Below are 144,179 nucleotides of genomic sequence, written 5' to 3' on the forward strand. Positions count from 1 at the left end.
CAAGCCGGATGGAGTCCTAGAGCCGAGAGAGTGAAGTGGACACAGCGTCCCACCTTTAACCAAGAAGCTGACTGAAACTGGTACCCACCCGCCAAAGAAAAGCACTTCTCTCCAGTGCAGTCTCACTAGGTATATTAACCACAGTTGGGGATTGGTCTCATGCCTTGGAGTAGTTGGTTAACACAGAACAAACTCAATGGTATTTTTGCAGACAACACCTTTTCAAGTAAACAAACAAATCACAATAACAACAAAAACATAAAAAAACAACCATTAGATTGAAAGCTGTATTTAAACAAACAAACAAACAAACCAAAAAAAAAAAAAAAAAAAACCCAACCAAAAAAAAAATCAAGATAGCTCAGTAGGTAAAGGTACTTGCCACGAAGTTTGACGACCAGAGTTTGATGCCCTGGACCCACATGTTGGAAGGAGACTACTGGAAGTTGTCCTCTGACCTCCACAAGGGTGCAGAGCACAGTGCTAGACACTAAGTGGGTGATGAGAAGCGAGCCTTAGGACCGGCTCTATAGCTTAAAGGATCGCTTTTGACCTAGCAGGGGAAGTCCGGTAGTTCATCAGGTTTGGTTCCATTGCCAGATCAGCAGCAGCACCACCAGCCCCACTATTCAGGCTCCTAGGCATCTGTCCCAGAAAATAGCCTCCGGGCGCTCGGGCCACATCCAGGCCGCCACACCCATAGGTTTGGCAACTGCGGGTGTGCTGTGTAGTTTGGCTCTCCTCCTGCCTCTTTGGGCCAATCCTGGATCCGCTGGAACTCACCTGCTCCGCAGGTACGCCAAGCCGAGGCGTGGCGAGGCGCGGCGGCGGGCGTGGCCGAGGCGGGAGGGGCGGGGCGAGGCTGCTGTGGGCGGGGACAGAGCCCGTTGAAGCTCCAGGCGCAAGGCCCCTGCCGCCAGTCGCCGCAGTGACTGCCGGGATGCGCCGCAGCGAATGGTCGCGCGGGGCGCCGCTCTGAGTGACCTTTCACCCGCGCCCAGCGGCCTCGGGCGGCGGCACAAGGCGGAAGCCATGGCGGAGGCGGCCGGCGAGGCGGGTGCGAGCGAGCGGGACCCAGACGCGGACCGCGCGCGCCGGCGGCTGCGGGTTCTGTCGGGCCATCTGCTGGGCCGGCCCCAGGAGGCTCCGAGTACCAATGAGTGCAAAGCGCGGAGAGCCGCGTCGGCGGCCGGGGCGTCGCCTGCCGCCACTCCCGCCGCTCCAGAGTCGGGCACCATCCCCAAGAAGCGGTGAGTAGCGGCCCGGGAAGGAGCTGGCGGCGGGAGGCCACGCGCGGCCTGGGTTGAGGGAGAGGAGAGCACGGGAGTGGGCAGGGAGTTGACACGGTGGGCGGAAGGCGTTCCGGGAGTACATCAGCTTGCGGACTGGGAGTGGACCAGACACACTGGACTCTGTCGGGAAGGGGCGGGATGGCTTGCTCGGATTTTGGTCTCCTTTTGAAGGAAACGCATTTCATGACCTCGTGGGGAGAAAGGTTTAAGTGAATCCCCTCTTGGTTTTTTTTTTTTTTTTTTTTTTTTTTTTTTTGGATGTTAGAAACTCATTCTCTATCTTGGAACGCGTAGCAGGAGGGTTCTCAATCCACGAGGAGAAGGAGGTGTGAATTTGCACTAGATAATCTGATTTCTGCTAATTCTCAAAAGCCTGGGTGCGGGCAGGTTGGGGTGGGGATCGTTGGTACTCTGGGGAAAGGTGTGGAGTGGTTTCTGTAGGGTAGGGTTACCACTTCCTTATGGTCATGGGTTCTCAATTTAAAGAAGGAAACCAGTAAGTGAGTTAAGAAGCAGTAGATTTCAAGCATTAGTGACTTAAGACTTTTGTATTCCAGTTACTGATCCTGTAAGAAGCTAAAAGACAGGAGTCTGAACGAGGAATTTTTGTAAAATCTTCAGACCACTGGAGGAGAGTCTCTTATCTCTGATGAAAGCTATGGCAAGATAATGTTTTCTGAGATGATCAGTTTGGAAAAACTTGGAGAATGGGGGAAAAAAAGATCTTGTTAACTTGAAAGTGCACTTTCAAAGTGCTGGAGATGGTGCTAAATCCATTACTTTTAAGTTCCTAAGCTATTAGGTAGATGCAGCAGTCTCCCATCTTACAGATGAAGAAATTAGAGAAACGATTTAAGTGTACTGCAGGTAGCAGGTACCCGTGTTACAGTTTGCACATCAAAAGCAAATCAAATGGACTGCTTGATTAATTGAACCCATGTAAGTTCTTACTGCATACACACTGTACCAGAAATGCAGGGACTCTGAAATGGGCCATTCACTGTAGGGCACTTATAATACAGTATAAGACATTTAACTGGTAATTGAAACTCATGGTCATTTAGCCCCAGTTTTGAGTAACTGTATTTGCTGGGATAAAGGCTTTTCTAAGCCAGGTTTTTCTGTGTAAATCATGGTGGACAAACAGAATGGTGACAGGTAAAGAAGGTTAGGGACTAGAGAACTGCCCGACTCAAGTTTGGCAGAAGCTGTGAGAATGACAAGGGATGAGGGCTCTGGAGGGGAAATGTGAACATCAGATTTACTTTTCAGAAAGGATGTGGAATGGAAATGAAGATTTGGTTGGTACTGTGATGATTGGAGACAGACCTAGGTTTGGATTTCATTAGGTCATTTTACCCTGTAAACTTTCTGTCTCTCTCAGAGCTCTGTCTCCTCATCCTAAGAAAGATGCCGTGGCGGATGTGGTAGTGTACACCTATAATCCCAGCACTTGGGAGCTAGAGGCCGGAGACCCTGTCTTAGAAACATGAAAACAAATCCAAAAAAACAAAAGAGCTCGTCCCTGCTTTGCATTTTTGCTTTGGCAACAGAAAGATGTTCACTGTACTGTCTGTTACACAAGATCTCAGCAAATAGCTGTAGTTGTTTATGTCTAAAGACAGACAGTGGTTATGAATCTCATATCTTAATGCATGATGCTGGCTATTACATGGCTATTTTCTCATTTGCATGTATCTGTGTGATTAAACATTTATATGCACATACACGAAATTAAGTAGGTAGGGCAGGTTTCCTTAAGACTGGATTTATTGGCCTTTGCCTTCAGCATTTAGAAAAGAAATAGCAATGCTCTGATGTAATAGGTAAGACTACTTGTTTTTTGTTTGTTTGTTTATTTGTTTTGGTTTTGGTTTTTTTTTGAGACAGGTTTTCTCTATGTGGCCCTGGCCGCCCTATAATTTGCTTTGTAGACCAGGTTCACTTTGGACTCTACCTGCATCTGCCTCCTGAATGCTGGGATTAAGGGCATGTGCCACCACTGCCAGACTGGGTAAGACTTCTTAAGGCTGAGGGTAATTGCTCTACGTAGGGGTGGTCCTTGGCTGTCAAAGACTGAAGTTGTCCTTAACCTAGGTACAACTGCAGCCCACTATGGCATAGGGTAAAGGTGGGAGGAAGCTCAGGGTTAGCTGGGAGGTGATGACATCTACACTGTAGAACTACTCGGAAGTTTAATCAGAATGCTTATTTAATTCAGTGTAAGTACACTACTACCATCTATGAAGTGAGACACAAAACCATGTGTCAGGAAGCATCAGAAGCTTTCTCAGAGTCATTCTGCTTGATTATTGTTCATTGGGAAACCCGAGTCTTTCCAATTCCTGCTTCTTAGCTGGGTCTAAACATCTACAGCAGCAAGAACCAAACCTAAAGGGAAGGCACATTTTGGAGCAAGGAGGAGCTGAGGTTCATACCCAGCAAGGTTGATTACAGCTGGGCTCAGTGCTTTTGGAATCTCTTGGTGGTTTGCGTGTTACTCCTCTTTCGGTACTCTGGGTCGTGGTATTGGTTATCATTGATTTTTGTCATGATTGCATATACTTACATTGATCATAAGCTTGGAGCAGTGACTTCCTAACGCTCCATGCTTTCAGTCCTCCAGTGGAATAGTCAGGCATATGTTTGTTTAGTGAATATTTGCAGATAAATTGCTTTATGACAAATGTTGTACTAGGGTGACAGTAAAGCCTTTTAGAGGCTCCAGGACAAGCTCCAGTAATTGAAGTGCTGCCCTGTAGATGGATGCAGACTCTCTGGGGTTAGATGCTTCCTGAGGAAGGTTTGAAAAGCACTGTTGATACTTTGATGGACAGATTAGATAAGGAGGAAAGCTTGTTGTGTCACAGTGAGGAGCCTTGGAAGTACACGTTGTATTTAGGTGACAGTTGAATGTGGGTAGAGATGGGAGTAGATGAAAAGAGGAAGGCAGTGGTAGGCCTTGAGCGCTGTGGTTCACAGGCAATCAGTATCCATTCGTGGAAGTAGCATGCTGCAGTGCGCAAAGCTGTTCCCTTATGGAACTTGGATTCTAGTTGGTAGAGGCAGTGGACAAATAATGATCTCATGTGAGGTGGTGAGAGACATAGAAAGGAAACAGCTGAGAGGCTGGTGAGTGTAGGAGCCTCACCGTAAGCTGGACAGGGACAGCTTGGACTGGGAATGGTCAGTTGTTGCTGGCACTGAGACTGAGGTGCAGTAAGGATGTGCACCATGCAAGCAAGGCAAGGGCTCCATTCCTGAGTTATAGTCCCAGCCTACATATGTCATTCTTTCAAAATGTATTATTTAAGGGCATGGGAGGCAGCTCAGTTGGTAAAAGGTGTGTCTACAAGCATGAAGACTTGCGTTTGACCCACAGCATCCATGAAAAAGTCATATGTCCATTGTCAGGGAGGTGGAGACAGGTGGCTCCCAGGAGCTTTTTGGCCAGTGAGCCTAACCTATTGAGTTCCAGGCCAAAGAGAGACCCGGTGGCGGGTGGGAGGGGGAGGGGGTTGGGGAAGAGGTAAAGTTTTTGAAGGCCAGCCTTGGAGGGATCATTTAGCACATGTCACAACTTTGGTAAGTGTTCTCCAGAAGAGAGAAAGCTAAATTGACTTCTTGCAAATGTTGATGGCAACCCATAGCTTTGTTGCTATAACAAAGCTTATTTGTACTTATGACAACGGTTTTTGGAAAAATTAAAGCTTATTTTGGTAGCTATATCAAATGAAGTAGTGTGATGTGAGTTCTCAGCTGGGCATTCTATGATGGTGCCAGTAGGAGTTTTACTCTGAGTACGTTTACAGCCAAGGCACCATACTAAAGCATGCGCACACTACATTATGTTTCCTCATTGACAGGGTTGGACAAAGGTGGTGGTATATGTCATTCACAGATGACGAAGTAGGAGCTCAGCTAATTTTGTTGGTCTAGTGATAGGCAGTTGTGAAATGAATGAGAAGGTATTTCAGCTCTGGCCTCAGCTCTATCCCAGCTCATTTCCCGTCCTGTTTTCCTGTTGTTACACCATGGTATTTATTTCTGGGGTAAAGTTGTCAAGTTGCTTTCCTTCATGTGCTAAGCTTAAAGCCATTTGTGATAATAATTGAATACTTTGTCTTGTATTTAATGTGTTAGTTATGTTGTATTATTGATAAATTAGAAATATCCTACCAATGTAAAATTCAAAATTTAGGAAATTGTAAAGTGTGGTTTAGAAAGATAGGTTAGCTGCTTATAAGTTAATGAGTGAGTCTTGTTGCTCCGCTGTGGGAGAAGATGGTGTTGGTAATAAAAGAGAACAGGGAGAACGAGGGAGAACCAAGAGTAGATGAGAAGAAGAGGGGTCTTAGAGGATTTACTTTTTGGTTTAGACTGTTTGGAGTAAGAAGCCTTGATGTATTAATCTTCAGTTTACACATTGACATAAACCAGACCTTCTCCCATGTTCCTCATGTCCGGAGATTATAGTGGAGTTGTCTCCAAGTTCACTTAGTTTGAATATCTGGGAGGAAATTTAGTGATCTGCTTTTAGGCTACAGAAAAATGGAATGCTGTTGTAGTCCCATGAGATACTTTCTTTATAGGTCTTTAAAAGCAGATATTAATCCTTTATTTTCTTATAATTAAAGAGATTTCTGCTATTTGTGTGATTAGTATGTTAATTTCAGCCCTAAATTAAATCAGAGGGTCTTGAGTGGAGCCCACCCTTGAGTACCATAGTGACTACTGCCTTCACTTTGTTAGATTTTTCCGGATAATATCCTTCCCAATGTGGTGGTACAACAAGACACACCAGAAATAAAAACGTTGGTTGGAGTTGTTGTTTAACAGTTAAGACATTACTGCTCTTACCCAGGACCTGAGTTTGGTCTCCGCCACCCTCATGTTGGTTCACAACTATCTTTTACAACTCAAGTTTAAGGGGATTTTATACCCTCTTCTGGCTTCTGAGGGCACCAGGCAGGCATGTGGTACACATAATAAAAGCAGGCAAAACATACACATAAAAAATTTAAAAAGGAAATGAGATGTCATCTATTATAGATAGAATATGGTTTACCCTGAATTAGATGGCGCGTGTAATAGGCAGTGTTAGACTTCAGGCTTTCTCTGTGGGGAGATAGCTCCAGGTGGCTAACATGAGAGAGTATTTTAAAGAAGAGATTGGTTGGTGCTTTTTCTAAGAATTCATTGAGTATTTTGATCACCTCTGTCCTCAGAGTGAGCATGAGACTGGGGACAGACTTTCATGCTTGTATTGAAGTTTTCTAGGGTTAGAAACAGGAGCTGTGGAATGGAAATATGGCTGGAATGTTTCTGAAGAAATGAGAGAAACAGGTTAAAGAAGCTACCTAGAGCCTGAATAATCTTCATTGTTTGTTGCCCTGTGCTGTGGTCACCATTGCTGTTGCAGTAGGTCACACAGAACCCTTGACAGGGCAGCTTATGACGGGGAGAATCTGTCTCAATCAGTCCTTTTAGGCCTGTTTCTCATCTTTGATACCATGATCGATGTACTGTAGTTACATACCATATATTCTATAACTGGATCGTCCTCTCTTCTTTGATGTTTGTTTTCCTCCAGATGCAAAGCATATTGTTATTGTTTCACAGATAATGTGGGAATGGTATATGGATCAAAAACTTATTTGAATTGTTGTAAATATGCACATGTATATATGTCATGTTTATGTGTGTGTATGCCTGTGTGTGCATATACATAGGAGGCCTGACGTTGGTATTGGTATCTTTCTTGATTGTTCCCTAATTTATTTATTTAAAGATTTTAATAATTTGTGTGTGTCTGAGTGGGGGCTTGTGCTTATGAGTACCATGTCTGGGTAGGCCAGAAGAGAGAATCTGATCCCTGGAATGAATGTTACCAGTATCTGTGAACTACCTGATAGAGATGCTTGGAATTGAACTTGGTTGACCCACAAATGAAGTGCAGACTTAACTATTGAGCCAGCTTTCCAGCCCAACATTTCCTTTTTAAAATGGTGAATTGATTTTTTAATTATATGTGTAGGTCTCCAGTCCTATACTTCTTTTGTAAAAAGGCCAGAAGAGCACATTGGAGTGTGGGTTCTGGGAACTGAACCTAGGTCCTGTGCAAGAGCATCAAGTGATCTTAGGTGCTGAGTCATATCCCAGTCCCTACTTTATTTACTGAGATGGGGCCTCTCACTGAACCTGGATCTTGCAAATTCCTGAATTTTAACTACCTGACTTGGTTTTGGAGTCCTCTGATTTTGTGCCCTAAGTGCTGTGATTACAGGTGACAGTCTTACTTTCCCAACTCTTTTTTTGTGGGTTCTGGGCATCTAAACTCCAGTCTCTTACTCTTGTATAGCAAACACTTTTATCTACTAAACTGTGTTCCCAACCTGGTGTCCACTTTATATGAATGAGTGTGTGTGTGAGAGAGAGCGTGTTGCAAACATGTGGAGGCCAGAGGAAAGTATCTTCTTCAGTCATTCTTTTGCCTACCTTATTTTTTCAGACAGGGTTTCTTGTGGAAGCTTATTGGTTCACATAGAACCAGTAAGGTAGGGCAGCAAGCCCCAGTAATCCTTCTGTGACTCCCTTCTAGTGCTGGGATCACATACACATACCACGGTGTCTAGTTTTTTATGTGGATTTAGAGGATCCATGCTCAGGTCTTTACACTTGCACAACAAATGCTTTACTGATGGAGGCTGTAATTGTTCATTTTGTTCACCTTGATTATTGAAAAGTATTCCATTGTATCTTAGGGTTTTATTGCTGTGAACAGACACCATAACCAAGGACAACATTTAATTGGGGCTGGCTTATAGGTTTAGAGATTCAGTCCATTATCATCAAGGCAGGAGCATGGCAGCATCCAGGCAGGCATGGTGCAGGAAGAGCATCTTCATCTGAAGACCACTTGGAGAAGACTGGTCCCCAGATGGTTAGGAGTAGGCTTTCATTGACCACTCCCACATTGACATTTTTCCTCCAACAAGGCCACACCTCCTAATAGTGCCACTCCCTAGGCAAAGCATATTCAAACCACCGCACATTGTATATCTATTATTATAGCTTGTCCACTTTGTTATTAATGAGTATTTGAGTAATTGATATTCAATTTTAGTTGTTTTAATATGAGGTTTCTAGTAGTGAATGTTCTGTAAACATTACTGGGAAAGAAGAGGCTAAATGGATTAGTTTCATATTTAATGAGTTTGGTTTTCAGTGGTGTTTACTATGTAGTATATCTACAGTGTGTGTAATCTTCTTAACTATGCCAGTTAGTTGAGATAGTAACTTTTAACCAGGTACCAAATCATTCTTGTAAAGTGATTAAGTAGGATTTAAGAAGCATTCATTGTGTGTGTCTGTGCATGTACGTGCACCTGCAAGAGTGTACATTTGAAGTCAAAGGACGACTTTGTGGAGTTGATCTTCTGAATTTACCTGGCTTTAAGAATTGAACTCCGGTCCCTGGCTTTCGTGACAGGCAAGCGCAATCATTTTCTGAGACACGAACATGAAATTAGCTCAGTGATTAAGTATTTGTGAACTTAGAAGATTTTGGCTAAAAGCACAAATCTAAGTCTGTTTTCCAGTTACATATTTAATTTTGAGTTACAAGCAAGTCATTATTGGCTATAGTCTTTAAGTTTCATAAGCATATAAAAGATCAGGTTTTACGTTTTCTTAAAATAAGGCTCTCAGCATCTGCCTTTGATTCTCAAGCATTTTTTAGTTAATGTTGGATTTTTAGTAGTTGATTGTGCTTACTTATTAAAGAAAACTTAGGTTTCCAGTAACTCAGTTACTACTGATGAGTGTCCTGCTTCCTAGCCGTGAGGAGCTGTAGATACCCACCCTCCTGTCTTTCACTGAGCCCACTGCTGTGAGTACATTTGATACGTTGTTGTTGTTGTTGTAGTAAGCTTGACCTTACTTACCAGGGGTTTTGATCAGAATACCAGTTCTGTTCTTGCCAATCACCTCACTCTAAGTCTCTGTTCTTTTTATGGTTATTCAGTTAGAAACTGCATACCATCAAGTAGGCAATACTTATGTTCTGAAACCTGGAGTAAAGCAGTAAGAATTACCCAGTTCACAGACTTTATAGTGCCTGCTCAGATTACCTGGTTGGAATCAGCGTTTCTTCTAACGGAGCTTGAACTTTGCTAGAATCCAGCTTCAGGGCTATTAAAATACCACCTAGTTTGCCAGGCCAACTAAAGATTTTATATAATTGGTTTCTTCTTAATCAAAGGAAATCCAGTGTTTTGTTACATGCATTGGTTAGGATGATTGTTTTTAAGCATTAATTTGAGGTAGATGAAAGCGGAAAAGATGCAGTTTTTTTAATTATTGTGTATGTGTACACAGGGACTTGAAGCCAGGCCTTTGTGCATGTTAGACAAGTGCCACGTCATGAACCGTACCCAGTCCTTAGTTCATTCTTCTACATCTATCTCAGTGGCTTTCACCACGCTGTGGGGACTTTTAAGATGCTATCTCTTCCAAGACTTATTTATAAATTGATAACTACTGGCTGATTCTAAGTGAATGAATGTTTTGCTAGTTCCTCCAACTCTACACACATGTGCTGTGTTTGGTTATTCCCAGAACTCCATTGTTTTTCTTCATGTTTCATTATCTAGATGCTTAAGCCCAACTTGTCTGTTTAACAACACTGAGTTTTAACCCAAGTCATGTTTTTTTATTTTTTCCATTTCTTTGACTAAAGTAATAAGTAAACTTCAAAAGGACTAATCACTTTGAAATTTTCATCCCTATCTCTTATCAGTCTGATAGATCAAGGACATTTCTTTATCTGTGACTTAAAAGATGATTATCTTTACTGACAACTCAGACAAAATTTTGATTTTTTTTCTAATGTTCTGGCCTTGTCAGTGGTCTCTGTTTGTCAGTGGGCTTTCTTTTCTTTTTCTTTTTAAAAGTCTCTCTTTTAAATGATTTCCATTATGAAAGCAGTCTTTGCTCAGGGAAACTGAGTGCTGCATGCTGGCGCTGTGTTAGCTCCTATCATTGTACAAGTGATTGACAGTCTGTTGGAGCATGCTCGACACGTACTACGATATAGAGGGTGTAATAAATGTTATAATTGCTGTGTACAGAGGGAGTCATAAATCCTGAGGAAGATAGGAGATGCATTTTCAAAGAGGCTTTGGGACTGGCTCTCTTGACTAGTAGTTCTTGAGGGGGAGAAGGGCACTTCAGAGACGGGACTTGGAGCAGGTACAGAGATAAGCAGACATAACAGGGCATGATGTTCCAGGAGTTATGGTAACTTTTTTTTTGTGTCTGGGAATAGCTGATAGGGAATAGCTGGAGAGTGAGTGAGCAGTTCTTTAAAGCTCTTGTCATTACTATTACTTTATGTGTATGGGTGCTTTACTTTGTGTGTGTATCTGTGTACCACGTTCAGGGTGCCTGCAGAGGCAAGTGTGAGCAGTTTTAAAGCAAAATGAGGTGGCAGCGTGACATAGGAAATACTGTCGTACCCCGTGCTTCCCACCGATGCTGCCTATCTCTTTCCCGCAGAGCTTTGTACTTCAGTCACGTGGGTGCAGACATTCTTGTGCTCTCTACCTCTGCTTGGCTGTTCAGTCTGTGTCAGCTCCAGAGAACTGGAAGTTTACATGCCACCACAGTGAAGCCAAACTCTGCCCTCTTGTTGACCCATTCATTGCTGAGCTCTCTGAACCCACCTTTCTGCTAGTGCAGTGGGCTTTTGTTCTCTTTCTCTTGGTGCTAATCTCTGGACTTAGAGAACAACTTGATTTTATAGCACTGACTTTAAGTGTTGTGTTCCTTGCTTAGTAGATGATTCTTCTATTCTTGACTTCTGCGGACACCTTAAGGTAGTACTTACTGTGTGTGGATAGCCCTGTTGGAATATCCGAATAGTGCTTGTTCAAAAATGTGGATTCTGAGTGCCCACTGCCAGAAATTCTAGTCATAGGTTAGGTTTAGGGTGGCAGCCAGAGCTGTGCAATTAAAGTGAGTAATGTTCATTCTCTCTCTCTCTCTCTCTCTCTCTCTCTCTCTCTCTCTCTCTCTCTCTGTTTCCTTATGGAACAGGACATGGATTTGTGCATACTTAGCACAGGATTTTTTTCTGCAGAGTTGCTTAGTAGGCACTTGTGCTTTTCTTCCTCTTAAAAGCCTTAAAAATATTTTTATTTTATGTAACTGGTGTCTGGCCTATATGTATGACTGTACACCATATAAATCAATACCTGTGGAGACTGGAGCATTGGATCCCTGGAACTGGAGGGTACTGGGAATTAAACCTGGGCCCTTAGGAAGAATAACAAGTGCTCTTAATTGCTGAGCCATCTTTCCAGTACACCTTCCTTTTTTTTTTTTTTTTTTTTTGGTAACAATTCTCTGCATTACTAAATCCCGTATTTATGTTTGTATTCGACTGGCAACAAATAGCACACAGACAGCTTACTGCATGAAGGACTAAATACGGCAGCTGGCACTGAAACACAGCAGGGCATCAGGGGAACTGGCTTGATTGAAGTGTGACCTGGTAGTGTGCAGGTTTTGTCATGAGGCATTTTGTGTAGGTGGCAAGAGGATTATCTTGTTGGATCATTCTAGAACCCTGATCTTGGCAGAGTCCTGCAATTAATCATGTAGATCATACAGCACATGTATCTCCACCAAGTTGGAGCCAGTTGGGTTTGTCTGCTCTGCCCTGTAGTGTGTTCCCAGCTCAGGACTCTAGTTCTGTGATGAATTAGACTTCAGATTTTGCAAGTGGAAGTTCTCTTAGGAACATTCAGAGATAGCACAGTCCTGCACAGAAAGCAGAACTAGTGCTTGATGCTGTTTGACGTGGTGCCTTTTTCTGTGTGAGAAATAAAAATAATCAGATAAAGGTAGGGTGGTGAGTTTTATATCAGGCAGCAGGAAATAATACACGATTCAGATGCTAACCAAAACCTAATAACGGTCAGTTTATTTTATAAGTCAGACGTTACATCTCACAACTAGGCATTTATAGATTGTTAATGTTTTCTCTAAAATAACTCAAGCGATTGTACATAGTACCAAGCTTTTTATAGTAACTCCCTATTTGAAAGGGGATTTGTTTCACTGTCAGATTCAGGCAGTGTACATTGTGAACATTTTTGAAAGCTTTCTTACTGAGTTTTTAAAAATAATTTTGTAAGGTTGTCAGTCTAGGTATGAAGACTTTAAATTTATTTTAAAGACCTACATTTTAAGTTAAACTTAGAATAAAGTCAGTATTATACCTTTCTCCTCTTCTCTTTACATTTCTAGTGAGAACTCCATTTTTCTTTTCAATAAAGAAGTTGGTGGAAATCAAACTTCATTTGTAGCGTTTCTCTCATCTTCCCTTCCCGCTCTAGCCCAGGCTGAACTGGAACCTCTGATCCTGTCTGAGCTTCCCGACTACTGACATTACAGGGACATATCACCATACCTTGGTGTATGGGATTTTTTCATAGTGTATTTTTTCAAGAAGTGTGTATGTCATCACTTCTTATGTCACATGATCTCTTTGGTTGTACCAGTCTTGAATCACAAACCAGATAATAAAGATCTGTATTAGAAAATCTTGAGGGGTTAGGTTTCTGCTCACTGTGTCCATGTGCAGAAGTGCCTGGCACTGAGGTGGGTTAGCTGGGCCAGCACTGAGGTGGGTTAGCTGGGCCAGCACTGAGGTGGGTTAGCTGGGCCAGCACTGAGGTGGGTTAGCTGGGCCAGCACTGAGGTGGGTTAGCTGGGCCAGCACTGAGGTGGGTTAGCTGGGCCAGCACTGAGGCTTTAGTGGCATTACTCTTCTCACTTTCCCCAAAGCTACTTTTCTCATTTCAAACCGTAGCAGATAGGTCGCAGTTCTGACTAAGAAGTAAGATGTCTTTCATTAGAATTTTACCAGAAAAACTTAGTAGCTAACTGATCTTAAAAAAAGTTGTTAACCTAGAGTAAAAGTAAGCGAGGTACTTTTTTCCTTGTCCTGACTCGGAATGAGAGTACCATGCTTAGAAAAAATAATGGCACAAGCTATGCACTAAACCCAGAATCTTGTAACTTATTATTGAGGAGGAGTGAGGATCTGGTTTGTCTCCAAGGGGCAGATCTCATTTAAGATCAAATAAAAGAACTTATGGATTACTAATAACAATACTAACCCTAAATATAGTATTTCAACTAGTGACTGAGTAATAGGCTTGGGGAGTGGGAAAAAGTTTGTAGACCACACATCTCCTAAGAGAATGCTGCCACCTTGTGTATATGCAATGCTATTCTATAAGTACCCATTTTCTTTTGTTGCAACAAGTAATTTTTTCTTTTTCATATCTGTACTACTTGATTCTGCAAGTTTGTAGAACATGTTTTAATATGGTAAAATCAAGCCAACCCTTTTGGCAGTAGGAAGAGTCTTGGGTTTTACATCCTCGAATTTGGTATAGTTAGCTTCAGGAGTTTGAATGCTTGGGACAGGATACTAGTTTACTTCTGGTTTAGTTGTGAACAGCTTCCTTTTATTGGAATGTTTGGGAAAGCTAAGGATTTTAAAAAATTTTTCATTGCAGTTTTCCTGGTGCTTTGCGATTATTATTCCAAATGGTAGAGCTTACTATGAACGGGGAAGAGATCAGCCATTAGATTCACTGATGCAGCTGTTCCTTGATTGTTAAATGCTCCCATCAGGCCCAGAGCAGAATGACCACAGTAAGAATTTAGAATAGTGCCTTTGAGAAAATATTAAAATGGTGAAAAGAGGGCTTTTAAAATTATCTTGGTTACCTGAGGGTATAATTCAGCAGGTTTTAGATATTGTCATGAGACTGGGTTGAATGTTCTCTAGGTAAAACTTCTTTATCTAGAAAATGTGGGACAGGGCACTTTCTAAAGATCTTTTGAGGATTTGGATTTTATAATATGTGAAGCTTTTACTCCTTACAGATGTTGAAGCAGTTAGGGGCAGTTGCTAAATTAGAGGTCTGTCGTGGCTCATGGTTTGGAGGTTTTCCTCTGTGACTGGTACCTGTAGTTTTACTGCTGCCATTGGTGAGGCATCGTATCACATAGCAGCACGTGGCAGAGTGAATTAGTCATTCTTTGCCCGGGCTGTAAGAAAGAGACCAGGGATGCACAGTCCCCCTTTAAGACATGTCCCTAATGCCTCTAGACCTGCCTGCTAAGGGCTCTCTCATCTTACAACACCGTGCCCCTGGGGGGCACAGTTATTTTTAGTTTCTGTTTTTTAATTTCATCCCTGGCCTTTATTATTTTCTCACTCCGGCTTTCAGGCCTGGGCTGTTGTTTCCTTCCTGAGGGGTTCACTAAGTCTGAAAGTGCTCTGAAGTCTGGATGTCAGCAGAGACATCTAAGCTTTCTCATAACTGCCGTTGCTCTATCCTAGAGCTTCTGATAGGGTTTGGTTTTTGTTTTTGAGTTTAGGGATTTTTAAATTTCCTCTTTGATTTCTCCAGTTAACCACAAGAGTGTTTGCTCAATCTTTGTTTGTAGAGTGTCTATAGTTTCTCTTATTATCATTATTATCTAATAAGATATACATTTTTTCTTTTTAACTTGATAAGACTTGATTTAGGGCCTAAAATGTAGCAGTACTTAATTTGAAATCTGCTTTATTAACATGTCTGTAGTAGTCAAACTATCTTTTAAAAAAGCCTTTTAAAGATTGATTCTTTGTGAATTTCCTGTCATGTACCTGTCATACTACCTTATAAATTGGTTTGTTTTATTACAGCAGAAAAATAAAAAGTTCTTATGTTTTTCTAACACATGTAAAAGTAAGTTCCCATTCAAGTGCGTTCCTAGTTTTAGCTGCAAAGTTATTTAGGCCATCTTACACTACTGATATGCACGCCTAGGGACCACACCCAGAATTTTGAGCGTGCTAGGCTGTGTCTCTGCTTTAAACTCAGTGTTGAAGATGAGACAATCATCTCCTAAGTCCACTCCTCTTCATTTCCTTTTGAGTGCATTATATTTGTTGATTGTTGCTTACTGTGAGGCGCATACAGCTCATCACAATGACTTTATATTTAAAATTGCTAATATGTAGACATTTTCATGTTTACATTTTTTTTCAACTAGCCGTAATGGGCATAAGGTCTTTGAATTGTGAAAATTAAAAGTCAATGATACATTGTTTGGTTTTGGAATATTTAGCAAGTCTTCTTTAAAAACAGCTTAAAAGTTACTTTAGTGTGTGTGTGTGTGTGTGTGTGTGTGTGTGTGTGTGTGTGTGTGTGTGTGAGGGGGAAGGAGAGAATAGTTATTAGTCATAAGAGACAAATTGAGCAGGAAAAGACTGAAACAAGGGAATAAGACAATGTTTTCTTAGTATCTTTTAATTTACACCAGCAATGTTGATGACATGAATACCTATCGTGAGACTAATTAAGTAATTTTTGGGGGATGTTTTGGAAAGAATACTAAGAAAAAAAGGCTGAAGTGTAAGGTTGGCATCTAAAGTCGGTAATAATTGATCTTGGTGTTTGTCTTAGTGGTTTTACATTTTTTAGTATTAAGTTTGGAAATAGTAGTAGTTGCTGATAGTATGATTATGTAGAAACTCATAAAATGAAATTTAATCAAGTATGAGGGAGGGAGAGGGAGAATGAGCGTATGAGCGTGCATGAGAGCATTGTATATAGGTATGTGATAAGCCCATAGAATGCAGAGCTGTTGGATTCTCTAGGTACTTGAGAGCCACCCCATTTGGGTCCTGATTGCTAAACTTAAGTCCTCTGTATGAGTGTCACAGACTTTCAACTGCTGATCCATCTCTAGCACCAGGATACATGTATTTTTTTTTTTTTTTCCCTCACTAGGCAAGAAGTTATGAAATGGAATGGATGGGGCTATAATGATTCCAGGTTCTTATTCAATAAGAAGGGCCAGGTTGAGCTGACTGGGAAAAGGTAATCCCACTTTTAAGTTAACTTTATTCCTTCTTTTCCTTTTCCTTTTTTGTATATTTTTAAATATACAAAAAGGGCATGATAATATGATGGTACCTCCTCTAAGCAAAAAGTTACCAGCATTTTGCTATAGTTTCTTTTTATTCTATAATATTTTAATTTCTGATATCATAATACCTATACTTTTATATCTTTAAAAATAAGCCTTTGTAATCACTCATATTAATTAATATTATCACACTTCCAAAGTAGCAAGCTTGTTATAATATCTAATTATTTAGTCCATGTTCTCATCACCCTGTTGTTTTACAAATGACTTCTATACGGAGTTTTCTGATTCAGGATGCAAATGGTCACTCCTGGCCCTCCATGCTTCTGATCTATTGGAAGTAACTTTGTATTTAAATCTCGTAATTTACACCTAGGTTTGGGTCATAATGAAAGATGACATCTTTAAGGTTATCCATAGAGCAATAATTAAGAGGATGCAATGGTGCTTCTGGAGACCTGTTTTCTAGGCCAGTGGTTCTCAACCTTCCTAAAGCTGTAGCCCTCTAATAGTTCCTCATGTTGTGGTGACCCCCAAACCATAAATTAATCTTTGCTGATACTTCATAACTGTAATTTCACTAGTGTTATGAATTGTAATATAAATATCAGATATGTGACCCATGTGAAAGGATTATTCAACTCTTAAAGGGGTCACGACCTACAGGTTGAGAACTGCTGATGTAGTTAGTAATAGAGGGAGAGAATTTATCTGCTAGTTTTAGACACTGGAAGATAGAGACTGGGTATACTGCCACTATACCCAGCATGGGTTCCTTCATTTCCTAGATTGTTGAATTCTGATCCACAGCCATGAGAGGAAGGAAGAATAGGTGTGTTCTGAAAGCTCTGGGCATGGAGAAGGTGGGTAGTCACCTTAGGGGTAGTCAGTTCTCCCCTCTCCAAAATGTATATACATGGGAGTAGGATCTGGGTGCTCTGGAATTACAATATTTAGTAGAAAAGTAGTTTAGTTACTGAAACTTTTAGGAACTGCTTGATTGTTCCTAGACGTAAAATATAAGCTTCACTTTTAGATAAAGATACATCTCTCTAGCATTCTTTATCTACTTTGTACCTTAGGTACCCTCTTAGTGGCTTGGCTTTACCAACTTTGAAAGACTGGATCCAAAACACCCTTGGAGTAAGTCTGGAGCATAAAACTACCTCTAAAGTAAGCAAATAATGGTTATAATACGTTCAGTTGTGCTTTTTATGCCTAAACAATTAGTTATTGTCATAATTTATTAATTTGTTCAGTACAATTATCTTGTTGTGAAGCCAAAGAAATATTTGGCATTTCTTTATGTTGTCATTATTTTTATTGTTACTTTGCAATGCATGAAATAGGTAACTCATTTCTCCAGTTAGATATTTCAGTCCACAGGTTTGGCTGTCTTACGTGATAGTATGCACTGTATTCAGCATGTTATTGTTTCTAGGAGCTGGAAATGGCCCAGCAGGTAAGAGCTCTGAATACTCTTACAGAGAACCTGGGTTCAGTTCCCAGTGCCCACATGATGGCTCTCAACACTTGTAACTGCATTGCTGCTTTTAATAATTTAAAATGCTAGGTAGATTATTTGTTGGGATTTGTTTGGCTATTTCCTTTTGGTAACTATAGGATAAATTTATGAAGGTAAGGCCACAGCCTCCTGTCCTTGATCCTCATCTTCATTAACTCTAGTTGCTGTTCCCATGGTTCTTAGTACCTGGCCTTGTGGAGTAAAATTAATATTTATCTGAATGAATACATTACCTTAAGAGATTAAGAGAGGGCTGGAGAGATGGCTCAGAGGTTAACAGCACTGACTGCTTTTCCAGAGGTCCTGAGTTCAAATCCTAGTAACCACATGGTGGCTCACAACCATCTGTAATGAGATCTGATGCCACCTTCTGGTGTGTCTGAAGACAGCTACACTGTACTTATATACATAAAATAAATAAATCTTTAAAAAAAGATTGAGGGGCTGGAGAGATGGCTCAGCGGTTAAGAGCACTGACTGCTCTGTTCCAGAGGTCCTGAGTTCAAATCCCAGCAACCACATGGTGGCTCACAACCGTCTGTAATGACATCTGATGCCCTCTTCTGGTGCGTCTGACAGCTACAGTGTACTCATATATAATAAATAAATAAATCTTTAAAAAAAAGATTGAGTATAGAAATATCAGATACTTTGTATTTTCTTCATAGATTCTTTATCCCAAATACTGTATTAATTTTCCTTATACTTAGTTGTATATGCTTGACATGATGTTTAGTGCTTTTAATTAGTATAACTGATCTGTTTTCTTATAGTAGCCCTAACCATTTGGTTGTTAATCTTATTAATATGTGAAGAAGCTGAGGCTCAGTGTGGTTTTAACTTTACAGTTGAAGATTAGGCCTAAGATACCAACTGAAATCGAATACCAAGTCATGCATTTTAAACTATCCAGTAATAATAGTTTTATTACTTAATATGAGAGTTTCTGTGCAACATTTTAAAATGGTCATTGAAGAGTAAGAGATGGTGAATTTTATCTACAGGTGAAAATTTTAATGTAAAGCACACCTAGTACCTTGAAACTGAAGGTTTTCGACTTCCCTGTCTTCTCTGTTGTTGATCACAGTCTTTATTGTTAGTTACAAAGGGCCAGACATAGAAACAAAGAAAAAGCATGTTCTCCCTGTTACATATATTATGGGATATGATGAACCAAATCATTTGTACTTTGCTGCTTTTACCATGTTGAACTCTAGTACTTGAATGTTAAAAAAAATATAATCATTCTCCTAGCAGAGGGGATCAAGATTTATTATTTAGAAATAAGTCAAAGTTATCAATTTTATATTTTAGACATCCATAAATCCTAGTGAAACACCTCCTTCTATTGTGAATGAAGATTTCCTTCAGGAACTTAAAGAAGCTCATATTTCCTACTCACAGGAAGCAGATGATCGTGTGTTTAGAGCTCATGGTAGGCTGCTTACACTGGGACTGCTCATGTTCTCCTGGCTCACCCTGGGGCTGCTCACCCTGGGGCTGCTCACCCTGGGGCTGCACACCCTGGGATTGCTTATGTGCCCACTGCTCACACTGGTGCTACTCATGCTGGGGTTGCTCACATTGGGGTTGCTCACACTGGGACTGCTCATGTTCACATTGTTTACCCTGGGGCTGCACACATTAGTGTTACTCATGCTGGTGTGGCTCACACTGGGGCTGCTCACTGTCACACTGCAGATGTTGTTCATACTAGGCTACTCACACAGGGGCTGCTCACAATGGCTTTCTGTCTTTATTTAGAAGCTTCCTGTAAGTTAAATTGTTTTGCATTTTGCTTTTTAAACAACAAAACAGGTCACTGTCTTCATGAGATATTTTTGCTCAGAGAAGGGATGTTTGAGCGGATTCCTGATATAGTTGTATGGCCAAGTAAGTTGTTTGAACTCTTTGTATCATTTTAGTATAGTTTGTTTCCATTATTATTTCTCTGAGGAATTTATTTAGTTTTAATATGAATTAAATGAAGGTAACGAAACCTAGGCTTTCTTTGTATGAGAGCAAGTTTTAAAAGTATTGCATTTGAGGCATTCTGTCATTTTAGTTCCAGATGTGGAGATAGTGCTTCCTTTTGTAGTTTAGAGTTTCACATACACATCTATGAAATGGATTGTAGTTGTCTTTAAGGATTTTAATTATGGGACTTTCCTGATCTGAGGTCCATCCTTCAGGCAGGACCTTTTACCATTGTGATTGTCAAATAGTGTGGATGTCTTGGTTCCATGCACTGGTGTAAACTATGTTTCCCCTGTGTGTATGTGTGTAAAACTCAAAATTTTCATTAGCAAAATTAGCTTAGTATGCTAGTGAGAATCCTCAGAAGACAGTACTACTTGCCTTATAAGCTTGACTACCTGAGTTTAACCCCTTGATTTGGTCCCTGAAACCTACATATAGGTGGAAAGAGAACTGACTCCACAAAAATTGTCCCCTGACGTCACACATGTGCTCCTTATCATGCACACATACACCACCATCACTAACAGTATTATTATTTTTATTTTTGACTGAGGCTAGAGAGATGGCTCAATGCTTAAAAACACTTACTGCTCTTCCAGAGGACCCAGGCTCTATTCCCAGAATCCATATGGCAGTTTACAACCATCTGTTAACTCTAGTTTCAGGAAATCGAACACCTCTTCTGGCTTCTGTGGGCACTGTATATACATGTTATACAGACATACACACAGGCAAAACACTACACATAAAATAAAATTGAAAATTAAGAAAAAAGTAATCTCACTTGAGCTGGGTGTCATGTATTCTTGTGAGCCTATCACTTGGATGGCAGAGGCAGGAGGGTCAGGAGTTCCAGGTCATCTTTGACTATGTTGTGAGTTTACAATCAGCCCATCTCAAAAGCCAAATCCCAAAGCAAATTCCCTACGGAGTTAGTGTTTATGCATTATCTTCAGTGTGCTACATAGCAAATTATGAACAACACCTCAGCTGGGCACTGAGGGTAAGAAGTCGAAAACCCCGTTCTCAGTGCAGTGGGTTAGTGAGGGACAAACAAGTACATAATATGGTGGACAGTGCTGACCGTGCAGAGAAAGACAAAGACGCCACATAGAAGGGGTTACTGGGACAAGGAGCAGATTTTGATACCACAGGCAAGGAAGGCTCTTAAATAAATTACATTCATAGAACCCATTTGTCTTAACATTTTTTTTAAAAAACAGATACTCTCCTAGTGTTTCTTTAATTATTCTTAGTTTACGTCTGTAATTTTGTCCTTCTCTCTCTCTTTGTCCTCTCTTTGTGTTCCCCCACACCTTACCGTGTGTATATATTGTACGGTGTATAATTATGAGTGTATGTGTTCTGTGTGTGTGTCTGTGTGTGTGTCTGTGTGTGTGTGTACCTGCATGCAGAAGCAGGACCATTGAGTATCTTTCTGTCTCTTTCCCTTATTGCCTTAAGAGAAGGCTTTTCGTATTGACCCGGATATTCAACATTTCTGCTAGGCATGCTGGTTACTGAGCTCTCAGGATCCATCTACCTTTGCCTCCTATCTGCCCAATGCTGCAGTTATAGGTGTGTGCATCCATGCCTGGCGTTTTATGTAGGTGCTGGGGAATTGATCTTAGGTCCTTATGATTGCAAAACAAGTGCTAATATTCATGGAGCTATTTCCTAACCATCATATCTTATCTCCTACACTAACAGGAAACTTTATCAGAAAGCCTAAAAATAGATCTTGATTAAAAGTAGCAGTGAGCTTGCAGTTTCTTGGTAGAGACTGTTTTTATTAGCTTGTGCGAGGTCTTGGTGTTAATCCCCATCAAACCACCCCACAATGGAACTATACAGAGGCTAAGTATTTATAGCTTTATGCAAAGTGAGATAGTTATAATACTTGTAAAACAAGTTCTGTGCTTACATAAATATGTATTGATTTGTCTGTTTTTCCTAATACCCTTTTTTCTCTTTTAGGATCTTAGCAGTTAATATTAGAATTTTTTAGTTTTCTTGCCTCAAAACTTTGTTTTTCATGTGAGGCAGTGTTTAGTAGTCCCTGCCCTGTTGCTTCTTCTCTAAAACCCCATCATGTCCTAGTGCCAAGGGCAGCTGGAGTAGCACCATCTTAATTGACATACAGTCTTCTGCAGCTGGAGTTTTGTTCTTTAGATAGCTTTAGTTATATACAAAGAAAAGAAATTTTGTGCTGTTCTAGTTTGTGTAAGAGTTTACTTTTTTTTTTTTAAGGAATTAAGAAACAGTAGTGCTAAAATTAATGGGTAAAAGTATGTGAAATATACTTTTTACGTAGTTTGAATATTGCTACTTATTTAAACAGGAAATAAAACATCCCTCCAGTAGGGTTACCTAGCTGACAGTATCCACCTAACCATGTGGTCAAAGTTAAGATTCCGAGGACTGAATCGTGTCTTTGGCTATACGGTTCTAAGAAAGGCATGGCACCACTGCTGTGAGATGCCTACCAACTGCTTAGTCTCTGTTTAGTCTTAGGGAAACACACCAAGAGCTTTGTTTGAAATAACTGCCTGAAGTTCCTCAGAAGTGTCATTGACACGAAAGTCAAAGAGTCAGTGTGTGATTTCAGGTTTGACTCTGGTCTGAAAAGTGATGTTAGTGGGATATTAGAGGAAGGACTATAGATTGTTTTTTCTATGTTATTTGATTGGTTTTGATAATTAGATCTTCCTTGTATGAGATGTTAATGTTGGGGAATGTGACATGAAGTACATTTTTATACTTTTTCTTAAGTCTGAATTGTTAAAAATACAGAGTTAAAAAGATTCTTGTTTACAACCATTTAACGTGGTCTGAGTAAATAAGGAAAAGTTGGGTATTCAAGAGCTTCACTGACCTTCAGTTGTAACAGTGTGTAGATTTTCTTTATGTCCCTACAGTTAACACATCCTCCTTTTCCAACAGCGTGTCATGACGACGTAGTTAAGATTGTGAGTCTAGCGTGCAGACATAACCTTTGCATCATACCAATTGGTGGTACGTATCGCGGTTCAATTTTATTATGATTAAATTTCTCCTATTTGAAATATTTGTATTTTTATTTATATACCCTTGAAAACACATTTTTGTGATTATAATATAGTAATTGTAAAAATTGGTTTATATGATCATTTGTGTTGTAAATACTAAGCTGCTAGAGATGTTGTTTACCTCTAATTCATGTCTTTTTTTCTATATGGATCATAGGTAAAGATGGTCTTTTTTAATCTGTATGTCTGTGGGGATCATTTTAGTTTTTCAAGGCACCCAATGTCATCCTCGGAGGAGTGGAATGAACACGAGGAGAATTAAAAGTTTACTAGTGCACTGATGGCTACTCAGTGCCTCTGACTACAGAAAGCTACCATTATTTTTTTAATTGTAAAGTAAATGGATCTTGCGTTTTTGTTGTTTTTAATATGCTTTAATGATTTAATATGCCAAAGGAACAGACAGTGCTCTTAACTGCTGAGCCATCTCTCCAGCCCCCAACCTTCATTTACTGTATTTGCATTGGTAAATAGAAGTTAGACATCAGCAACTCTAGGAGTCCCGGATTCCCTCTCCAACTGATACTGTCCCTTTAGTGTGAACAAAGGCACCACAGTGCCACTTAGTATGAATTTTTCTTTTATTGAAAATGATGTTATGAGCAAGGTCCTGCGCTTGCAATTGGCAATCTTATCTGGTAAAATTAAGCTGATATGTACAGACTACTTCTTCTGGAAGTTAAATTCCAAAGGTTTATTTTCCACATAGACTGTATGGAAATAGCAATTAAATTTTATATTGATATGGGATGATTATAGTTAAAAACTTGAAACATTGTCTTTGTTAAGTTAGACATCCTTTGACAAATTATGTTAAGAAGAAATAGTATGTTGTTTAAATATTTCAACATATTTTAGCCTATTTTATCATCACTTTTCACTAAAGAATATGAAAATTTGATTTTCAATACTATGATTTAGGCATTTAGATAATTTTAATTTATTAAAGCTTTTTGCATAAGACTGTACTTTAACAGAAAGACAATCATGTAATTATGGTAGGAAGAAGTTGGTGGGACTTCTAGTTGTTTAGGACTTGTCCTTTTTTTCTTTAAGCTTCCTCTAAATGGTGATCATTAGCTTACATTTGCTAATTATGTTTTGGAGTTTGACAAATTGCTAGGGCTCTCCTGAGTGTGTCCATCCAGGGATGGAGCCTTAGCCCATCTTTCCTGAGTGTGTCATACCCAGGGTGGAGCCATAGCCCATTGATTTCAGCTTCAGAGTAGTCTGCATTTGACATTCAGCATAAAATAAAGGTGAGTTTGTTTTCAATGTGTTAGCTTTTGCAAAGTAGAAATAGGTGTCAGTGCTAGCAGGCCCATTTGTGTTCTGTATACTAGGAATTTGTTCCAGAAATGAAGTGGAAGCAAAATACTTAAACATGAAGTTTTTGTTTACTGTTTTGACAGGAGGAACAAGTGTGTCCTATGGCTTGATGTGTCCTGCAGATGAGACAAGAACAATAATTTCTTTGGACACTTCGCAAATGGTATGTGATATTCTAATTATCTTTCTACTTAAAATACCATTTTCTTAATAGTGTATTTTAGCTGCATGTTCAGGTAATCAGAATCTAAGTTCCCTTGCTCTAAGGTACAAGCCTTAGTGCTAATAGTACCTAGTTAGCAGGTAAATTGATCATTTGAGAACCATGATTGTAAAGCTTGAGACATATCATTAGTTATGTGAATTTGAGTAATGTATACTTACTTGCCTCCCAGACTTAAATGGATGCTTTTGCACATTTGGTGTGGGTGGTAGAAGAGCTTGTGCTTACAAGGTGTGAGAGCTGTTCCATGTTAAGGTTTTAGCCTGGCTTGAATTCTACCTTCAGTGTAGTCCCAAGTAGCAACTTTGTGTGAGTTTTTTAATTTGAATCTTCTTTGAACATTGAAGTAGAGGTAACTGTGCCTGTGCCAGAGTGAATGGTTATTAATGCTTCATTACATTTGCTCTCTTATTTTCTAAAACTTAAAAACAAATCTTGATGTGCTACTTTGTACTTATTTTGTGTGTTTTTACATATAAAGGTCTTTTTCTCATTTAACTACTGTATTTTTGTCACTCTTGTCAAGTCAAAGTCATTTTCTTATACTAATTTGTATAGGCTACACTTATTTTTAAAGGTATAGTTTATGTTAGTTGATTAGTTCTAATGGAGCTCTAGAAAAGGGCCTTGTTAACTGTGGATGTTTCTCTTTAGGTCTTGTTTTATCTGAAAGTATACTTTCCTTTTCCCCAACGTTACTGATTTTGAAGGAACTAGGTTATTTGTGGTATGAATGGCATAGTTTGAATTAATCTTTCTGTTTCTCTAGGCCCTGGATATATAGTGTAGTAGACTTCTTCCTCTTTTTCTCTGTGCTTCCCTCTCCTCCACAGAAAGCTCATCTTATAGATAGATATGGCAATGTGTTTAAAATAAATTTAATTTTATTTAAAAATAAACACATAAAATTGTGTATGCTTTGGGCTTTGATGCATACAGTGTATGTAAATTATCTGAGATTCCATCAAATTCTTTGTCTTATTCTCGAAGACATTTAAAATAACAGCTAAATGCTGTTATTTTAGCTGTATTTTAATTGAAATTGCTATTGTCTTGTAGTGTAATTATGTTTTATATATTAAAGCAAAATAAAATAACTTATATATTAATGCTTACTCTAACTCTATAAAGCAATTATTTAATGTGTGCTAAATTTTAGAATTTTGTATTTTAGAATTTAGGCAGTCTACTAATTTTGTATTATCTGTTGTGTTTTTTCCCTTTTATTATTAACTAAGTTTATATTACTATTAAGAAACAGAGGGCTGGAGAGATGGTTCAGCGGTTAAGAGCACTAACTGCTCTTCCAAATGTCCTGAGTTCAATTCCCAGCAACCACATGGTGTCTTACAACCATCTGAAATGGGATTAGATGCCCTTTTCTGGCCTGTCTGAAAAAAAATAGCTACAATGTACTCACATAAAATAAATAAATAAAATCTAAAAAAAAAAAAAAAAAAAAAAGAAATGGAATATGTTAAACATAAAAAAACTTCCTTGGGATTCAAAAGAAGATACACATATGTAATATGTATCTGAGTATGGTTAATTAAAAATGCTGGAAAACCATTTTATTGGTAGTTATTTAGTAAGTGCAGTTATTCCAGAGGGTATCCAGTCCTGTCATTATGTATCACTGCTGTCTACATTTTACAAACAAGGCCTCACTAGGACCAGATAGTTACTAGATAGCTAAGCAGTTGTGTTTAGTTTAATGTCAGCACAAAGATAAGTGTATGTTTCTTTCTATCCAGTGCATGCATACTATACTGATCTTGCTGCAATATCATAGTATAGAGTAAGGGGGTTTACTTTCCTTACCTCTGATTACTACCTTGTTACTGAAGCTTTGAATTTGAAATTTAGGTATTTCCTAAGAAAACATTAATGGCTCAAAGGAATGAGACTTCTTTTCCTTTGTAACAGAACCGAATTCTCTGGGTTGATGAGAACAATCTGACAGCTCATGTAGAGGCTGGGATAACTGGACAAGATTTGGAAAGACAGGTATGTTATCTCTTTAATTAACGTTTTCTAAACAGTGGTATTCTGTGTCTGAAGGAACTACCTTTCAATAATACATTGTTCACTCAGTGAATTTGCTCAGTTTTTGTTGTAGGCTGAACTAGAACTCATAGTACAGTAGTGAATGAGACACTATCCCCTACTCTCAGGGGCCTTATATTGGGATAGAAAGTTGGAGAAATAGACAGTGGGTGATTCAGGGTAAGACTGAATTTAACTTGCTTGTGTCATCAAAAGGGGCCAGGTAGGAAGAACTTGGACAATTATATATCATAGAAGTTTGACATTTAAAATAAGGCTTCAATAGAAGGGAATGAATAAGAACAAATTGTATATGATATGCCATAATGAAATTCATTATTTGGCATAATAACTTTAATAATTAATAAGATAAAGTGAAACTGGAGAATGAGGCAGAGTTAGGAAGAGGGAGGGGCTCAGGTGAAGACAACAGCTCTGAGGAAGGCGTGTGTGCAGTGATATATAATAACAGGGCTGCTAAAGGATTAAATATGATATTCCACAGAGAAAACAGTATATAGGAAGCATCTATTGGCACTACTGTTAACATAATAATATCTACAAATCAGAAATTAGGACTCTTTCTCAGTATTTAAGAAGTCTTTACTGTTTCTGTTTATGGATTCTATGAAGGCAGTTGTTAAGATGAATTGATTCTTGAGTGTTGGAGAAATGGCTCAGTTTAAGAGTATTGGGTGTAATTCTCAGCCGCTGTGTGGCAGCTCACACACTCTGCAACTTCAGTTCCAGTGGATCCATTACCCTTTTCTGGCCTGCATGGGCACTGCATGCATGTGGTATACAGACATACATGATGCATGCGATTGATGTACGGCATACTGCAGACAGTACACATAAAATATGAACCTAAGCAAAATTTAAAAATTGAGTTTTAAATTTCCCCAAATATGGTCAAGATGGTTGTAATCTAGCTTTTATAATCAAAAATTAGGAATTGCTATTTCTTGGTTGACATACCAGTTACTGTGTGCTTAAACTAGATTCTAGTTTGTCCCTGATCCTTTAATAAGACACAGACAGTGTGTGGTTGTTGATTGTATTTTTATTTTCTTTCCCTATTTTTTGAGATGATTAAAGTTGACCTACTTGTCACTGATTCTTGAAAATTTTTCTTAAAATACTGAGAAAGATTTTTGAAACTTCTGAGTAGTTTTTGTGAAATTACACGTGAAGAGTTGAGCAGACAGCAAATACCTACAGCTGCCCAACCGAGGCTGCTCACTTTCAGGGGTGAAAAAGAATCACAGCTGCTTAAAATTGAGCAGACTTGAGGTACTGTCAGAAATCTTCAAGCAGGTCAAGGCTCTATATAGTGAAGATAAGCGCTTGTCCGAGCTGTGACAGTGCTCAGTGAGAGACATTCAAAGGCCTGGATTACTTCACCATTAGCTTGTCTGAGAGACATTATTGGCAGCCATTTTCTTAAGGGCTTTCTGTTTTATATCCTTTATTATAGCACTTGATATACTATTTTAACCTTTCCAAGTTTTCCTTTTTTTTTTTTTTTTTTTAAAGGTTAGAAATAAAATTCAAGGAACATACCTCCTTGGAATTTAAGTGACATTTCCTCCAAGAGGTGCTTCTGAGATTTTCACTGCTGTGTGGTTTCTCTCAGTATGACACAGAAGCACCAGGGCCTCCAGTGGTTGCTGTGGGCCAGTAGCTGTCTCTATTAGATCACTCCTCAAACTCTGTGTCCTTCAGTTTATAATTCAGACGAGACAACCAGCTAACACTGCCATGCTCATTCCCCAGAGACATTTAAAATGACACAAACAGAAGCTGCCTAGCAGATCCTGATCCCTTTAATTTATAAATCACATTGGATTTTAGTATGCGTAAATGTTAAGGCTTGTCACTAACATGCCACTTATGGATTTTAGGATTTCTTTAGGAGCTTTTTACATTCTTGGCAACTTTTTTGGCTTGATAATCTGAGGATTTGTGAGCTTAATTTTTTTCTTTTCAGAGATAGCATCATTGATAATTTCATAGTTTCTTGTTTTGTTTTTGTTTCAAGTAGCCACTAGCCCTTCCTGTAAATTTCACATCTAGATCTGACACAGGTACTTCTGTGTCACTGAGAAAAATGGTGATGACAGCTACAGCAAAGTTCATGGATAATGTGACTAACACATTGAGAACTTCATCCCATTAATTTCTGTCAGACATTAGCTCATACAGGTACACTAACCTTTATTCCTTTTATATCTGAAGATTTCCACACTCATTCTCAGTGTGGATTTCTTTCCTGAAGGGTAGACGGCCATATACAGTTCCTGGCTGTTTTCTTTCTTTGCTCGTATAATAGGAATTTCAAACTCAGCATTATAAAAGCTGAAGTTGTGGGGATAAAACTTGCAGTCATCTCTCTAACATCCCTTACTTTGTAGCCCCTCTACCTTGTTTTATATCCCTCTGACTTTATACTTCCCATAGCCAAAGCCCAATGTCCAGAAACTGTTCTTCCAATAAACTCCCTTTCCAACATGGCTGCTGAACTTATGGGGAGAATTAGCATTACAAGAATCTTTAATTATCACAGAGCATTGATAAATCATAATTATAAATAGCAAATATGTGTCACATGTTCAATCATACTATGGATCATTTTAGTATATGGCTTATTTTCTAACTCTGATATACTATATAGGGCTAGACTGCCATTTTTTCAAATTGGAGAATTGTAAGTCTGAAGTTTCATAACCTTAAATGTTTATTAAATTTTTAGGAACAGTGTTATAGCAGTCTGGCCACCTGTGCTGGCTAGTTTTATGTCAACTTGACACAGGCTAGAGTTGTTTGAGAGGTAAGAACCTCACTGAGAAGATGTCTCCATAAGCTCAGGTGTAGGCAAGCCTACAGGGCACTTTCTTAATGAGTGACTGATGGTGGGCGGGCCCAGCCCATTGTAGAAGGTACTACCTCTAGACTGGTGGGTCTTGGGTCTTTAAGAGCAAAACATGATGAGCAAGTCAGTAAGCTTTTTGAATTATGATTCATATATATTTTTGTTTTATTTTTCTAATGCTTTCAGTAAGGCGTAGGCATCATAGAATAAGTTGCTGTCATTTAGAGTTTGACACCGAGCACTGCTGAAGCACCGACACCATCGGACAAGACAAACCCCTGCCTAGTTGCTAACGTATCTTAGGGATTCGTGAATTTTTTTTCTCATTTAATAAATTTGAGAAAATAATGTTAATATAGAGTTTTTGAAGATGAAGCTAAGGAAGACATCTAATATATTGATAATTTTCATTTTTAATCTTGCTTATTTGTGGTTGCTTACTAACCTCTTAAAAATATATATCTAGTGAAAAAAGTAACAATTGATGTTCTTTCAAATTTGTCTTCCTAGAAGCAAAATTAGAAATAGAATTTGCATTGATGTCCTGTGAATCTTAAGGTAATGGGTTTATACACTATGGATTTCAGGCCATACTTACACTTTGATGATACGTGGGCACAAATACCACTGACATCCTCTGCATCTCTGCATGGCTTACTTGAGAAATAAAAGCAGTTGCTGCACTGGATGACGCTCAGATGGTCAACACAGATTGATGGACTTGAGTGCAGGCAACAGTGAGCGTACAGATGGTGGTGTCTGTACCATTTGACAGGAGATGACCGAGACTCTAAAATGATTCCCGGGGAATGGCTTTGGTGTTATTGCAGTAAAGGGCATCTATTCAACCTCAGGTGCTGTGCAGATGGTGAAGCCCAGCTAATATAGAAAAATGAGAAACAAGTGACTATTTAATGCACAAGAATGTTTGGTCCACATCACAAGTAAATGATGGTATTGCGTTGGGGAAGCCTAGCCAGATGGCTGTACATTAAAACACATGACTCCTTGAGAGAATTAAGTACAGGCAATTTGCTCAGATTTTTGGAGGCCTGCTGCATATTATATTAGGATAGGGGAGAATGGGAGATGAACTGCTTTATTTATTGGAAGTGTTAGGTGAATTTGGCAGTTACTTAAGCATACTCTGATCTCCATACGTATCTAACATACCTCTTCAAGAGGTTACAGCACAAGGACGAGTCAGCTGGCTTTAAAAACAAAATAGTGTGAAGAGTAGTGGTTTTTTGTCCTATACCTTTTCACTTTTACGAAAGTTTTCCACTAGGCAAAAAAGTTTTCTTTACAGTCTTTAATGTGTCAAAAATACTAGAAACAAATAGAAGGAATTGAATAGGATGTATTGAATGCTATGTGAAATGGGGCCATTTTTGCCAGTAAAATTTAAAATTTTTGGTTTGCAGCTTAAAGAAAGTGGTTATTGTACAGGTCATGAACCGGACTCCCTAGAATTCAGCACTGTGGGAGGATGGATATCTACTCGAGCATCAGGCATGAAGAAAAACATCTATGGCAATATTGAGGACCTGGTAAATTTATTTCTAGTTACTGTTTAGTGATTAGTATTTATTTAGAAACTAGGATAATATATTTAAAGTCTTTAAAAATTAAGGATTGGATGGTAAATGTCTTCAAAATATATTTCCTTTGATTATAGTAATACTGATTGTGTGTAGTAGAAGCAATTAAAAATATAACTGTGGTCATATTGCAGGATACCCTTTTAAAAGTGACTCATTTAATGTTTCTAGATATTATACTATCTAACTTCAAAAATATGCAAATAACCATTTTACATATTTATCAAGAGTTCAGTCCTTTTTTGGTGATATCATTGTTATTCCTGCTATAGGAGATTTTACATTTGCTTTTTCTGAAGAAATTCTTTTTTTCTCTGTACAGTTGCACCTCACTGAAATGGTTCTGTTGAGTAATTATATAAGCTGTCATGTTTAACATGTGCCAGTCTTCTGGGAGCAAAACAGTGTTGTGACTCTGGGCCCCTTATTAGATATTGGGTGACATTTATTGTATTTGTAGCTTTTCTGGGGATAGGTTACGTGACCTTGGAAAATTGGTTTACCTTTCCCAGCTTCAGTTTTTTTTCTGTAAAATACAGTAATTATATTAGAACTATTATATGATCAAAGGTCATTAAAAGAAAATTTCACCAATCTGGTGTATAGTAGGTTCTTCATGATTTTTTAAAAATCTTCAGTATTTTGATATTTATTTAACTTGACATTTTCCTACATGGTCTAGCTACTTAATCCAGGCTGCCCTCAAACTTGCAATTTTCCTATTTCATTTCATTTGCTGGGGTTATAGGCAGGCAACACTATGCTGGTAGTTGATAGTACTTTAGAAGAACCTATGGGGCTGTTTAATTGAAGTAACATTCCTAACATTGTTCTTGTTTTGCTTTTCAAGCCTAAGGTCTCGGGTTTTATTAATACTTCTGTTGATAGGAATATCAGATAAATTTCATGAGAGATAGTAGCTCTTACTAGTATCCAGTATTTTACATGAACTCTTCCAAAATGCTTGCTATTCTGTTTAAGAAATGTAAAAAAAAGCAGTTTTCTTTTTTGTATTCAAACTAAATCCAGTTGTAGAGAAAAATAATTTTGGGTTTTAGATTATTAACAGCTTGATAAGTCAAGTAGTACTTGATAGACCCTGCAGTGTATAATTTTGTTTACTTTTTTCCTAAAGAGTTTAAGGGACAAAGATTCTGCTACAACCAACATGCTTACTGCATGTTACTATGTAGCACATTTTGTTTTAAATTTTTTTGTAACATATGTGTCCTTTGAAGCCCATAATTTACATGGTTTATGTAAATGCTTAATAAGACTGGTATCTTAGTCTTTGTGACTACAGTAGAACTCACAAAAAGTTTCTAAGTGTTTACAATCTTTTAACAAAAGTATAGACTTAAAAATACAGTTGAGTCATGATACTTGTATCTCACTGTTAGAAAAATGTTGAAAATTATTATATTTATCCTCAGTGTACAAATCACCAAAAGATGTGAGAATTCTGAAGGTCATCACAACTTATGTCGTAGCTCACTATTTAATAAGAAGTGTTTTATTATAAAGATGTAATTTATTATAAATGAACATGTGTACAAGTACAGACGTAGAACTAACAGATGTGTGGAATTTTCATTGTGCATTGTATTAAACAGGTGGTTCATATGAAAATGGTAACACCTAGAGGTGTGATAGAGAAAAGTTCCCAAGGACCTCGTATGTCAACAGGCCCTGATATCCATCACTTCATCATGGGGTCTGAAGGTCGGTGGACTTGTGAAGTTGTTAGAAAATATGCAGTTAAGGATTTCACGTTGTGAAAGTCTGTGATATCACACAGTATGTGATATCTATGAAAAAATGGTTTGCTTAATATATTTAAAGAGCAATGAGGTTTTTATTATTGTTTTTTAATTCATACTTCATAAAGCTTTAATAATGAAAATGACTTACTCAATTTCCTTCTACACTTTGGTCTTTTATATTTCTAAAGACAGGGTGACTCTTTGGTTTTATTTTATTGTTTTTAAAATTTTTAGTGGATCTTAAGGGACAGTGGTTAGAGCTTCAGTATTTTAACTTTGTGCATTTCAGTTTAACCCTGTCACAGTTATAGGAGAAAGGTTGACAAAACACTTTCTCTCTCTCGTTTTCCTGTAACTATGTGTCTTGTTACTTAGTGCTAGATGATTTTAGAAACTGCTTTAAATTCCATTTATTCATGTATCTTTTAAACTTGTTATTTAAACTTTTATTTTGTAAGTTTATTTATTGCTTGCTTGCTAATGTTGGATAGACCAAAATGTCATTCTTCAGATCTTCCAAATGTGTAACTCCTTCTGTTTTGCAAACTGTTGAGTAAACATAGTGGGGAATTGGGGAATGGCATGAGTAAACTTGGGCCTGTTTTTCAGATTGTGGCATAGAAAAGGGGCATCTCTTTAAATTCAGAGAAATATGATAAATTTAAACAAAGTTTAAATTAGCTATATATGTATGAATGAAAGAACAACTATAATAACTTGTTCCTATTCTGCTTGGGGTAGAGGTCAGGGGTTAAAGGGCAGTGAGGAGACTTCTGGCAAGATGAGAAACCAACTGACTTCTCATTGAACAGCTCTTTTAAGTGGGGGGGTAGCAAGGGCTATTTAAATCCTTTGGGGAGTTGTTAGAGGCTTTAAGGTGAATGCTTATCTTTGGCTGGGGCCAAGGTGCTGGGAATGACTTATTTGAAGGATTCCATGTGCTTGCTGGCTGTCTTAGGGTTTACTGCTGCGAGCAGACACCATGACCGAGCCAGCTCTTACAAGGACAACATTTAATTGGCTCATTTCATTGGTAGAGAAATAACCTATCAGTCCTGATCTTTGACAGTAACAGCAAAGAAAGAACAAACAATAATGATATGATAGAGATCATATCACATATTTGAAATAGATTGGTTATTTGTGATGGCTGTGGGATTTATTTGGTTTTTGTGTGTAGGTTGGTGTGTCTGGTAATGTAGGTGATAGGGTGTGTGTAGGTGGGTGTAGGTAGGTTTATGTGTGAGTACCATTGTTTTGTGTGTATGCATGAGGGTGAGTGCACGTGGGCACAAAATCCCCTGGCTTTATTAGTACTGCTCTTCTTGATTCTTATCATTTTCTTCTTTGTAGTTCATCTTTTTGAGACAGGGTCTCTATTATGTAGTTCTGATTGTCCTAGAACTTATATGAAGACCAGTCTGACTTCAAACGCAGAGATCTACCTGCTTCCATTTTTCTGAGTGCTAGGATTAAAGGCATGTACTACCATACCTGACTTGTTTCTTAGCCTTTTTCAAATTTCCTTATATATTTGTGGTCCTCTATAGGACCTGTTTAGGATTATGGTTTTCTATAATATTTTGGCATATTGTTGTCTGAAGGTCTGCTAGGCATCATTTTGTATGTATTTTCTTTTTTTTTTTTTTTTTAAGATTTATTTATTATATATAAGTATACTGTAGCTGTCTTCAGACATACCAGAAGAGGGCATCAGATCTCATTACAGATGGTTGTGAGTCACCATGTGATTGCTAGGATTTGAACTCAGGACCTCTGGAAGAGCAGCCAGTGCTCTAACCACCAAGCCATCTCTCCAGCCCTTGTATGTATTTTCTTAGTCCCTAATTGCTCTACTCTTTTTCTCATCTTCCTCTGCTCCTGCTTTTTTTGTTTTTGTTTATTTGCCTGTTTGTTTTTGGGGCATCTTGTTCTTCAGCCTAGGCTGGCTTGGCACTTACTATGTGGCTCTGACTGGTCTTAAATTTATAATCCTCTTGACTCAGTTTCCCAAATGCTGGGATTACAGGCGTTAGACAGTCTACCCGCTGCCCTCAACTCCTTGTGTGATAAATTGCTTAAGCATCCCTTCAATCCTCTTCACATTTAAATTCTGTAGTGTTGAAAATTACAGAAGGTCAAAGGGAAGCTTTTCTTTTTATCTTTACTTAGAGGTGATTTGAAGCTTGTAAGGCATTTTGTTATATTCATTTAATCTTTTTTTTTCTTCTAATATTGAAGTCATTGGCCTTGTACAGGGAGAAAAGGAAGAGGACAGATTTAGAATCAGGTGACACCATTTTTTTTGTTCCCCTTTATTTTTAATTTTATGTGTATTTACTTTTATGTGTCTTTGTTGTATTTCTGTTCACCATGTATATGCAATCCCTATGGAAGCCAGAAGAAGGTATTGGGCACCCTGGAATTGTGAACCATGTGAGTGTTGGGAATCAAACCTAGGTCTTCTGGACCATCAGCCAGTGTTCTTAACCAATGACGATCCTTGTATCTCCAGTAACTCTTGTACACTGTTTCTCTCAATGATGACGGAATTACTTCAGAGTGTATTTTCAATTTATGTGAGGCTTTATTTGTTCAGGAAAACACTTGCGTCTTAGTACTAAATAACATGGGTTTCTTCTTAGGAGCGAGGGCACAGGTTTCCTGATAGGTTGCTTTTGTCCTTCCTAGGGCTCACAGCTAGATTGGACCGTGATGCTTTTTCTCACAGCACTTGACTGGCTCAGCTTGCTTGCTCTATATCTTGCAACTGAGGTGTGTGGTATTTTTAGCAATAGAGTCTTATCTTCTAGATCTAGTGGGCAACAAAAGGGCTGTAAAGAACTTGTAGTATTTTGGAGGCCTTTGAGACTTCTGTGACCAGCAATCCCAAATAAATTATACAATGTTACTTTCTGTAGTGAAGTCAGCTTGGATTATAATACTTATTACTTTCGTAAGATACTTTTCATACCAATCATATTTTTTCTGTGAGGATGTTAGATCCTATGTTACATCATACTTAGTATTTTTTGTCTGATGATATTAGAATAATGTAATAATCATTTCCTAAAGTAAGTTATTTTGGAAAATTTGTGATGAATTGGTATTTGTCTCTTAAGAGAGAGTCAAGAGAGTAACCGGTTTACATTATATCCATTTATGGGATTGTCAAAGAGCAAACTTAATAGTACAAAACATAGGAGTGCGGATAGGAAGCAGGGCTGGAGTGCCGCCTTCCTGCCAGGCCACAGTCATGGCAGTTGTGAACTCACAGCAGCTCTGGTTTTGTAAAGACTGTCCATCAACAATCCAGTATTGATTGGTAGGATTAGGAGCACTCACAAGGCTCTAGCTCTTGCTGCTGAAATAAATATTGATTGATTCTGGGAGAGAGGGAATCATTATCTTCAATGTATACCACAGGTACATATTTTTAAATTAAGATGTATAGTCCTTTTTTCTGTTTTTAAATTTTTTTTTTTATTTTGACTATTCTGAATCCTATGCAATTCCATATAAAAGAAAGAAGTTAGACCCAAGCTCACGTCATATTTGCTTATTTAACTTGGAGTCTCTGTGAAAGCTAGAGTCCAGGAAGGAGACATTGATGGGGTTATATCTTGAGTGAGGCTAGTAGAACATGGTTATTTCCCTTTGAAATCTCATGAATCCCTTACTGTCTATGTTTTTACCAGCATCTGTTCTTCCAAACTTTTACTAGAATCATCCGTTAAGTTCTGTTAATGGCATTCTAGGACCTCTCTAAAGTCCTATTTCATACTTCCATATTCTTCTCACAAACCATATCTAAAATCCTGAGAACCACATGGTCAAGTTTATTATAGCAAAAACCCCATTCCTGATACCAGTTTGCTGTCTTAGTTATTTTTCTAACAACTTGACTAAATACTAGGCACAAAGCTACTGTGGGAGGAACCGTTTGTACTGGTCTGTGCAGGGGGATATGGTGATGGCAGTGGCTTGAAGTCTGCTAGGAGCATGGGGCTTGTTAATCATCTTGCCATAGACCAAGAAGTAGAGGGCTTGGGTAGAAGTAGGGTCATTCTGTAACTCTCACTGCCAGCCCTCCAGTGACAGTGGAGGCTTCCAGTGCAACTTACCTCCAAAAGGTTCCACAGACTCCTAAAACAGCACCTCAACAGGTAGAGACCAGGGGTTTAAGCATATAGCCTTTGGGGGTGGCATTTTATATCCAACCATAATAGGAACATAGTTTATATTACTGAAGTCTTTGAAAATCTGTTTAAGTTTGTTGTATTGCCTAATTTATGGACTGTCCTGAAGAATTTACGTTCTGCTCTTGCTGCATGGTATGGTATGAATGAGGTCAAATTCACTTAAATCATTGTTTAGTCTTCCCTTTGTTTAGTTCTTAAGTCAGACTGAAAGTGGGGTATTGAGATCTCCAAATATTCATTATCCATTTCATTTGTAACAGTCTCTGTCATATGTTCACTTCCTGTTACTAGCATCATCTTTAATAATTGTGTGTCTTCCCAGTAATTTATCATTCAGAGTGTTTCTTTCTGTGTAATAACATTCTGTTTAAAGTCTGTTTTGTCTGGCATTGGTACTGTATTTGCATGGAACACCTTTACCATATTTGAGTATATTTGAAAGTGTGTCTTCAGCAGTGACAATACATTTTAATTATCTAGGACAGTGGTTTTCTGTTGCGGTAATTATTGAAAAGTGGCTTAACTTTATCCTGTGCTAGTGCTGGCACCAGGGGCACTGTAGCACAGCGGGGATCTCTAACAGCTTTATGCCGCCTCTAAGGACTCAGGTGCGGTTCACTCCACCGCCCCTGTTGCTTCTGTCCTGGGTGAATACGACCGTCCCGGTGTGTTCTTTTCCTCCACCACCTGGCACAAACATGACTCACAACCATCAACTTATCAAACAGGTTTATATGTTAAATTCTCAATCCACAAACCCTCTACACAATAAGCTTACAACCAGTAGATAAAGATATAAACCGCCCATCTATATGAGATAAATTTGACTCATAGAAACCCTTAGAAATAATTATGACAACCTCATCAACCTAGATAGAGATGCACCGAGAGAAACATACACATCTGCCTCCTCTCCTCCTCTGTCAATCTCCCTCTCTTCTCCTCCAGCCTCTTTTCCCGCCTCCCTCTCCACTGTCAAATATGTATTGCCTTAACATCTCACCTTCCTAATGCCTTCACCCTTCAATATAGTTCCTCATGTTGTGTGACACCCCTCCCACCCATACAATTATTTTAATTGCTACTTCAATAACTGTAATTTTGATAGTTATGAGTCATAATGAAAATATCTGTTTTCTAATCATTTTTGGTGACACCTGTGAAAAAGTAATGTTTATGTCTTTCTATGTCCTAAATCTGAGGACACAAGACAAGGTCATAGTTCCTCAGAATCCTTCAATCATTTTAAAAGATATTTAGCTTCTTTTTGGCCCAGTAAATCTTTTCATAGAAAATACTGACACATCAGAATATACCTTTGACAATATGTGTAAGATGTAATAACTTGTTTCTCTTTATTTTTTCTTTAAATATGTTATAGTGTGTAAAAACCATTTAGGAGTAACTTTCTTGGAGAAAGCTTAGAATGTTTTAAAATACTTATACATAAAAAAGAAAAACTTAGTCTAAAGTCATTTTTTTAAATAATAAAATTTGCTTAATTATTCATTGTAGAAGAATTGATTAGCCATTATTCCCCATACAGAAGAGATCAAATAGATTTAACATGGCTAATAGAATTAATCAGTAGAATCAGTCAATTAAAAAAATTTAAATATGGTTTTAGAAAATTGTCCTGTGATAAAATGGATTTTTTCCCTTCTTTTTCAGGAACTCTTGGTGTGGTAACAGAAGCTACAATAAAAATCAGACCCACCCCTGAATACCAAAAGTATGGCTCGGTCGCTTTCCCTAACTTTGAACAAGGTGTAGCCTGTTTAAGAGAAATTGCAAAGCAGGTAAGAACAATGTAGAAGACATTCTGCTGTAATTGTGGCGCTTCAAGTACTCTTTATATTTACTTTTGTTATATTTGTAATTTTTTAAATCACATTTTACATAGACAATGACTCCCTAAGTACATGTACTTCATTCAGTATCACATTGCTCTCACACCTATCTCTTGTTTGAGAAGGCCTGTGTGATTTGGGCCCAAGGTAAGATATGCACTTTAATTCCTGGCTTTAAATGATTCTGCTTTGTGTTGAATGTTATATTTTAAATTATTTGGGAGTAATACACTTTGTTATGAATTGAAGTGATATTTAACTTACCTTAAATAAAACATTTATTGACATTAGAAGTAGCTATCCCAGGGCTTGGAAGGCAGAAGCAGGTAGATGTGTGTGAGCTCATGGCCTGGTCTATACAGTGAGTCCTAGGACAGCCAGGGCTATGTCGATAGACCCTGTCTCAACAAATGAACACAGCCCCTCCCCACTTAAAAAATGAACAGAAAAGGAGAAACTGGAAGTAGTGACTGAGCAACACTAATTTCTAAATTTAGAATTTAAAAATGTAGATAAATATTTTTAATGCATAGAATGTGCTGGTAGGTGCTCCTTATTTTTATAATGTTGTTTCATCTATTGCTTAAGTAATTTTTTTTTTACTTAATTTTTTTCCCAAGACTCCTTTTTAAAAAAAAATTAATTTTATTTCATGTTCATTGGTGTCAGATTTTTTGGACAGTTACAGTTGTGAGCTCCCATGGGGTGCTGGGAGCTGAACCCCGGTCCTCTGGAACAGCAGTCAGTGCTCTTAACCACTAAGCTATTTCTTCAACTCCTTGTTTGTAATCTTAAAAAAAGAAAAAGAAAAAGGAATAAACAAAAACAAAAATCCTCCTACTTTCTGCCTTCCTAAAAAGAGATATATTATCATTTTTCCTTTTTTTTAAAAGGACAAAATTTTACCAAATACCCTTTTTAATTCATTCTACGTTTTAGTGTGGAAATATCTGACTTTATTCATTGTTTGAACTGCAATAGTTGATAATAGTTTTGGCCCTTCTCAGACAGAAGTTAAGACAGTGTACTTCACGCCTTCTGGCTTTCTCTTAATACAGTGAGTTCCTTAGTACACTCCCTCAGGTATGTGAAAGAGAATCTTTTTCTTTTTCCTTTTCTTTTTGTTAGAGAGTCTCACTGCACAGCTTTGGAAAGCCTGGAACTTGCTATGTAGATCAGTCTGGCCTCCAATTCACAAGGGATCTACCTGAGTGCTGGGATTAAAAGCTGGGACTACATTAGCCCCAGAAGGAACTTTGATATTACCTGTGTAGATCAGCTTCCTAGTTGGCACTCAAAGTAGGCTGGAAGGAGACTCTAATAAAGGCAAGGGAAGATCTCTAGTCAGTCGTTCATATTATGTTGGACTCTAAGATAGTTAATTGCACAGGTACCTGACATTTTTTTTTTTTTAATTTAAAGAGAGTAATTGGAAGTTAACAAATTAAAAAAATAAATAAAAAATTTAAAATACATGTTAATTTGAATTTTTAAAAAACATCTCTCAGATGTATCAAAGACTTAGTTCCTGTTGTCTCTAGGTCATGTTTTGAACATGGTATTTCTAGTTAATCAATATTGCCTGAGTTTTTTTTTAGCAAAAGAAACATGAATGCCAAAGTAGGTTTTAATTTGTTTCTAGTTGGCTAGTCATTCATTCCTCTGTAGAAAGTGTTCTGTTACCTGCATCAGGCAGAGAGAACAAAGAGGTTCTTTTCAGAGTGGTGGCCCCTTCAACAAAGGAAGTATTTTAGACTTATATATGCATAAACATACTTACGTATGCAGGAACACACTTTAGAGGTAGGTACACTTGCATGTGTAGTTCAAGAAGGGAAGATATATAGATTTAGGGACATACTTCACTTAAAGGCTGAAGCACTTACTGGGAAGGTTAAAATGGTGGATGAGAACATTTGGCCATGTTTATAAAGCTTTATGTTATAAAGATGGCAGCTGTGTTAGCTAATGCTGTGTTTTCTAGTTTTTCCTCAGGTTAGTGGGTTCATCAGCAGGTATTCTTAATTGGTCTTTAGAATTCAGGTATAAATATTTTATGCTTTCCTGAATGGCCATCCATTTTCTCACCTTGCACATACTCACTTGAAAATGCCTTTGCTTTCATTATTGAATAGTGTTGCGGTACATCCACCACCGCATATGGCTGGCATAGTTAGAGTCATATAGTCATATGGCATCAGCGGAGTATGTTCATCTCAGCGGAGGTGACCGGTTTCAGTGTGGTTCTATGCCACACTGCCCCCAGGCACTCTCTGACTCTGGTGGTCTCTGACTCTGGTGACATATCAGTTCTGGCACCAGTGGGCCGTACAGAACTAACATTATATTCTTCTCATCAGTGACTGCCCTCTGGTTAGTCTCTCTCCAGATAGAGGACCAGCCGCAGACTGCCCACACTTCAACCAGCCTGACAAATTCAAACTTCAGAAACTTGTAATTTAGCAATGTTTTATTTCAGATTTTCTCAATGTATTTTACACTCCACAAAATGTCCACACCATAAACTCAAAGCCACCTAGACAAGACAAATCATCCTATACAAATCCATCCCTTATAAAATATTCATTACAACCTATAGCTATGCAGAGCCACGCAGAGAAGGTCTATCCTCATCTTCCTCCATCTTGCCTCTCTCTCTCTTGCTTCCCTCCCCCTTTCTAAGACTATTCCCACTTTCCCTTCCTTCTCATCCAATGACAGGTCTTGTTTTATCTTGTGCCTGCCTTCACCTGCATAAAGACAACAACCTACAGAGAAGTGCTATGTAAATCTATAAAAATTTTATTCATAATATTATTACATTATAGAGCCATTCAGTTTCAATAAGAATAATTCATATAGTCTGATGCAGTTTTTATTACAGTTTGATGTGCTCTATTAGAAGGTGACGGAGAAGAGCCTCTTGTGCTATTGAAGAGACCTCTCTTCCTTCCTTGCATAAAGCAGCAAGACTTGCTCCTTTACTTGGTTCTAAGAATCTTAGATGCTCAACTGGTGATTGTAGTGCCATTCTCTGTACCGAGTATACATTTGGAATAGGGGGAGTAATGACCGATAGTGCCACCATGTGGTTGCAGAGCAGATCAGAAAGTACCTGTCTAGACTGGAGTTTGGAGTAGTTTGTACACTTAGTAATAAATAGCTTTTGCAGACAAATTGTATAGACTAGGAATCTTGTCTTATTTAAAAATCTGGGTAGATAGTAGTTTATTCTCAAGCATTGTTCCTCACTGGGTAAGAATGCAATTCAGTGGTATCACATTCTTTTGGGTACCCACATTTCATGCCTTATAATGCAATTGTACAGACATTGTTAGAGCATGGATACAATTTTTTAATGGTTTAAGAGATAATTGACCTTATTGCCTTACTAAACAGAAACCTCATGTCAATAGTAGTAGGTGCTGTACTTTTTCTCCTTTTCTAACAGTATTTCAGATAGAAAGGCTTAAATCATCAGAGTTCGGCAGTGTTGCTAAGTTTGAGATTTGGAATTTCAGGTGCTAACAGTGGAATTTAAGATTGACTAAAATAGGTAGTGTATGTTTTATGTTTGTGCCCAGTTCTTGATTAAATAATGTGTTGGCTGTTTGTAATTTCACACTGTCATTTTTACAATGTTTTCACTCAAGCTGCTTTCAAAATTGCCAGCTGTGTGGTAGATGAGTGTCCTTTGGAGAGGAGCATGTGTGCCTGTTTACAGTAGCAAAGCAGCGCTGTAGGGTTTTGTTCTGTTACTGAGAAAGACCAGTTAGACAGTCTCAGCTGGCAGTGGGGTGCTCCTCAGGTCTCAGGTCTCTTGTCCATGTGAGGAACTGTCCCCTTTTACTGCCTTCTGAGGGGCTAGAAAGGAAGAGTTAGTGGATGGTTAATGTAATTCTGTCTCCTAAGTGGCAGGGCAGTGAAGTAGATGGATAAGCAAGGGATTCTTTAGAATTTCTTAGAAGAGATTTTCCGTGGCAGCGTAAGACATGAGGATGTACTGTTAGTGCCAGATACAACGTTTTACTGTTCTCTTGGTAGCCCAGAGCCAACAGGGCTGTTTCTACAGTGTTTGAAACAAGCTCAGTAACATAGACTCAGTAACAAAAACATAGGGTTTTTGTTTGTTTGGTTTGGTTTGGTTTTTTGTTGTTTTCAATAAGAATTTATTCTGGGGCTGGAGAGATGGCTTAGTGGTTAAGAGCACTGACTGTTCTTCCAGAGGTTCTGAGTTTAATTCTCAGAAACCTCATGGTGGCTAAAAACCATCTCTAATGGGATCAGTGTCCTCTTCTGGTGTGTCTGAAGAAAGAGATGGTATACTCATATATACAAAATAAGTACATCTTAAAAAAATTTACGATTATGTCTACCATTTTGAAAGAGGGGCATCCATCTCTTGCCATTAGAAGAAAACTGACTGGTATAAATTAGTCAGTTCCTTAGGAGCTGCCCCTTTGGGTATCAGTAGGTATTTAAACAACAGCCTCTTCTTCACCAGTCACAAAGGTGCTCCTTTCTGCTTCTCTCACCTCATTTTCAACATCTGAAGTAATTTTAAATTCATGGGTATTTCCTTATGTTAATTTAGATTACAGCAGGGAAGAAATAGTGCATGAGTTTTATAAATTCTGCAGGAGTTCAAATAAGCTCAAAAATTAGTTTTGACATGTACTTTATAAAAAAACTTAAGTATATTCAGCGGTAATTTTTGGGTGTACTTGCTGCTTATAAAATGCAGTTGTCATTATAAGTTAATATTTTCATGTGTGTCTTTTTTTTTCTCTCTAAAGAGAATAACTTCCGTCAGTGATTCGGTTATTGGGTTTTTTACAGTTGTGATCCACTGAAATGAAGGTCATTCATTGTATGGCACGGTCTTTGCTAGAAGTTACTTAGAAGTAGGTACTGCCCCTTTATTAAACTGAAAATAAAAAGAAAGTTATGGTTGAGATACTTGTCTGTTTTGTGGCTCTTACAAGCAGAGGGAAATACTTACCAAATAATGGCGCAGTAAATATTTAAAAAGTCAGTTCTGGCTTCATCTGACTGTGGCAGTTGCTCTCACCCTCTCTGGCCTGGGTGGTTCCTGAGCTGGTCCAGCAGGGCACCCACCACGCTGCTTTTCCTCAGTTCCCTTGGTTCCACGCCAGGCACACATCCCAATCCCGCTGCCGGCTTGCTGTCCCTGCCTCTACACTTTCTCTTGAACTCATGTCACCATAGGAAAGAACTTGCCACACAATAACCTCTGATCCAACTGATAAGATACAATTTTCCTATCTAGACAGCACCCATCCCTTAGAAATATTCATAACAACCTGTATCTATGCGCAAAGAAGAGTTTAACATCTGCCACCATGTTGCTCCCCGCTGCTTTCCTTCGCTCTGCTCCTTTCTTCTCTTTCCAAAACTTTGTTCCCGCCCATCCTTTCTTCTCATCCAGTGACGGGCCTCACTGTATCCCATACCTGCCTTGCTGCATAAAGACATTATCTTCAAAATAACATATATAACTTATGCTTAACAAAACAGAAATATTTGTCTTTAAGAAGAAATATCTTGTTTATAGTATAGATTCCTAGTTATATGCATGTCATTTCCAGGATGATTTCACCTATATCAACTCTGACACAGATAGAGGAGAAACCTGTCTGTGTTTAAAACTTTCATTTCTAAGAACTTTTATTCAACGCATATGTTTCATCTACCGTTGGCCTTTTCAGTAACTTGTCGCTGGCTTTGTGTGGGAGCATTGTGCTCTCAGTGCTCTGCCACGTAGTGAGATAGGTCGTGTGCAAACTACACAGAGAAGCTTTCATGTTTGTTTGGAAATCACTAAGGACACAACATAACTTTAGAGTTTAAGTTTGCATAGCATTGCCTATGGGTTGAATATTGGAGCATTTGTTTCTGATAAACATAAACACTATTTGGGTTTTTTGTTTGTTTGTTTTTTGCTTTTTAAATTAATTAATTAACTTCACAAATGCTGTCCCCCAAAACTAGTCCTACCTTCACAGGGTCCTTCTCCCCATTTCCCCTTTCTTTTCCCATCTGAGAGGGTGGGCCGTCCCCTGGATATCTGATAGGCTCAGGCATTTGGGCAGAATACTTGGTTACACTGAAGAAACCATTTCAGCTCAGAGATAACACACTAGCTGTGGCAGCCCAGATAAAGGACCATTCAGTGAGATACCCTTTTAATTTATCTTTAATAACTTAAAGTAGTAGCAGTCTTAGAGGGAATTGGAAGGTATATTAATACTGAACTTTGGAAAAGCTAGTCAAATCAGAGACATCTCCACTCGTGTCTGATCTCAAGTGTATGATTTTCTCTGGCAAAGGGTGTGGTTTAGTGTAAGCAAAACATTTTCCAGGAATATTTTTAATTAATTAAATTATATTAATTTTTAGTAATTTTAATAATTTAATAATTGAGGTATTTCTTAAATAATAAGAAATTATAAAGTAGTTGGATTGAAATCTGTTAAGTAAGCACAGAGAGTAATACTAAATTTTACTTTTCAGGTTAAGGTTCAAGTAAATTCCTGGTTATAATACTCTTAAAGGAAAGAAATTGTTAGAAATTTGGCTTAGTCAAATCTGCACTCATGTTCTGAGTTCAGTGTTTATATTTATTTATTTATCAAGACAAAATGATTGATGATTTTAAATCAGTGCCCAGTAGTTTTTATACCTTTTAGTGCAGTTTACTGACTGGCTGGCAGAGTTGGGCGGTGCAAGTCAGAGGCACGAGAAGCCCTAGTAAGTGCACTTAATTATTTTATTAACTCTAGTTGGAGTAAGCAACTTTTGTTTGTATATTGTTAAAATATCTTGGATTTCTTAATAACCCACCATTAGTTTGTTGAAACATCCCCTTCTAGGTTACTTCTGACACCTACCAGCAGGGGTCACTCTAGGGCCAGAGTGCCCTATGTATGCAGTGCTGTCAGTGTTACTTACTGGATGGTTTGGTGAGACTTTGACCTTTTAACTGTTTTTAGAATTTATAGCCTCTATTCTTGAAAGAGGATTGAGTCTGTTTTCAGCTTACCCGCCTCAGTTAGTTTTGAAAGTGGCGGAAATAACCTAATTGGAGCAGGGTTTGATGTTTGAGTACAGAAGCTTCTCTTTGAGCAGTTGCTGTGTTACCCCCCCCCCCCCCCCCACACACACACACACAGGGTTTCTCTCTGTAGTCCTGGCTGTGTTGGAACTTACTATGTAGACCAAGCTGGCCTCAAACTCACGGAGTTCTGCATGCCTCTGTCTCTTGAGTGCTGGGATTAAAGGCACGTGCCACCACCACCACCAGGCTGTGGTAACTATCAATTATTTCAAATTCTGCTTCTACGTATTTTTAGAATTATGTGTAATAATTTACAAATTATCAGTTACCAACGGCTGGCAGACTAACCTACACACTTTTTTTTTTTAAGTTTTTTGCTTACATGAACTTACTCAAGATAGCAACTGAAAATATATGTTTTGAATTTGGAAAAAAATGAGACTTTGACTTGAATTTGAAGATTTCTAAAATTTGGTGTTAGAAACTTTGTTTTGGGGTAGTATTTGCTCATGTAACTCAGCCACAAAGTTAAAATCACACTCAGTTTTTGTGAACATTGGTAGCTGCACGATTTAGCAAGTGTTCTAAACCTTTCTTACCCTTTCCTCCATTTTTTTAATTTTGAAAAATGTATACCAAGAACGCTGGGATAAACACTGTAGTGAGCACCTGCATATCTTCGTAGGTCTGATGTTTTCTGTCTGTCCCTTGTCTACACACTGTGGACTGTTGGGACTTAAGTTGCAGACACTGTAACACTTGACTCTGAGTATTTCAGCAGTCATCTAGAAACACAAGTTGTTTGTAATCATAACATCATTGCCATCTAAGGAATTTTAGCAGTTTATTTGTAAAACAGTATTTTTATTTGCATATTTAAGAGGGTTGCATTTTAATAATTAAATCATTGGAGAGACAGACTGGCTCTTGGTTCTGTAGCCTCCAGGACACCTTGGACCATTTTGTGTTTTACGGTAGATGTCACCTCCTGCCCAGCATTTCCCTTCACCATCAGACAAATTTTCTTTCCTGCCTGCCAGATTGGCAGCGTGAGAGGCAGGCCTGGGCTTTGTTGTTAGTAATCCTTGATAGGCAGCACAGTCAAGCTCTTTGCACCTTAAAAAGTTTGCCATACCATGATTTGCTGCAGCCTTTAGGCACTGAACAGAGAACAATGAAACTACGTCTAGCTTACGGGGATAAAATCAAATGCAGGTTCTAACTAGGGAGCCAGAGTTAATCTGTACTTTCTGGATGTGTTTCCACCCCAAAAGAGACTCAGTAGCCCAGCTCTCCTGACCACAGCATTACTGAGAGTGCTGTCATTCTCCCCTTTCCTCAGCATGCGCTTGTGTTGCTTGTTTTAATGAATAGCACCCACCCTTGAGGCAGGTGAACCAGAGTCTGGCTGGTGGCAGCAGGTAGAATTTACAGTTCTCATCAGGAATTTAACCCCCCAGAATCTCTGAGTTCTAACTGTTTGGTGGTGTGCTTATGTCAGAACATGTAAAAGTATCTGTAGACATTCTGCTCATTTTAGGAAGAAAGGAAACTTGACCTAATCAGGTTTCATATGTTTTATTAGAAGCCACTGCATTCATTTTATTACAGGCACCTGGTGTTGTAAATGTGAAGAAAATTGACCCATCTTTAGTGTGGAAACTGGTGGTGCTTTTAGGAATTTCTAGCCAAAGTATGATTCCTTTGTACCACACTTGAAATTATTCTGGCTGTCATTTTTTAAAACTTACAGTTTTAGTAAGACCACAGAATGGCCAGTGTGATAGTTTTGTTGTAATCTTTGATTCCAATATGAAGTTAAGCACTGTGTAGTTAGTTGGTGTGTGGTGTGCGTGTGTGTGTGTGTGTGTGTGTGTGTGTGGTGTGTTACTTAAAACTGTCAGTAGTCAGGATCTTGGTCTCTTCTTTACTGTTTCATAGTTGTTTGACCTTGGACAAGTATTTTAACCTCACCCATTCTTGTGTCTATCTGAAAAGTAGTTGGTACAAGTTATGCCTGTGACAGGGCTGTGGATAAGCAGGGCAGCAGTTTGGAGACACAGCACTCTGGATAGTGGGAGGTGGTAGGCTGTCACCATGTGTATCAGATCACATGGTACTGTCCCTACAGACCTACCAGTGACTCTGAAAAGTCACTTGAACTATTTCATCTTTAGTATTTAGATGAGTAAATAAACCGTTTAGACTTTAAAACAAAAATCTTATCAATCCTTTTATTGGGTAAAATTGTGTTTTATCCTTTTATAATAATTAAATATTTGTTTAACTAAAAGCAAGTAATAGCAAAAATGTTTCACTACATATTTTAAGCTTTTAGAGAGCTTTGGAACTTTACAGATTTTATTGATAAATGATACTTTGATGACAGATGTTTGGAAAGTTTATGGCAGGTTTTGAAGGCTGAACCAGTAGGAGTGCCAAGAGGAGTTTGCAGACATCTGGGCTACATAGCAAGATCCTGTCTCAAAAAATGTTCAAAATATCTCCTTTAAAAACAGCCCTTGGTAAACTTTAGCAGTTTTAAAATCTTGTGTAGGAAACAATAATCCAGTTTGGGCCTCAGATCCTTTTATAGTTTGGTCATCACAAAGTTAATAGAGTGCAAGAGGAATGAATGAATGTCTTGTCTGTAGCCACAGGGTTAGAGTTTCCATTCTCTTCTCATTTTTCCATACATTTCAACTTAGTCATCTGCAGTCTGCAAATCCAAATGCTCCCAAATCCAAAATGTGGCGCTGGCAAGTTGTTGGTGAAAATAGTTGGATTTCAGATCCGCATGTGAAGATCACTCAACAGCTTGCACCAACGTCTTCTCGTGTTTTGTGTGTTGTTTTCTTTCTTGCAACTCTTAGTTCCTAGAGGTGTACAACACTGGAACAGCCTTTTATTCCTGATCTACATGTTCTTAACTATCGAAGTTTTGCTGCTGCTTATATTACAAGTAACCCTGAAAGAGTGTAGAACTGTCCGAGTGTTGTGTGTTAAAATAGTGTGCGGAAGGGTGTAAAGGAGGGGTGGTTCCTAGAGTTGTCTTTGAAGATACCACAGATACTTTTTGGAAGTCCTTTAGCGTATAAAAATGTCCATTAATGTTTTCCTCATTTTAGGAGTGGGCAGGAGGCTGGGATGCGTCTGAGTGGTGGACATTTACAGCAGGTGCTAGGCCATGGCCTCGCTTCTCAGCACTGTCAAGGAAAAGGGAAAAATGAGAAGAAAAAACCTACTACAGTCTTACAGAATTTGAAGAGCTCTTATATAAAAGCAGAATAGAACAACTTTCTATGTAAGAGGCAGCAGAGGAGGAGAGGGGCAGTGTTTCAGTAGATCCATACCTGCTGGGTGGCAGGCTTAGGGAGGACTGAGAACAGCTCCAGGCATTAATTGGTTGATTATGCTGTGGTGGCCTTTTTTTCCCTCTGTGTAATCCTGGCTGTCCTGGAACTCACTCTGTAGATCAGGCTGGTCTCAAAAATCGCAGAGATCTGTCTGCCTGTGCCTCCTGAGCCCTGGAATTAAGGGTGTGGGCCAAAATGTACAATTCTTAAGATACATAATTAGTCTTAGAAAAGAAGAATCCTACTTTGTTGTAAAACAGTTCGTTTTGAGGACTGGCATTTCTTAAGTTACTGCCATAGGATTTTGCCAGGCAGTGAGTATATTTTATTGCTAAGATTAAAGGTCTGAATACGGATGTGTTTTATATAGAGAGTTCTTCAAATATTTTATAAGCTACTGATGTTTTGTCTTTATGAAATTATTTAAATCATTGAGAATCTTTTCTTATGTATGTTTAGGAGCTAAGTTCTTACATATGTCAACAGTCAGGTCCTGATTGTGTGACGTTTTAGTGTATTGAACTGACTCCACTTTCTTTCCTAAACAGAGATGTGCTCCTGCATCTATCCGCCTCATGGACAACCAGCAGTTTCAATTTGGTGAGTAAGGAATGGCAGTTTTAAAATGTGCTCTGTTGGCCGCCAGAGGGTTTGGAGAGGAATGGTGCTTGTCATGGCCTGTCCTTACAGGGCTCTCCACCTAGGAGGACTCACAGTCTTGTCAAAGAGAGTGCTCAGTGGAGGAGGGCTGTGGACAGCTTAGGGCTTAGGTTGCTGGTGAAGCTCTGCTTTATCGTGGAGCTTTCTTAATGTGGAAGAGGAACGTGAGGAGAGGCTTCATTTGATCTGAATCTTAAAGGGAAATGGAGGCTTGAGTCTTCTCCCCTCCCAGACGTGATCCCTTGTTGGCAAAGCTGGACTTGTGACAGCACAGTAGCAGATGACGAGCGCTCCAGATCTTAGTGTGGATGGTGTCCTGTCTGCAGTGCCCTGTCTGTGGACAGAGCCTTAGGCAGCTCTTTCTGACAGCGTGAGTTAGGAGCTGGACTGGAGGGGAAGCGTCAGGTGGTGTGACAGTAGAGTGGCAAGTCTGAAGTGCCCAGCAGTGAGGCAGCAGAGGAGGAGGGGGCGGGCTCTCAGCAGAGGAGGAGGGAGGGGGTGGGCTCTCAGCAGAGGAGAACAGGGCGGGCTCTCAGCAGAGGAGGAGGGGGTGGGCTCTCAGCAGAGGAGGAGGGGGCGGGCTCTTAGCAGAAGAGGAGAGGGCGGGCTTTCAGCAGAGCCATAATCTACCTGCCACGTGGCAAGTTTAGGGAGGACTGAGAACAGCTCCAGGCATTAATTGGTTGATTGGCCGTGGGGTTTTGGGGGAACATATATTACAGTGGATTTGGGGTGTTGTTGGGATTTGCTATGATGATTTTGTTTGCTTTTTTAAATTGGTGTATAGTTTTTGTACAAATGTGTGGACTTTCATAATGAGAATCACTTTCAATTATATCGTATTTTGACCATATGCCATATATCTCTCTCCTCTGGCCAACCGTTTTCCCCTTTAGTTTGTAGCATTTTTAATTCCTTGGTATCCATTGAAGATTCTGTTTGTATATACTCTCATGGCTTCATGATTAAACAATTAGAAGAGTAATTCTTAGCACAGCAAGTATTACCTAGTCTCCTGCACCAGCCATGCTGCTGATTGATCAATGTTTATGTCATACTGGTTAATGAGTATAAGGCTCATTATTAATTATAATATTCCTAAAATTTTAATTTCTCCTGGTTCAACCCTTAATATAATATACTGAAATTGCTTATATTTAGTATATTGACATGATTTACATATTCACTTTAATTATGAGGATTCTCAAATTTAAGGAATAGTGTTATATTTCTGGATCTCCTGCTCTTATCACATATTGTACATGTAGGTGTTGGTTGAATTACTCATTGAACTGGAAAAATAGAGTGAACAACTCCTAGATGGCTACAGCGCAATGCTGAGAACAGTGGTAATATCACAGTTCCTCATATGCCACCTTTTAGCTGCTCTTCACAGTGATTAGTCTGCAAACTATGAGTGGTAGAGTTGAGCTCAAACTCAGTTTGCCTGATTTCAACTTTAGCTGTGGCAGATCACTTCAGAAATACATTGTTAACAAATCCCTTTAAATGAATTAATGTGGCACCATAAAATTGATACTGTATGCTAATCAATGCTAATTATACTTTCTGACTAAGAAATTTAGAAATAATTTATTATAAAGATAAAGCACACTAACCAAAATTTATTTGGCATATAATAGTGTGATAGGCAACAGTAAGTTAATCATAAAAAGGATAGTGATGTCTTCAAGTTATTATTAATAGTTGACCCATCTAAAGTTATTATCACTTTTATAATAATTAATTTAATTCAGTATTATGGACAGATGTGGCTGACTTCCATCATTGTGTTGGGAATGATGCCAGAGTCAGTAGATTAAGGTGATCGTGTATCCTTAAGTGTTATTTACACAGGATTGGTAACATTTGGAGTTTTTGTGCAGTGTATAAAGATAAATGGATTTGAAGATAAGTCTTTTGCAAGAAAGGCATACTCAGTACTTAAGTGGTACTGGTGATAAAAGCTAGGCTTCACACTTGCTAGGCAAACATTCTACCACTGAGTGATATATGAGCCTCCTATTTACCTTTTGAGGCAAGATCTCAAGTTGCCCAGCTGGCCTTGAACTCAGTCTTAAGGTTCAGGTAGTCCTTGAATTTTCTATTCTTCTGCATCATCCCCCTTGAATATCTGGGGTTACAGCCTTGAGCTCCCAGGCATAGCTCAACAACGTTTACATGTTAATTTTTGTTAATAATATAGGGTAGGTCCTAATTGGTTTAAAAAAAAGAATATTCTGATGATGTGCTATTTCCAAGTTTATAAGATGCTAAAATTATCCTCAACCTTAGAAGACTTGGGAAAAAAACTTTATTTGAAGATGATTTTAAGTTTGATAAGTGCTTAAAGATTCTTTTTAAAAATTTTGCATAAACAGGATGGCATATTTTTTTTCTGAATTGGACTTATAGTACTAAGGCCAGATGTGGGATTTGACTAGAACCATCCCCAGAGTTGAGAAGTTGCTCCTCTTTGAAACGATGAGAAAACAGTAGAAGGTTCTCATTCAATTAGGCTTCATCTGCAGCAGCGATGTTAATTGAGCAGGCTCTGAAATGTTGTTTGTGTTATTTTGGCAATTTTAACTCCCTGAGTGTGATTAAGGAAGCAATTACTAGTTTTACACTAAGAATTCTGGATGAGTTAAGAATTAATTAAGAACCAACTTTAAACTTTACATGGATTCCATATTTGGTTATAGTTCTGTGTGGTTTCTGTTCAATTAAAAAAAAATACCCAAACCAGCCACTACTGGGTGTTCTTAAAATAAAAATTAATGAGGTGGTTTTATTGTGTGTAAACTGTACTGTTGAAAGATAACTGAAATTATGTATAGTGTTAGTTACATGTGGGAATTTGACTGAAAACAAACACTGTCACGTTTGAAAGAATGTAGAGGTAAAAGATCTTAATAAACATCCATATAACTTACAACTGTGAAAACTTGCTTTCTGTAGGATGCTAAGGTCATCGATTCATTGCAAAAACCACATAATTTGCTATTAATTTAAACTGTAAACTTTTCTTTTCCTAGGTCATGCTCTTAAACCTCAGGTCTCCTCTATTTTTACATCATTTTTGGATGGATTAAAAAAGTTTTATATTACAAAGGTAAGACTTAAAAAAATCTAAAATTGTACATGTATTGGACATGAATTTTCTTCTTGCCTTCTCCTCATACAAACCTTCCCAAAGGCTTTTTTCCTCTGTTGTGTTGTGTTTTATGTTGGAGCAACTGAACTATGCAGTGAGTTTCAAAAGCCTTAGTCTCTGGCTCGAGTCAGAAAACAGTCCTGCACTGAGCAGTCTCAAGCTGGCCACATTTTCTGTAGCTTGAATTTTCTTTCTTTACAGCTGGACTGAGAAGTGAAACGAGGGCAGGTTCATTTACTCCAACCTTTGATTCCTGAGAACTTTGAAAGAAAGTTGTACTAGTGTGTGTCACCATGGTAACAGTGTGTCAGCATCTACCACTGCAGCAGTAACATGCCATTTTGTTGTAGCCACAAGGCTTTGTTATTATTTGGCTTAATTAGGTAATACTTCTTGAAATTATAGAGATTGAGCCAGTCTCTTTCTCTGTGTTTTCATGGTATAATTTTGTATAAATTAATTTTGTGTAAGTTAAATATGGTTCTTGTGCTAGGACAGTAACTTGTGTTTTCCCTGTGCTTTATAACACACCCCTTGAGTAATGGAATTATCAGGTGCCCTTTGCATGGGTTTTGTAAATAGTGTTTTTCCAATCAAGCTCCTCTCTTTTTAATAGCTTTTTTCTTTTTGATGTCATGGATTCAAATTATGTATTTCTTATGACTGATGGCTTCTAAGCTGAGAAAACTCTTTTCTCTTCTAGTATGTTCAGGAACCTTTCACTCGCCAACCCCATTCTGTTCTTGTTTTGTTTTCTTTGTGCTGGGAATGAAACTCAGGATCTCATACACTAAGCAAGAGGCCTACCATTAAACTACCATTAAACTTAATTAATCCCTGGCTTAATTAACAGTTAAAGGGTTTCGTTATGCTTGGTTCTTGTTGTTGTTTTGTGCCATTTTGTTTATTGTGTGTGTTGTTGTTTTATTTGACCATTTGCTGTTAGACTAAGATCTAGATTGATCTTCTCCTCCTCCCTGTTCCTGACCTTTGGTCGGCACTAGTGACTGTGACTAATGTCTGCTTCTTACATTGACGCCTAAGGAGACACCGCTTTGACACAGTTCCTAATGCTTTGTAACAGTGTTTTGATTTTGAGACGTTAAAAACATATAATCTTGTTTTTTTTTTTTTTTTTTTTTCTTTTACTATTTGGAATTTCCTTTGTTGCCACCATCACGTTTGTTCATTATTCTAGAACAATTTTAGGGATTTGTGCTTTTCAAATGACCAATGGGATTTTTATTATAATTGGACTATCCTAGTGTATCAATTTGGACAAGTATTGGCAAATTTGAAATAATTTATGCAACCAGGAGTATCTTTGTTATATTTTTTTCCATAGCGAGTTTACATATTTCTTTTTAAATTAGCTTTGGTTCTTTGCACACATGAGGTCTTCTCTGTCAGTGTTTTATAGTGTGTCTTGGTTTTCTGTAGAGATGCTGTTAGCTCCAACCAGCTGCCTTGCTCTACCATTTTGTAATTTGTGTTCAGTTTTTTCAGTTACAGTTAAAGTTCTGGCAGGCTGCCTGTTGAAATACTGTATCAGTAGGTATTTATAATACCAGGGCATATTTGAAATATGCTGTATTTCATACACCTCAACTTCTTGTGTTGTTCTTGTAGTGCTGGGCATCAGGCTCAGGCTTTATGCGGCCAGGCAAGTGCTCACCAGTGAGCTGTCCTGCAACAGGCTTTCTTGTTAATGGGTGTGTAAAGCTTCCAGCTTACTGTTTAGCAGGCTGCTGAAACTGAGGTCAAATCACAAAGAGCAAATGTATTTCCAGTTACTGTTTTACTGGCATCCCTGTAATAGTAAATTTTTATTTTATATTTTGTAGTTTAAAGGATTTGATCCGAATCAAATAAGCGTAGCCACATTACTCTTTGAGGGAGATCGTGAGAAGGTTCTTCAGCACGAAAAACAAGTGTATGACATCGCAGCAAAATTTGGGTATGGCTTATAGTTCATAACCAAGAGGAAATATGCTAAAGGTGTGGTGGCTTCATACAGACTGCATGTGTCAGCATTCTAATTTGGATTGGCTATTAATTTTAATTTGTAAACATAAACTTTAAAAACTCTTTTTACCCCAAAATTTGTAGGAAGAATGATTTGTTGCTTTGACCTAATTTTATATATACATACAATATGCATGTTTATTATATAATGTTAAATTTGTAGGAATGATGTGTTACTTTTACCTAATTTTACATATGTAATGTATATGTGTTATACAGTGCTAAATATTTTGTTTTTTCCTAATTTTTGCATGAATGACAATTTTGTGATGTGTTATTTGTTGTGTAAGAATGAGACAAAATTGTCAGGTTACTAGTTTATGTATAAAGCATGCTGCTAGTGTGTTTTTAAAAGGAAATTATGTTTAGTCTGTGGTATTTGATAAATTATCCATACTCCACCCCTGTGACTTTCTGTTTTATGCTGGTATAAGGAAACAGGAAGCACTTGGCCTCTGTAATGAACTGAATAATGATAGGTGGTTTCAGTCAGCGATGGAGTGGAAGACTGATGGCAAGAGCTCAGTGGCCTGCCATTTGTCAGGGCCACGTGCCCTCCCTTCGCAGGGCCAGCCTTTCCCATTTGTCCAGGGTTTAGAACACACCCAACATTAAGCTAGCTCTGAACTCTAAAATTTTTTCTTTCTTCTTTTCTTTTTTGTCTTAAATTCACTTAAGTTGGGGATAAGTGCTTTACAGTCTCCCAACTTGTGTATATGTTAACTTAGCTCTTTATATCTATGATTGTCTGAAGTTAGGATTAAGAGAAAATGCTGTCTTAGAGTGAGAAACAGTCTTGTTAGATTTACTCTCTATTTTCTTTGGTGCTGTCTTTGCACGTTGGAAATAAGTCCCTTTTTGATGATCGCTCTGTTCCAAAACTACAAGCAGAAGTTTTATTTCCTTAACAAATTCTAGTAAAATACAACATTTTATTTCCTTAAAATAAAATCACCACCCTTTAATCTTCCGTGGTTATTGTTGTCTTTTTTCTTTTTCTTAACTTGCTAAAGTTCTAAGATAGACTAAACGTCTAAGTGGATTTTAAACCTCTCTAGCTTTTGAATTGTATATATATATTTTCTAGTTTCTAAGTGATATGGAATACAAATATAATTTACTAAAAGCTTTGATTTTTTTTTAAAGAGTACTAGTGAGAAAGGATATTTAAGCTAATTTTTTTCTGTACTTGCTAAACCTGAAATATTAGAAACTGACATTTAAAATTTTATATTTATATATTTCCTCTTGTTCTCAGCCAAAACAGCAACAACAAAACCTGGGAAATGGTTCTTGTGAATTAAAATATTTAGTTGGATGTCTCAAGTTTCAGAAGCACTGAGGAAAGGGAGACATTTTGCTGCAGTGTTGAGCACAGGCTATGGTTATATTTTGCTTAGCTTCACCTCAGCAGTTGCTCCTTCCCTCACAGCGGGAGTCATGTTCACTGCTGCTGACAGGGAGGCTGAAGGTGACCAGTAGCTGAGAATGCCAGGGCTAGTGATGAAAAATGGCTGTTCTACCTGACACCTAGATTTTGTAAGGCTTAGGTAGGACATTGTGTTTGATTTTTAAAACTTTTTAAATGAGTTAATGGCACTCCATTTTTTCCTGATATGTTTTTCTGCTCTATTTTTCCTAATTATTATTTTATTTGAGAAGTTATATTTTAACCTTTAGATCTTTGTTAGAGCCATTTTATTAGTTTTATTTGAGCTATCAACTGTTATAAATGTTATAATTGCCAGTTTTGTCTTTCCACAAGACATTTCATTTACAATTTAAAAGAAAAAGTGAATCATGTCTGAGATACTGAGTTCAACCTTCTCAGGATAATGTTGGATAATTGTAGTAATCTTGCTTACTTTAAGTAAATGTGTATCAAATTAATTTAATAAAAATAGCTTTCATTAATGGGATCAATTTAAAGAAAAGGGGAGAGGCTAAGGCCTTGATTAGGATTGGAGACTCCGTTTCTTTTTGCTGGATTTGCTCCTCGCTTAAAATTAAGTTCTTCTAGTACATCTGTTTAGCTGCCCTCATTAAATATACAAGTCTGTGTTTGAACAATACAGATCATCATTAGGAAAATGACTAGGGGCTCTTTTGATTTTTTTTTTTTTTTAATCTTTAGAAATACATTGTCTTTTGGCTTTCTGGCTTTCCTGTTTTCAGTGGAGCTGGGTTTTTGTCACAGTTACTGAAGGCGAGTGGGTGTTGTTTGAATGCTCTGCCCACTCTGCAGAGGCTGCAGCCACTTCCCTTGGTGCGTCATGTGGAGGAAGGCTCCACCCCAGTTCTGCTGACATTGTCATGTGTTAGTCGTGCATTGTTAATCCATTCTTTAGTTCCTTCTTTTTTTGTCTTGTGTTTATTACTCATTAGCTAAAATTGACGGTTTTTAATAGTGTCCTCCCACCGTGTAGAATGTTTTGTCTGTTAATGTACTCAGTCTGCCTCCTTTTACCCCCCCACTCCAGCCATTGACCATGCCTCAACACCCATGGCCCAATGGACATAATGGCCAGATGGCTACAGAACCAGCCTTTGAGTGTTTCTCCATGTAAACTACTTGCACTCCTTTAGGAGCTGAATAAGCATCACCTGTCAGTAGTAAGGAAAGATGCTTTGACATTTCCCATGGAATTTAAGGAATGCATTATCGTTATTTTTACAGTGTTCTTAAGCTGTTTGATTTACTTCATCTTAGGAGTGATTAGTTTGGCCAAATGGCCCTTTAACATAAAATGGGAGTCTGGCTTTCCTCTTCATTAAACTACCTACTCCCTTAAATATGTTTAAGAACTTGTGAGTTGATGTTTGAAATGTGTGAGAATAGTGTGTGAATCGTCGATGGGTGTTGTACTTAGCAATAAAGCAATTTGAGGATAATTAATTTTTTTGAACGGCAGTTCATAAATATTTCATTTTTTTAGTTTTGTAATTGCTTACATGTTGTATCTTAATTTGGTTTTGGCTAAATTGACAGCTCTGATACAACAACAAACAAACAAACAAACAAACAAAAAAAGGAGGAAAGACTCCAAAAGCTAAATTTGCTAGAAAAATTATGATTATAAAAAGTTAAGCCCAAGTTGCCCTTTATTCTCTTTCAGGGCTTATGCTTATAGGATGGATATCCTGTTACAGTTTTTTTTATTTTTGTTGTTATTCCTACTTCTGAGTTTTAAATTTTATTCTAAATTCTTATTTATGTCTTTGTGTATGTGTTCAGTGTGTATGTGCACTTGGTGCCCACTGAAGCAATGTGTCAGTTAGTCTGGAGCTAGAATTATAGGTGGTTCTCCATGACCCAGTGTGGGTGCTGCCAGCCAAACTCTAGTCCCCTCCAAGGGCAACAAGCTATGTGCCTCCTAAGCCATTTTTTCAGCCTCTTCAGATTTTACAAAAGGCATGTTTCTGTGGATCCCAGTGAGGAAAGGATTCCCTATTACCAAATAATAGCAGGAATTGGAAGGAAATGGCTTGTACTCGGACAGGAAAAGTAGACTGTGTCTCATCCGGTGAAGTAGGCAGGCTTGTTCCTACCACATGCACTTGGCTCACTGTTTCAGAGGTTCCCAGCACTTTCCTTGGCATTACCTGCTCCTGTGGAAACTGCTTTACTCTCTAGCTCTGTACTGCTCTTCCTCATTTAGCCTGGTCCTGACTCAATTTTTGGTGTCTTCTTAAGCTGGGAGCCCATCTGCATCTCTCTAAGTCCTTGACACAATAATTTAGTGGTTCTAGAACTTTGTCTCTCTGCCTCAACCTCACATCCAACCCAGAGTTAACTCTTGGATTTGAGCCATGTGACTTGAGCTGGATCTTGCTGGTTCACTAGCGCTGTTGATGAACGATGCTCTTCGAGTCTTCGCCCCAGTCTCCAGTGATTCTAACAGATGCTCCGTTAGTTCTTTGCGTCTTCAGTTGATTCTGGCTAGATTCTGAAGGCAGATTCCTCTGGGTGTCCCTGATTTGTGTATAATCACATGTAATTGTGGATTTAAAAGTCCAGGGAGTTTTGTTTAAGCTCAAGTTCTAGCTGGAGACAGTCTTAAAATATTTGTGCAGGACAACTATATATAATAATGTACTATGTCCATCAAGTCAGACAAAACTTAGGGGAAAAATTAAGTCAAACAAAATTCAGGGGGAAAAAAGAATGTAGTTATGTCAGTTGAAGCTATAACAGAAGTGGTTTTTCTTTTATACTTACTAAAATGAAATAAACTTTAACTTTGGTCCGATAATTAAAAAAGTATAAATAAAATCTATTTTCTGATGGTGGTGGAAAGCAGTATTCATTGACTATCTTTGAAAAGGTTTTACAATTACTTATTTTGTTTTACTTTATTTCGCTATGTGTATGAATGTTTTGCCTGCATGAATGTAGATGTACTACATGCATACCTTGTACTCATGGGGCAGAAGAGAACAGCAGAAGCAGAGGTTCTAGGTGGTTGTAGAGCAACTGGCCCTAGAGTTGTAGATGGGGTGAACTACCATGTGATTGCTGGGAACTAAGCCCTGGGCCTCTACAAGAGTAACAAGTGCTCTTAATTACTAAGCCATCCCTCCAAATCCTCATTCATTGTCTTTTAAAATAAGAACTTTGGCAAACCAGAAAACTAGGATGAGATTTTATGATATATAAATTAATTCTAACTAAATCACCTAACAGAGTTTTTCTGGACAGAACTATTTCAGATTGAGAGTTAATTTGCACGTTCATAGTATTAAGATTTGAGGTGATGTTCTGTACTTGTGTACATCTACATTATAAGCATTAATACTTCTGTGTATTTTTATCTCCAGTTTAAGCAATGAATTTCATGAACTAAAACATCATGTGTTTGAGAACATCTTGTTAGTTGGGAATTCCTAGTCACTAACCACACATTTTTATGTATAAGACTATGGACTATCAGAATAAAAGTCTGATGATGGCTCAGGACCCCTCGTGTTTAGGGTCAGAAGTGTTTGTGGTTTTAGAATTTTTCAAATCCTGAACTATTTTCCATTTAATGAGATGTCTTGAGGATGAGCCGTGTTTAAGACTGCATTGATTTGTCCACTTCATATAAATAAACTGGAGTTGACTTTATAGAGTTTCTGGTATGCCTAGTTTCTGTGCAGCTCTCTGTCTTCTGTGGCATTCTGTTAGCAGCATCTCAGAGTTCAGATTTTCAGATTAGGGATACTCAACTGATATGCATACAATAAGGACAAAACATCTTGTTAGTTTTGTGAAGACTGAGTTTATCTGAATTTATTTTTATTACTAGTTCTTTCTTTGCTCTTTTAAGATACAGAGATATAGTTGAGATCATGAGTTCATTTAGCTTGAAGATAAAAGTTTGAGGTGACTAAGCAGTAATATTTTAAAATGTGTTCAGATATTATTCAAGTTTATTCTCTTGATAACTGATACATTTGTGATTAGTAAAATTTAGATAAAATGAGTATAACATGTTAATCTGTTGAGCAGTTATTTTGAGATGTTGTTATCAGTTTGGCTTTTTTGTTTTTATTTTTCCACCTAAAATATATTGAAGTTTGTTCCTTATTTATAGTGGTCTGGCTGCTGGAGAAGATAACGGACAGAGGGGTTATTTGCTGACGTATGTCATTGCATACATCCGTGTAAGTTGTATTTCTTCATTGCTATGACAAAACACCATGACCAAGGAAGGCATCATATAAAAGAAAATGTTTAATTTGGGGTTTACAGTTGCAGAGGATTAGAGTCTGTGACTATCAGGGCAGGAAACATGGCAGCAGGCAGGCAGGAAGGCAGGTAGCAGGCAGGGCACTGGAGCAGTCGCTGGGAGCTCACCTCATACACAACTCATCCACAAGTAGGAGACAGAGAGTACCAGTTGGGAATGGCATGGGCTTTTGAAACCTAAAAGGCCACCCCAGTGATGCAGCTCCTTCAATAATGCCACACCTCCTCATTTTTCCCAAATAGTTTTATGAACAGAGACCAAGCACTCAAATGGAGGCCATTCTCATTCACGCCACCACACTGACTTGGGTCTTAAGTAGTAGGCCTTTTGGTTGGGGGCTTTATGTTTGTTTGTTTGTTTGTTTGCTTAGAATGGATAAAATTGCCTTGTTTTCATAAATCTTAAGCTACTGTAATTTATTGTTTCATTTTACTTGAACCCTGGGTTTACTGTAACTTTCCAGAAGCCCATTTAAGACTTCTTGTATGTGCTTTTGAAAAATGTAGGCAATTTAATGTCTTTCTGCCTTGTATAAATGGAGCCAGCCTCTAGCTGAAAGTTGAGTGTGCCTGTTTTAACATTATTTGGGTTGGAGTTAAGGTGTCCTGTGTACCAACAGTCTTCAGTTGATTTATAATTCATCTTAAAGATTTATACACTTTTATCTTTTCTTTAAAAATTGTTACTTGATTCCAAGTAATCACGGGTTTAGCAGTGGTGATGAGGGAAGTCAGGAGCCTGTGTGCTCAGACACACCGACTTTATTATACTGTGCACTCTGCTTATAAGGCTTCATTGTTCACGCTTATTTTATGTCTGTTGCAGTCACTGCTATGAAACCAGCCTTTTGAGAATCTAGTTTTTCATGTTTTTTTATTTTTTTCTATTGTGGCTATAACAGACTCAAGTTTTCTGACTGAAGTTATTATTATTTACTTATTTTAAAGTTTAACTTTTAGTAATTTTAATGATCTTATCTAAAAAGATATGTTGACTTTCTCAAGATAAAATTTCTAGTTTTCTAGTTGGAAATTGTTTTGAAGGAAACATTTATAAAAACATACGTTTTTTTTTATTCTCAAAATTATTCATTTCAGAATAATTCATCTTCATTAAGGTCTGCTTTCATAGTGTAGTGAATAGTCAGCGTCCCAGCCCAGGTTCTTACGTGGAAAGCAGACTGATCGAGCTCCCTGTGAGGAGAGTACAGATTAGGAAGGGTAGATGACTAGGGTCACCTGTGTAGACTGTTTCTATCCTAGGATCTTCCTAGAAGAAGTGCCTCCTGAAAATCTATAAAAGGCAGTATTTTTCTCTGAGTATACTGAGGGTTATGTTGGTAGGTTTATTTCCCACAGTACTGAATTCAGAAGTCTAGAAAATCAATGCACCTGAATAAGCCCAGCATGATGTATTTAGAATAAATATCCTATTTTGGGTTTTTGTGATTTTGAGGCCAAGCCAAAAGTAAGTTTATAGAGCTTTCTCCTCATTTATTTTATTTTTACACCCCTTACATTTATTTATTTTGTGTTTGTGTATCTGCATGTGTGTCGATGCATGTGTGACAACACGGGCATGAAGGACAGTGTTGAGGAGTCGGCTCTCACCCCACCTTGTGGACTGTGACGGCTGCCTTTCATGCCGAGGTGTCTAGTCCTGCTTACTGTAATCTCTAAAGCTGCTTTCTAGCACACACTGCTATGGTCACGATGCGATTCCCAGACCGAGGGGGTGTGTGCCACTAATCAGTACACTTGGAGGTGTGTCTTCCTGGCACTTAGCGAAATTAAAGTGGTTATTTTACTATATTTTTTCCTTCCTTCCTTCCTTCCTTCCTTCCTTCCTTCCTTCCTTCTTTCCTTCCTTCCTTCCTTCCTTCCTTCCTCCCTCCCTCCCTCCCTCCCTCCCTCTCTCTTCTTTCCTTCTTTCTTTATCCCTAGGTACTTAATTAGTTAATAATTAGCTAGTTAGTTAGTTAGTTAGTTAGTTTGGTTTCTGGGTTTTTGAGAGACCGAGTTTCTCTATGTAGTCCTGGCTGTTTGAGAACTCATTCTGTAGATCAGATCTGCCTAGAACTCAGATCTGCCTTTCTCTGCAACTTGAAGGCTGGAAGTAAAGGTCTGTTCTACCACACCTACTATATTTTCTGAATTTGTTTCTAAGTAAAAGTTGATGTGAGGAAACTCCTAACTCTTGTTACTTTCACCTTGATGCTCAATTTTTATAATGGCTATTTTACTACTTTGGCCTCTACAAATCTATTCAATAATCTTTTCTACATATGTATAAGCTTTCCACGATAGACACAATTTACTAAAGAGATATTTGAGTTTCTTTTCTGTCAGATACTTCATTTGCTGCTGAGTCTATGGAGAGGAACAGACAAGGTTCCTGTCTTCAGAGAGGTCATACATATATCACATGTGGGAACTTTCCAGTGTTCTTATGAGACAAAGAACAGTTTACATTAGATCAGAGACACACTACTAATAACTTCCAGAGATTCTAGTGGTTTTATTAATTGCTGCATCATTAGTAATTTCATGGTTTTTGTGTGTCTTTACAGGACTTGGGTTTGGAATACTATATAATAGGAGAATCTTTTGAGACTTCTGCTCCTTGGGACAGGTAACCCTAATCAAAGGACTCACTCTGATACACTTTATAATTGATACATGTATGTGGATATGCAGTTTATCTGTGTGTGAACAAAGAAGGCTTATATTGTTTTATAAGAAACACTGAAAGAAGGAAGGTACTCTTGTTTAAATTAGTATTTGAATACCATTGCTTTCAACTTTTATCCCACCCCTTTTCTGGGTTAAGATAAATTTGCTTAGAAACCCACCCCCCCAAACATATTGAAGTTAACATTTTGAAGGCCCGTGCTAAGCATGAAACGCTGCTGTGTCTGTGCTGTTTGGCTTTCTTAGGTGACTCATTATGTTTAAGTGTTCATTCATTTGAAGTCCCCCCCACCCCCACCCCAAGTCTTAACCCTCTCAGCCTTCTGTTCTAGTGTGTGTCTAGATTTAACAAGATCTTCACTTGTGTTTAAGTGATTTCTGAAAGAAATCTATTTTTAAAATATTAAGCATAATTTCCATTTTTAAATTTAAACAAATTTTTGATACTAAAACACAATGTAGAAAATGTCCTTAATAGGATGCATGGGAAATATTATCTTGTTTCTCTCCTGGAAACACACACCTACACCTGTACACACTCACACAGTGCAGGGAGGCAGAAGTAAAAGCTGTGAAGTATGTTCAACATGGACTTTTGAATTAACTTTCAGTACATTCTTGAGAGAAGCCACAGTATATTTTATTTTCTTTGAACATACCTACATTTCACCTTTGCTTTATAAAAGGTATGAGTTCTTTCCAGGTGCTAATGAGGTATGTCAGCTGTAGCAGGTCCTTTTGAACCCATTATTTAGGTATTAAATACTTAACAGCTTGTTTTCCTTATACCTCATTTTCCATTTGGAAAGCTGATGTCTTTTCTTCATGATCTTGGTCTACTGTAGACTTTGACTTTTGGTGTACTGGTCATCAGATTTCAAGAATTGTTTTCAGACTGACCAGTTTTTAGGATCCATTGTCATTCTCCCCTCAAAAAGTGCATACTTTAAAAAATTGTTCTGACAGTCTATATGATTCTGACTGTCCTTGGACCTTCCATGAAGCCTGAACAGTGATCTTTTTGCCTCAGCCACATGCATGTGCCACCACACCCCTGCTTTCGTTTTTAAAGGTACTTTTTCCACGAGGGGACTACATCTTAAAAGTAACAGAATTGTCAGCTGGTTTGCTGTTGAGCCCTTGGGAGCACTAGTTTGCAGGCAGTGCTCCTGGCAGTGTGGCATTGGTGACTTGGGTCTGCCTGTCTCTCCTGGTCTTAGTATGGACTGCTAGACAGACTGCCATAAACTAGCTGGCTCACAGATTTTAAACCAAGATCCTTCTCCTCCCTCACCTTGAAGTGTGATTTCAGGGTGATTTGGGTATCTGGGTTGCTGTTCAAGGCCCTCTTGGTTTATGGAAAGTCACCTTGTGTGTCCTCACGTGGCTGAAAGCAAGCTTCTCATGTGTCCTCCTCCCCAGCCCCATACCCTCCTCCCACATCAATTTCATCCTTTGGGATTTCCCTCCTATGGCCTGAGTCCCAAGCCCCTACCTCCCGCTACACCACCATCACACGGTGAAGTGTGGGGGATTTCAGTCTATGCTTGTTGAGGTGAGGTGGACTCAGCTCAGACCTTCAGCCTTTTCTCAGTGGGATTAGTACAGTGTTTCCTTTTTAGTGTTACAATTTCTATTTTATCTGCTAATGTTCTCTTTTTATTTTTCTAACTGTAGAGGCCAGTCAGTTAAACAAATATGTAAATACATGAACTGATGAAGGAAAAATAAAAGATGACATAAGAAAACTTTGTTGTATTCAACCATCTTTTCTAGGGTTATAGATCTGTGTAGAAATGTGAAAGAGAGGATAAGAAGGGAATGCAAAGAAAGGGGAGTTCAGTTTGCACCTCTTTCTACATGCAGGTGAGTTTCCATGCTTATTTACACTCATTCTGGAAAGTGCTACTTACAAACTTGTACTGTTGTGTGTGTGTGTGTGTGTGTGTGTGTGTGTGTGTGTGTGTGAGCCACAGTGTGCATGTGGAAGTCAGGACTTCATGAAGTTGCTTTTCTTCTTCCTCTTTGGGGTCTGGGTGTAGGGTGCAAGCAGACAGGTTTGCTTAGCAAGCACTTTTACCCCTGGGGCCATCCCAGTGCCCTTAAAGTACTGGCTTCAAACAGTTGCAACTATAGTTTTCCAGCTGAGAAGCAGCTTTGGCCTGTTCCAAGTCGCACACTTCCTGAACATTTCACCATGTTGTTAGAACTGTGTCTCAGTCCTTAGCCCAAGGCAAGGAACACTGACTGGTTCCCGAGTGAGCTTTCTGCTCTCTGAACCCTGGACAAAGGAATCTCTTCTGCTCCCTGGAACTACAAATTAGAGTTTAGAGGCATAGGACTGTAAGTTCTAGAAACTGTTTTTGTGTGCATGGGGGGGGGGAGAACTTGAGTGTGTGTGTGTGTGTGTGTGTGTGTGTGTGTTGGGAGGGGTCCGTAAACCTTTTTGGAAGGAGTGGAAGACTCAAGTGATAATTAAACTTGTTGCTTCCCAATAGGTGTTTCTTTGATAATACAAATATTCTGTATTTTTGCCATTAAGTTTGGTAGCCATAAGCCACATTGGTTAGTGAGTGACTGAAATCTTGCTTGAATTAAATTTTAAAAGTCATTTTAAGTTTTAAAAATTACCTGTAATTTGTATCTTCCGTGTTGGATAATGACTGGTTAACTGGTTTTATCTTTTTTATTAAATAGCAGCCCCAAAGGAAGTTTTTTTCTGAAAAGGGACCCTTTACATTTGGTTATAGTATTAATTTTATATAAATAGCATGTCACATGGGTCAAAACAAGAGATGAGCATTTGACTCTCTAGAAAGGTATTAAAGTAATTTAAAATGGAGAATAAATGGCAATCAGAACAAATTATGAAAAGAGAACCTTAAAAAGGATAACCCCAGCTGCCATTCTCCACTGTGTAGCTGCCTCATATTGTTACTGTGTAAGTGCATCTGTGTCTGTTGAGAGGAACACCCCAAGAACACGAATGCAAAGTACTTAGAATGTGTCTTAGGGTTTCTGTTCCTGCACAAACATGACCAAGGAGCAAGTTTGGAGAAAAGGGTTTATTCAGCTTACACTTCCACATTGCTGTTCATCACCACAGGAAGTCAGGACTGGAACCCAAGCAGGTCAGGAAGCAGGAGCTGATGCAGAGGCCATGGAGGGATGTTACTTACTGGCTTGCTTCCCCTGGCTTGCTCAGCTTGCTTTCTTATAGAACCCAGGTCTACCAGCCCAGGGATGGCTCCACCCACAATGGGCTGGGCCAGGGATGGCTCCACCCACAATGGGCTGTGCCAGGGATGGCACCACCCACAATGGGCTGGGCCCTCCCTCCTTGATCACAAGTTGAGAAAATGCCTTACAGCTGGATCTCATGGAGGCATTTCCTCAACTGAGGCTCCTTTCTCTGTGATAACTCCAGCTTGTGTCAAGCTGACACAAAACCAGCCAGTACAGAAGGTAGAGGAATACAATAAATGTAACTTGGAAGCAATGTGTTTCTCTGTTAAGTATGGCTGATATTGGACCTCAGGAGCAAGTGTGTTTCAGCATGAGGCATTTCCTGAGTGAGTCTGTCCCTGGCTTACAATGCTTTCAGACTTTGTTATGGTGCTGAAGCACACCAACTCAGCCCGTCCTCTTTCGTTCTCAGTAATGGCATATGCTCAGTTCTGTTGGCTGCTGCAGGTGTGCCAACCATGGCTGAGGTCTGTTAAATTATGGTTTTGTTAGTTACATATACCCATTGTACACCATTTTTACCTCATGATGAAATATTTTACATACCTCTATCATTAAGTTCAGGATTGCCTGCATTTCTGTTTGTGATGCTCATTTCTCTGACTTATCTTATTTAATCCTAGCCTAGGAAGTATACTTGACTTTATCCCAGGACTCAGGGCGACATTTTAGACAGCTTTTGACTGTAAGACAGAATGGAAAGGAGAGTGGAGGGAGTCTTCTGCTCATTAGCAAGAATTTAATCTCTTTACACTTTTTTTAAATAACAGTTTTTCATTATTTAAATTTTGAGTTAGGCCAAGTTTGAGTTTGGCTAGGTCTGTTCGGTCCATCCTACTTGTTATAGGCCTAGCAGTGTTTTTATATACAAAAATCTGTAATATATTGATCCTGAATTTGTTGAAAGTTGTCTTATCTTAGGGTTTCTACTGCTGTAAAGAAGCACGAGCTTGGGGAGGAAAGGGTTTTTTTAGCTGACAGCTCTAGGATGACACTTTGTCATTGAGGGAAGTCAGGGAGAAACTGCTGCAGGCGTGTTGACCAGCCTTGCTCAGCCTGCTTTCATAGCATCCAGGACTACCACCAGCCCACAGTGGGTTTGCCCTCCCACACAGTCAGCAGTCAGGAAAAGGTGCCACAGGCCAGTCTGAGATTTGATACCAAACTGCTGGAGTTACAGCGACATAACCCTAGCCAGCACAGTGAAGTGTTCTAGTAACATTGGTTGCTCTCTCTATGCATCAGTGTCATTGGATCTCTTATGAGTGCTGTGTAGTCTTAGTTGCTATAAACATACTTTACTTATTCTTCAGTTTTTTAAAACTTGGTTATTCCTGATCACAGCACCTCGTAGTTAAAATAGTTCTCCAATTTTCTTAAACGTGTAAATTTGGAACTTAAAATGTAAATGTTCAAGAGATCTTTCTTGGAGTGTGAATTAGCATGGAAGAAAAGCACAGCTGGCAGATCGGCATAGCCTTGTTAAACAGCTCATTTCTTCTCTTTCGAGGCACTTAACATTGGGCCAAAAGACAAGTTCTGGTTTAGATGGATTCTGTTTGTATCTCGAAGTAAAAGTATTTGCTTCTCCAGTTAGATTGAGTCCTTCGTGGTTTCTCCATGGCTTGCATTAGGAGATGTCTAAACTCCATTTTTGTGTGTCCTAATTGCATCATGAAAGCCCAGATACTTATTACATAGATGATTTAAGACTCTAACATCCTTGTATCTTTTACAACAAACACATGGAGTCATAGACAGTGCTTTAAGGTCATGCCACTGCATTTGGTCATTTTTGTTTCTCATATTCTTTTTACTTATTGTGAGCTCAGTGAGGAGCTGTAGTTAAGTCTAATCCTGTTTGGTGTTAGAACATCTCTCCTACTTGAACTATATTTCTTTCTGTTAACTTTGGGATATTTGGAAGACCTGTAACTCATCACCACATTCTATCAAGTCTGTTTCTTTAGCTGCAGTGTTGTTTGTTTTAACATTCAGAGTCAGATGGATGTTTTGTTCATTTCAGGTCAACTGGAAGAACATTAGCAGTGCTTTACTTTTTTTTTTTTTAAACTCTGGAGGGATAATAATCTAGACTTAGAAAGTTGCAGAGTAGTAGAGTTGTGCTAGTTTTTTTTCCGGAGGCTGTGATAAAATACTAGAAGCAATTTAAGACTAAAGATTTTACTTGTAGCTCACAATTCAAGATACAGTCCTTCATGGTGAGCAAGTCAGGGCAGAGAGGCCTCCAGCAGTCGTCCCATACCCACAGCAGGGGACAGGATAAATACATGCTGCTGCTCAGTCCCAGGTCCCCACCTAGTCCACCCTCTGCCCAGGGACTGGTCCTGTCTGAAGAAGATAGATTTTCCTATATCAGTTAGCATAATCACAGAAATCCCACAGGCATCCCCGAGGCACATCTTCTAGCCGCATCTAGATTCTGTCAAGTTGACAATTAGCAGTAACCAGCACTTTTTCATATACCCTCCCCACTCATTTTTCCTTCGTGGTTACATAGTGTGATTATAAAACTATAAAAACCAGTATTTTATACTGTTGATTGACCTACCAGTGTGGTTTTTTAAGTTGCATAAAGCTGTTGATATTCTTTATCTGTCTTCATATCCATCCGGAGACAGCACAACGACACTGCTCTTGTCAGGCTACGAGCCCTTTGAAGTGCCATTAAACTGGGTGTAAATTGTCTGTGTTCCTTACTCGTATTCTACGAGGCATCATGTACTGACTGTAGGGCGCTTATGGATTTCTTCCAGCACATTTACACTACTTTCCCCACTTCAGTGCGTTTCTTCTTTCTGTCTGGAATTTCTTCATCCACAGGAATCTGATTACATGGTATTACTATTAGAGCTTTTCTGTATTTTGCAGAGGTGATAGGCTTGTTTGTGTTTTTTAAAATAATGAAAATTAGTCTAAGTTTTTGGTGTTTGCTTGTCTCCATGTAGTTCATATCCCTGTTCCAGACAGTAATGAGTCAGTGAAAGAGCACATTCCTTGTTTCTAATGCTGCCTTTATTATGACAGTATAAAATGTATCCATGTATGTAGACTTGAACAATACTAGTACTGAGCTTAAAATACATAAGATAAATGTAACAGGAAAAAATAGATTAGTTAGATAGTTGGGATGAGGGCCCTTTAAGTCAGGTTTAGTTACATGCTATTTTGTCTGTGTATGTTAAAGCAGACTATATTTTTATATGTGTGCCTGACTATATTTTAAATGTTTTCAGACATACTGCGTAAAGTAAGGTTCTGTTACTTGTAGATAACTTCAGTAAGCTCATTGAGAATGATTTTTTTTATAAAATACTAAATTTTATAAAAATTTCTCTGTAATTATGGTTATATAAAACAGAATAACTGAGTTGAGCCATGTACTTGCAATATTAATTAACCTCATATTTAAATGAAAGAAAGTAAAATCCTTTGTTTCCTGCTTTTGTTTCCTGCTTCGTTCCTAGCATAGCTGTTCCGGCAGCAGCTGCAGAGTTGCTGACTGGCCTTTCCCTGGAGTGGGAGGTTGAACAGAGGAAGAGAGTATGGCTGGGGTGGATTCCCAGCTGATCCTGTTTCTGAAATTTCTAGTTGTTAAATCTGTTCTCACTGAACTTAAAGCCCTTTGGGGGATTTTTATCTATTTGTCTTCTAGGGTGACACAGACTTACGATGCGGGAGCTTGTATCTACTTCTATTTTGCCTTTAACTACAGGGGAATTAGTGATCCACTAACTGTGTTTGAGCAGACTGAGGTAATTTTGCATGTAGTTTTTATGTTGTTCTTATTTAAGTAAATTTAGGGTTTTAGTTTGAGCCACCTTAGTCACACATAGCTTGTCCTGGCTGCTAGCCCATTGAAATGAAAGATATATTGAGTCCACGGACTTTTACCTACCAAATTGTCACTCTTAAATTAGTGTTGTGTATTTCTTAAGCCCATGTCTCTTTGGTTGTTACTTTCAGTGCATTATAGCCAATTAAATAACAACAGGAGCCTTTATGACTGTAGGGGTCTTTGATGTTCCTTCGGCAATCCATCCATGTGGATGTGATTATGTATAGGTCCTTGGGATTCGTAGCAAACAATTCCACTTATACTTCTTAAGTGGCCTTAAGCTGCTGGTTTTTGTAGACTCATGTGTTGATGGCTACACTCCTTGTTAAAAGCAGCATAGAGTCCTCCACTTACACAGATGTGAGTACTCTCAGCAACCACTGGACTGAGTGTGGGGACCCCAATGGAGGAGCTATGGGAGGAACTGAAGGAGCTGAAGGGGTTTGCAACTCCATAGGAAGAACAATATCAACCAACCAGAGCTTCCAGGGTCTAAACCATCAACCAAAGAGTACACATGGAGGGACCTATGGGCCCAGCTGCACATGTAGCAGAGGATGGCGGTCTTGTTGGACATCAGTAGGAAAAGAGGCTCTTGGTCCTGTGTAGGTCCGATGCCACAGTGTAGGGGAATGCCAGGCCAGAGTAGGGAGACCGGAGTGGATGGGTGGGTGGGGGAACATCCTCATAGAAGCAAGGGGAGTGAAGATTAGAGGGGGAGCTGTGGAGGTGAGCTGGGAAAGCGGATGACATTTGAACTGTAAATAAATAAAATGTCTAGCTTTAAAGAAAAGAGCCCTGCACTAGACGGGAGGCCATAGCAGGTCAGTTACACACAGGTTACCCTAGTGTTTTAAGTCATTATGGGCCTGACAGTGATATTTTTCATCTTCAGAAACTTAGGTACATTCTTTATGGATGTGTGTGTATACACATGCATACAGTCCCACACAAATGGAGGTATTTATAGGAAAACTTGTGGAGAGTGGCAGTTTCTCTCTACCATATGGGTCCCAGGGGTAAAACTCAGGTAGTCAGGTTTGGTAGCAAGTGCCTTTGTGTACTGAGATCTCATCTGCCCACAGATTTGAGTATATTTGGATGTCCTTGGCCTACCTGTGAAAACCCCTTGCTTAGCTCAGCATGATGGTGCACACCTGTATTTTCAAGCACTGGGGAGAGAGAGGAGGACTGCAGCTTGGGTCAGCCTGGTTTGATGACCAGACTAGCCAAGGTTACATCACATCATCTTGAAAAGCACAAACAAGCGAAGCTTCTTTCCTGGAGGTCACAGACTAAAAACCCATGTTCCCCACTCTGCTACTTGCTCAGTTCTCGATCTCAAGGAACTGTTTTATTTGAGGTGATTTATTAGAAGTGGAAAGTTCTTGAGCAGAGGTTAGCACACTTAATGATTATATGGAAAAACCTCAACTCCTAAGTCCTGAAGGTTCCCGTAGAGTAGTTTGTTATGTGGTGGTGTTCATATGTTCCACCTGGGTGATCTTCTACATCAGCCACTGTTAACTGGCTTAGAGATATGAGTAAATCTGAGAAGCTCAAGGTACCGAAGATATTTATCTTGTGGTTATTAAATATTAACAAAACACTAAGAATAGGAAATGTAGCCAGGTAGTAGTGGCACATGCCTTTAATCCCAGCACTCTGGAAGCAAGGGTGGTAGTTCTCTGTGAGTTGGAGGCCAGCCTTGTGTACAGAGCATTCCAGAATATACAGGGCTACATGAAGAAAACCTGTCTCTAAAAACAAGAACAAAACAAAGAAAGAATAGAAAATGTAATGAAATATATATGTGAATATCTATAGTGAAACCCGTCACTTTGTACACTAACCTTAAATCTTTTCAATTGAAAGTTAAGAGAGATGAGGGCTTAAGTAGGGAGGAGGGGAATAGAAAGACTGAGGGCAGCCCAGGTTCCACTGCCCTTTATTGTGCATGCTGTCGGTATTCTGTTTCCCCTTTGACCCACATGCACTCAGAAAGAGGTCAGGGCCTAGCATGCTAGGAGGGGAAGCAAGGGAACAAAATGGAAGTTTGGGTTCTTTTTTCTTCCTCCCCTCCTCCCCTTCTTTTATTTTTCTTAAATATGTATATAGACCTAGCAAATAATTTATTCCATGTGATCAAACTAAGAGATTCTCTCCCTAAGGGTGTCTATGGTTATATAGTAGAAATAAATAAAAGAGTTCAAGCAAATTGTTTGGTACCCTTCTGGGGATCTAGGGAGAAGTCGGTACTGTTGGTCACTCTAAAGTGGAATCCAAGTAGCAGTAACATTTTGTGTTGTTTCCATTTACAGGCAGCTGCTAGAGATGAAATCCTTGCTAATGGAGGGAGCTTGTCACATCACCATGGAGGTATTTTTAAACGGGCGTGGTATAGAATTTCTAATGCTTCTGCTTTTTTAAATATTTGGTTCAATAAAAACCTGGGAAAGACCATCACATGAGTAATTTGAGAGCACTTGAGATTTGGGAACATTTTTATGTCTTAGAATAAGTGATCAATGTAGGTAGATTTTGTTATAGCTAACAGAATGCCTAGTTTGATGGTCTAGCTTGGTATGGAATCTATCGGCTTTCCTAATTCTCAGGACCCCCATGTTAATAGAGAGCAGATTACCTTACCTTGGTTTGACCATTACAGCCAAAGCTTTAAAGAAAAGAAAGACAAAACCTTTTTAGTCCTTTCCAGCCACTGTTGAATATCATGAGCATCAGTTGTACATATAGTGAACGATATTTGTTCTTTCTACACTTCAGCATATTAATCAATAAATAATTGATCCCTTGTGATCAAGCTAAGATGTTTTCCCTAACACTGCCATTATGAAAATTGTAATTTTGAGATTATCTCCAGATTCTTTGTAACCGAAACTTGTTACAGTATATTATTCCTCCCTGTAATTTTACATGCCTAGGAATAGTACAAATAGACTTAGGGAGGTGCATGAGGACAAATAACCACCTGCAAATTAAAGCCTTGACTGTCCTGAATACATCTTGTCCTTTTCGATCCCCTCAGAACCGTGTCATCTAAAATGCTGTGCATGTGTGTTCAGATCATTGGCATTTGCTTGCTGGGAAGTTGGGGCCCAGGAATGCAATGATTTTCTTCTATGTGCTGCGTTATACTAAAGTCAAGAACTGTCCTGGTACTTAGCCTCCGAGTGTGTGTGGAGACATAGTGGAAGGATTTTGGTAGAAAGGGCTACAAGACAGAGTGCTTGTCTGCACAAGACACCCTTGTAGGCAGGCTGGAGAAGACTGAGGGTAAAGATGAATGTGGTGCAAGGTGGCCCCACACTGCTGCAGCCTTAGCGTCGCCTTCTGACCTTCTCAAATAAGTAGGCTGTGAACAGTGGAGTGAATAAAGTAATGCTTTTCCTCCTTTTCTGGGTATGCTCTTTTCTTTAGAAGTTCTTGTGTGTGTGTGTGTGTGTGTGTGTGTGTGTGTGTGTGCGTGTGCGTGTGTGTGTGTGTGTGTGTGTGTGTGTGTGTGTGCGCGCGCATTTGTACATGTGTACACATGTGTGTCCGTGGATGTGGAGGTCTGAGGCTGGGTGGGAATCTTCCTTGATGGTCTTCCCCATTCATTGCAGCAGAGATTCTCTAGTGAATGGCAGATGAAGAAAGGGCACCAGAAATGTCTTGCATGGAGTTAAAAAACTAGGTATCCTTCTGGCCCTTACAGCTTCTTTAAACTCAGTAAATATGAGAAAGGGAACAGAGAGTGAGGATGGAAGGTTGTAGAGAAGGATTTGATAGACGTTTAACTGGTCATTTAGAGACTTGATTATTAAATGGCTGTTTCCTTGACTGTGGCTGATGGTCTTAGGTTACTTTGTAGTGTGAGAGGTTTTGCCAAGATTGGATGGAGGTGACCAGTGATCAGCAGTGCAGAGGGGAGCCCTGTTGGCAGCCTTCTGTGGTCAGGAGCTCTGCTTCTTTTTTCCCAGTATCTGTGAGGATGTTTAGGGTTCTCAGGAGCAGCTGTGTGCAAGGTTCCCAAGGGAGATAATGGGCAGTTGCTTCTCAGATGCTTGGAGCTGCTGTCTCACAGGAGCCTCCTGTCCACGCACGGCTGTGCCTGACACAAGGCACCTCTAAGGCACTGCTGCAAGAACAAACTGGGTCAGGTGAGACTTGAAATTTGGATTTTATTTGTGAAAGTTACAAAAGATCATTGTATTACCAGTACCACAAGTCGATAAGTAATAGTTGGAAAAAGTATAAATTTTAACCTATAATATATTGATTTTGATTTGTCAACCCTCTTTCTCAAGAATTATGGCAATACTCTGTGTGTTTTGTTTGTGATAGACACTGGGCCTTACATCTGAGCTATTGATCAAGTCCTTAGTGATTTTTTTTTTTTGATACAAGGTATACTTAATGCCTTTTAATATTGTATAATATATTTTCCATATAAAATATTACTGGCTACCTACGCGAGAGAATTTGAAAGATTTTTCTTTTCCTCAAAATTACAGTCAGCCCAAGAGAGTAAGTATTACATTTCAGAAACTACTGGTGTGACTGCCCTGCTCACTGCTTTAGATTAGTTTCCCCTTCACTTCAGACAGCACCGTCGAGGCGACCACAAGCAGAATAAATGTCATTGGGAAGAGAAGATAAAGGAAGTTTTAACACTTATACAGCTATATGTGTTTCCTGGGGTCTGTGTAACTTGACCTCCTTTGATCCTCTTCAACACGCAGCTGAGTATAGCTTATTTCAAATGGAATCCAAAGTATAAGCTTTTATTGCTGGTATTGGAATTTGAATGTGACTCAGGGCTTCATTCTTCAATGCCTGACACCAAGAAATCTAAAGTATGTGAAATCATTTAAAATCGTTTTAAGATTGAAATTGACTGTCTTTGAAAAGAAATATTATGCATTGGTTTTCCTTTAAGATGATAACTCTTCCCTTTCTTTTATTTCCATATTATGTAAGATAATTACTTTTTAAACAAGTGCCACAAAAGGAAACAAAAAGTTTTAATTTTTATTATAGGTGTTTTTTTATTAGTTCTTGCCCATAAACCTTTTTACTTTGTTGTTGGTTTTATACTTTTTTTAAGTTCATTGTTGGCTTTTATTTTCAGTTTTTTTTTTTACAAAATTTTTTGAATAGTTTATGTATTTACATTTTAAATGTTATTTCCATTCCCCCCTCCCATTCTCTTTTTTCCCCTGCTTCTATGAGGGTGCTCCCACTTACCTCATCACCCTAGCATTCTCCTACACTGGAGCATTGAGCCTTCATAGGACAAAGGGCCTTTTCTCCTATTGATGCCTGATAAGACCATCCTCTGCTACATATGCGACTAGAGCCATGGGTCCCTCCATGTGTGCTCTTTGGTTTGTGGTTTAGTCTCTGGGAGCTTCGGAGAGTTTGGTTGGTTAATATTGTTGTTTTTCCTATAGGCTGCCTTCCCTTTCAGCTCCTTCAGTCCTTTCTCTAACTCCTCCATTGGGGTCCCCATGCCCAGTCCAATGGTTGGCTGCAAGCATTCGCTTCTGTATTTGTCAGGCTCTAGCAGAATCTCTCAGAGGAGAGCTATATCAGGCTCCTGTCAGCATGCACTTCTTGGCATCCACAATATTGTCTGGGTTTGGTGTCTTTATATTGGATGGACCCCCAGGTGGGGCAGTCTCTGGACGGCCTTTGCCTCAGTCTCTGCTCCACACTTTGTCCCTGTATTTCCTCCTGTGAGTATTTATACTTCTTGATTGTAGGCATCTAACATTTTCAATATCAGGCACTGAAATAGTATAGGATAGTTTGTTATAGTGTCTTAACAATTCCTTCTATTCTTATAGATAATACCGTGACCAAGGCAACATATTGAAGTGTTTATCTGGGGCTCACAGTTTCAGAGGGTTAGAGACTGTGACCACTACAGCGGGGAGCATGGCAGCAGGTAGGCAGGCATAGCAATAGCTAAGCGTTTACATCTTGAAACACAGCCAGGAGACATTTGTTAGGAATGTCATAGGCCTTTGAAACCTCAAAGCCCACCACCAGTGACACACCTCCTTCACATGATCACACATCTTAATCTTTCCCAAACAATGTGAGCATATATAGGCCATTCTTATTCAAACCATACATATAGTGAAACCACTTATACAATTTGTGTATATCTTGAAGTTCTAGGTTTAGAGATCTTTATTTGTTAAAGATTTCATATGTTAAGAAATTCCACTTATTGGCTTGAAGTAGAATGTGGCAAAGTTTGATTCCATGTTAAATTTAGAGGCTACTGCATTAAAAGATTTAAAAATTTTTGTCCCTTTTTTAGTATTTATTTTCTATGTGATCAGAAACAGTGACTGCATGGAAACAAATTTCAACCTACCTGATTTCTTGTAGTGCTTAGGAAAAGAACCTAGGCCTGCACATAATACTGTCAAGAGAGCATATGGTCTTGCTTAATGCTCCAGGAGAGAGCTCATCCTTTCTTGCCCCCATCATCCACTTCCTTAGAGTCAGTCTCAGCTCCACAATGCAAAACCATCCTGAAGACTTAATGCTGATGACTCCAGAAACCAAAAGGTGTCACCACTTCTGGTACCACCTTAGTTCAAATCTCTTTCCTGTGGGCATAGAGCAGGAAGTACCCTCCTAACTCATCTGACCCTCCTCCCTTCCCTTGCTGCCTGGGAATCTTTCCTTTTTCTTTCTCTTTAATTCTTTAACTTAGATTTTCTCTTCACATTCAGAAGAAACCTCAGAGCCCTCAATAGGCCTTCAGTGATACAGTGGTACATGTCTCTGATATTTTTTTCCTGCTGTTTCTCAAACATACACTCTTTCCCCTCAAGGCTTGTGCTACTCTCTCATTTTCTGCTGTTCTTCTCCTAGATGTTTGTATGGCTCCCTTTACCTGGTCATTCAGGTTTCCAGTAAAGATGTCACTTTCTAGGGATATTCCCTTGCTCATGTGTGTAGTTTTTATGTTTCCCATTTGAATTCTGTTCAGTGACAGTTACGATTTTGTCACATTCTGTTCTCCATTCAGCAGAGCACTGAGTGTCTGTTCCATGTTCCTAGGGAGAGGATGACAGGAAAATGCTGTCAGACCCATCTTCTGAAAACAGTGAGTGCACACATGAGGAACACTCAGTACTGTGCAGAGAAATGCATGCTATTGTAATCTGCTGAATAAGCAACTGCTAACACATGGTCACAGAAATACTGTGAACTAAACTGAGCCTTTCTATGATTGATAGGCTCCCATATGCAAAGATGATCATAAGCTCAGGCCATTCTTGGGCTGCTGAAGTAGTTCAAGTCTTTCTTAGCAATTTATATTGAAATCCTGTCTCAAGATGAAGATTTAAGTGATGTGTGGAATGTCGTTTGGTGGTGAGCACTTGCCTCACATGCAGAAGGTCCTAGGTTCATTTCTAAGCACCACATGTGTAGGGACACACACACATACATACATACATACATACATACATACATACATACATACATACATACATGCATGCTGTAAATAGGAAAGGGTATAGTCTTTGAAATAAAATGTAAATTCCTAGCTTGAAGTTTACTGATGAGATTGTAGGAAAGCAGGTTCTCTGAGCTGCAGTTGTCCTCAGCTGCAGACCAGGAGGGATGTTCACCGCCTCAGAGGCTCATTAGAGGATGTAGCTGTGGTTCATGGAGAAAATCCACAGTGCCTGGCATGGAGGTGCTAAAGCACTGCAGCATGTATCTTTAAGCAGTGGGAGAACACCAGAGAGAGCTCTGGTTTATTTCCTTAATCTTTTACACCAACCACTGAAGAGTGGCTTACATTTTATTTAGAAAAGATGTGCACATTTAAGGAGGTTTGATGCTATCATTTTTATTTATAGCTTAGAGGTCTTACTTATAGGTCTCTTAAAAATCTGCCTGAAAGAAAAATAAGTTTCACATTACTGGCCATGAAATTGGCTGTAATAAAATGCCTATTTTCATACTGGCTTCTCTATTTGAAGTTAAACTTTCAAATATCCACTGCTCATCATTATAGTTTCATAAAGCAGAAGTGTTATTAATCTGAAGTTTAAATAACATGTTTAATTGTGCTGTTAGGTTTACTATAAATGCTTTTGGAGAGATTGCTAATTTTATATGTATAAAAGATTTTCCTCACGTGCTCTCTGAACTAAAGTTTAAGCGGCCTGCAGTAGCATGTTTCTTTACTGACCTTTAGGCTGTGTCATGCACGCTCATGTGTTTGCTTGGTTGGGTTTTGTGGTTGCTTTGTTTGTTTGTTTGTTTGTTTCAGAGTAGCAGAACTGTGAGCTAGGAAAATGTTGATATAATTTCTCTTGGAGGGTTTGGCCTGTAATTATGATTAATAACAGTTGCTTTCACTATCTGGAAACAGATAGACTGGTTTGTTGCCTACAATCATGCTGTGATAAATGGAGCTATTTTAACTCGGGTTTGTGTATTAGAGAAAAAAGATGTAGTCTGGAACTTGAGGCTGAAAGAAATAGAGTCTGCTTAACTTATTCTCCGTAGCTCTTGTCTCTGCAGCTTATTTGCTGGTCAATTTAAACAACAAAGTTTCTGTCAGCCACATACTTAACTTAAACTTGAATTTACAATTTTAAGTCATTCATTTCTCAAATTATTCTTAAAGTCTTTTGTCAATAAGTAAAGTACTCTAATTGCATTTACCAGTCTTAGTTAAAATATTGGTATCTGAGTAGATCAAAGCTGTTATTGGCTTTCTCCCCCTGGCAGTCAGAATAGAAACTAGTAGTATCAGAAACGTTTGAAGTAAGAAGCAGAGCATCTGTTGGAACCTGTAGTGCGAAGCAGAGGAGGAAGGAAAGAAAACAGATTTCTCAGCCATCTCATGGTTCTTTGTCTAGAAAATCTTGAAGAATGTTCAAATACAGAGTCAGTAAGAATGCATACAAAAATTTAATTACATACAAAAATGAACAACAAATGTACAAACCAAAACCTAAAATATGATAGCATTCACTACTGCTAAAAAATAAAACAAATGTGAATCTAATAAGTACATAGGCTTCAATCCAAGAAAATATACATTGGCTCTGTAATCTAAAAGTTACAGAATGACAATGGAAGGAACCAAGGATCTATGTAAATAAATGGAAGGCCTATGCCTATAAAAATGTTAGTTCTGTACAAACTGATCTGTCTTTTAAAACATTTTCTATTAGAATTTTTGCAGGGTTTTTTTTTATGGATCTGGGAAAGATTATTCTAAAATGTATGTGATAAAAATAATATAACTAAAATAATTTTGAAAAAAAGACAAAAATACTTTTATGATTTTGAGCCTTATTAATTATTTTTAGCGATCAAGATTACAGCGTTAGATCTGTAGGATAGATACAAGAACACATGACTTGGTCCACACACCTGGACTCGGATGGGACAGTCCAGTAGAAATGGTGCTGGAATATCTGTACATCTGTAAACACACATGCATGTATTGTGCACACAAAAGAACATTGAACTAAATCTGCATCCAGATCGAAATCAACCCCAAATGGGTTATTATCTTAAATGTAGACCACGAAGCTCTAACACTGTTAGAAAGTAGTATAGGAGAAAATTTTCAGCTCTTCAGACAGGCAGAGTATTCTTGGACTGGATCAATAGCATAATCCACAAAAGGACAAATTGGTTAACTGGACTCAACATAAAAAGATAAAGGTGGCACAGTCTGGATGCCTTTCAGCCTGTGAAGGGCTAAACAAATCTTGCTACCTTGTGTTCTGGAATTCTACTCAGTGACAAAAAGGGAAGAGCCGTTGAACTATAACTTGGTGCATCTCTGCGGGACTGTGCTGAGTGCATAAAAGCCAGGCTCAGGGGCTTCGGCCTTTATGATTCTGTAACAGTTGTGACAGGACAAAATGGTTGAGAAAAGAGTAGTGGTTTCCAGGAGTCGGGGCTGGGAAGGTGGCTGGAGACAGGTCTACATGGATGCTTTGGAGATAAAGCTGTTGTGTATCTTGACTGTACCAGGGCCAAAGCCATGACCTGATAGTCAGCATCTGTGTAGTATGGCCAACAGTGACTTTATATCACTTCAGATTGCGGAGCAAAACGTGTGTTTGACCTTTTACGGCAGTATTTTTTAGTTTCTTCTTAATGGCTGGCTTTTTCTCTCAGTACGTTTTGATTACATATACTATTTTTCTACTAAAGCAATGTAACAATAGCTAAACTAACAGTAGCTAAAACCAAATTTAATTTGTAACATATCAGAACATGACAGCTTTTTGTTCCTCACGTGGGTGTAGCATTGAGCTCACAGGGACTCCTCTGTCGCACACTGCTGCGTGCCACCCTCCCGCCTAGGCAGCTGCAGAAGAAGCTCAGTGTCAGCAGAGGGCAGTGACAATGTATCCGTTAGGTGCTAAACTTGTAGTATGCTCCAGCCCCACGGGCATTATTAGAAAAGAATGGCCACCGTTTCCTTGGGCTGTCAAAGAGAACTTTTCCTTCCTGGCAGCTTTTCATCTAGGTCCTTCCTTATAAAGTAAGGTGTTAGTGTGACAGTGCTCATATTACATTACCATATTGTTATAGGCACTTAACTATTTCTAATCTTTCATACCAAAGTTAATTCTAGACGATATTTTCACATATAGTACCTGTTAAAATCTAATCATTGTTAGGTAAATTTTATTTCTGTGGTTATTCTGTAACTGTGCTATACAATCTAGAAGCCATGATACTGCATATAGCTATTTACATTTCTGTAATTAAAAAGAAAAATTTACTCCCTTAACTATACTAAGCAATTAAATGCTCTGCATCCACCTATAACTAGTGGCCACTGTGATGAACAGTTTAGATTTACAATATTTTTGTGGAGGGCTGGCTGTGCCACTTGCAGATGCTGATCCAGTTAGTTATGTAATTGGACGTGTACCTCCCTTGTAGCTGTCGTTTGGACTCTTAGGTGGTAGACACTTGGGAGCATAGAGAACCATGGATTTCTCAGTCTTGCCATTGCTACATTTTTGGCAGGATAAGTTTTGTTGGTGGAGTGCTATGTGAGTTTTGGAATGTTTTGCAGCATTTGTGGCTTCCACCCAGTAAATACCTTTATTAGTTCAGGTTTCTATTGCTATGGTGAAATACCATGACCAAAAGCAAGTTGGAGAGCAGCGTGTTTATTTTATATTTGGCTTGTTCTTCCATGTGCTAGTCCATCACTGAAAGAAGTCAGGAAATAGGAACTCAAATAAGGCTGGAACCTGGATAAGGAGCTGACACAGGCTATGAAAGGTGCTGTTACTGTTGCTTCCCGTGGATTGCTCAGCCTACTTTCTTAGAAAACCCAGGACCACCACCTAGGGATGATACCACCCTGGGCCCTTCTCCATCAGTCATTGATTAATTAATAAAATGCTCTACAAATAGATCTTACCCAGGCATTTTTCTTAATCGTGGTTCCTTTTTACATGACTTTAGCTTTTGTCAAGTTGACATAAAACTATCCAGCACAATGCCAATAACAATTGCCCCATTTGGACATCCAGAAATTTCCATAAACGTTGCTAAGTGCTAGTCACTGCAGTTGAGAATCACTAGTAAAGTTGAGAGAGTTCTCAAGATTTGGAGGAAATGAGAACTCGCAGTTCTCTGTCATGCTTTCTATACCCATTATAGAATAGCTCTAGAAATCCTCAAGAAATAACGTCAAAATGCAGGAAACACAGGGTGAATAAGAAAACTACATTGCTCTACTAGATTTTTGAATCCCTATGCTGTATTTTAAATGTCTTAAGAATAACTGTGGTTCTGTTCATTTTTACTTCAACTAAATGTATTGACTGTCTTACTGTGTGGTAGATACTGTATTATCTAACAAGATTACAAAGAACAATAGGACATTGTTCTTAGTCTTCAAGAAAGAACGTTCTCTATTCTTTCCTTCTTTTATGAGTCTTCTTTTATTTAACCTGTTCATTTGCTTTGGTCTCTGTTGTATAAACATCAGTTCTACTCTGGTTTAAATGTCAAGTGTAACAAACTAATTGATGGTGGTACTGAAGACATACTGAGTCCAGTTCTTACCCTGATTAATGAAACTTCAGTTTGTAGTCTCAAGATTCAAACATCAGAGCATTAGATAAACTGTGTTGTGAAATCCTTAGCATAAGAAAACAACAACAACAACTGGCAATGCGAGCAAGTACCTGATGGTGAACTCTGTACTTGGCGTCTGAGGCAGGATGACAACAGGATAGAGACCTGGTCTCAGGAGACCAACAAACCCACTAAACAACAGGAAAAAAAAACAGGCATTTTAAATGTTGGCAGTAAGAGAAAACCCACATAACCCTGTAGTGTTCATGGTCTTGAGCATTTAGTCTCTCTTCCGAAGTCATGAAGAGTCACAGTCCCATCTCAGGCTCTCTTACGGACCAGATGCTATCATTTCTCAGGTACAGATCAGTCGCCTCACATTTGTGAAGCATGCAGTTTTGCCAGAAGCACCCAACCACAGTGTGCTTTACTGCACAAGCAGCTATAAGTCAGATCACTTTCTAAGTTGAATCTCCCTTTAAAAGACATTATTAGCCTACTGAGTAATCAGGTTGTCCATTGTTTTCCTCTGTTCTCATTAGTACCTAACAGATCCTAGAGTGCCCAAACTTCATCTGACAAGATATTGGGTATCCATCTAGCATTAGTTCTATACATTCAGTAGTAGTTTCATCATACTAAGTAATGGAAAAATAAGAAGCTTATGGAGCCTAGAGAGATGGCTCAGTGGTTGAGTGCTTTCTGCGCAGTCATGAGGACCACAGTTCAGACACCAGCACTGATATAACAAACTGGGTGTCTGGTCCACTTCTGTGACCCCAGCTCTGAGGAGGGCACAGACAGGAGAATCTGCTACTGTAGCTGAGAAAATATGATCACTAGGTTTATTGAGAGGGCCTTGGAGGAATAAAGAGAGATACCCAGCATCCTCCTTTATCCTCTACATATACCATACACTAAAGTAAGGGAGGGAGGATGGATGGAAGGAAGGAAGGAAAGAAAGGGAAGAAGGAAAAGTTTTAAAAGTTACTCCTTAGAGCCCTCCTATAAAACCAAGTCTCCATGATTTTCTTTTTAAGATGTGATTTATGCATTAAGGCTGAATTGGAACTTGGTGTGTTGAGTGTAGTTTTGCTTGTTAATTGTTATTACTTATTGTGATGATGGGGATTCAGGTCAGGCCTGTGCATGCTGGATGTGTCCTATACCCTTAGTTCTCAAGATGTGGCTGTTAAAATTATAGCTGTTACTTTTGGTTTTTGCTAATTTTACTTTTGTTCTTCAGGTTTAGTAAGCTTGTAATTAAGTAGTCTATTTTATAGTTGGTTCTTTCCTACGCTTTCGTATCCACTTCATTCTCTGCGTCCTCCTCCATTCTACCGAGTCGCTAGGCAAGCTCTTTACCACTGCGCTGTGTGCCAATCCTCCAACCTGATTCCAGTGTATGAATCTGTGAACGTCCTTCTGCCCTTATAGTCGGACTGTGATCAGCAAGCTAAATATATCTAGATAAAGAGACCTCTGTTCAGAGGACTCAGATTTATTCCTTTAAAGATAAAATTATTTAGTAGTTTCTGCTCAGTCTTAAACCACAGAAGGAGCCCAGATAATGTTTGTGGGTCAGGCTAGTCATCATGTCCACATATGACACAGCTCACTTCACCATTACCTTCCGTGTGCATGTGCGCATGCTATGTATAAACACATATGCCAGTGTGTGCATGTGAAGTCTAGAGATTCACAGTGATTCATTCTCATTCACTCTGTACCTTATTTTTTGAGACAGGGACTCTTGCTGAACCTCGAGTTTGCCTTCTGCCCTAGACTAGGGGCCTGCCTGGCTTTGTCCATGCCCAGCACTGTGGTTACAGACAAGTGTCCCTGCCTGGCTCTTGTATGGGTGCTGAAGATACAGACTTAGGTCCTCATGCTTTGTAGAGCAAGCCCTTTATCAGTGAACCACCTCTCTGACCTATTTTTGGTTTTGGGGGGTTTGTTTGTTTGTTTGTTTGCTTAGTTGGTTCATTGATTTTTTTTGGTTTTTGTTTTTGCTTTTGTTTTAATGCTATGTTTCATACTACACAACACCTTATTCCTTGAATCTATCCAAAGAGCTATGTAAAGTAAGTGATTTCAAAGAACATTCCTGAACCTCCTATTTTCTCTACTCTAGAATGCATTTACAATCCTGTTTATTCGGTAAAAGGTACAGTCACAGTTAGAAATCAGATGTTAGTTTAATCAGGAAAAGATGTCCCTGGCCACTAGATTCTTAAGTAGCCATCAACAGCACATTGGACAGTCGTGTGGAATGCAGAAGCTTTCATGCCGTGTACATCTCTGTGGTACCTGCTGCAGTACAGAACAGTAGGGATGTAAAAGCTGTCAGTCATCCTTTCTGTCTGATAGGATATGCTCTCTAAAGAGGACTGTTTCTTTTCAGAAACGTTTCAGGTGCTACCATGTGTGTTTAGCATATGTGTCACATGTGTATGAATGAGTATGGCCTCTGATTGATGAATATCAAGCAAGTTGAGAATTTCCTGAAGTACGTGTGGTTGAGCTCTGTAATGAAAGTTTGTGCTTGGAAGCCACTTCCTTCTGGGCTTAGGCCTGTGCTGTTTTAATTTCTTGATGTATCAGGCTGCAGTACAGAGTTTCCCAGAATCTCAGGACTGTTCCTAGTCCCTCTCTAATTAGTTTCAGGGGATGCTTATATTTAAACCATGCTTCCTCCTAGCACACTTACTCTACAGTGTAGTTGGCTTAATCTGCTCAGTAAAACCAAAGGTTTCTAGTCCCATTATTTAGGTAAGTCAAGATTTCTAACGTCCTGATTTTGCAATTACTGTTACAATATCAGAACAGTTCACAGACGGGTACCAGCAATGGGTTAAATCCTTTCATCAAACATGGTTATGAGGGGCCACAGCTATGCCTTCTCCCCTGCTGCTTACTAGTCCACTAATCAAATGTATGTTAGATTGATTATTGTAAAAGTATAAACCATAGAAAATTTGACAAGATAGATGTGTAAATTATCCTTCTGACAGAACTAATGATGCACTCCAAGCACCTTCTGTTTTTCAGTGCTTGGTGAGCGACTTCATTAAGTATGCAATGGCTGTTGGGTGGCTTCTCAGACAATGGTTCAGTTCCTTGTGGAATTGCATTATTACTGGAGGTGTAAAACCAGGCAGACAAGCTAGCTGTTGGGTGTCCTGCTGAGCTTCTAATGTGCTCCATCTTGTTGGAGCAGTTGTTTGCCGTCTTTTCAGGACAATTACATCCATAACCACAGGACACATTCAGTGAAGCTACATTACAGATAACGTGGAGACTGGCGCTGACTGCTCCTTATTCCTCTCTCCTGAGCTGCTGTAGCATGGTTAGCACCTTTCCCAAGTCAGAGTAGCTGCATCCATCCATCCATCTGTCCATCTATCCATTTATCCATCTATCTTGGAGCAAATCCAGAAACACTGTCAGCTTGTGTAGGCTGTTCTAATTGAATAGGTCAGTCCATTTGCAGATGAAACAGCTTAGGTTGCATGCAGTACAGTGCTGAGATGATAAGGGTGTTGGAGATCTTCAGGTAGAGGCTGTGCAAGGAGCCCTCGTGTGGCATCTGTTTGCAGACAGAGATCTCTAAACAGAAACTTCCATTTTGAACTTCAGACCCCTCCCCCAACTTTACTTTCCCTATTATAACAGCACAGTGCCTTGATGCTGTGATGTCTTGATGCCAGCCACAGATACCTTGCTCTGAAGTTTCATGCCGTTTGGTTATTTAGATGATTGAGTGGTTTTTCAGAAAACTGGACCTGAAAGCTTCTTTGAGCTGAGCTGACATGTTTAAGATACCAAAAGGCAGGTTCTGTGATGTATTGCCGCACCCTGACAAATGGGAATGTGCTTTAGAGCGACAGGCTGGAGACTTTAATGAAAGGCTTCCCAGTTCTATTGGCCAATTAAGTCTTTGTTGATGACTTTGAATCACTGATGAACATTTGTGCAAAGTGGCCATTTGAATTCGGTTATTTTATAATAACACATATGTTCAAGAAGTGCCCACTGAAAATAGCCCTAAAGTAAATCAAGACGCCCATTTTGTAGTGTTAAAGTCAATAAACTGCTTCGCTTTCAGTGCCAAAGCAAGTTGACAGAGTTTTTTTTTTATCTGCCCCCTCACAAAAATTTTAGGTAGAAAGGCTATTTTTTACTTAGTGCTTTTAAACTGATTAACCTGCTAATTATTGTAATGCTTCATTGCCTCAGACATGTAAGCCCCAACACAGGGGAGAGTAAAACCGACAGTTTATAAGGGGAGATTACATTTAAAACAGATTAGGCACCCGGTTTTATGTGTGCCAGAAACAAAAACCATAAAGTTTGCATCTGAAGGAACAACAGCAAGAGTGTGTCTGTTACCTGGGTACACGGGTTCATTTTAAAGCACTTGAAAAAGATTTTAATTGGAAAGATTCATAACTAGATCTTTTCCCCCAGAATCCTTTAAGTCAGATTATCTCATTTTTTAAAAAATTTAACATTTTTTATTCATTTACTATCACTTATTTTTTAATTGTATTTCTTAAAGTTATTTTTGTTAAATCTACCCAAACAGATTCATTTTTCTATGATACTTTCCTTTAGTAGACTTCATTTTCTACAAAATCTGGGCTTGTTGGGTAGTTATAACAGGGGTTAGGCTCTTTTGATAAGCTTGCTTCTTTTTATCTTGTTACTTGTAAAATAGGCTGTAATCTCAGTCCACACTCCTTCAATCCCCATTTCATAGTTTACAGAGGAGACACTGGGCAGAGGCTTCCCCTGGGACTGCAGTGGACTTAATGAGCTTGATAGTTTGGTGGGCTCAATAAATCAAAGAAAGCAAAACAGTTCTCAGTTTTGAGTAAAAACATTTATCACACAGTGTTTGCTCACTCATGGTCACAAGATTGATTGGTTTTCAGCATTCAAGGTGTGTATTGAAGCCTTTTTATTTTGTTTTCCAGTGGGCAAGTTACGAAAGCAGTGGCTAAAGGAGAGCATCTCTGATGTCGGCTTTGGGATGCTAAAGTCTGTCAAGGAATATGTGGACCCCAGTAACATCTTTGGAAACAGAAACCTTTTATAACTCCATTAATATCATTATGAAAAAGTCATCAGCTATGGTTATACCAGTAATCGAATATATCATGGGACTGTATTTCAGCTACATTTGTTTGTTAGTTTAAAATAAGTTGTTTTTTGTTCTATGCTTTGTTTCTACATCTATAAATTGACAGATGGCGTTCCTGGGTCTCATTGTAGGTGTACCAATTTATAGCCAACTGACTGGTTGTCATTTCAGATTTTAGTCAGGCAGCACAAGGCTGCCCATTATCTGAGGAGTATGCTGCCAGCTGTCTCACATGCTCCTCCTCTAGGTGAGCGGAGGGACACGGGGTCATCCGTTGCTTGTCTAGCCTCTCTTCTGTCTGTCCTTTCTTAAACATTTCTCTAAAGCAGATAATCTAGCAAAGATTCTGCTGTGGGAGATATTTGCGTATGTTGTTAAAAGCATACTTTCCTGTGGTTAGGTCATTGAGGACACTCCTGACAGAGCTGGTCGTCTGTTACTAGCATCCTTCATCTGTAAAAGGTGCTCAGCCTAAGCTGTGCTTGAAGTGCATACATGTTACAAACTTAAATTGCCAACATATAAGTTACCCTGTGAGCAGACACATTTTTGTCCTCTGTGTCTGTTTCTAGGAGGGTGTGAGCAGGATTTGTGTCACTGAAGTGTCACCTATAGCTACGCCCTGGATCATTCATAACGTGCTTCGTAAGAACAGATGACTTACTATCACACGCGAAGGGCAGGTTGGACCACGAGGCCGCTGTCCACCCTCCAGCCCTCGGTCTCTCCTGCCCTGTGCTTGTTACTCCGCACAGCAGCTGCACATGAACAAAGAAAGGCTCCTGGACCTGCTGTCTCCAGCCAAAAGGATGACTTGGCTAAAGAAATAGTCATTAGTTGACTCTTGGATTTGAAAGCCTCAATAATTTCAATGACAACGATCTTTTTTTCTAACTAGCCACAAATAGCCTGATACATTTTCATGAAAAAATAATTTCAGTTTAATTCTTAATAATAGTTTAATGCTTTTTTGAATTACTGGTTTAACCTAAATCTAAAAAAATATGTATTACTACATATACCATAATCACAAGTTTGAAATATCCTATTTCTTAAATAAAAAGAACATTAATCACATTTAGCAGACATTTTTACATTCAGAACTGGATATTGAAATAAGTGGAACGATTGCTTTAAATCACTGTCTGTTGAGGTTCCTGATTCACATTTTGAAATGGGTTCTTTTCTTAATGCAATACCTAACTTTTGATAATTTTTTAAAATTAATATTTAATCAGATAATCTAAGTCAAAATGCAGACGATCCTTTAAAAGGACACACTGTCTACATAGCAACAGCTCCAGATATATTGGGGCAGTTTGATACCTTTTATATCTTAAGTAGCCTTAAACAGTGAAAATTTAAAATTGACAAAATATTTTTAAGACTTCAAAATGGCAAATAATTTTTAACTATTATAATTGGCCTTGAACTAACAAATTTAAATCTGTAGGAAAATCAATATTAAGTATTAGTTTAACAACAAAAACTCTATTTATTTTTTGGAAGCTGCCTTTTTATTGATGATTTATTTTTAATTATAAAATTTACATCAGATCTTTGATTGAAGACTATGATGGTTTGAAATAGCCGGACACTCAAGGAAATTGCCTCTAGAATTATAAGATTCTTTATAAAATGCATCTTCATGGAAATGATTCTCTAATTGGTAATTGAAATGTAAGATTCCAGCATCTCACTGGCAGTGTCTACATGTTTCCAAGTAGTTATTTTAATAATTTCATTAGCAGATCCAGCTCTTTGCATGTGATTATTAAAACACTTTTTTCAAGAAGTTCAGGTTTGCCCAGCCTCCGCAGTCTGTACTCTAATCGTGACTGACACCTGAAGTTGCTAGGCTGGTTCCCTATATATGACATGAGCTTTATGACAGTTGGCAGCTTATGCCTCTGTTTCCCTTTTCTGTGTATGGAGGCCTCAAACCTTGATTCCGTGACAGTTACTACATTTTGTAGTTGAAATAATTTCTACAGGGATCATTTTGGAACACAATGTTTGTTAGTAATATTTCACTCTGTAAACCAGGAAGCCTTCCCAACCAATTCTGGGAGGTGCCTCGATGTAGACTGTGTCTGTGGAGGAACCCGAGTTCATGAATATGCACAAAGCACTTAAACCTGTCTCTTCTTTCAGAAGCATCTGCACATGGCTTCATGAAGCTCAGCCCAGGAAAATATTGTTATTTGAAGCATCTTAGCCCATAGATTAGTTTCTTTAAAGATGTAGCCTGTTTGACGTCAGTAGCCCATAACACTGACTTGTCCTTCTTAAGTTAGTCATCTGTACAATATTTTGCTTAAATCTGATGACATCACATGCAGGTTGGGCTTTCAGTGGGAATGGGAACTTGCTGCTAGTGAGAAATGGAGTCAAATACTAAAGACTCAGCAGACAGGCTGTATTGACCTTGGAGAAACTGCTGCATCCATGTGTGGTGCGATGTGTAATTGTGCACAAGTGAACTGAATCTTATACTGTGGTCCTTGAGCCTCTCAGTCAGCTGAATTGTGGAGACCACATGTTTCTCGTGTCCAGCATTTTATTAAAGAATAAAGAATTGAACTATGCTCATTTTAGAAAGGGTAGGTTGTTACTCAAAATGCTTACATATAATAGGTTTATTGACCTGAGGTTATTTATGAATCTTGAAGCCTTTAGTATGCATATTTGTGTTGGTGTATTTTGGAAAACAAAAGCTCAATAAAAAACAAGCTTCCATTGGCGTGTATATTATATCAGATATAAACACATGTAAGAGCTCTCCCTTACCCTCCAGAATATTGTAACAGTCCTAGTGTGCATATTGGAAGAAGCCTTTCTGCATGTTAATCCCAGAGATTTTCTTTGTCGTACTGTTTCATACCAACAGCTTCTAAGTGTAACTGATGAGAGAAACTCTGATGTCCTAACCTGAAGTGTGTCGCTCCAAATGGGGCCAGCTTTGGTAGTATTGTCAGAACACAGTAAAATGCACACCATACACTCACAACACGAGGTGGCCTCAGATGCTGTCTGTGGAAGGAGCAATTCCAGTTTGAGGAGCATGCACCACGGGAGTCAATAGTTTTAGAAATTTTGAGGGTTTTTCCCATCATCTTCAGTGATTTTGATTTTTAGAGGCTCAGCTTTTAATAGGAGAAAAGCAGGGAGCACAGCAGGTGCAGGTTAGGACTAAAGAGCTCCAAGTTTTCTGCCTTTGGCTTTGTCAGTTGGCGGAGGCTTGGCTTGGCTTCGATCAGGGCTTTATGTTCCATTATGAGCCATCTGCCTACAGATTCATTTAATTCTTACTAATTTCTCTTTACTGAAGAAAGTCCTGAAAGTATAAAGGTTTTCTTAAACTGTTGAAGTATGTGTCTGACATGAAGGATGTAACCCAGCTTTCTGTTCCTTAAGCCAAATAGTGTTTGTCTTCAGTGTGAAACTTAACTGTAAAAACTGCTTGTATAATGTCAAGAGATTATAGAAACATTATTAATAAAATGGACATGAGCCTATGATTTTTTTAAATCAAAGGAAGTGTGGAGCTGTTTTTTCTTCTCTATGTATGTTTTCAACTTTACTTTTTTAGTCTGTATTTCTACAGATTTAAAAGTAGAAAATAATTTTTATAAGTCTGATAATGGAGCATTATCTAGACAACCTAACTATGACTAAATCTCTTTGGCTTTACAGCTGAACATATCATAAGCTAGGTTGCATCCGTCTCTGGTTAATTTAAATCAAGACTAGACTCCTAGGTGGTGCTGAGTCTGTGGTTCTGACATTTTCTTTCAAACCTGAGAATCCCAGTGAACACACTCAACACTCTTCTAAATACGGTCAGCTCCTTAGGGAGGGTGGAAAGATCACAGACGGGTACCACACCAAGCCAAAGAACACTCACAGAGTTATGCCTGGCTCTGTGAATTTGAAAAGACTGCCTCCCCCAAAGAATATTGTTTTATTTTTAAAGATAAAATAATAAAGGATACGTTGGCTGATGAAATGCTTTTTTTAGACACTAGGGGTTTGCTTCCTGAGAGCAAGGAACAGGAGGAAGAAATCTTGAACAGAGATTGCTCGGTTACACATACCATTTGGAAAACATCGATGTCTGTACTTGTTTCTCAGCAGCACAGTACGCGGACCTGTGAAGCACGTATCCCTTCCACTGTACACAGAGGTCCTGGAGGCCCTTGTCAGTGTAGTTTCAGTAAATAGGTGTTTATTGAGTGATGACTTAAACATCATGCCCTAAAATATCACAGTGTCTTGTTGGGATTTCTCTTTTTCCATGAAGAAAATTAAAACGTGAGAAGGCACATCTGTAAAGACAGATGGATGGTTTAGCAGTTCAAGGTTCTTCCTCTTCAAGGTACGGCAGAATTTGGTGACTGTATGCAGAAACACTGCTCAGTGTTGGTTTGGCTTGTCTGTATTCAGTCAGTTACAATACTGAAGCTGGACTAAAACATCCAATCAGTCTGTGGGATGTGTATCTACTTTTCATTCCTGCTCTTCCAATCCAGGAGCCCTGGGATGTGGGTTGGCAAGTGCAGATACTTGGCAAGTCTTGAGACACCACCATATGCTTTTGGCTTTGCTCACACAGCTCCCTAAGGAGTCGAGCCTGGGGGCAGGGTTTCTAGTCCTTGTACTATGTGTCCGTCATTTTTGTGTGCGATGGTGCCTTCAGAATAATGTGAATTTTGTTCCTGGACAACAACAAATCCTGTGAGAAGTAGTTGTGTTCTGTACAGCTTTGTTTTTTTGTTTGTTAGTTTTGGGTTTTGTTTTATTACTAGGCCTGTGAAATACTTTGCCTTGAAACATCTTGACTTGAATAATACCTTATCCTGAGTCTTCCTCCATAGCTGTACATGTTCTGCTGGTACTGTAGCAACCTTTTAGGAATTACATGTGGGTAACGTGTATGTCATTAGACTGCTGTAACTAATGCCTAGGGAACAGTTTTTCCGGTGATACTACAGTGGATGTGTGGTGGGGGGGGGACGGCGCTCCTGAGAGGCTCTGGTACATCCTCCAAGCTCACTGAGCCGTGCCTTTTGTTTCACGAGGGCTCAATGCAGAGTCTGGATGCCATGCGTTTAGTGTGTGTTCAGAACTTCTACCCACTGGTTTCTTTAGTCGTTCTAAAACGAAAATGCCCATGTGTATTTTTAAAGATGTGCTGGGAACAAATAAATCATTCCTGAAGCCAGTCATTGTCTGCAGAACTTTTTATTTCCTGTGATTTCATTTAAACCTTGCCAGTAGCATCCTCTCTCAGAAATGTTTCAGTGGTTACCAGCGCTGGTTATTCTAGTGGACTCAGGCTTGATTCCTAGCACCTACACGGAACTCACAACTGTCTCCAAGTCCAGACCCAGGGGGTCTGATGTGATTTTCAACCCCCATCCCCACCTGGGCACAACATACTTGTGGTACACAGACATCCATGGAGATAAAATACCCATATACACAAAGTAAATAAATGAAGAAAAAAAAGGTGTAAAGCAATTGGAGAATCCACATCAACCTTGGGGTTTCAGCATGTACCTGCACACACATACACATACTAAAAGAACCCTTAGGTGTGGACAAATGTCTAAAAGGCCACCTATTTACTGACAAGGCAGCACCCATTCACAGTGCCCTTACTAGTGATTAGAGTAGCAGACACGTTGGTGTTACTTTCGGGGACTTGTAATTAGGTCTCAACGCCTGAGACTAAAAGCATCAAATGGGTATAGTCTGCCAGAACAGAAGCTAGAGTCACCTGGGAAGAGGGAACCTTAATTGTGAAAGTGCTCTCACCTGATTGGCCTGTGGACAAAACTGTTGGTATTAGGAACTGCTCCCGCCCCCAGCAGCAGCACTGCCCACAGGTGACAGGGATCTGGCACATCCTCTGCCATGGAAAAGGCCAAACATTCCCAGTGTACACTAGTTCAGACACCCACCTGCACCTGGGGGCAAGTTATGTCACAGTCCACATAAAAGGCTGGCCCCCATCTCGCAGGCTCTCTTTCTCTTTCCCCTGTCAATTCATTAAACATCTCCCACATGGAACCCTGGTGGCCTAGTGTGGTTTGTCCAGACTGGAGCCCAACAAAAACTATGGTGCATTTTGTAAGTTGATTGATGTGGGAAGGTCCAGTTTAGCATGGGTATTTCCACCCCTAGGCTGGTGGTGCTGGCTGCTTACCATACGAAAGCAGGCTGAATGAGCCATGGAAAGGCAAGACCTCAAACAGCATTCTAGTGTGCATCTGCTCCTGCCTCCAGGTTTCTGCCCTGACTGCCCTCAGTGATGGCTTGTGATGTGGAACTGTAGGCCAAAGCTGTTTATCACAGCAACGGTAGCCATAGGAAAACGTCCAGCACACAACTATCATGTACAGGGTATCCTAAAGTGAGGCAAACCTGTCATGACAGTTCTGTGAGAGTTCCATCTGAGATGTCCCTCTAAGCCAGGCCTGCCACCCCTAGGGAGCAAGTGTCTTCTGTCCAGCAGCTATCTCACTGCAGATGAACCACTTCTGTTCTCCCCGGTACACCTGGCTTCTAGTGGTCTGCCTCTGGTGAATGGGGGTGTTTGCCTTCACAGATAGTGTACCATCCATGCTGTAGAGAGACCACATTCAAAGAGCAGCTGACTTGAATCCAGGTCCTTTGATACATGTGTAGCACCAAGAACTGATCTAACGGGCTGGAGAGATGGCTCAGCGGTTAAGAGCACTGACTGACTGCTCATCCAGAGGTCCTGAGTTCAATTCCCAGCAACCACATGGTGGCTCACAACCATCTGTAATGGAATCTGGTGCCCTCTTCTGGTGTGTCAGATGACAACTACAATGTACTCATATAATAAATATATCTATAAAAAGGGGGTGCTGATCTAACACTCATTGTCTGTAAATGCACGGAGATCCACTGCTTCTGCTTGCTGGAATGAAAGGTGTTTGCTGCTCCACCCTGACCCCCGTTATGTATTTTTTAGTAACTTTTTTTCTTCTTGATCACACCTCTGAAGTTACCTTAGATTTTAAGATGGATAAACACCTTTTGACAAGGCTCTGAAACTGTCCCTGATAAACAGCAAGTTTTGTTGGTCACACGTCTCAGAGGAGACTCACCACCATGCTTGGCGGAGTGATCTTAGAGGAGCCCAGTTGCTCTCCTTGGCTGATCTTTCCCAGACCCTTCTAGAATCAGAACCCAGAAAACAGCCCAGGAGACATCAGGCCTGAACCAGCGCCCGCTGTTTGTTACACTTCAAGCCGCTCCAGCCATTAAAATCTCAACTTGTTATCCCCATGAGGATGAACTTGGGGTCACAAGTTCCTTGTTCTCCCTGGCTTGACCATACCAATTAAAGATTTGTTTTCAGCCGTTCGCCACTCTGATTTATTTGTGTATTGTGGGTAACTGAGCCTAGACTGCTGTGGCTCCTGTAGTTGGAGCTTTTGCCTTAAAATTCTAATAGCATTGCTCAAATCCTATGTATTTGGAGACCCAGGACCATTATCATAGGTTTTATATCCAAGCCCTTTAAAACAGACTATGTCAGTATTAGAAAGAAGTCTCTTTTTAATTAAAATACTGAGTTTATTTCACATGTATATTTTTGTCTCCCTACCGTTTCCACATCTGACCACCACTATTAATTACTGTGTCCTATCATAACATTCCATACATACTTAAAACCAAGTACAGGGTGGTGTTTGATCCTTGAAAACTAAACGGGCATTTTAGACAACACATTCTTGGCAATTGAACCTGGACAACATTTATCAAACACAGTAGGGAAAGCTCTCGTTTTGCATAATAAAAAGGACAGCCAGAAATTAACTATTACACCAATGAAGTAAGACAGAATATTTCAAACTGTTTAAACCATTTAGAAAGAAGTCTTAAAACATCAAAGTTTTAGAAATATAGGGGAATCAGTTCCCTTTGTCAGTTTTTAGTACTACCATGTATGCTCAAGAAACACATAGTGCTTTGTGTCAGGTGAGGGAGGAATCTGGCATTGTAAAGTCATCCTAGAATTAAAACACAAGCTTCCACACAAGCACCCACAGCACATGCACACTTTCACTCACTATACATACATACATACATACATACATACATACATACATAAACAAATACATAAATAATTAAATGCAAAAAATTCCTTTGAATAAATACGCTAAAACTAAAAGTAAATATCACAGAAAGATTAAGAATGCCACTCTCCCCAAGCCTCTCCAGGCCTCAGCTCCAGGCTCCTGGCACCTGAGAATTTGTTGTCTCTGGAGAGCCAGGGTAAGAAAGGAGACAATTGCCTTGATTGAGCGTCATTCATTCCTTCACTGGGAGGTAGAGCAGGCAGAATTTCCAGACCGTATTACTAACCAGGAAATCCTAACTGCTCAGCTGCAAGGGCTAAAAAGCTCCTCTGAAAAGCTTTTTATGTTCTGAAAATTAAGTTCTGAGAATTAAGCCACTCAAACATGCAAACCACAAACAGCACCTGGATAAATAAACTGGCCAAATAAAGGCTGGCCTATTTGCAAAAGGGAATCTGGAGAACATTTGCTTTTTAGTGGCTAACATTACTTTATTTATTTATTTATTTAAGAAAAGAAGTTAAGAGGAAATAGGGAAAAATTAATGTTGATTGTTGAAAATAAGATTTCTGTTCATTTGCTTTCCAGTTCTTAAGGGGAGGTGAAAATTAAGAGGGACCAGAGCGACTTGCCCCAGCAGAAGTTATCAAAGAACGTTTTTGAGATATAGAATGCGCTGTGGGGTGCATTTTTTAGAGGCCACTAAACACTGATTCCCTTCCTGTGTGGGATCAAACTAACGCTGCCAAGTGACAGCAGCTCAGTTCATTGTTACAGATGCCTTCATCCCAAAGCACTAGACCAAGTTCATTGTTACAGATGCCTTCATCCCAAAGCACTAAGTTCATTGTTACAGATGCCTTCATTCCAAAGCACTAAGTTCATTGTTACAGATGCCTTCATCCCAAAGCACTGGACTACCCCATGAGTCATATTTTCTTTCCTAACAGAAATTGAGCACACAGGAGTTTGCTCTACTCAGGCACTGTGCTGAACCCACACGCCATAACTATGTGGCTGAACTGTCCCTAAAGGGGAAAGAAAAAAATATCATCTTCACATTATGGCAGAGCCTTTTTGTCTGCCAGTAGAAAGGAATTTGGTTGAACCTAAGAAACTGCTGAATATGTAGATAAGAATTTCATAATCAACAATAATATCAGGTTTAACCTGATAACTGTTTTTCTAACCCAGGTCAGATTGGTATTACATTTATGGAGAGACAGGAACAAGGGACTTGAGAAACAGGGATTTTGTTTTTGTAGGATTTAGAAAATAAACTAATTTGATTAGAATGACCAGAGATCTCAGCGGGAAGCCAGAAAAACTACTGGGAGTCATGGATTGAAATAATGAATGTATCAGTTTATATCCCAGGACTGACAGACTTTTCATCAGTTGTGGGAACAGGTTATTTTGGACAGGGTAATAGCAATGAAGCAAAATTTCTGTACCCAGGTCCCTAAAACAAGGAAACCACAGCGTACTCAAAATTGTACAGCCAAAGGTAGTAATTAATAACTGTTCTTCATGGCCCACAGAATGAACAAAGCAACGCTCATAGGGGCTCACAGATACTGAAGCGGCGGTCACAGAGCCTGCATGGGTCTGTGCTAAGTCCTTAGCAAATATGTTATGGTTGGTAGCGTGGTATTTTGGTGGGACTTGTAACAGTGGGGGTGGGGCATTTCTGACTATTTTGACTGCTCTTGGGACCCTTTTTCTCCTAGTGGGTTGCCTCGCTCAGCCCTGACCTGAGGCTTTGTGACTGGTCTTATCGTAACGTGTTATGCAGTGTTGGTTGAGATCCCTGGGGAGAGGAGTGAATCTGGGGGGAGACGCTTGCTTTTGCTACTGTGGGTTTTTCGTCTTCCCACCCTTTATCTCCCAGATTTCACCCTCTATCACTACATAGACGAGAGGGATAGAGAGGAGAAAAAGATCTCTGAATCTAATTCCTTTCTTGTTTCTTCTTTGAGCACTACTACTAACATACTGAACAGTCACCCACCCTGCCTATCAGGGCCCTACATTTATGTACCCTCTAAAAGTTCCCCAAATTCCAGATATCACTCTATCACAGAAACTGTCCGAGTCTGGTCAGAGCCTGAGGTGAACCATAGGCAGCTGCTGTGAATCCTGGGGTTAAAGAAAACCATGTTCTTTTAATATTCTTGTGTTTTTCAAAAGAAACCAAAATTCCAGAATTCTCACTACAGAGATGGGGAGTTGTGGGAAAAACTGGGAGGAGTGGAGGGAGTGGAATCAGGATGTAATGTATGAGAGAATTAAAAACAAAAATATCCTGAGTTCTCTGCTTACCTCTGGTTCTGGCTACTGTGAGAGATAAACGAAAATAAAGTACTTGAAAAACAGCAACAGTATAGTTGATCATAAATTCAGATCACTAACTCCTGGAGCTAAATACCACAGAGATTTTCTTTTCGCAGTAATTTATTTTGTAGTATTCATTAGTGTTGTAGTTATTAAGTGAATACACTGACTCTTGAAAACTAGGAAAACCATTTATTTCCTAAGAAATTTAATCTGGACAAAATATTATATCAATATTGGAAAACTGTCAAACACTCTAAATTCTCTATAAAATCATGGGAGTTGTGTAAAGAGAAAACACAATCCTTGGAATGGTTACAAAGACACTATGAACTAAGTTCTGAACTTAGTGTCCGGTTCCCAGATAACATAATAACAAAGGTCGTAAGATATATCAAAACCAGAAAATGGAGGAAACATGATAGTCACAATATCTTTCTCAGTTCTGAAAAGTTCAAAGTACCTTCTAAGGCCAGAGTTCTTATACAATCTCATTGGCAGGATCTAAAAGTGCAGGTTATACCTTATATTTCTTTTGTTACACGAAAGTGTACAATGTCTCACAAGTAGCAAATGCAAATCCCAAAGGATAGATACAGAAAAAACTGAAACTTTACATGTAAAGTCATCATGATAAAAGTCATTGCCAGCCATAATTACACATTCCACCCGATTATCTCATAAATCAGAGCCCTTAATTTTCTGGACTCATATGTGACTGTATTTTTTCCAATGTGCATCCTTTCTTCTTCCAAGGGCTGTTCTAGAACAGCTGGAATGTTTCTGCCATAAAGTTCACAGTGCTCTAGAAACTGCACACATTCTTGAATAACACTGTCCCTCAGCATGATCGTGTGCTTTGCCATGTTCTCCAGTAAGGACAGGAAGCATCTTTTGGCATAATACCACGTGTCAGTCCCTAGCTTTTTGTGGTAAGGTTCCAGGCTTTTGATGACCCGAGAGATGCCAAAGTCATAGTTTCCTTTGGCACAGTACAGGGTCCCTATCACCAAATTCACAATGCAAAGGTGGTAGATTTTCTTGTCTGGGTCACCATAAGAGAGCTGTTCCTCCTCCTTCTCAATCTTCCTCATCAGCTCCTCGGCTTCCTCGTTTTGACTTGTCATGATGTAGGAAACACAGAGGTTGGCTAACACAATAGCGCTGACACTCAGGATGTTGTCATAATTCTTCTTGACAATAGGTTCATAGAAACCAATGGCCTCTTTGTATTTGTTCTCCTGCATGAAAAGGACATGGGCCACATTCAGTTTCCACACATCATGGTCGTTACAGAATTCCACGGATTTGCGGAAGATCTTCTCCACCATTGGATAATTCTCAAAGTTCCAGTAGATTTTTGCCTGGGCCATCAGCACAGGGATATACTTCTCAAGGGTCTCGTCATATTCGCTCACAGCCTTTTTGGCAGATTCATCATCTCTACTTTGTCTTGCATCCTGTACTTGTATGGTGAGTCTCCGGAGCTGCTCAGTCAGCATGCCAGCCAGCCCGTCCAGTTTAATGAAAGCCTCTTCAGGAGCTGTCTGGCAGGTGATCATGGCATCCAAGAAGTCGTAGAGATAGGGTGTGAGGAACTTGTAGGTCAAGTGGGCATTTTCTGCTAGGACGTCAGCTGCCAGGTCAAAGTACTCATATTTACAGTAAAGCAGCAACAGGTTGCCAAAGGTCTCTGGGGGGAAGGGGTTCTGCTGGAGCAGAAACTGGAGCTTTTCAAAGCCCTCTGTGGGCTTGGCGTCCATGTTCATCAGAGCCTGGTTGTGCAGGGTCACAGGGTCCAACTCTTCCTCTGCTCTGGGTGGCATGTCAGTCAGGGCTTCCTGGGCTGCCTCATAGTTTCTCAGCTGGTACTCTATGGCTGCCTTGAGGTTGAAGGCTTCGACAAGAGCAGTCTGGTGAAGAACTATGGTGTTGCCAACACTGCGAACATCAATGCCTTCGGTGGTCATGCCCACACCTAGTTCTGGGTGTTGACGGATGCCCCGCTCAATGATGTCGGCGATGTGCTTCAAAGCAGGTGCATACTGCCGACTGCTGTAATAGGCCAAAGCCAAATTGTAGGAAAGGTCAGGCTGGAAGCCGGAAGCCTGCAGGGCCGCTAAGAACTTGGAGCAGGCAGCTTCATAGTGTCCCTCCTTGTAGAGCAGACAACCCAGGTTGATCTGACCATCATATTCATTCTCCCCTCCACTGTCTTCTCCAGCTTCCCCACTCAGCAGCTGCTCCACCAGGCTCCTGGCTCCTGGCAGGTCACCCTCACTGTACTTGATAGCAGCCTGGAGACGAAGGACTCGAGTCTGATAGGCGGGGCTGTCCAGGAGGAAGGCGACCCGGGTGGCCTCTGGATACAGGCAGGCTTTGTAGAGCGCCTGGGCCTGGTACAGGCGGTACTGCTCGAGCTCCGGGTGCATCTGGCTCAGTTGCTCATAGCACTCTGCAGCGAGCTCGAACTCCTGCAGGCGGTAGTAGCAGTAGGCCAGCAGCGACAGCCCTGCGCGGCTGCGGGGGCTCCTCTGCAGCTCTGCGCTCAGCAGCTGCGCGGCCTCTGAGTAGCGGGAGTCGCGGATGAGCCTGTACACCACCGCGGTGAACTCACCGTCGGGAATCTGCGAGCTGCTCAGCCCTGCCATATTCACTGGGTTGTTTTGCATCCTCGTTTCCAAGGCAATAGGCCAACCGGAAACGGAAGCTGTACTGCGGCAGCGATGCAACCGAAGTGTCTTGTTTTGAATAAAAGCGAAACACCGACACGGTTTAATCAATTTCTAGATTAGTTTGGAAACACTCTAGACTGTGAGGAAACAGTTTAGCCTGGACAGAAAATATCTCTAGGTAAGTTAGAAAGGTATACTCCATGTCCCAGCCTGCATCGCTTCCATTTTCGCCCTGAATCATGGGAAATGTAGTTTCTACTCTTTGACATGTTCTGGTGATTGGGCATCTTTGCCTTTCTTCTGGGATAGGGATCCTGTGCTTGTTTGTATTGCTTCGCTTGCTTCTTTGTTGATACTGAAGTAAAGTTTGCTGGTGAAAGTCCCCCGCGATGCGGAGAATTCGCTGTTACATGACGTTTCGAGTTGCTTAGCGATAGTGTCGTGATGGGAATGCGTCAGGATGTAATCAGCCTTCTATGGATTCCAGGAATTCTCGTATATTCTTGCCAGCTGCTCTGAAGCCCACTTTCTGAGAACGTTATTAAGTAAGGACCGGCAGTTCGTATTTTATTGTTTCGAGAAGTGACAATAGGGGAAAAAAGAGTCTGCTCTGCAATTGGTGCTGTTTTAGATTTAAGTACCCCTAACCTTTTTTTTTCTTAAATGACAGCTGTTATGAACGTAAATTGGTGCTTGAATTGATGAAGCACATGGCTTTGGCCTTCTTCTTCAAGGTGAAACCACAAAGCTAACACATTCCCCTCTCTTATGTGTTATTTTTCTCGCCCTCTAATCTCTACCAAACACCACTGTGAATTTTTCCACGACCTAATCAGTCCGTGCTTCTCAAACTTCTAACCTTGTTTTCATGTATGATTCAGCTAGTTATGATAGAAAGGCATTGCCAACCCTTCCCATACTCGGACTCTTAGTTCAAAGCTCTCCGGGCAGTTACCTTACTCTCTTCCCTTTCTCCTCTCCTTAGAATGGGCCTAACAGCATGCCTGTCTCTCTCTTTGCCCCTACTACCTTCCTAATTTCCCTCCACGTGCCCTGAATAAGCTCTGTTCTATACTATACCATCAAGTGGCTGGTCCCTCAGTGGGAAGGGACGTCTCAACATGGACCCGCTGAAGCACCCCAGTACCTCACCACACCTCCATAGAACATACCCCACTCTCTATTTTTTTTTTATAAACACTCCCCCATGCTGGCCTGGTTGACTCTTGTTCTTTGAAAACAATATCCAAAGACTCAATGTTTTAAAATCCTTACACGTTAAGCTATTACTTTGGGTAAGCTACTATTAAATAAAGCTGAGAGAACCCAGGGACAGAGATGGCCTGTCACATCTTTAGTTTTTCTCTCAGGTTGCCAAACTATTTTCATATCATGAGAACATCCACTTTCAAATGACTTCTCAAAATTCACACACACACACACACACACACACACACACACACACACTGAAAAGACTCTGCTCTCCCCTAGTTTTCCAGGTTATCTACAGGAATTATCTAGAGCAGATGTTCTCAATCTCTGGATTCTGAGCCCTTTGGGGACTGTGCTAGCTGGTGTGTACATCAACTAGAAACACGCTGAAGTTATCACAGAGAAAGGAGCCTCAGTTGAGGAAATGCCTCCATGAGGTCCAGCTGTAAGGCATTTTCTCAACTAGTGATCAAGGGGGGAGGGCCCAGCCCATTGTGGGTGGTGCCATCACTGGGCTGGTAGACCTGGGTTCTATAAGAAAGCAGGCTGAGCAAGCCAGGGGAAGCAAGCCAGTCAGTAACATCTCTCCATGGCCTCTGCAACATCTCCTGCTTCCTGACCTGCTTGAGTTCCAGTCCTGACTTCCTTTGGTGATGAACAGCAATGTGGAAGTGTAAGCTGAATGAACCCTTTCCTCCCCAACTTGTTTCTTGGTCATGATGTTTGTGCAGAAATAGAAACCCTGACTAAGACAGGGGTCAAATGATATTTCACAGGGTAGTTACCTAAGACCATCAGAAAAACCCAGATATTTACAATTAATAACCATAGCAAAATTACAGTTATGAAGTTGCAGCAAAAATAGTTTTCTGGTTGGGGAGTCACCCCAACGTGAGGAACCTTATTAAAGGGTATCAGCCTTAGGAAGGTTGGAAACACCCATCTAGAGTTATCTTTGCATTTGGTGCTTATTCATGAGCATAGTAGCTGACGTGGGCAGGTGGGGGTTCTGTGTCCTCCTTACCTCCTGGGAAGCAGCTCTACCGTCTTGGATAAAGAGGAGCAGGGCATTTGGCTTAGGCATATTGTGGACAGGGTCATTTTCAAAATGCAGTGAGTGCTCCAGTCCCACTATGAAACTGGTATGACTGTCACTACTGTGTGACAGGCCCACTTCCATTCAGTCTTTGATAGGCAGCTGGGGGGGGGAACAGATTACTTTTTCTAGGGAGCTGGGGTGGTGAAAGGAGACCCTGTAACGATCGAAATTCTAGAAAGCCATAAACTAGGTGGAATATTAGGATATATCACAAGAGATCATTTTGTTTACAATGGAGTTTTGAGAAGGTAAACGTGTATGTAATAGCCATTCCCAGCAACGAGAAAACATGTGGTGTTTGCAATAAATGATTTAGTACCTTACTGAAAGGAATTAGGCGTCCAGGAAATGGCTCGGGGCTTGAGGTAGATTTTTCTGAATTTCATGTAGAAGAATTTCATGCAGGCAGAAGGTGGCTGGTGGGGTTGGTGTTTGGTTCTTAACGTATTAATGTTTCTGACTGCCGAACTACAAGATTAATCCCGTGTGTGTTGTATTTGGCAGTCACGGATATAACCACTCGTGAATGGTTGCCTCTTTGTTCTGTGAAGCCAATAACTCAGTAATGGAACGGATGCTCATTATCATTTTAACCACATTCACGCTGACCCATCTTCTCTGACCAAAGGACATCTTTTGCAGCCATTTTTAGACTTGTCATTTCTTCTCCTGTGCCCTCCAGATTGCTTTCCTTCAGGATGGTCAACTTGTTCTTGCTTTCTTTGCAAATCTGGTTACTTACCCCTAAGCATCCACCAATGATGTTGTGACTGACTTTCCCTGACCCTCACACCTCCAGTTTCCCAAGCTTCCAGAGAGCAATGTAGCCCTGCCATGGTGGAGTTTATGCCCAACTTGATAGTATCTCAGGATCTGTAATCTAAGATTACGAGCCATGATTAGGGTCTTTGCCTATAAGGAACTTCATTGACTGAGTTCTTTGAAGTAGGAAGCCCCACACTAAAAATGAGTGGTACCCACTGCACCCGAACTTTCGTACCAAAGAGGAAGCTGGCTGGACACAGTCAGCGGTCAATTGTTTCAAGTCCCTGCTGTCATGGCTTTCTCAACGGTGGGCTGTACGGTTGAGTCGTGGGAAGAAAGAAATCCTTCCTTACGTTGCTTTTGTCTGGGTATTTTGTCACTGTACAGATAGGTGGGGGAACAACTACGACAAATCTCCATCCTCCACAGGCAGGGGATAAAATAGGGAGATACTTCGGAGAAGGTAGCCTAACAGAAGAAAGGCGGAAAGTTTGAAAATTAGGTATACTGCAGGATTGTATACAAAAAACGTTCACCTTATATTTTATGGGAAACTGATGCAGCTGAGTTTGGACGTCACTGGAATTCCTTTAGCTGCAGTTTATGTTTGGTGCTGAGGTGGGGGTGCTGAGGTTATCTCATACCTGCATCAGGACTCATTAAACTTTCGCAGTGCAATGAACAGCTGACCCACCTGCTTTCTTTCGGGGCAAATTATCTCGAGAGACTGAATTAAGTTCTGAGAACATGAGCCAATAAACCAAAGCAATAAATTCAGCTTTAATAAAAATGAAACAGGTTCCCCTTGTCTCACTTTAAGCTACAACTTTATTAAGCAGGTTTATGTTACATGTATTTTATTAAGCACATTGGTAATAACTTGTTTTTGAACTGACAACTACTTTCTATTGTTTGTCTCTGACTCTGGAGGACTTAGAACGTTCTTAAAAACAGCTGAAAAGCGTGGTTGTGAATGTCAGGCAGTAGAAAAGCGAAGTGAAGGTTCTGACTTGGTACAATTTAGCCGGCTTAGTTTTAGAGAGCTGTGGACTTTTGGGGTTGGGGTCCCGGGACTACATTTTATTCTTCTGACTTGGCAGGTAGGGAGTGAGGATAAGGAACTACTTTCTGGCCTAGTGATCAATTTTCCCCAAAGCTTTAAGATGATGTAACTAGCAATATCGTTTAGCAATGCAGTAAGGCAGCTACATTTTCACAATTTAAATTTTTATTTTATTTTATATGTTTGGCTGTTTTGCCTGCAATTTCTATATAGCTAATGTCCCGGCACTGAAGTAACAGACAGTTGTGAGCTGCCCCGTGAGGACTGGAGACATGTTTGTATGAAACATCATTCATTGTTTATTGAAAACTCAGTTTTAACCAGGCATCTTAAATTCCTGGTTTAAATTTTAAACCAGGCAGCCTTCCTTTACTCCAGTATTTCATGATCAGATTTGGAATTCTTGATTTCTCCCATATCTTGCTGCTCCGGCTATAGCCAATCTTTAGGTCTTGTATCTTAAGTACATGGAAGGCAATTTTCCCTTACTTTCTCCTGAACACCATTATCTCAGGGGCCAAGAAGGAAAAATGGTGGAAAGAGAGCTGTATATGAGAATTGTTTTGTTATTTTTAGCCATAAAAAGTCCACGTCTTATCTTGGGTAGTACATAAAGTGGGAACGTGACTGTTCCAAGGTGTGCTTTCGGGGAAGCTTTCCCTAGGTATGAGAGAGCACAGCCGGAGGAGATATAAGTATCGAGTCTACGAGGCCAGCAGAGTGAGCAATGACGGAGGGGGAACAGGAGGGGGATGAAGAGAGGAAGACAGCGGGGAGGAGGAACACAGGGAAACAGAGGAGGGTGAGGAGAAAGAAATGAAAAAGAAAGAAAGAGAGAGAGAAGAAAGGAAGGAAGGAAGGAAGGAAGAAAAAGAAAGAAAAAGAAAGAAAGAAATAAAGAAAGAAAGGAAGGAAGGAAGGAAGGAAGGAAGGAAGAAAAGCAGAAACAAGGGAAGGAAAGAAAAGGGTCCCAGCAAAAATTTGACATGAGCAAAATGTCAGGATTATATAGGAAGGAGAAGCTGGGTGCTGGGAAGCCTGTGAGCTGGAGAAGTTTGGGGTGGGGTGAGAAGAAATGAGAGGAGCCTCTGGTACTGGGTGAGCCTGAAGGCCAGCTGGAAGTCGGGTATGCTAATGGACACCACAGTTAGCCATTTGTCCTGAGATTCTTTTGGATCTGACTGGATTTGTAAACAAACAAACAAACCATGGCTACTGTGTCCCGATCTGAGGGTCTACCCATCTTCTCTTTCTGCGGAATGGACGGACATTCATTTCAGCTCAGCAGAGTGATTCCAGTCATCCAACCTGAAACCTTGGTGAGGTTTGTGGAGGTAAAATCTGCCAGCCCTGGGTGGCCTCACAAGAGGCAGATTCATTTGTTGGGTGGCCATTTTAAAACCTACCACATACATTATTTTTTATGGCAACTAAACAGTTGGAGGAATCTAAGAGGTGAGAGTGCAGTAAAACCTTTCGTAATATACCGTGTGTAAAACCGTCTTCTCCCATCCCTGGAAGTGAGAAGCCACAGCAACATGTTGCCATGTGGTTTTCTTACCACAAAGAAAAACAAAGCCTGTTTGAGACAGCTAGATTCCCTGAGGAAGGAATCTTTTTGTCCTTATAGGCTTGGGCTCCAGACTGAGGAAGGAAGGTGTCATGTATGATAGAGCAACAGCCAGACAGAGGCAGGAGAGAGAGGCCTCCCTGGTCAGTGACCCCTGAGGCACTGTCCTGCCTCCTCAACCCCTACGACACTCTTGGGAGTTATTCTTAAGGAAGTAAACAGGGAAAGGTATTGTGATACTATGTCTCCAAACAAAAGGGTGTGTAGGCCCATAAGCCAGAAAAGAATTTCACAGGGGAAAGGCTTCAGGGGTTAGGAATATTAGGAACATTATGGTGCCTTTTATGTTATTTAATGAGTCATTCTCATGGAACACCTGACATTTAGAATACTGAAAGAAACCTTTTCATTAAATTAAATACTTCTAAGAGTTTCACGGCACACTCTCTCTCGCCTGTGTGTGCACTGGGGCCGTAAGGACATCTAGCCATGTAAGAGCCTCCAGAACCATTCTAATTTTTAAACAGCCTCTAGGCCAATGTATGTTTTGAGTTCCTCTGTTGAGCTGGAAGATGGAACAGTAAATGCTTCTCTCTTGGTGAGTGTTGGAAGTTTATTTTAGAGACTTCTACCACTCAAATTTATGTCTTTCCCCACAGCCGCTAATGAAGTTAGCATGCTATTTGATTCTGTTTTCTACTTGGTCGTTTTCAAATTGGAGACTCAGGACATTGTAGGTGGCATAAAAGACATGCTTGGAGCAGTCTACAGAGAAAGGTCAGAATGGATATTAGCAGCCATATCTCATATGGTGGGCACGTTGTCGCTGAAGGTGACAATCAGCAGCAATGGTTAAAGCAAAGAGTTGAGGCAGGAGAGATGGCTCAGCGGTTAAGAGCCTTGACTGCCCTTCCAGAGGTCCTGAGTTCAGTTCCCAGCAACCACACAGTAGCTCACAACCATCTGTTATGGGATCTGATGCCCTCTTCTAGTGTGTCTGAAGACAGCTGCAGCGTACTCATATATAATAAGTAAATAATTCTTTAGAAACTATATGATTTGGGACCAGTTATTTATCTACTTCAGCTTTCCTCCTGACTCTGGGTTCATGGCAGGGGTAGGTACAAAGGTTGGGTGGTTTGTTTGGAGTCAGAAATGGTGTGGGCACAAGACAGAGTTACCCCATGGAGGCTGCAGTGGAATGTGACGTGTGTGGATGGTTGCCATCGTCACTGTTAAAAGATCTAGCATTATAGAAGGCATTTATGGTGTACTTCGTAAGTGCTGTTTCTGCCACACAAGAGGCTAGGGATCTGTCTGTGAATAATGGCCAGTTCTCGTTTAAGGTGTCCCCTCCCAGCACATTGAGAAGCACAGGGTTGCACATCATAGTCACACGGTGTGATAACATGGGATGCAGTGAGAACACACCCATGGTACGTGTGACTATGACCCTCAGCATAGGTAGCTTTTAAGTCCAGCTTGCGGAAGTGCGGGCGGAATGTGTGTCCCTCAAATCCACATTCAGACCTGACCCCCCACCGTGATGCTGCCAGCAATAGCATCTTTAGACGGTCATTAAGAGTTAAGTGAGGTGATGAGGGGAAGAAGACATGAGGACACACAAGTGACAAATAAGGAATAGTGTCCTCCCCTAAAAATTATCTTTTTGTTGTTGTTTTTAGCATCTGTGGTGACTTGAATATGCTTGGTCAAGGGAGTGGCACTATTAGGAGGTGTGGCCTTGTTGGAGTAGGTGTGTCACTGTGGACATGGGCTTTAAGACCTTTGTCCTAACTGCCTGGAAGCCAGTCTTCTCCTAGCAGCCTTCAGATGAAGATGTAGAACCCTCAGCTCCTCCTGCACCATACCTGCCTGGATGCTGCCATGCTCCCACCTTGGTGATAATGGACTGAACCTCTGAACCTGTCAGCCAGCCCCAATTAAATGTCCTTTATAAGAGTTGCCTTGGTCATGGTGTCTGATTGCAGCAGTGAAACCCAAATGTGGACAGCATCTTAATTCAGGACTTCCACCCTCCAGAGTATGACAAACACCATTGCTTTAGGCACCTGGTTTGTGCTACTTTGTTGTAGCATTCTGAAGTAAAACAAATGGGATTTCCTTTAAAGAGACCATCATTTGGAAAACCCCAGAGATAAGACTCAGTCAAAGAGCTCTATGCTGTTGTAGGTTTAGATTTGTCAAAATCTACTTGAATTAGAGTTCTTAAATGCTTCAACCTCCCTTCTAGCCCACTGAGGTAACAGAGAAAGAAGGTTAATAGGAAAAGGGGGTTGTGGATCTGTTTAGAAGTAGTCCTTTGGGGTGATTCCAGTCTTCATTGTCAGAATATCAGCAGTCCAGTCCAAGAGCAAACACTAAACACAGTCAGTAGCAGCAGCTCCATCCAGCAGAAATTGCAAGCCTCCGACAAATTGGCACTGGCGGAATCAGCAAGAATCAGCTGGAATACAAAGAGAAGTTCTTTGGTGTGTTTCTCTCTACAAAGTGAATGCCAGCAAAGACCAGCGAAGCGCTGCAAGGCAGAGCAATGCAAATGCAAAAGGGTCCTCACTGTCTGTGGGGTTGGATTCATGCTCTTTCTAAACATCATGTGCCCTCTCAAGCATCTGCTCCAGCAAAATATCCCCTTACAAGACAGCTTCCAGAGAAACAGCACATGACACAGCTGAGTTTCCAAAGAAACCAGGGACGTCCACTTCAGCTGTCACCAAGGATTCGAAGGCAAGCCGATGACAGATCCGATGGGAGACACATGACACCGAGGTCTTTGAATACGGTTCCTAGAGAGATGGTCTCTGCTGCACACAGTTCTTCCAGTGGACACTTGAGATGATGGAATGTCCCTCCAGAGCTTTGTGAGCATGTTCCAAGGGTTGAGACAGGCAGAAAGAAGGGATTTCTAGGCCAGTGCTGTCAGCTTGCTGCCGAGAAAAGATGAGAATCTCTGAAAAATGTAGCTTCCTCCTGGTCGTGCTATTAGGCAGACACGGAGTTCAGCTCCCAAATTCATACGAACTGTCTCAATTCCTTCTCTGATGCTGTGACCAATACTGCCACAAAAGCAACATTTAACTTAAAGGAGAAAGGGTTTCTTGGGCTTACATTCCAGGTTATAGTTCATCATGGCAGGCAAGTCACAGTGGAATTGGAGAGAACTGTTCACATGACATCCGCAGTCAAGAGCAGAGGGCAATAAACTAATGCATGCCTGCTAGGACTCTGCCTTCTCTATCCATATGATCCAGGGTGCCCTGAAAGGGAGCAGTCACACCCACAATCTCTTCCTGGGGCAGAAGAGATGGCGCAGCAGTTAAGAGCACTGGCTGCTCTTTCAGAGGTCTTGGGTTCAATTCCCAGCACCCACATGGTGGTTCACAACTGTCTTGAAACTCTAGTTCCAGGAGATCTAATGTCTTCTTCTGAGGTTCTTGGCCCTAGGCACACATGCAGGTCTGCTAGGTATCAAGTTGACAGTTTTTCTAACCATCACAGAAACAGGATAATGACCCTGAGGGTTGGCAACAAACACAGCTGCTCCAGTGGCAGTAAAGCTTGGTGTCTAACACTCATGCAGATCTCATTCCAGAGAAAGAAGACACAGCATTGGCTCCCCTGACTTGGAAAATAGCCGTGGGAGCTGAGTCAAAACCTGCAGGGTCCTTTCTATTGAGCATCATTTGATGGATTTTTTTTTTTCTTCTTCTCCAAACTGCTTTCATCCCAGATTTTCCTCACCTTCACATTTTCTCAAAAGAGGGAAGAAAAACAGCAGAGGCTCCTTCATTCCCTAACTTTGTCTAATTTCATCACTTAAGGTCCAAAGATGCTGCGGTGAAAGACTATCCTCTGCAGGACGCGTCTTTATGCACACTGTGGAGCAAGCGATCCCGTCTGTCAGCATGGCAGAGGGAGTTTGGGGCTAAGCAAAGCTGCTCTCTCTGCTCCCACACAGTGTTTGAAAGGACACCAGTTCCCAGCACAACCCCTTTGGGAGGTTGAGTGGTCCTTTCATTCATGGGGATCACCTAAGACCACTAGAAAACATTTATATTTTGAGTTTTAAGGGTAGCAAAATTATAGTTATGAAGTTGGAACAAAAAATTTATGGAGCTGGAGAGATGGCTCAGTGGTTAAGAGCACTGACTGCTCCTCCAGAGGTCCTGAGTTCAAATCCCAGCACCCACATGGTGGCTCACAACCGTCTGTAATGAAATCCAGTGCCCTCTTCTGATGTGTCTGAGGACAATAACAGTATACTTACAGAAAACAAATAAATAAATCCTAAAAAAATTATGGTCGGGCGTCACCACAACATGAGGAACTGTATGGAAAGGGTCACAGTGTTAGGAAGGTTGAGAACCACTGGACAACTGAGTCTTTCCCACAGTCTAGACCGGAGTGGATGCAGTGGTCAGATGATAAAGTGCCGAATGCTGGAGAGTGGAGCCATTTGAGAAGTAACCTGGGACCACCGGGCTGCCCGCGGCTCCTTTTCTCCCCTTGCAGCGAGCTGGCCTTTGTGGGAAAACAGTTATCGTAAACCACAGAGAGCAATGCAGGTAAATCCAAGTGGGCACTCTAAAGTGTTTAGAAATCCATCTCTAAGCACAGAACCAGAGATTTCGATTGCCCCTCCGTCTTGACTATTCCTATGTAGCCAAGCCCACACCACATTTCCCCCCTGTGTCCTCTGTCTGAATTACTCTGTGATCACACAGTGCCTGGGACTTTTGTCGTTCTTGTTTCCCCCTCTGGTGTCAAATACATTCATCTCCCTTCACAACATTAGCAGAAGAGTTTAGTTCAAGTTACCCATTGAGTACAGAAGCCTGGATGGGTGGCCTTCGCGCATCTACCACCGGCTGATCTACAGTAACCGTCCCTTGCCTGTCCGCCAAAGCCCTCCTCAGTCCCGCCCAAATCAACGTGGCCAGCCACTTCACCCACTGCATGGTGTCTCTGCCCTTCCCCACGCTGTGTGTCTGCTCTGCCGCCTTGCCCCTCACCTCGTGTCCAGCCCACTCCGTCCACACTGAGAAGTCTGCTTTTATATTCCCCAGACTGGAAAAGTTAGCGTTCCTGTTCTGGGCGTTCCATGATCACTAGTCAGCCTGGGAAATCTGTCTTTGCAAGGATGTGCACAGCGGCAGTCGGAAGAACAAAGAACAGAACACTGAATAAATGTCCATCAAGAGTGGGGGGTAAACAAGTCACTGTGCCTTCTGCACCACCAGGATCATGCATTGGATGAAAAACTTCCCTTTCCTTAAGACCCTGGTAACTACTGCTTTTTTTTTTTTTTTTTTTTTTTTTTTAATCTGCCTCTATGAATCTTGATTTCCCAGAATCCCAAGTAACAAGAAGAGTAAAGCCCATGGCCCTTTTTGATTGGCTTCTTTCATTTAGCAATATCATTTAAAGTTTTTCAGGGTCCACTGGTGGCTCGACAGCTCTCTTCTAGCACCAAATATTATCCCATTGCCTGGCTGCGGCAGAGCCTTTCCAATAAAAACGAAGGCCGCTTTCATTGTTCCTGTCTATGAGTAAAGTTCTACAGACATCCATGCGCAGGCTTGTGTGTGGACGTGTCTCAGACTTCTTCGGATGGTGAACTAAAAAGTTCTGCTGTTGGAGCATGTAGTCATTTGATATTTACTTTTTTATGTTTGTCAATAAAACTGCCTCCAGAAATATCCGTACCATTGTTCATCCCCAGCAGTGTCAGGGCAGAGTCCTTCTTGCTCTAATGGAGTAGCTGCTTTGAGTTTCAGCCATTCAGATATGTGTTTAGGTAACTATTTTTAAAGGTATGCATTACCCAATAGTGAATATGTGGGTATGACTCCAAGTTCATTAATATCACCCCCACATCGTATTTTTCTGGAGTGTTGTGTATGTGCTTATATGTGGGCACACATGGATGTGTGTGTAAGCCACAGGCCTAAGTCTAAGTCTGGCATCGTCCTTAGTCATGCTCTACCTTATTTTATGAGGTAAGGTCTCTCACTGAACCTAGAGTTCACTGATTTGGCTAGACTGGCTGGCCAAGGCACTCCGGGGTCTACTTGTCTCTACGTCCACGGGGCTTCAATGACAGGTCCGTGTTACTGTAGCTGGCTTTTTTATGTGGATGCTAAAGATTCAATGCTGCACTCTACTGACAGGTCCTACCCTGGGACTGAACCAAAGAATTTAAGAAAACAAAAGTCCCTAAATGTCAAAACCCACAATGCTCTGGGGCCACATCTAATTAACTTACGGCCTCTGATGTCATTTCCCCAGCCCCGCCTCCATTCTTTAGCAGATGTGTTATAACTTCTGAAGTCTCCTAGTCTTTCATAGTTTTAACCTATGCTTGGCTTTCTGCAGATATATAGTATGTTCTTTAAGAGTTGCATGGATTTTGGTGACCCATTTGTCCCTGCTTTGGAGAAACTCACACCAGTACCAAGATGCATGTTACATATACATACATATTCATGTATGTACATACAGAAACACTGGTACTCTTTTGCTCCTTCCTGGAATAGTTTCACTGATTCTCTCAAAGGTATTTCCTGTCCCCACTTATACTATACTGAACCCACACTATGTGCCTAGCACAGTATAGGTCATAACTAGTATTTGTTGGCCAGTGCTCTTTGGCCATTGTGGAATTCTGGAGTTGGCTGTTAATGAAGTATCTGACATCCCTCGGTTCCTTGACTGGGGTCATTACTGAGGCTGCGTCACCATCATAGAAACCATGACAAGTTTTCCCTCATGAGGTCCTCCCCGTGACCAATGTTCCCCAGCCTCTCACCTCCTGCTCACTGTCAGAAACACAGTGAATTGTTACCGTCATCTTAGTACAGCTTTATGACATCCATAAATTGAAAGCACTGCCTCCGACAGTTATGAGCCTGTGTCAACACCAGATCATATTGACTGTTCTGCAATGTGTTTGTCAAAGTACACTACCAGCCTGGAAGCTGCTGACATCAGAGGCTGTGAGTTAATGAGATGTGGCCCCAGAGCATTGTGGGTTTTGACATTTAGGAACTTTTTTTATTCTTTACTTCTTTGATTTGGTCTCGGGGGTAGGAACTCCTTGGCAATCATGTCTGACAATAGTTTGTCTGATGTCTGAACATCGCTGCTTCCTTCCCTTTCAGCTACAAGAGTTACTGCAGACAATGGAAGATGACAAAGTCTGCTAGGAAGACTCCCAACCTGTATGTACCAAGCAGGCAGTGTGTGGTTCTGCCAGCAACATTCTCTGGATATGGCATTGTTGAGAACTATGTGGTCCTGTTTGGGTGGCCTTGCAAAATGTGGGCTCTCAGGCCTTGCACGTGTCTGGAAGGGCACCGTGACTCCTTGGAGCTCCCCTTGCTTCCTTCTTTTCCCCTCTCCTACACTGTCCTGTCCGCCATCGTGGGAAGCAGGGTATTTCACTCCCGGAACATGCATAGAGGAGTCTGTACAGCTTCTACTCTGAGCAAGTCAAGGAAAGCAGATGGATCTGACTGCTTCTATCGGGCTGCAAGGAAAATGTCTCTCTCATAAATTGAGCCCCTTGTCTTGTGACTGGTTCTCTGGTACAGGACAGTATCCTAAACTGGAAGATGCCCATGAGTGCTTTAGTTTCCTGGGACCAGCTAGAGTGACCGAGGGAAATGAGCTGGCACCCTGGGACATAGAAAGGAAACCCATGAGGTCCAGGAGGGGTCCATAGGGTGTTTGTAGTTAGTTAGCTTTCCTCTGCTTACCTGTACTCCCGGGGCTCCATGTGCCAGCAGAGTACAGTATGCAGAATCAGGATTTTGTTATTTGTTTTGGTTTTGCTGGGGATTGAACCCATGGCCTCGTGTGCACGAATAATTCACTACTACTAACTGACCCATGTCCGTGGCCTCAAAGGGACAGTATTGGGAAGGGCAGTCTTCCCGGTTTGTAGAGCTCTGTGACTGTATGGTAGGTAGTGTCTGGTGTCTCTTCTTCTTGGTAAAATTGGATTGATGACAAGCCAGAACAAACATAGACATAGTAGAAAAGGATTCTCTTGCTTCGAGGGGTGAATACTTGTCAGTTTTCGACACTCAGTTGTCCGGCTCTTTTGGTGTCTCCTTTGGAAATGACATTCCTACCCCATGCTCTGTAAAGTCAGTGTTTTCCTGCCAGTCAAACTAAGCCAACGTGGTCAGCTTTGCTGGAGTTACTTGATGTAAATATAGCCACTTAGATTTAGGTTTACCAGGAATTCTGAGCGGCTTGATGTTGGGATGGGAAATTACCTAGAATTTAAAGGAATTAGTCTCTGCTCTGTGACTAGTCTTCTCGATCCCAGACTGTTGTGAGGTAACAGAGAGAACACAGAGACTCTTAAAGACAATATAGTCTTTATTTGCTGGTCAGCAGGAGACATGGGGAACTTGGCTACATAGTGTAGTCACGAGCCTTACTGGTTTTTGACTTTTTGTGTGCAGAACGCACACCCTGGTTGACATACTTTAGTTAGCAGTAAGTGAGGCTACAGAACTCACAAAGAGCAGTGCATTGAGATGTTTTCAGTACTGTGGGCTATGATGGAGTAGGTCTTTGTGCTTCTCTTGGCAGGTCTGTAAGGGTCCACATGGTAGGCTCTTGGGTCAGAATGATGCCTTGCTGTCTCTAACATGGCTTAGGTTGTGCTAAGGGCCGATTACAAACTCCTTCTGTTTCAACTCTTTTTTCTGTTACCTTTTGTTACACATTTTCCCTTAATGCACTTGCTTCCTACTGTTTACAGCTAAGGCACCCTCGCCAAAGCCCAAGAAGGCGGCAGGAAAGCCCCAGTACACACAGATAGCTTAGGCTCACCTTGGGCTTCAGGAATAGATGTAAGGTGACGCCTGCTGCCCCATGAAGGACACCCCATGACCTCTGCAGGTCTCGGGGCTCACTTAGGGCAAACAAGTAGCTTAAATCTCAATGTCAAGCCAGCTTCCTCCATTCTGGCCTTAGCTGAGACTTCTCGTGGGACCAGGGCAGACGCTTGGCCCACTGTCCGACTATGAGTGGAGGATGTGTTTTCTCTTTGAGGGCACAGAAAAGATATCAAAGACTTTTTGACTTCTAACGAGAAACAGAAGATGGAAAGCCAGAAAGGGAGGTGGCAACAGATGGAGGTGGCCTCAGGTGAGCTTCGTCAACATGACATTAGCTTTCCTCACATTGTGTTTAGAGATACCATTTCCTGGCTCCATGGGCAACTCTTCCGAAGCACCAGGCCTGCGTGCCAGGGCAAGCTGGAAAGCCTGCCAGCCAGTGCTGAAGGTGCCAGGAGATCACAAACAGCCTCTAATAGCAGCTGGCCCGACAGCTCCTGCCTCTTCATTCCTGCCAGATGGATATGACCATCAGAGTCGGCTTCCAGGCCTGAGAAAGCGGCAGGCCCAGTGGGGTAGACCCAGTCTGGGGCCTTGGAGCTGGCTCTGGCGATGGTTTGGGATGGTAACAAATGGTCTTACCCATCACATTGAGGTAGGTTGGTAGCCACTTAAGAACTTTAGGTGTCAGTATTCCCGGCAGCCAGGAGCAATGGCAGAACAGTTGTTGGGAGTTGGGTCAGACCTCATCTCTTTGCTTTTTTCTCTTCCTTTCCTTCCCTCTCTTTAAGCTGTAAAGAATTAGACTTTATAGCTCTTTAAGACTACCCGTTCCCACAGTCTGTGATCTGAGGCATTGATACAGTGTCTTGAGGGGCTGGAGAGATGGCTCAGTGGTGAAGAGTATTGGCTGCTCTTCCGGAGGATCCGGGTTCAAGTGCCAGCACCCATATGGCAGCTCACAACTGTCTGTATCTCCAGTTCCAGGGGATCCCCACACCCTCACAGAGATATACTGCAGGCAAAACACCAATGCACATAAAAATAAATTGTTAGAAAACATAGTGAATTAGAATCGATGCCATACATAAGATGTGTGTAGAGCAGTCACCTGCTGTGCCTGTGTCCCATGCATATCTGATCTAAAGCAGCAGACAGCTCATACCTTATCCTTAGCATCTACGATGTCCCAAGTCTTGTGTTAGGTGCCTTTGGGAGGTCCCTGAATAATGTGCTCTCTGGAAAGGGATGGGGCAAAGCCATAAATAACCAAACCTCAGAGTCTAACATTTAGCTCTGGCTCAGCTCAGAACAGCCAAGTCATGTTCCAGAATACATTCTTGGCCATCAGGGAAATGCCTGGGCCATTTCTCATCTGCAATTACAGACCTCCTCGATGGGCAACTGTCCTCATAGGCTAGAGCACGTCTCCTTGTACAGGGGAGGCCCCTGCGCGTCTCACCTTTGACCGCATCCCTCAGAAGATTGATGGTCAGGCAAAGTCAAGATTGTTTCATGGTCACTTTAGGGCTCCTTATGGCTTCAAAGTTCAAGACATTGCATAACAACTGTCACCCCATCTAGCCCGTGTTTACCCAATCCTCGAAAGCTTGGCTACCTCCGCCGAACCATCTGCACACAATGAAAATATAAGAAAGCGTAAGACCTGGTGCTGTGTTTTAGCCCCTGCCCTCCATCAGAGCACGCGCAGGTGTCTTCTCTCTACCCAATTCCGTACATTGTATGAGTGGCGAGGGGGTTTGTTACATTAGAGGCTGGCCCTGTTTTAAAGAAAAAGCAGATATACAGGAACTAATCCAAGTTTTCTCCATCACTATACAATGCTTAATCCTCAGAACTATCCTGCACATTAAGGATCACCTGTGTTTATGGATAAGGCTCAGAGAAGCTGAGGTCTTGCTGCTGCTGCTGCTAAGAAAGGGTCCAACCCTGTAACCCAGCTGCCTTTGGGTCTGCAAGCCTCTGGCTTCCCTTTCTTAAGTGCTTGCTGTATTCCACACTCTACACGTTGGATTGAGAAGCTCAGGTCTTGAACAAGGCCAGGAGTCAGAACTGAGTTAAGAGTCTGGCCCCTTTCTGGATTTGCCCTCCAGAAAGCTAACACTGTCCAAAATGAACATTTCTACAAGTGTCAGCTGGGTGTAGAAAGAATGTTGCAGATGCCATTACCCAGAGGGTCTGTGTGTAACGTGGATTGGGAAGAGAACAGAGGCAGGTTAAAGAATTTCTTGGAAGGGGTGAGAGCCCACTCCTGCTGATAACAAATCTGCATACTAGCTGCTTGGGCAGGGAGCTGTCAGGCAGGGACAGTGCAGGGAGGCACTCTGGTGGGAAGTCACCCTCAGCAGGTCTTCTCTCTGCAGTCTCTCTCCCTATACTCCCCCAGAGGGGTGCTGAGGCTCTGGGGAGATTTCCAGGGTACATTGCACCCTTGTTAGAGGCCTCACACTCAGTGAGCCCTGTGGGAAGAGTTTGGGTAGAGCTACAGCTACAGTCTGATGGTTTAAGGCCCTGTGAGCTCCTGCCTCGTGGGGGAATTTAATTCTTTTACACTGAGCCCCTCAGGATTGGCTGCTTCTTGGCAGGGGCCAGGACTCAAACCGATCTCTGCGGTAGCAGCTCAGAAAGTGTCCACACAGTTCAAGTCCCCCAAAACTCTAGATTCCAGAGCTTAGAAGACTCACTGTTGACATGGAGGAACGACACATGGATCCCGTGCTCCCACTTAATTAAGGCCTCTTTGGCCTGAACTCTCCTTGGGGGCGGGGCAGTTCCTAGACTCGTTAAGACAATCATGATTCTGTAGCTCAGGTTTATTCAAAAGAGACTTGGGAGGCTGTGGGATCAGATATATCACAGGTGGTCACAGAACATTTGACCCTGTTCCTCCGCCTCTCGGTGCTGTCTGCTCAAAGACCCTGCAGGAAGAAGAGGATGGAAGTCACAGACATCTACGCTCTTATTAGAAGGGTGAGGGAAGGCCTTTCAAAAGCCGGAGTGGAAAAATGTTTGGGTGAGTTATGAAGGAGCGATCATTCTAGGGTCTAACAGAACGTCCTGCGTATATCACTTGCTTAGTCGTTTATAATTCGTTAATTTGCCTCAAAATTGTTTACTAATGACGTATTTTCAACATGGATTTTAGAAGTACATCTGTGGAACGTACATTTTGGGGAAAATGACGCACACTACACATGTGATTGTCAAGTCAGGCACACTTTGGAAGGAGAGCTAAGAAAACATGAGCTGTGGCTCTCCCGGGAAGAGTGAGACGGAGCCCCACAGGAAGGAGACATTTTCTTACTTTTGTGTGCCTTTCTGTTCTCTTTGTTACATACCCTTTTGTCTGGTTAAAATTGTCACTGGTTTTCATGGTGATAGTCAATGTGTCCCCTTTCGTCCTTGTTGTTAATTTGAAGCATCATACCTTAATTTTCTTTTATTGTTTGTAAAACGATGTGGATGTGTGTCTGTGGGTAGGTATGTGCACACGGGTGTAGTACCTACAGAGTCCAGTAGAGGGCACTGGATCCCTGTCGTTACTGGTAATTGCTGCCTATTGTGGGTTCTGGGAGTTAAGTTTGGGTCTTCTGCAGGAAGTACTCTTAACTACTTAGTAGTCTCTGTAGCCCGGATGCAGCCACTGTTGATGTGTTTGCAAATGGTATTGTGATGGTCATGGGGGCCTTAGCTAGACTCCGAAGGCCGGGTGTCATGATAATATGTGAGAGGCCAAGCAAATACTGGCAGTTTGGCTTTGTTTATTGTGATAGACAACCAAATAAAGGGACACATCTGGACCACTACAAGTCCTAGAATGCTCCTTTCTGCTTCACATCTTTCTTGGCTATCCCCTGAATGGGCATGGGCTCTCTTCTGGGTCAAACCTGATGGGATGTATTTTCTTTGCTGTATTGTATTATTATTTTAGGTTTGTTGAAAAAGTTGCATCAGACTATCTCTTTGTTAAGTGAAGATTTGGGACTAAAGTGCTGTATTAGGTCAGTGTCAGAGACTAAGCCCTCAAGGCCAAAATAGAGACTAGCCCTCAAGGCCAAAATGCAACTTCCTCTAAGTCTGGAAAGACAAGATAAGCCAGAAGCACCTGTGACCTTCGAGAATAGCCACGCATTGTTCTGTTGCCCCGGCCTTCGACCAGGCTCCGCTCCTCACCAAACCCCCTCCCCAATCCCTCTTTCTACAGCTTAAAACTCGCTGCCTTTGAAACATTAAATGAGACCTTGACAACCATTTTGCTTGGTCTCGCTCTTTCTTTCTCGCCCATTTCTCCGCAGGCATGGTCCCCCTCGCGCCCCTCGAATAACTGGGTCCTGCAGGACAGGACACTTCGGCAGATTCGGCTGAAAATCAAGACAGAGTCCCCCGTGCGAAAGCTCCATGCCCTCTGCCCTAGACGAGCTTTCCCCTTCGACTCCAGGCAGAAGTCAGTAAATCAGTATTTGAGAAGTAACAACGAAATTCCACCCAGGACAGTTTCGGTGACATGACAAGGATTTCCCACTTCTTTAACCTTACAAAAGGTGACTCGGGGGACTGTGCCTTCCTGGGCTACACACCTGCTTGCTGACTCCTTGGGAGGTTTTCATGCTTCCACAGGGTTTCAGTCATGTATGATGTCTGCTCACGCCTGTCTTCACCGCATCCAAATGAACAGGGAATGGGGCGGACATACGTATCTTTACTTTAAACAAATGATCACATTCTATTTAAGACAAGCTAATACCAGGACTGGGCTATTAACTTTCTCTAAGTAGATTCCTTGAAGTTATTTTAATAAATCATACTATTAGCCATTTCAAAACTTCAGTTTTTTTTAAAAAAGCAGTGTTTTATACATGAGAAATCTATAAACATATTTAAGTATCATACAAAACCAAAAAAAAAAAAAAAAAAAAACCCATAAAGATACAAATGGCAAATAAACAGCGTTAGTCTGATAAAACTCTTTCCTGCTCCTGGTTTTCTGTTTACTTTTCCTGAGTCTCTACCCCACCCACACTTCTCCTTGAAGTGGTCCCCATACACATCGGCCCTCCTACTTTTTTTTTTGGCCTCATTAGGTGCAATTTTCAAGAAACCGTGTCTACAGTACTCCCTGGTCTGTAACCCTCAGATATAGCAGTGTGAGTTCTGCCCACTGACCAGAGGAGGTGGCTCATCAGGGGTCTCCCTTTTCACAGCAGGGAGATAGGGCTCCCCTTACCAACTCTTGTTTTGGGGTTTTGGGGTAGGAGTTACAAAACCTGAGCCATTATCCAGAGGTGCTGAGAGGGCTGATGGAGGAAGGTTTTAGTGATGAGAGTGGAGGGCCAGTAAGGAATAATTAAGGTTGGAATTAGAGACTAGGCCAGTTTAACCAGTGACCAAAATATTCATTGGTACAGGAATGAAAATAGTAGAATTTCTGGGCATGAAGAAGCTTGTAATACCAGACACAGGCAAACTAAAAAGTGGTATTTTGATCGACCACTTACTGGCTTCCTATGGTCAGTAATTCTAGTAGTTTCTCCATTGTTTTAGATGATGGGATAAGCTTTTAAACCATGGCTCCTATGTGTTGCCGTCTCTGGTCTTCAAGGCTTTGGATCCAGACTCCTGCCTCCAAGAAGAAAAGCTAACCCAAGAAAGGGGAGGACGCAGGAAAACTGACCCGAAGGGAGATGTTGGGGATGTGGCTCCCAGAACTGAGGGTCCTCTGGAGGGTCCTCACAATATGCATGCTTTCCCGGGGCCCTGGCTGTCTGTCCTCTATGCCAGTATAGGACAATCTGGATGAAGAGGGATGCCGACCCCAGGCTGACGATTTTTGCTTCTTGGCAGCCTGTCTCTGAGGGTGCAGGCACCGTTGCGACATTCACAATGGCTGTCTCTGAGGTGACACTGGTCCAGCAGACTGGGAGTAAGTTAGTGTCGTCAGCTTCCTGACTTCATTTCTCTGAGCACGATTCCTTTAAGTTATTGTACTTTTCAGAGGCCTGGTCTTCAGCTCTACAGGGCACAAAACCATCCGGGGCCAAAACAACAACAGCAACAGCAACAACAACCCCAAACAAAACATCAAAGAAAAAAACAAATAAAAAAAAGACAAAACAACAACAGAAAACTTCCAGCAGCATATGACAATGTTGAAACGAATATGCTTTCCTTCTTCCAATTACTCACACACATGCCTGTGACATGAATTTGAAATGCTCTATTCAGATAAAGACTTGTCACCATTTCTAAATTACTCCCAACAATAGGCATTTAACCTCTCTCTCTCTGTGTGTGTGTACAAACGGCAGAGCCGCACTAAGCCACCGTAATCAGCTTTCAGTGGCCCTAGTCATGATGGAGTCTGCCAACCGTGAGGCCGAAAGGACTGGGGTCCAGCTGACTGTGACTATGCATGTCTCAGAACCTATTTAAGGCACAGTCACATGGCGGCACGCTTTTATGGGAGCACGCGGATGTCATTACTGCTCTCCCATTTTGGCTGGGAAGGAAACGTTGCCATTAACCACCTGAGATCTCGGTGGACAAAGAACACCATAAAGTTTTACGACGGTGAGACAGAAGGTGGATGCATACGCATCATTTTATATATGGGGAACTAAGCTATGTCACTTACAGGAGAAGTTCTGTCAGAGTTGATCAATACGGGTTAGTTACCACCTGTGAGAGAAGATTCTGTTTCTTCTGAGAAATGTAGGGTCTGTGTAAACGCAGGGGCTGTGTCTTTGGTCTTCATCCCACTGTGTTCAGATGAAGCCAACAGGACTTTGTACACTCTCTGTGTAGTCACAGTGCACTGTGCTGTCCCTATTTCAGATCTCTGTGGCCAGCAGCAAAAAAAAAGATCTTTTACTTACTGCTATGTTGTTCTGTCTCAGACAGGATCTTCGTAGCCTCGGTTCACCTTGAACAGACCAGGTTTATAGGCGCACGCCACCATGCCAAGCAAAATTAGTGACCGAGAAGACACCTATCAGTGTGTCTCAGGCTCTGACTTCTATTTATGGAACGAATCCCACCCAGGTGCTGAGGAGAGGAAATGGTTTAACACTGGGAACCAAGTCGAGATCCAGAAGTCCTGAGTGAAACCAAATGTTTCGGATGACAATTCCGGGTTGACTTTTTATTAAAGCTTACTCTCCTGGGGGTCTTAGACACCGCCAATGAAACCTCCTCCGCTGTGTCAAAGTGCTGAGCACCTTTTATGTTTTCAGAATTTCCTAAAAGGCCTAGGAACAAAGCTAAGGGGAGAGGGCAACAGATTGCCCTCTATCAGTTACTGATAGTTACTAACGAAGCTGCATTTCCAGAGATAGTTCTTTCCGAATAGCTCCTGAAAGGACTGGCTCAGGATTTTCATGGCAATAATCTTGAAGGTGAATCCATCATCTGCCCTCCTGGTGTCCAGCCCTTGACCGATGCTGTCACCCCCATAGGTCTGTTTCTTCTGGGACGAAACAGACACCACAAAGTCACCACCCTCCTCTGACACGTGGAGGACAACTCTGCAAAAGTCAGCGTTCTTACAGCGGGAAATGCCCGATGCCGTATATTTTCCCTAACAAAGAGGAAGCTGGCCGTCCACTAGCCCAGTCTAAGAATGCGACCTGTAACTCACAGTCTTAATTACAGAGGCAACGTGAATAGGTCCATTAATGCAGTGACAAAGAGCAGTGACCCTACCTGCCAAGTGGCAAGGTGGGAATAATTAATCTGGTCAATTAAAAAGAAATAGATAATTTAAAATGCAAAGGCATCCATGTGGCACGATGCATTCTGCTCTGGAATTCCAGATTCCTGACATCAATTCTGTTCTGGTGCGTACATCTCCTTAATCTTTTGCTTGTGAAAATATTGTTGGGCCATGCTTGAATGAAATAGAAAACTCCTTCTGTGTTTAAAATTATGATCCATTTTTTTTGTCTTGTATCTAAAATATTTATCCATCCTAGCACACATTCTAGAAATGTCCCCCGCCCCAGGATCTACTGAGTCCCCAACAACACCACAGCAGTGGGTTTTTTCCCTCTTGTAGGGATATTATAGTTTACTTCCCCTTCAAGAGTGTTTGCCTATTTTTTTCTGTGGAATTCTCACACTTTAAAATTGCTGGAGCCCGAGCCACACTGTCTGGCTTATCTAATCCCATTTATGATCCTACAACCTTGGAACCTGCCACAACCTGGCTTGTCAACAGCAGATCCTAAATACATAGGGTGGCGTGTTTGCTTTGTGGAACAGGAAATGAGTCAAACGGTTACTTTTCTGCAAATGTTCATAATTCCTCGTGACATTTACAAGCCCAGGAGTAGTGCTTAGACACAAAACAATTTCTGAGCACCTCCGAGCGGGAGAAGCAAGAGGTTACACAAAACAATTTCTGAGCACCTCCGAGCGGGAGAAGCAAGAGGTTATCAACAGAAGGCCGCTGCACTCTGGGGTTCGTGAGGTCCAAAGAGAAAACAATGTATCAACGTCTTAATCCTTTTTTCAGCTGGAGCAAGCCCAGCCCCTGGGCGGACATTTATACCACTGCCATTATGATCACAGTAAAGTTTCTTTCCTTTTCTCTTTTCTTTCTCTCTCTCTCTCTGTCTCTCTCTCTCTCTCTCTTTCTCCTTCTTCTTCTTCTTCTTCTTCTTCTTCTTCTTCTTCTTCTTCTTCTTCTTCTTCTTCTTTTCTTTCTTTCTTTCTTCTTCTTCTTCTTCTTTTCTTTCTTTCTTTCTTTCTTTCTTCTTCTTCTTTTCTTTCTTTCTTTCTTTCTTCTTCTTTTCTTTCTTTCTTTCTTCTTCTTCTTTTCTTTCTTTCTTTCTTTCTTTCTTTCTTCTTTTTTTTTTAGGAGCAACATCTGGGGGTTTCAGTCCACTCAAAGGAAGGCTCTTTTATGGTGAGAATCTGAGTCGTTCTGGTTGCTAAGGAAGGGAAATTCTCATCTAAAAGAACAACAAAAAGCCAACTCAACACTTTTGTGGTTGAAGTCCTAGGTGATAAGGTCTCTGTTTCCTAGGTGTTAGTTTTGGCAAGTCAGGCAGCGCCTGGGTGGGGCTGAGACTGCGCTGGGCTGCCCAGCACAGACTCTGTGGTGCACATTGTCAGCTCTGCAGGAGGCCTGCAGCGGCCAGATGTGCAGAGCTGAGAGAGATGGGAGAAACAGCTGCTGCCAGGAGTCTGGCGAGCAGGCTGGCCCAAGCCCTCCTGTTTCCAAAATCAAAATCACCAGAGGGATTCCCTTTCCTGCTGTTCCAGCCAGTAGTTTTATAAAATCGTAAAGCACCGCTGTATTGTGGTTTATAATAATCCCTTACATTTGTAAAGCATTTTACAGTTTACTAAGCACTTTGCAGACGTTATTTTCATTTGAGCCGTCTAACAGCCCCGGAGAGCAGCAAGGCGCAGATACAGCCATTGGCTTTCCGAAGATGGAGAAAGGGAGCCCCAGACAATGATACCACGAACTGGATGTGCCACTTTGGCCTTTGTCTCCTCACACCTGGCCTGGAGCTGCCCATGGATACGCCAACCCCTGAACTCTTTTGGGAACTTGGAGGTCCGGGAAGTGACTGTAGCTGAAGTTATTGTGCGATTCCGCTTGTTTTCTCGTCTGTGCTTCCATCAGTGGCTCAGCCCTGGGTCTTTGTTTCCTTTTAAGACAGCAGGGGACGTTGGAAGTTGGAAGGAGCAAGCAGGAAGTCAAGAGGCGCGGGGCATGCTGGGTACGGGATCTGCGGTGCACCGTCCAGCAGAGCTGCGGCTTCACAGACCGCATGCACCACAAAGATCAGCCGAGGTCACCTTCGCACAGCGGAAGAGACTCATTGTCCCTTTGTTCTCCAAGTGTGTCACCAGAAAAACTCCACAGGGTCACGTACTGAAATTCCCCTCCGAGCCCAGAAGGAGTAGGATCCCTAGCGCGCTTGTAATGGAAGGAGGCGTGGTCGATGCTGCAGGTCTTAGCTGCCATGACCCCTCATAACGGGATCCGGGGTTGAGGAACACAACACATTTTGGCTTTGGAGTATTTACGTTACTGATGCCAGCACAAGACTTGTACCAGGCAAAGTTAAGTAGGCGTGAGGATTTTACTCAAGGCTGTTACAGTTGGTGAGAGGCCAGAACTCAGTCTGAGTTCAACTCCGCTGAAACCGGGTATAGGGTTTTTAAGCAGTGGGGTGAGAGATTGAGCCTTCTGTTTGTTCAGCGGCTTCAGCCAAAGGAAGCCGCCTTCTCATGTCTTCTCAACAGACGGTCGTCTCACGATTTCGATGCCAGGAAAGTTGGGCTCCCTCCCATGCAGTTCAGATGGAAGGATGGTCTATCCTTTGATCACTGTGTTCCAAGCTACCGTGCCTCTGTCCTTGAGAAGACATTCTTGGGTTCTAAAAACAAGCAAGAGACTTTAAAAATGATTTAAATGTTCCTCAGGTGTGAGTATAGCCAAGTGTCCTGTATTTGAACCATAGTATCAGAAAAAAAAAAAAAACAAAAACAAAAAAAAACATGTGTGTGTGTGTGTGTGTGCCACGTGTGTCACAGCACAGTTAATCAGGTTTGGCAGCAAGCACCTTTACCTGCTGATCCATCTCACTGGTCCCCAGAAACATGTATCTTAAAGGAGCAGAGAAAAAAAAATCACAATTTATCCTCCCCTTTAAAAAGTTTCCAGGAAAAGAGAAGTCAGGATTTAAAATGGGAACAAAGAACGGAACAACCTGCGTGGAGTTTAGCCATGGTGGGGCGTTTCAGAACATGGACGTAGATTTGAAGACTGCGGTTTAGAAGCCGGAGAGACGGCTTAGCAGTTGAGGGCAATGGCTGTTCTTTCAGCTCTGTTCCCAGCATCCACGTGGCAGCTGATGACCATATGTAATTCCAGTTCCAAGGGATCTGACACCCTTTTATGGCCTTTGGCTACGCCTTATACATGTGATGTACAGACAGACGTACCGACAAAACACCCACACACATCAAAAGTAATTATCTAAACATAGAAAAGAACATCTTTTCATAGAGTTCCTCTAATGGTTCATTGAAGTAATACAGTGTCCGCCCAAGGGACCTTTGTCTTTGGAAATAACTACACAGCAGAAACAAAGCCAAGACTCTAAGTAATTTAGACTTTTCCCTAAAGCCCAAGATAGATTAAAGGTACAGATATTTTCACCGGAAGAAGACTCCTTGTGAATTTCCACACACCACTTAGGTTACAACTAGTCCATCAACCCTCAGGTCCACACCACGTTCTGCCTGAAAGTGCCACTCCCCCAAATCTCCAGTCCTTTGCTCTGCGGGAGTCACATGAGACTTTGACAAAATGGTGACTGACAGCCACCAGGCTTCATAAAACAGTAAAGGAGGGAAGTCTGTTTGGATCCACTTCCAATATTTGTACCAGGTGAGCAGGCGTGACACAGCCTCCCCTCTTGTGCTGTGTCCGCCTCCCCATTCACCGACCACCGTGGTTTTCAGCCATGATGGACTCTTGATTGTTATTGAGAAGTGTTTCCCAAGTTGGCAAGGAACCTTTCTCCTTCCACTCCTTATCTTTAGTCACCCCCGCCCCACACTCCTAATTGAAGCAATCAGTCCTGTCTGTCTTTGTCAGAACCAAGTCTGGTTTCTTGTCTGCTCTGTCTTGGGAGGTAGCTTTAGGAGAGGAAGGGCTGTCCTGACCTTCCACTTGTGTGAGGGAACATGTCGGCCAAGTTGCCCATTCCTGCCCTGGCCCATAGATCTGGTCCTGGAGAAAAGGCTTGTTGTTACAGTTGAATTGTATATTGTAAAAACACCGGAGATCACTTTGTTGGCCACATAGAATGAGGCAAATGTATACTCAAGCAGGGTGAGATTCTGCTGATCTTTGTTCCAGACAATCTTTTCAGAAGAATCCAACTGCTTGTGTGTGTGTGTGTGTGTGTGTGTGAATTCTAAAATTAATTAGTTCTTAGAATTCTGAGAAGAGAAAGAACCCAGGACTCTGAATTTTTAGGGAAGACAGATTCTGACCTGATGTTTAAGAGTCCGAAGGACCCAGACCTGCACAAGGTCATGTGGAAAACAGCTCAGTGAGCCACAGCCAGGTGTGTGGAAAAGGATTAACCACGGGCCAACAAGCTCCGCAGGAAGGCCAACGGACTTACAGCGATGTCTAGCTGCATAGTTGTTAAAACCTTACACAAAATATAGAGGCAGAGTTGCCTGTTCATAAATTATTAGGGAGTTAACAGCACTGCCAGGGAAAGATTAAGCATGTATGGCCTCCTGTGGCCGTACTGGGCCCCACTGCCACAAGGTGCACAGTACCTCCTAATACAATTAACTCAAAACGCGCAGGTCAAGCTCTATTACTTCCCCATGGCAAGGAGGAAAAGCTTACTGGCCTCATCACAGCGCAAGCATGTGGACAGAAGAAACGGGTGGGTGGTCCTTGCTGGGTTACTCTAAGACTCTTTCTGGCTGCTCTCCTTTCTTTCCCTCAGGGGGTCATCTCCTTAGAGGACAGTCCAGCCACTGTCTGTGCTCACCCTGAGGACACTTCTCCCATGATCCATTGCTTTCTCATGTCCTACCTTTGACCAAGCACAGAGCTTTATAAGTGATTTTTTTTTTTAAATAGGCAAGTTGTGGGCTTTTATTAGATGCTGTAATTTCAAGCTGCTATTACATGATGTCTGGCTTTCCCTGAGCCCAAATTCAATATCCTGGAGCTCAGGGAGTTTTGTTGCATGGCTTCAGCGTGCACCTGGGGTGGGGCCCTGGCAGGGATGGTGCCCATCCAACCTCTGAAAATCTTCAGCTGTGGATGGGGGTGTAACCCAGCTTCCTTCTAACTCTCTTGAATTATGTTTACTGCCATTGTTATGGGCCCTTGTGTGCTTTATGTGCTTATGTTTGCTTTGAGGCAGGATCATATACCCTACTGCTATGTAGCCAGCCTGGCCCCAGAGTCTCAGCAATTCCCCTGCCGCAGCCTCTTGAGTGCTGGGCTTATTGGCACGTACTATGCTGCCTGTTTACAAGTTTATTTTATCCTTAATTTTTACCTTATTTTTACTTAATACTCTCTCTTTCCTCCCCCCCTCTCTCTGTGTGTGTGTGTGTGTGTGTGAATACCAGCACAGGGTGGGTGGGACATTTGGAAGTCAGTTTTCTCCTTCTACCTTGGTTAGGGCATTGGACTCAGGTCTTGATGCTCACATGGAAAAGCCATTCACTTGCTGAGCTACCTCAACAGCCCTACAAAGGTATATGATGATGTTACCAACTCCCTCAAGCTCTTGTTGTGAGTTCTCTGTCCCAGTAAACTGTAGCTTCCAACTGTGAGTCAAAGGAACCCTTAAGGGAGAAGAAAAAAGAAAAAGAAAGAGGAGACAAATTCAAGTGTGTTCACTTTCTCAGTTCCTGACTCCCTTGACTTTAGTTCATAGCAGTGTTCATGACGGAGTTCCTCATGTGTGTTCTGGTACAGCTCAATTGTAATCTGCTCCACACTCATAAATGTGAACCACATTTATAAATGTAAAGAAAGTGAAGGGAGAAGAAATCAAGAGGCTGAGAGCTCACTGCAAGGAGAAGGCAACCTCATCATCATCTACATGTGACCAGCTCCACAAAGCAGACAGCGTGAGGTAAGCAGACAGCGTGAGGTAAGCAGACAGACAGCGTGAGGTAAGCTTTTGCTCTGCTTTTATTTATGGAAAAGGGGACCCTTGACATTGAGGTGACCTGCCCAAAATTGTGTGACTCCCAGGGCATACGCACCAGGCTGCCCACGGCATTTCCACAGATAAGTGTGCTCCCATCTTCGTGTTAGTAACATGACAGATTTTTCAGAGTTTACCGTTTATTTGTGGAAGGCAGGAGCTGGAACTCTCTGAGATCCAGCCTTCCAAATGCGCACAGGTTGTACACAGGTGGGTGCCTAGTCAACCCACATAGATTAAAAAAAAAAAAAGTTGAGCATCGGACATTCGTTTATCAAGACATTTACCATGGCCAGCCGGAGCATTGTGAAAGCCGAATGCTGAATTTCACACTGGCTTGTGACTACCACACCTTCTGTCACTGACTCCAAGGCTTGTTGCTTCATTCATTCAGAGAGAAGGCTAGGGTGTCAAGCCAGCAGATGATTCTGCTCCGTGTAGCAACGTTTCTTTCAACCCTTCCCTGTGAGTTTTGAAGCGTTGAGGCCCCCTCTACTGGTGGAACTTGTAATCCATCAAATAGTTCGATTTGGTGAACTGGATAAGGAGGACCCCACCCCCGAACCAAACCAAACCAAACCAAACCAAACCAAACCAAACCAAACCAAACCAAACCAAACCAAACCAAACCAAAAGCAAACCAAAAGCAAACCACTCACACTGGGTCAGCAAAGATTAGAATTGTAACAAAATGTGAACAACCCCTCTCCACCCCAACTTTCAAGTTTGTAGATTAAAACTGGTTTAGCAGGTTTCAAAACATTCTCTCATAAATCTGGTGGGGATTCTCACAGACATTCAGCTATTTCTGACAAAGTGTGGGGCTATTTTTCTGAAAACAGAAGTCCTTTGGCAAATACTCAGTGAAAGATAAAGATTACACTTTCATTAAGTAACACTCTTGATACATGGAAGAAAATTCTGTGTTCTCTTCACCTAAACCAAGGTTTCCTAACTCCAGCCATCTAGGTATCTCTGAGATGCGCTTGTCAAAGCCAAGGGTGCTGCGTATCAATACTTACGAATTTTCGTGAACAAAGACACCAATAAGATCCATTCTTGTTGTTGTGTGTAACACACTTTAGATAGAGCCGAGGTAACAGACTTCATGCTGTGTCTATGACCACAACAGTCATAATTAGTCCTTTCATTTATTTTCAGTGTTGTTGGTGATGGTGAGGATGGTGTGTGTGTGTGTGTATGTGTGTGTGTGTGTGTGTGTACAGCTTTCTACAGTCAGTTGCCTACTCCTACTGTGGATCCTGGGTGTTGAGCTCAGGTTGGAAGGGTGCCTTTGCCCACTGAGCCGTCTCAGGGCCCATGCCCTTAAAGGGGCAGCTGTCTCTCAGTCTGTACCTTCTCTGTCTGGTGTTTCTGTTCCTTCTCTCCTCCCTCAAGGTCATTCTTCATCTTTCCCACATCCCTTCGTTTTAATCTTTATATTTTCTTTCCACCAATGTGCCCAGGATAAGTCTCCCTGGGCACTAGGTCTCAGTTCATTCTCAGCTCTGAGAAACTGAACTGAAGTCAATGTACATTCGATGAATACAAAGACCTTTGTATTCCTGTCTTTCTCTGGAACTTGAAGTGAATTTTTGCCATTGTTTTCTTGTTTTTTTTTTTTTTTTTTCTTCCAATTTCATCCTTACAGTCAGCCTTCTCTGAGGAATTAACACATGAAAATGAGAGAGGGGGGGTTGGGGGGATGTTTAATTTATTATCCCCTGAGCAGGATAAAGGGAGTGTTCCTGCTCTGGTACCCTGACAGTAGCCATACCTGTGAGAGGCATGCTGATGAGAGAGGAGCTGTGTTTATGAAATCTTTTCTGTTGTTCAACATTCCTGGAAAAATTACACAAGCTTCATTTCTCCAGTAATGAAGGTGACCATAGTTCATTTAGTGCTGGATGTGTACACTCAATTTCTAGTTAGCTGTACCGTACAGCAGGTTCCCACCGTGAAACCCCAATTATTCACAGTTGAGTGTGTGTTTAAAGCTGCTCCGCAGAAGGTCAGTGTGGAAATCTCTCATTGTGATTGTGCTCCCTGCTTTGTGTTGTCTCTGTGGACCGTCAGTGAGTAGTGAATAAATAGCCTTTGGGTGCCCTTGTAAAAATTAAAGGGACAAAACAAAACAAAAAATTTGTGGTCAGAAGAGCTCAGAAATATTAGCTTTAAATGTAAATTTTATAAGAATGAGCCCAGCGCATAAGTTATAAGCTCGTCTTCTAAAGAGAAGAATTCCACCAATTAAATTTTCATTTAGTAATATTTGCATAGTACTTGAAAATACATTTTTTTTTTTCTAAAATAGCACAACTATCCAGACATGGATTAAAAACTCAACTGCATCTCTGTGATTCTCCAAACTTTTTTACTCTGTAGAAAATTAAGCATTTTAACAACAGCGAATCCTAAAAAAGACTAATATAAAAGACTCTGGGCCCCATGGGGAGCAGAGGGTGCGAGGCATTTACTGTAGCTCCCCAAAGGGGCCCTCTCTGATGGAAAGCAGATGGAAACCCCATGGGGCAGCAGGCTCCCACTGTGACTCTCACAGGCTGCGTGGGGCTTTGGCAATTACATCAGCTAGGAGATCCGCAACTGGAATTTTAGATTTCATAAAAAGAATTTTTGCTTGTGTGTGTGTGTGTGTGTGTGTGTGTGTTTAGGGGACAAGGTGGCAATAACAGTCGATGAATTCTAAGGACAGACACTCTTTCCTGGAAATCATATGAGTAAATTGGGTGACTGTGGAAATCCCACCTGTTTTGAATTTGATTCAGGAATGTTGGGCTGGGTCAGGGGTGTACAGCCCTGGGGAGATTATTAGGAAGAACTGAAGGCTTTATTCTTCTGGGGAGCTTTCCCTATGACCAGGGTTACCACCCGTTAGGGTCAAAGCCGAAATGGTGCATTATGCAGATTGTTTATCCATTGTGGGGAAGGCTGGGTTGCTTCACTGGCACATGGAAGTTTTTACTGCACATGAATTGATGCCTTTTCTGTCTTCATTTTCCTTCTGTTAGCCTTGAGGTTTGCCTGAAAAAGCCTTACATGGCTGTGGAGGAAATGTAACATTTGTAGCATATGTTTTCTGTATAAACCACAGTGTATATGATTTTAATATTTGGTTTGATTTTTGGCCCAAAATAAAGTAGGAAAACTTAAGATTTAGGGATAGTTAGAGTAGGTCAGTTCAACTCTCTTTCATAAGGATGTAATTTTTATTGGTTGCTTGAGAATGTCGTATGTCCTAATCATGTTCACGGCCCATCAACTGGTCCAGCCTAACCTGTGCTGCTCATACACGCATGGATGCAGGAACATGTCATTGAGTGTGGCCACACCCTGTGTTTAATATTCTACTTACATCTATTTAAGAGAATGTTATCCCCCCCCCCCCAAAAAAAAAGAGGGCTGGAGAGATAGCTTGGTAAAGTGCTTGATGCGTGAGCATTTGGGCCTGAGTGTTCTTCCCAGATCTCTTGGGAAGAAGTCTGGTGTGATGAGGCACACTAGGAATCCTAGGGCTGGGGAGGCGGAGACACACAAGTCCTTGGGACCAGCCAGCCTGATATGCGAGTCCCAGGCAGGGAGAGACCCTGTCTCAAAAAAAAAAAAAAAGAAAGAAAAGAAAGAAAGAGAGAAAGAAAGAAAAGAAACAACAAAACAAGATGACTGACTTTGACATGGAAGAATGACACCCAGGACTGCCTTCTGTCTTTCACATATGTGTGACACACACTCGACAGGCATGTGCACATCCCACCTATATATAAATGTATTCTCCCTCTTTCTCTCTCTCTTTCTCTCCCTCTCCCTCTCTCATAAACACACACATACACACAAGGGGGGGTGAGAATAAATGCAAATCCAATCTATTGAATAACCATTGCAATTGCAAAAAAATCATATGACCAGTATTTATTAATAGGGTCAAGTTTTCAGGCATTGTCTTTACAAAGATTTATTAATTTTATTCTATATACTCGATAATAACTCTAACTCTCAAGGAAGAGTGAATTTCAAGAGTATCTAGAAATATGCACAAGGGCTGGAGAGATGGCTCAGTGGTTAAGAGCACTGACTGCTCTTCCAGAGGTCCTGAGTTCAAATCCCAGCAACCACATGGTGGCTCACAACCATCTGTAATGAGGTCTGATGCCCTCTTCTGGTGTGTCTGAAGACAGCTTCAGTATGCTTATAAATAAATAAATAAATAAATAAATAAATAAATAACATTAAAAAAAAGACTGGTATGGTGGTGCATACCTTAAAAAAATAAAGATATGCACAAAAGTCATCAACTCCTGAACAATACCTCAAATGTACTAAAGAAAGATTATTCTGCTGAGTGTGATGGTGCACACCTTTAATGCCAGCACAAAGTAAGTTTCAGGCTAGTCAGGGTTATACATTGAGACCATGTCAGAACAAAAGAAAGAAAGAAAGAGAGAAAGAAAGAGAGAGAGAGGGAGAGAGAGAGAGAGAGAGAGAGAGAGAGAGAGAGAGAGAGAGAGAGAGAGAGAGAAAGGAAGGAAGGAAGAAAGAAAGAAATAAACGAAATTATCCTATAATACTTGCAAAAGGTGGTTTGACATACTTTATTCAAGGTGAGGCCAGAGCAGTCTTCACAGTCTGCACAGTCTTCACAGACATTTGCATGAGGAGAGAGATTGGGCTCAACTAAGATATGGATCGGTAGGAATTTGGGCAATGGATGAGGGTAGAAATCAATAGCTAGGAATTTTCTAAGAGGAAACCATAGTGGGAGAGAGGATTTGGCTAAATTGATTGAGCAGCATTGAGGTAAGCCAAGGTGACCCGACATCCAGGGTCAGTTGGAAAGATGGAGCCAATGATCTCTGGAAATGATTAGATATGAAAGAGGGAGGTTCTAGCTGAATAAATGTTGCGGTAAATATTTAAGAAGTCGCGACCGGTTCCTGCGCATTTCTGCTCTGCATGACCAGCCCCACCGCTTCTGACCCGGGCAGTCCGAGCGCCGCAGAACTGCAGAGCGGTACCGGTACCGGCCACACAGCTTTCACTCGCTCTGGCTCCTTCCTCTCCTTCGAAAACTTAGTCCCCGCCCGTCCATCTTCTCGTCCAATGTCAGGCCTCGCTTTATCCTGGACCTGCCTTCCTGCGTAATGACATCATCTTCACATAAACTCATCAGAATTCATTAAAACTGGACAAGACAGAAACAAGCACAGCCATCCAAAGCACAGGCCTACTGGAAAAGCCCAGGAGAGTCTATAAAGACCATGGTCAAAGAACACAACTCTGTCCGTGCTGTGTGTGGTCTCAGTGCTTTCAAACACCAAAATGTCTGGCTCTAACGAATTTAATTCATCCCATTCTACAGGAGACTCAGAGGTTGAGTCTAGCCCCGGGGTGGGATTACAGTAATTCAAAGATATCACCAAAGACCCATGATTTTTTTTATTTCTCCAGGATCTTCAGAATATGGATCTGATGTCTCTTCTGGTCATAAGATGGCGACAGGAGATTCTGATCCACAGCGTTCAAATAAAGAGGGACTCTTATATCTCCCCCTTTTAACAGGTGAAGATGTCCTTCCCAGGAACTCCTAAGGAAGCTTCCTGGATCTTAGTAGGGAATGGCTCAGATGCCTATTCCTACGTAAATAAGGAAAAGGTGGATTACGGGTGTCTGGCTAAGACCAGCAGTTCTCAGCCCTGGCTGCGAGTTGGCAGCAGAAGTTACGTGGATTCTCCCCCCAGAAATGCTGCTTTCATTGTTCTGGAAGGCAGGATGGAGCAATTTGTATGCCTTCCTAGGTGATTATAATGTAAGCCAATGATTTTGAAAGCCATTGAATTAGATCCAATCAACACCGGAGACAGGGTGAGGAGAAATGTGTACTGGACCCCAAATCTCCATGACTGCCGAGTACTGCTTGTCAATATAAAATTTAGAGATGTGTGAACACATATGAATCCACACATGGGATTATGGTTTGGTTGGAGAGAATCCAAATTTGTACAAAGACCAAATGAGGATGGTTTGTATTCAGAAGTCAAACTGCTGTGTTCAAAACTACTTGTTAGGAACAGTTCTAACAATGCATGTTTAGAATTTCCTTTGACTTGGTGCTGGAGAGATGGCTCAGCGGTTAAGAGCACTGACTGCTCTTCCAGAGGTCCTGAGTTCAATTCCCAGAAACCACATGGTGGCTCACAACCATCTGTAATGGGATCTGATGCCCTCTGCTGGTGTGTCTGAAGACAGCTACAGTGTACTTATAATAGATAGATAGATAGATAGATAAATCAATCAATCAATCAATCAATCAATCAATCAATCTGACGCCCCTCTCTGGAGTGTCTGAAGACAGTGCAATGAACTCACATACATGAAATAAATCTTACAAAAAGTTTTCTTTTGACTCTAACAGGGCATCTAGGGCAGTGATGACAGCAAAGGGTTTTAAAACGTGCTCCTATAATATGCATTGCTTTCTCATTATTCTGAAGTAGAGGTGGATAAAACACAGAAGGCATGGTAGAAGAATCCTCTTCTTCTTTTCCCCTGTAAGCTGGAGATGAAACTCCCATGTGGAAAATACCCTCTCTCAGATGGAGAGTCAAAGCTGAGGGAAATTTCTACAAGCAACCCTTATTAAACTTCCATCTTTCTAGGTTTTCTAAAATCATAATTGCTACTCTCTGTTCAAGCCATGAAGAGGCACGGAGGCCTAGCAGTTTCTTTGAGTCTTCATTTGCTCTGTTAATCTGTTTGAAACCTGTTCCAGTTGAAAACTCTGGGTGTCTAGAAAAAGTTTTCTCTTCCCTATAATAGTAATTATATTAATAAGTCATTTAAAAAAGATTTATTTATTTATTATATATAAGTACACCAAAGCTGTCTTCAGACACACCAGTAGAGGGCGTTGATCCTATTACAGATGGTTGTGAGCCACTGTAACTAACCCTGTGGTTGCTGGGAATTGAACTCAGGACCTCTGGAAGAGCAGTTAGTGCTCTTAACCACTGATCCATATCTCCAGCCCGATTAATAAGTCTTTAAAGAAAAGGGGATGAGCATACTTGTAAATTCTGGAACCCTTCTTTAATTATTGGAAATAATTTGTGCATGTGCTTGTGAGTATGTGTGTGTGTGTGTGTGTGTGTGTGTGTGTGTGTGTGTGTGTGTGTGTGTTGGCATATGCTCATGAGTGCAGTTGCTCCAAGAGGTCAGAAGAGGACATTGGGTCCCTAGTAGCTGACGGTACTAGTGTTTATAAGCCACCAGTAGTGGGTGCTGGGAACTGAACTTTCCCTTTCATCCTTCCTAGAAGAAAACAGGTTTTTTGTGCCCACTGCAAAGCGCTGTAGTCCAGCAAGCACTCAGAGAGAGCTCAAGGACTCTGCTCTAGAGGGCTGTCAGCCTGTGCGCCTGAGGTGCAGGGAGCCTCCTAACAGTTGTTTTGAATGTTTGGTGGCTGGGAGCTATGATGAAAACCATTGACCTAATGATCATAAAAAGCATTTTAAAGAAAAGAGGAAGAGCTGGAATTTAGCTCAGTGGAAGGATACTAAAGTCACTGAGTTTGGTCCTGGTACTGAGTAAAAGAGAAAAACACACACACACATAAAAGGAAGTGATGAGACTGTGTTGGCGTTAACCTAGTGCCCACCACCAGTGATATATGGTGTCCATTCAGGATCCATGGAACACCATTGGAAGTACCGTATAACCTAGGGAGGTCAGAACTGCACTCATAAGTGCATATAGAATAATTCCTTATTAACCCCCAGCTACATAATCGGCAACGGTACAGTGGAAGTCCTCGCTCTGGGGATGTGAAGGTAGGCAGACAGGACAATCTGAAGGAAAAAATACCTGAAGGAAAAACTACGCTAGCTTGGAGGGAGCATGGATGGGTAAGCCAGAAGCCCTGGATTCCCATTCTCACTCCAATCAAGTGATTGAAGAGGTGAGGTGGCCCTCCTTGTTCTGGCTCTGCTGTGAAATGCCTTCTACATGCTAAATGCCAGATTTGTATTAAAAGATTTAGGTCTGATCTGTAAACATGTGTAAAAGATTACACACGACTCCCTAGTTCATATTCCCCATGATGGTTTCTAGGACAGTTTGGTGCTCTTGCTGGCCATCCGACAGCTCTCCTATGTTCATTATCAGGAAGGGTCTCTTTAGTGTCTGAAGCAGCCAGCATCCCTTTCTGAGGCAGCCAGCAGCATCCCATCCAAACCATGTAGTTCTTTGGTCTTCTGTATTCTTTCAGAAACAGTTTAACAACAGTGACTCAGTATGAGAATAAAAATTCCAGAAATAAAGGAGATGTATTAACTGCATAGTTAGGATGTGGCTGCCTCTTGCTGTAGCATGTCCTGGCTTAAACATGGAATGGGTGGCTTATATCCTTCAATTACTGTATTCTTTTCATATGTGGAGGGCATTAGCTACAAGGATATAACTTTGGTGAATCAGGAATAACAGGAATCAAGAGGCTCTGTTTTCATAAAACAAATCCTGACCAGAAAACTCAGCCAGTAACTTACTGCCACGTTGTAACATCATACAAGGGTATGGGCACTTAAAAAAAAAAATTAGCAGTTTGCATGATTGCTGGTGAAACTGTCAGTCCCATTTCCCTTTTCTTAAGCACTTAGATATCCTAATAAAATAAGAACAAAAGACTGGCAGACGCTGTCTTCTGCGTCTTGCAAGTGCCCTGCTTTCATAGCACACTTTGGGTTATCCACTACTTTGAGCTAACTTACCCTCCTCCTTCGCTGCACTTAATTCCGGGCAGGCAAATATCATTTTTCAGGGATTTTGGGTGAGTCCTCTGAAAGCCAACTCCCCCCCCCCCCAAAATGTTAGCTCAATTTACAAACATGCATCTTTAAAGAACTTTCAGAGTCACCTTGGAATCATAAGGCTCCTCCTTCTCAGCATTTACTGCTAAGGGTTCCTACGCATTCTTTATACCTGGCTGTACTTTGAGCTGCTATCTGGACAGTATCCCTATAATTGACAAAGAGGCGAAGATAAAAAAGGAAAGGAAGGCTGGTAAGGAAGATAGACTTTCCATTTATCTTTTGATATATCCTGCAGCCTGAAACGCCTCTATCTCTTAAATAAACCTTTAGAAGGCAGGAAAAGAAAACGTTCCAAGAGAGCCTGCCTCCCGCTGTAGGCGAACTGTCCTTCTGGTGAGCCCACATGCCCTTTCTTTGTATTAAATAAAAGGAGGGTGTAAGGAGTGATGATTTGATTTGGTGTGTTGGTTACAGGAACGGCTCTGGCATCTGTTAACTCCACTGGGTGATCCATTACTTCTCCTCGGCTAATGGCAGGGGACATTTGATTAACTGCTGAGATGAAGATAGGCAGGGGGCATGAGGTGAAGTGTGTCACACAGTTAGATCTCCAGTACATCTTCATTTCACCTGCTTCTCTGATTCCAGATAGCTGGAGGACTGGCAGTTGGGAGTCCTCACCGCAGGGACAGGAGAGGCTCCATGTATTCCAAGAATAACTGTTTGTGTGGCTAGCCACATTCTAAAAGCCCGTCAATACAAATTCTGAACCAAAAGGTAGTTTTTCATTTTAGGAACTAATTAAGAATAAATCTCTCCTCCAATGAGAAAACATGCAATTTTTTTTTTGATAAATTGAAAAGGGAATGTAAAGAATTTCCTATCTTAATTTAAAAAATCATTCATTAGAATTATTTCTAAATATTAATATGATACATAGTTTAAGCACAATGTAACAGAAAAAAGGACTGTGTTGTATACATTTGCAGCTAGAGTTGTAAACAAAAATACTAGGTTAAGAAACACCTCAAATTTTTTAGTAATCAGTAAGTTATTAGATAGCATTCCTCTTAATGATTAACATTTTCTGTAAGCCAAAATGCTAGACAGCACTAATTTGAAATATGGTTATGTATTTCATTTTGACTAGACTTATCATACCAGGTTATAAAAGAAGAAAACTTTTCTTTGGATTTTACTGAAATGTTATTGCCAAGAGTAAATGTAGAAAGTGTCTAGTAGCTGGAAGGACTATCGGACCCTAAGGAATTAAGTGAATTGTTTAAGACCTACAGGCTGTACAATCCCCTTGCCCCCTTTCCCATCTTCGGTTCAACACTTCTCTCTAAACTAAAAACCTTCAAAAGCTTCTAAACTTGAGCTTCCAAGATAGCTCAACAGGTAAAAAGAATTTGCCAGGCAGGGTTGAGGGCTTGAGTCCAATCCATGAGTTCACAGCACAAAGGGGAAACCTACTTCTAAAGTTGTTTTCTGACCTCTGTAAACACATCATAGCACATGCATGCCACACGCCCAAGCACACATCTTTTAAGAACTTCCACACTTAGTACTGATGAGGTACAATCAACTATAGAAAACGCAAAGCAGAAAGAGAAGTGAAATGTTGACTGTACCAACAACATCAGGGGAGAAAAATGGAACTGCTTGCTAAAAATAACCTGGAAAGAACCTAGGAAAATAAGAACTTGTACTTTCAATTTAATTAGGCCACATCCATATTAGACTTTGGTTTTCGAGGGCTCCAGAGAGTGGGAAATCTCAAACTAACAGAAAAGGCCCCAGAAAAAAGCAACAAGCAAAGCAGTCAACCAAAAGAAATAAAAGCCTCCAGTCATGTGGTGAAGAATATTTATTGAGTGGCACGGTCTATCAACAGAACGAAGCCTGCCTTCTGTTTCTCTTTGCTAATGGAGAGATGGTGTGTTGTGGTCCAGCAACTGGGTCTCCCAGGCAGTGGGAGCAGGATGGTACACAGTAACTGATGAGTGCTCATCCTACACAGCACAGAGCCCAGACTCAGAGCTGCTCAGGGCTTTTGCTTCTGCAGAGATGTCACTGAAGCAACTGCAGACATGTCAACTAGTGAAAATGTCAGGGCCTAGAACACATACACCAATGCTACCGAGGTGGAAAGGCTGTCCTGGTGGTAAATCAGACAGAGTCAAACCTAAAACAAACAAAGAATAGACACGAGCTGGAAAAAACAGAAAAGGAGAAAAATAGAATCTAAAAATCCTTTCTAACTACATATTCCACCCTATGATCTCATAAATCAGAGCTTTCAACTGTCTGGACTCATACGTGACTGTATTTTTTCCAATGTGCATTCTTTCTTCCTCTAAGGGCTGTTCTAGAACAGCTGGGATATTTCTGCCAAAAATCTCACAGTGCTCTAGAAACTGCACACATTCTTGAATAACACTGTCCCTCAGCATGATCGTGTGCTTTGCCATGTTCTCCAGTAAGGACAGGAAGCATCTTTTGGCATAATACCACGTGTCAGTCCCTAGCTTTTTGTGGTAAGGTTCCAGGCTTTTGATGACCCGAGAGATGCCAAAGTCATAGTTTCCTTTGGCACAGTACAGGGTCCCTATCACCAAATTCACAATGCAAAGGTGGTAGATTTTCTTGTCTGGGTCACCATAAGAGAGCTGTTCCTCCTCCTTCTCAATCTTCCTCATCAGCTCCTCGGCTTCCTCGTTTTGACTTGTCATGATGTAGGAAACACAGAGGTTGGCTAACACAATAGCGCTGACACTCAGGATGTTGTCATAATTCTTCTTGACAATGGGCTCATAGAAACCAATGGCCTCTTTGTATTTGTTCTCCTGCATGAAGAGGACATGGGCCACATTCAGTTTCCACACATCATGGTCGTTACAGAATTCCACAGATTTGCGGAAGATCTTCTCCACCATTGGATAATTCTCAAGATTCCAGTAGATTTTTGCCTGGGCCATCAGCACAGGGATATACTTCTCAAGGGTCTCGTCATATTCGTTTACAGCCTTTATGACAATTTCATCATCTCTGTTATGCCTCGCTTCTTGAACTTGCTTTGTGAGTCTCCGGAGCTGCTCAGTCAGCATGCCAGCCAGCCCGTCCAGTTTAATGAAAGCCTCTTCGGGAGCTGTCTGGCAGGTGATCATGGCATCCAAGAAGTCGTAGAGATAGGGTGTGAGGAACTTGTAGGTCAAGTGGGCATTTTCTGCTAGGACGTCAGCTGCCAGGTCAAAGTACTCATATTTACAGTAAAGCAGCAACAGGTTGCCAAAGGTCTCTGGAGGGAAGGGGTTCTGCTGGAGCAGAAACTGGAGCTTTTCAAAGCCCTCTGTGGGCTTGGCGTCCATGTTCATCAGAGCCTGGTTGTGCAGGGTCACAGGGTCCAACTCTTCCTCTGCTCTGGGTGGCATGTCAGTCAGGGCTTCCTGGGCTGCCTCATAGTTTCTCAGCTGGTACTCTATGGCTGCCTTGAGGTTGAAGGCTTCGACAAGAGCAGTCTGGTGAAGAACTATGGTGTTGCCAACACTGCGAACATCAATGCCTTCGGTGGTCATGCCCACACCTAGTTCTGGGTGTTGACGGATGCCCCGCTCAATGATATTGGCGATGTGCTTCAGGGCTGGGGCATAGTGCCTGTTGCTGTAACAAGCTAACGCTAGGTTGTAAGATACATCGGGCTGGTAGCCGGAAGCCTGCAGGGCCGCAAAGAACTTGGAGCAGGCAGCTTCATAGTGCCCCTCCTTGTACAGCAGACAACCCATGTTGACCAAACCATCTGGGTCATTATCCCCTCCACTGTCTTCTCCAGCTTCCCCACTCAGCAGCTGCTCCACCAGGCTCCTGGCTCCTGGCAGGTCACCCTCACTGTACTTGATAGCAGCCTGGAGACGAAGGACTCGAGTCTGATAGGCGGGGCTGTCCAGGAGGAAGGCGACCCGGGTGGCCTCTGGATACAGGCAGGCTTTGTAGAGCGCCTGGGCCTGGTACAGGCGGTACTGCTCGAGCTCCGGGTGCATCTGGCTCAGTTGCTCATAGCACTCTGCAGCGAGCTCGAACTCCTGCAGGCGGTAGTAGCAGTAGGCCAGCAGCGACAGCCCTGCGCGGCTGCGGGGGCTCCTCTGCAGCTCTGCGCTCAGCAGCTGCGCGGCCTCTGAGTAGCGGGAGTCGCGGATGAGCCTGTACACCACCGCGGTGAACTCACCGTCGGGAATCTGCGAGCTGCTCAGCCCCGCCATAACTGCCAAGATTGAGTGTGCTTGTTCCCAAGGCAACAGTCCAACGGAAGTCTGGAGCTTTTTTTTTTTTTTTTTTTTTAAACGTATCCCGGAAGTTGGTTTCGAAGAGAAGAAACTGGCCCTTCTTGGAAGGGAAGTGCTGTGAACGCTTCTTGAACTTAAACCAGCATTTTATAAATCCTTCTGTGTTTCTTTTAAACTTGAAATCTTTCACATCTTGAGTGAACAGCAACAGGTCCAATCATAATGTAAAAACACTTTGCGGTAAAATCTCTGATACATCTGCTAATATTTCTCTACCCAAAGAGATTATTGTTTGTGTATGAATGTAAAACATATGTATGCCATACTTCATATTATCCACACAACCCCTGTAAACATAAGCGATTCCCACTTTCTGGAAGAAGAAGAGTATTTCGTTATAGCAACAGCATAATAGAAAGCTGTTGTTGCATTACCAGAATTTGGTTGTTTTGTGGGTTCAAAACTTTTGAAGTCTCTTTGACGTTCTGTAAGATAGACTGTCAGTGAGTAAGAACAGAAGAACATCATGGAAGAAACCGGGATGTACTTTATGTCTTTAGGAAATGGTGGTCTTGAGTAGATTGAGATGAATTCCCTCCCACGGGCTTCCCCTGAGAGCTAACTGGGAAGACTGTGGCCATAAGACTGGTAGAATGAAGAATAAAAGTAACGGATGCTTTTTATATAACTTTAAATTATATAAATACAATTTCATGTATCAATATTTATATACCATTAATGTCAGAATGTCAAATAGAATAAAATGTATTTCCCTTTCGGAAGATACTAAGAGAGGAAACCCCAGAATTAATGTCTTCTAATAGCTACAGCAGCATAAAAATTAAATATTGACTTTTAAAATTACTTACATTATCAATCACTACTAAAGGTCAATAATGAACAGTAAAAAATCGAATGTCAATTGTTTATTAGCTTCAAACAACAGCACTATATTTTTTATTTAGGGACAAAATTTCACACTGGATTTTGCACATCCAGGAAAGAGCCTTAACAATGTGAACACTTTTGTCAAGCATTACTTCTGTCTTTAATAAAGAAAACAAAAATCCAAAACAAGAAAAACTTTAAAATCTACAAGTGTACAAAACTCCTACACTGCAAATAAAATAATCACAAGGATAAACTAAAGCAGAACATGTAATCCCTGAAACTACTTCTAAATTCCAAATATCATGTAACTAAGGTTCATGGTTGATACATGTCCTCCGGGGATAAGGTCCTGTTGTTCACAAACAACAAACAAGCAAACTCAGTGTGAAGCAGCAATGAAAAGATGTTATCAACCCTATTGGATGGTACTTCCTCCTTTCAGGTCTGAGATTTTAAACGAATGCTTCTGGGTTCATTTGGTGAAGTTTCTCATTGAAAAAAGATGTATCTAATTGAATAAACATTTAAAGTAGACAATGTGCAACGTGTAAAAAGTGTGAAAATGCTAAACCTTAGAGTTGAAACACAATGCCAACATAATAAAGCCTTTGTCAAAAAGTCATTAATAGAAGCTACTACACATTCCACCCTATGACCTCATAAATCAGGGCTTTCAGCTGCCTGGACTCATAAGTGACTGTGTTCTTCCCGGTGTGCATCCTTTCTTCCTCTAAGGGCTGTTCTAGAACAGCTGGGATGTTTCTACCATAAAGCTCACAGTGCTCTAGAAACTGCACACATTCCTGAACTACACCATCACAAAGCACTATCATGTGCTTTGCCATGTTCTCCAGTAAGGACAGGAAGCATCTTTTGGCATAATACCACGTGTCAGTCCCTAGCTTTTTGTGGTAAGGTTCCA

The 144,179-nt window shown here is 40.9% G+C and overlaps 4 protein-coding genes across 5 annotated transcripts in view; 1 reads left to right on the top strand and 3 right to left on the bottom strand.

Annotated features, from left to right (window-relative positions):
• The first annotated feature begins 924 nt into the window (after positions 1 to 924).
• AGPS (alkylglycerone phosphate synthase) lies at positions 925 to 108,374 on the top strand. 2 transcript variants are annotated; one of them, XM_080928209.1, is made up of 20 exons: positions 925 to 1,250; positions 16,157 to 16,246; positions 17,378 to 17,468; positions 19,135 to 19,255; positions 19,639 to 19,713; positions 22,744 to 22,815; positions 24,281 to 24,360; positions 26,347 to 26,427; positions 30,763 to 30,888; positions 32,553 to 32,661; positions 38,576 to 38,703; positions 49,737 to 49,788; positions 52,887 to 52,963; positions 54,850 to 54,962; positions 60,607 to 60,676; positions 63,332 to 63,393; positions 65,229 to 65,318; positions 70,375 to 70,474; positions 72,879 to 72,936; positions 87,648 to 91,350. In XM_080928209.1, the coding sequence occupies exons 1-20, from the start codon at positions 955 to 957 to the stop codon at positions 87,767 to 87,769; spliced, it is 2,013 nt and encodes a 670-aa protein (XP_080784335.1). In that variant the 5' UTR covers positions 925 to 954; the 3' UTR covers positions 87,770 to 91,350. The 2 variants fall into 2 exon arrangements, with proteins under 2 accessions (XP_080784335.1, XP_080784334.1); XM_080928208.1 differs by lacking the exon at positions 87,648 to 91,350 and adding an exon at positions 108,338 to 108,374 and having other exon boundaries at positions 1,030 to 1,250.
• LOC308429392 (intraflagellar transport protein 70B) lies at positions 98,925 to 100,919 on the bottom strand (the record flags this gene model as incomplete). The annotated part of the gene is made up of 1 exon (XM_080928190.1): positions 98,925 to 100,919. The coding sequence occupies one exon, from the start codon at positions 100,917 to 100,919 to the stop codon at positions 98,925 to 98,927; it is 1,995 nt and encodes a 664-aa protein (XP_080784316.1).
• A 31,973-nt stretch (positions 108,375 to 140,347) lies between the features above and the next one.
• Positions 140,348 to 142,342, bottom strand: LOC308428858 (intraflagellar transport protein 70A2; the record flags this gene model as incomplete). Its single annotated transcript, XM_080927421.1, has 1 exon — positions 140,348 to 142,342. The coding sequence occupies one exon, from the start codon at positions 142,340 to 142,342 to the stop codon at positions 140,348 to 140,350; it is 1,995 nt and encodes a 664-aa protein (XP_080783547.1).
• Positions 142,343 to 143,892: 1,550 nt separating this feature from the next.
• The window catches only part of LOC308429349 (intraflagellar transport protein 70A1), a gene marked incomplete at both ends in the record, with an annotated part of 1,995 nt that continues 1,708 nt past the window's right edge, over positions 143,893 to 144,179 (bottom strand). The window contains one exon of the mRNA XM_080928136.1: positions 143,893 to 144,179. This exon is cut by the window's right edge and continues 1,708 nt beyond it. Within this exon, the coding sequence (XP_080784262.1) occupies positions 143,893 to 144,179 (287 nt within the window).

Source organism: Micromys minutus, assembly GCF_963924665.1.
Source record: "Micromys minutus genome assembly, chromosome: 13".
Lineage (NCBI taxonomy): Eukaryota > Metazoa > Chordata > Mammalia > Rodentia > Muridae > Micromys > Micromys minutus.

Excerpts from the sequence above, each read along its gene's own strand:
- AGPS (XM_080928209.1), top strand. The coding sequence starts at position 955 with ATGGTCGCGCGGGGCGCCGCTCTGAGTGACCTTTCACCCGCGCCCAGC. Across the intron at positions 16,247-17,377 it reads GTTGAGCTGACTGGGAAAAG|GTACCCTCTTAGTGGCTTGG; the intron begins GTAATCCCACTT and ends TTTGTACCTTAG. Across the intron at positions 60,677-63,331 it reads ATGTCATTGCATACATCCGT|GACTTGGGTTTGGAATACTA; the intron begins GTAAGTTGTATT and ends GTGTCTTTACAG.